The sequence below is a fragment of the Physcomitrium patens genome, chromosome 21 (assembly GCF_059467195.1).
Source record: "Physcomitrium patens ecotype Gransden chromosome 21, ASM5946719v1, whole genome shotgun sequence".
Taxonomy (NCBI): domain Eukaryota; kingdom Viridiplantae; phylum Streptophyta; class Bryopsida; order Funariales; family Funariaceae; genus Physcomitrium; species Physcomitrium patens.
This window is the reverse complement of record NC_143430.1, coordinates 7,764,667-7,891,109: the sequence shown is the minus strand read 5'-3', so window position 1 is coordinate 7,891,109 and position 126,443 is coordinate 7,764,667. Positions and strand designations below refer to the sequence as shown.

At 32.8% G+C, this 126,443-nt stretch overlaps 7 protein-coding genes across 22 annotated transcripts in view; 2 read left to right on the top strand and 5 right to left on the bottom strand.

The window, feature by feature from the left end:
* Positions 1-27,184: 27,184 nt before the first annotated feature.
* LOC112274258 (pectinesterase) lies at positions 27,185-30,617 on the bottom strand. The gene is made up of 4 exons (XM_024503579.3): positions 29,413-30,617; positions 28,859-29,022; positions 28,289-28,587; positions 27,185-28,133 (listed from the first exon to the last, which is right to left on the bottom strand). Exons 1-4 carry the CDS (start codon positions 30,288-30,290, stop codon positions 27,738-27,740), a joined length of 1,737 nt encoding a protein of 578 aa, XP_024359347.1. The 5' UTR covers positions 30,291-30,617; the 3' UTR covers positions 27,185-27,737.
* Positions 30,618-31,936: 1,319 nt separating this feature from the next.
* LOC112274257 (large ribosomal subunit protein mL101 (rPPR4)) lies at positions 31,937-36,048 on the bottom strand. Its single transcript, XM_024503578.2, has 4 exons — positions 35,862-36,048; positions 34,761-34,823; positions 33,839-34,346; positions 31,937-33,671 (listed from the first exon to the last, which is right to left on the bottom strand). Exons 2-4 carry the CDS (start codon positions 34,802-34,804, stop codon positions 32,388-32,390), a joined length of 1,836 nt encoding a protein of 611 aa, XP_024359346.1. The 5' UTR covers positions 34,805-34,823; positions 35,862-36,048; the 3' UTR covers positions 31,937-32,387.
* A 9,782-nt stretch (positions 36,049-45,830) lies between these two features.
* Positions 45,831-49,658, bottom strand: LOC112274358 (protein ROOT HAIR DEFECTIVE 3). The gene is made up of 2 exons (XM_024503791.2): positions 48,152-49,658; positions 45,831-47,457 (listed from the first exon to the last, which is right to left on the bottom strand). The coding sequence occupies exons 1-2, from the start codon at positions 49,416-49,418 to the stop codon at positions 46,205-46,207; spliced, it is 2,520 nt and encodes an 839-aa protein (XP_024359559.1). The 5' UTR covers positions 49,419-49,658; the 3' UTR covers positions 45,831-46,204.
* Positions 49,659-51,256: 1,598 nt separating this feature from the next.
* LOC112274220 (uncharacterized) lies at positions 51,257-54,124 on the top strand. Its single transcript, XM_024503497.3, has 8 exons — positions 51,257-51,411; positions 51,767-51,874; positions 52,287-52,367; positions 52,617-52,689; positions 52,847-52,989; positions 53,208-53,238; positions 53,429-53,652; positions 53,930-54,124. The coding sequence occupies exons 1-8, from the start codon at positions 51,376-51,378 to the stop codon at positions 53,975-53,977; spliced, it is 744 nt and encodes a 247-aa protein (XP_024359265.1). The 5' UTR covers positions 51,257-51,375; the 3' UTR covers positions 53,978-54,124.
* Positions 54,125-55,279: 1,155 nt separating this feature from the next.
* On the bottom strand, positions 55,280-56,838 carry LOC112274219 (ATP synthase subunit gamma, mitochondrial). The gene has a single exon (XM_024503495.3). It carries the CDS (start codon positions 56,766-56,768, stop codon positions 55,752-55,754), a length of 1,017 nt encoding a protein of 338 aa, XP_024359263.1. The 5' UTR covers positions 56,769-56,838; the 3' UTR covers positions 55,280-55,751.
* Positions 56,839-58,996: 2,158 nt separating this feature from the next.
* LOC112274289 (uncharacterized) lies at positions 58,997-62,867 on the bottom strand. Of its 16 annotated transcripts, none has more exons than XR_016499718.1 (4): positions 61,901-62,817; positions 61,360-61,723; positions 60,855-61,114; positions 58,997-60,487 (listed from the first exon to the last, which is right to left on the bottom strand). XR_016499718.1 is itself a non-coding variant. In XM_024503632.3 (2 exons), exons 1-2 carry the CDS (start codon positions 62,699-62,701, stop codon positions 61,415-61,417), a joined length of 1,110 nt encoding a protein of 369 aa, XP_024359400.1. In that variant the 5' UTR covers positions 62,702-62,817; the 3' UTR covers positions 60,496-61,414. The 16 variants fall into 16 exon arrangements, 1 of the variants encoding a protein (XP_024359400.1); XR_016499723.1 differs by having other exon boundaries at positions 60,855-61,234; positions 61,360-61,630; positions 61,901-62,812; XR_016499725.1 differs by having other exon boundaries at positions 61,360-61,630; positions 61,901-62,812.
* A 63,354-nt stretch (positions 62,868-126,221) lies between these two features.
* Positions 126,222-126,443, top strand: part of LOC141044669 (uncharacterized) — a 2,237-nt gene continuing 2,015 nt past the window's right edge. The window contains exons 1-2 of the mRNA XM_073529789.2: positions 126,222-126,277; positions 126,439-126,443. The exon at positions 126,439-126,443 is cut by the window's right edge and continues 23 nt beyond it. Coding sequence (XP_073385890.1) covers positions 126,222-126,277; positions 126,439-126,443 — 61 coding nt within the window. The remainder of the gene's footprint in view (positions 126,278-126,438) is intronic.

The following is a 126,443-nucleotide window of genomic DNA, read 5'->3' as shown; positions in this document are numbered from 1 at the left end:
TTAAACTTCTTTTGATTTATCATTGAAATTCAAGTTTTAAGTGCCTTCTTAACCGTCAAGGAAATTTCTAATAGTTGAAAAAAGGTTATATTGACCTTTAACTTACTTAGGTTAACTCATAAATTATGCTTTTGTGAGTTTGAATCATCTACATCTTTGTGTTGTTAAAGAAATTTAAATGTAGGAATTTTGAAACTTTTTTTAATTATGATTATTTGAGTTGATACAAGTTTTGAAATGGTGATTCTTCTACAAAAGGATCAAATCTTAGAGATTTGGTAACATTATTGTGAGTTGCTTTAATCATATCTTGAATGACTTCTTCTAAATCTAAAAAATAAGATAGATTATGTAAAGTACTATTTATTTATTTATTTATTTATTTATTGATAGGTATAAAAGGTTGCAACTCTAGATTTAATTATTATTACAATAATTGATACTACATGTAGATTTCAAACCTTTAATTGATTTTTTTTAAAGGTTATTAAATTTAATTTTTTGAAAAAAAGGCTTGATTTATAATGGTTTGTAAGGGATTTTGAATCTTTGTCAACTCTTCTATAAGTTGAGACATAAATCTCACATTTTGTAACCTTTGGCCATGTCATGGTTTATTAGAAGGATTTTCAACTCAAAAAGGTATTAGATGAATGGTTGGAATACCACTTGTATGCTCCATCTTTTAATGTGGTTGAAAGTTGCATTAATTAATAATGGCCATCTATTATCAAATAAATTGTAAGTATTTGTAAGAAATTTTCTATTTGAGCCAAAGAATTTTTATTTCTTATACTTTTAAAAATAAGAAGGTTAGGAGGCATGGAACCATTATTAAGTCCTTTGAAAATTCAAATAAATAGACCTCTTGGTTGAACCAAGGGATTAATGGATATGTGTGGTGGTTCTTCCATCTCTATTTTATATGGATCTATTATATTTGGTTATTGAGTTAAATAGATATTCTTTTTATTCAAATTAATTGTAATACCTATCAATGAGATTGAAGACAAGTCTCTTAAATCTTCTTCAAAGTCTTCTTAAGAAAGATCCTCAAATTCTTCTCATAAAATTTTGGATATATTTAAATTATATTCATCAATTAAATTTTTATAAATAAGTTAAAAAAAAATCTAGTAGCTCTTATTACTTTTAGATTATTTAAAAATTATATTAATACAAATCTATTGAATTTAGTAGAAAAATATATTAAAGGTTTTAATATTTAAAATTTTATTTTTAACAAAAAAATAAAATAAATAAAATAAGCCAATAATAATCAATTAACTATGTATTTTTTTAAGATATTATACTTATCAAATTTTGTATCCTACTTGAAAAACATTCCTTCTAATAAAGAAGAAAAATACAAAAAATATAGCTTAGATGAAGAATGCTTCCTTGAATATCATTCCAAGCAAGACTTTCCTTTTCTTAGACTACTATATGGAATGACCTTGTGTAGAAATGACCCTAATCAATATTAGAGTAAAAGAATATTCATGATGGTAAGGAGATTTTTATTTTTTTAATTTTTATTTTTTATTTATCTTTTATACAAATGTAATTAATAAATTATCTAAAATATAATTATTGATAAGATTTTACTAGAAAAAAATAATTCTTTGCATGCATTAAGCCATTTTATAGAAGAACTCATCTAACTGCATTGCCAACTATTTTATGACGACCTCTCTAATTAATTACAAGCTAAAGTTTAAAGAGTAAGATTAAAGGGTGAAGATTCTATTTATTCTATTATACTTATGTCTTAAAAGAAAGATTTGATGAATACCTCTTTTGCTTCTTCTTCCTAGATTCTACCTTCCAATTCTTTGCTCTTTGTTCCATATGTATATGCTAAAATTAAATAAATTCCAATAAATTCAAAAAAGACTAAAAAACTTACTTGATTTTTTCTTCTTAATTTTTAATTTTCTTCTTCTTGCTTCTTGCTCTTTATTTCATAAATTTTATTAATTTAATAAATAAAATAAATAAAAAAATATGAAAAGAAGATTTATTTTAGACTATAGCCTTTTGAATATTTTTTTTTTTTTTTTTTTTTTTCCATATTCTTCTTCTTTCTTATTTTTTTTAAATTTTTATTTTATTTTTTTGGTGAAATAAAATTTTTAAATTATTATTGGAAGACCTTTTTGTTATATTACAATTGTAAATAGGAAAATTATAGTAAGTAGAGAAGGTGATCAAATTTTTCTACTACTAGAGAATTGTCGCCAATAATAAATTTACAAGAAAAAAGAATGATTGCTTACTTAGTCAATCCTTCTTTATCTATGAAAAGAATAGATATGAAGGGTTGAAGGGGTGATTAAATCACTCAACTCCTAAGATAGGTCTTTAACAAGGAAATGAATAGGAGAGAGAGTTAACCATCTTAAAGTAGAATTCTATCTTTGATGACAAATCCTTGCATAAGTCTAGTTGATTCTAATCTCTAAATGATTCTAAATCCTTGCTTAAGTCTTCTTCTATTTCACTCTTAAATATTTTCAAGCTCCCTTTTCAACTCTAAGTTCTACAAAATAATAAACGACAATAAAAACATAAGGTGGTATTAGCAAAAGATAAAAATAATAAAAATATAATATAATAAAAATAATAAAAAATATAATGTAATAAAAATAATTACCTTCTAAGTAATTTTAAATCTTATAGGATAAACCTTTTAAAAAATTCACCAAAATATGAGCTAAAATAAGCTTTTGTTAATTAGAAGATTATTTTAATTCATAACAAGTGAATTATTATTTAATTTTTAGAAGTTGTAGCTATTATTCAAATCCTAATAATTTTTTTTTATTCTTCTTAAATCATTAATCATCTTTTATTTTTTTAAAACCTTTCAATCTACAATAGTTTTAACTTCTTTAGGATCCATCATAAGGCCATTATTTAAAATGATATACTCTAAAAAGTCAATTTGAGTTATATTAATACAAACTTTTATATTTTGGTGTAGAGTCTTGAATCTCTAAATTTTTGTAACACATGACAAATATAAAACTCATGTTCTACTATATTCTTAGAGTAGATTAAAATGTTGTCTAAAAAATGTCACGGACATATATTTATCATAATTGTTACCAAGTTGATATGAATAGATAAAAGTAAAAAAAAATAGATTAATTTCACAGTACCTTCTAGAATAGCTTCCTAGAAGCTTCATAGACATTGCTTTGACTTTACATATGTTTATACTTGATTGATTGGTTAGAAACTTGGTCAACAAGTTAACCACGTATCACACATGTTGGTAGCTTGCGGAACAAGCTAACTATATGGCGCCCACATAGAAAACTTGCAAGTTAAGATACGTGTTGTGCAAAGTTAACACGTTTTTAGAGGTCCTATAGAATGTCGCAACATAGCTCTTAGATAGATAGTATGTATAGAGGCAAGAATAAAGCCTTCTTCACTCATGTCAACTCCTTTCTTGCTTATAGTCTAGTTTCAAGGGTCTCTAGTTTTCTTGTATTTTCACAATAGCCATTCTAATTTCTTTTTTAATATACATATTTAGTTATTTCTATTTTGTCATCTTTTTTTGAAAAAATTCTCACTTATTTATTTGTTTTTATTAAGTTCTTGTCCTTGATAGATTGAGAAGAGTACACTTATAATATTAGAGCTTTGTCTAATCTTGATTAAGAGTAGATTATCCCTTTCTCTTGATAAGACATAAGCAAATTAGAAGTTATAAATTACCTTCTTCTAAACTGATATTATTCTTAATATTTTGTTTGTTCTCAAGTTCTCTCTTCTATTTATCTTGAGTGATATTAAACATCTTCTCTTTTCTAAGTATTATCATGACAGAACTTACTAAAATGAATAGTGCAATGGCACAAATGTAAGAGCAATTGAGGGAGTTAATGCTTGCAATGCAACAACTCAATTTACCACCACAAAGAGCAACAAGATTGGCAAGAAGTAAAGATATAGAAATGATTGGAGCTGCTTCAACATCTATACCCAATTATGTCCCTTTTCCTATAGTGGAACACCCTTCCAATGTTAAAGAACCAAGAATTATCATATCCGAGAAGTTTGATGGCACCAGATCAAAGTTTAGAAGATTTATCAATCAATTACAACTTGTAATTGAACTTCAATCCCAAAGCTATCCAACTCCATGATTACAAGTTAGATTCATTGGTACGCTTTTTTCAGCCTAAGCATTATCATGGTTTTCATCTTTTTTTGAACGATGAGATCTAATATTGGATAATCTAGAGGCTTTTTTGGTGGAGTTTTAATCCATGTATGGAGAACATGATGCAATTTATGTTGCAATCAATAAGATCCATATTTTGCGACAAGGCAATCGATTAGTAACATTGTATGCTTCATAGTTTTGATAACTTGCAAGCGATATCAAGTGGAATGATACTACACTTGTTAGCCAATTTTTCTATGGATTACAATATGAGGTAAAAAAATTAATGCTCAACTTATCTGATCCTCAAACATTGAGTCAAGCAATTGACTTTGCTATGAAGTGTCACAATCGTCTCTTTGAATTTCAATTTGAGATCCGTACAAGTGGACCTCAACATTACTATAATTCAATGGCAACACCAACATCTCTTCAAGACATACATTCGGAAGTAGAAGATATACAAATTGATGTGATACATTTCAAACCTCTTATTGAGGAAGAAAAGACTCATCGTTGTCAAGAAAGATTGTGCTTATATTGTGGAGAATCTAAACACACTACTCAACATTGCTTAAAGAAGTGACGCAACCATAAAATGAGGAATACGGCTATCAAAGAAGATAGCATGTCGAAAGACAAGTTTGTCTAGCTACAATAGGGATTGTGCAGGTGGAACCTTATACAATACCTAGTGAAGGTCTTATTCTCTCTCTAGAACCCTCTCCTTGTTTTATGATAAATATTATTTTATGACCTAAATATCACAAAGTCTTTGCCTTGTTAGATTCAAGAGCCTCAGTATGTTTCTTAGATGAAGAATTTGCTAAAAGACATAACATACTATTAATAAAGAAAACTAAACATATTTATATAGAAGTCATAAATGGTCGTCCGTTGTCTTCAAAAGATGTTACTTATAAAATCCTTCCTATAAAAGTAGCAACTAATGGTCATAGTAGCTTTGTAATATTTAGATCTCTTTCTAATCCAATCATTTTAAATTAATCATGGCTAGAAAAGTATAATCCTAAAATAGATTAGACTTCTTGTAGTCTTAACTTTTCCACAAGTATAACTAAGAGTGTAGTAGAAAATCATAAGCCTAGTACAATTAAACCTATATTTATAGATGCAAGAGCTTTCTTGCATGTTGCAAAAGAAGGATCATCTTGTGTCATTTATACTGGTCGAAAGACTTCAAATGGCATTCCAAGCCAATATTAAGATTTTTAAGATGTATTTGAAAAGAAAAATGTAAATACTCTTCCAAAACATCATTCCTATGACTGTTCAATTGACCTTCAGGAAGGAGCACAACTGCCATTTGGACCAATCTACAATTTATCACAAAATAGGTTCGCTGAAATCAAGAAGTATATTGAAGAGAATCTAGCCAAAAACTTCATACGCCATTCCAAATCTCTAGTAGGAGTTCCAATTTTATTTGTGAAGAAAAAAGATGGATCATTATAGATGTATGTTGATTATTGAGGACTCAACAAAATCACCATCAAGAATAGGTACCCGCTACCTTTGATATTTGGACTCTTTGATTAGTTGAATCAAGCTAAGATCTATATAAAAATAGATCTACGAGAAGCATACAATCTAGTACTCATCAAAGAAAGAGATGAATAGAATACTACATTTCAAATAAGGTATGGACATTTCAAATACAACATCATCCTTTTTGAACTTATAAATGCACCAACAACATTCTAATATCTAATGAATGATGTCTTTCAAGAGTTTTTAGATGATTTTGTTGTCTATTATGTAAACGACATCTTAATCTATTCTAAGAACACAGAAGAACATGAACTTCATGTTCATTGTGTGTTACAAAAAATTAAGAGATGCAAGACTTTATGCCAAGATAGGAAAGTGTATATTTCATACTACTCAAGTCAACTTCTTAGAATACATCATTTCAAATGATGGACTTATGATGGATCCTAAGAAAGTTCAAGGTATTATGGATTAGAAGATCCCAAAAATGGTAAGAGTTGTTCAATATTATTTGGGATTTGCCAACTACTATCAGATGTTCATGAAAGACTTCTGTCAAATTGCAGCTCCACTTATACGTTTGACTTGTAAAGACAAACTTCAATAGAATCAAGAAGTGAAAGTAGTATTTGAAGCTTTGAAGACAGACTTTGTTTCTACACCAATCTTGTATTGCGTCAATTTTTCTAAGCCATTTTTTATGGAAATAGATGCATTAGACTTTGTTTTGGATGCCATATTGTCACAAATGGGACAAATGATAAACTTCATCTAGTAGCTTTTCATTCCAAAAAATTTTCACCAACCAAGATCAACTACGAGATCCACGATAAAGAACTTCTTGTAATCGTGGATTCGTTTCAAGAATGGCACCATTATCTAGATGGTGCTTCTAGTCTCGTCACCATGTATATAGATCACAAGAACCTTGAATATTTTATGTCAGCACATATTTTGAATCGTCACCAAGCTTGTTGGAGTATGTTTTTGTTAAGATTCAAATTTAAGATCACTTATTGACCAGGAAAACAACAAGGTTTGTTAGATGCACTCTCTAGACGATCTTACCTTGTACCAAAGGAAGGAGATGCTGCTTTTGATCAACAACGGATAATTCTCTTGAAGCCAAAGCATCTTCACCTTCAAGCAATAAAATCAATACTAACTGTTGATTCAACTTTCATTAAGCAAGTTCAGTCAAGTATGTCTTTTGATCCTCTTATTTGTGGTATTAAGGAAAATCCTTCAAAGTCTCATGATACTTCCAATTATGAATTCAAGAAGAATCTACTATGTTTTGAAGGACGCCTATATGTTCTAGAAGGTGAAGCTCGATTATGTGTTCTTCAAGCTCGTCATGACTTTTCAGCAGTAGGATATTTTGGATACAATAAAACTTTGGAACTAATATCCAGAGATTTTTGGTGGCACTAAATGTGTTCGGGAATCAAAGATTTTATACAATCTTGTGATGTTTGCTCAAGATCAAAAACTCCTCGTCATCGACCTTATGGACTTCTTCAGCCATTACCCATTCCAAAACAACTATGGTCTTCTATTTTTATGGATTTCATCACGGATCTTCCAATCTCAAGTTCTTATGACTCTATATTTGTGATAGTAGATCATTTTATCAAGATAGTACATTTTATATCATATATAAAATCTATCACAGGTGAAGAAACAACTAAGCTCTTTCTTGACAATATCTATCGCTATCATAGATTATCCAAGGATATTATATCAGATAGGAGAACTCAATTTGTATCAAGATTTTAGTGAACTCTTTTCAAGATTCTAAAAGTGGATATAAAACTATCTTAGGCATTCCATCCTCAAACTAATGGACAAACTCAGCATGTTAATCAAATTTTGGAGCAATATTTAAGATATACCATCAATTACCAACAAGATGATTGGACAACTCTTTTGCCATTGGCAGAGTTTGCTTATAATAATATAGTATATTCTTCTATAAAACAAACACCTTTCTTTGCCAATTATGGTTATCATCTACGACTTGATACTTTTGACTTTTCAAAAGATGATAATCCTACGGTGAAAGATTTGGCAAACCATTTGTCAGAGCTACATGCAACAATGAAGGTGTAGTTAAAAGAAGCTCAAGAACAACAAAAGATCAATGCAAATGTCTATCAAAAGGAACAACCACCATTCTACATGGATAACAAGGTATGATTACTTTGTCGCAATGTTAAGACCACTTGTTCTTGTGACAAGTTGAACTATCCAAGGCTTAGACCATTTTCTATTTTTACACAAATCAATCCAGTTGTATATCATCTACACCTATCGGAGTCAATAAAAATCTATCTAGTATTTCATGTATCTCTTCTTAAACCATACAAGACAATGGACATACCAAGAAGAAAACAAGCTCTACCTCCTCGTATAGAAGTGAACAATAATAAACAGTTCGAAATAGAAGAAGTCTCAGATTCAAGGTGGTACTGAAATAAATTAAAATATCTTGTCCATTAGCATGGATACGATATTAGTGAACGCACATGGAAGCCAATAAAAAATCTTGCAAATACAAAAAAGACAGTGGAGGTTTTTCATCGACAACATCCATAAAAATCAAGATGAAAACCTTCATTATAAAAGAAACATGATCTAAACAAGATAATATTCTACTTTCAATCCTTGTATGTAGCTTCTTTGTAGTTGTGATGCTGAGGAGATGGAGAACCAACAACTAGTGGATTTGATTCAAGAACCTTTGTTTGCTGACTTGCTGGATAAGTCATTATGATTGTCACAACCTTCAAGATGATGCAATGAAGATGAAGATCCTCAAGAATGACATGTTTTTTCTCGAATAGATGGCGAGATACAATGCGTTTGATATCACGACCTTAAAAAGAACTCTCGATGTTTGGTGATTTTATTAGAGGTAGGAATAACTCCTGATGATATTTCAAATATTTTATTTGAACAAAGTTATGAAGGCCTCAACAATGATCAAATAACTGGGTGGTCTTTCCGCCCTGGTATCGGACACTATTGATGGTTGAGAGGCCCTATCGATCATCTTTGAAGAGAAGAAAGATTAGAGTATGTGGCAAATACAATTTGCCGCATCTTAGACTTCCTCGACATATGATCATCTCTCCTCAAGGAACTTGTCCTTAGAAGGGGGATAATGTCATGTACATATATTTACCACAATTGTTACCTAGTTGATATGAATAGATAAAAATAAGAAAAAATTGATTAATTTTATAATATCTTTTAGAGAAGCTTCCTAAAAGCTTCATAGATGCTACTTTGACTTTACATGTATTTATACTTGATTGATAGGTTAGAAACTTGATCAACAAGTTAATCACATGCCACACATATTGGTAGCTTGCAGAACAAGCTAACTATGTGGTGCCCACATAGAAAACTTGCCTTGCAAGTCAAGATACATATTGTATAAAGTCAACATGTTTTTAAAGGTCCTATAGAATGTCGCCATGTAGCTCTTAGGTAGATAGTATATATAGAGGCAAGAGTGAAGCCTTCTTCACTCTTGTCAATTCCTTTCTTGTTTCTAGTCTAGTTTCAAGGGTCTCTAGTTTTCTTATCTTTTAGCAATAGCCATTCCAGTTTCTTTCTTAATATACATATTTAGTTATTTCTATTTTTTCATCTTTCTTTAAGAAAAATCTTACTTATTTATTTATTTTAATCAAGTTCTTGTACTTGACAAAAAATAGACAACAAAATCATATAAAAATTATTGAAAGATATCATTCATTAGATGTTGAAAATCAACTAACACATTTGTAAGTCTAAAAGATATGACATTATATTCAAAATATCCATATCTAATTTAAAATATAATCTTTTAGTTTTTTTTTATGCTTATTAGATTTTATATTTCTCATAGATGTATTTTAGTATAAATATTTACTTCATTCAAATGATTAAGAAGTCTCAATATCAAAGATAGAAGGTATCTATTTTTTATAATAATGTTATTAAGCTCTAGATAATCTACATACATCTACAATATTCTATTTTTTTCTTCACAAATAAGATAGAAGCTCCAATTAGAGATTTTGAATGACATATGAAATTTTTGATTAAATTTTCATCAATGTATTTCTTAAATTTATCCAACTCTTTTAGTGATAAATTATAGATTAATTTGAATGGCGATTAAGCTCCTTCTTGAAGGTCAATTGAGTAACTATAGAGATAATAATTTGAAAGTATATTTACATTTTTTTTCTTAAAAATATCTTATTGATCCAAATATTAATTTAAAATGCCACTTAAAGACTTTCTACTATTAAAAATAGATGTAGCATAAATAATTAAAGATGATCCTTCTTTTACAGCATAGAAAAAGCTCTTGTACTTACAAATAAGAATTTGATTGTACTAAACTTATGATTTTTTGCTTGATTAATAAAAATTTTAATTATAATTTAGAAAAAACCAAGATTACAAGAAATCCAATCTATTTGAAGATTATATCTTTTTAGTCATAATAAACCAAAAATAATTGGATTAAAAAGAGATCTAATGATATTAAATATTACAAAGCTATTATAACCATTAATTGCTACTTTTATAAAAAAAATCATGAATAACATCTCTAAAATATAATAAATAATATTCTATAATTTCTACATTTATTAGTTTAGTTTTTTTCATTAAAAATATATTATGTCTTTTAGCAAATTCTTCATCTAAAAAATAATTTGAGACTCTTGAATCTAATAAGATAAAGGCTATGTGATGTTTAGATGCTAAATTAATATCTATTATAAAATAAAGAGATGATTCTAAGAAAAGAATAGAACCTTCATTAGGTATTATATTAGATTATAACTGCACAATTTCTATTATTACTAGAAAAATTCATTTTTTGATATATTATCTTTTTTGATAGCCATACTCCTCATTTTGTTGTTGTATTGCTTCTTTGGATAATATTAAGAAGTATGCTTAGATTCTCCTCAATATAAGTATAATCCTTCTTGATAACAACAAATCTTTTTTTCTCAATAGGAAGTTTGAAATATATCACATGAATTTGTATATCTTCTACTTTTAAATGTATATATTGAAAAAGCATTGGTATTGCCATTGAATTATAAAAACATTGAAATCTACTTGTATGACTCTTAAATTGAAATTCAAAAAATCAACTATCATACTTTATAGAAAAATCAATTATTTATTTGAATATATGAAATTTAAATAAATTTAATATTAGTTTTTTTTATTTCATATTGTAATCCATAGAAAAATTGGCTAATGAGTGTAACATCATTCTACTTAATATTAGTTGGAAATCATTCAAATTATGAAGTATATAATATTTATAATTTATTATCTTAATGTAAAATACAAATCTTATTGCTATATAAATTGTATCATGTTTTCTATATATAAATTGAAATTCTACCAAAAAAATCTCAACATTATTCAATATTAGATCATATAACTTAAAAAAGATAAAATTAAGTTAAAGAAAAATTTAAAAGTAGTATTTTAATAAACCTAACTTGTCATGCTAGAATTGAATAGCTTTAGAATTGAAGTTCAATCACTAGTTGTACTTGAAAATTTTAATCTTATGCCATTAAACTTCTCACGTATGATAATTTTTGTTTCTCTTACACTTGAAGGATATTCTATTATAGGAGAAGTAATATGATTTGATATAGATATTGAAGTAGCTCCAACCATCACTATATCTTTATTTCTTGTTAATCTTGTTGCTCCTTCATCTTCACTCTTCATTACAAGAAGCTTCTCTATGGCAATATACTAGAAAAATAAAGATGTCTAATGTTCTTTAAGATAAATAGAAAGAAAGACTTGAGAACAAAGAAAATTCTAATAATAATATCAAGTTAAAAGAAGAAAATCTATAACTTTTAATATACTTATGTCTTATAAAAAAAAAAGGGATAATCCATTCTTAATTAAAAAAATATATAAAGCTTTAATATTGTAAGTTTATTCTTACCAATCTATCAAAGACAAGAACTCAAAGAAGATATGTAAATAAATGAGATATATATCAAAAAAATCATAAAATAGAAATAAGAAAGTATGTATATTCAAGAATAAATTGGAATGGCTATTGCCAAAGATTAAAAATCTAGAGACTCTTGAAACTAGACTACAAGTAAAAAAAGAGTTGACAAGAGTAAATAAGGCCTCACTCTTGCTTCTATATATATTAATCTAACTAAGAGCTACATGGCAACATTCTATAGGACGTCCAATACATGTCTAACTTGTATGACATGTGTGTTATTTGTAAAAGAAGTTTCATATATACATTCATGATTAATTTATACCAAAAGCTATCAATATGTGCAACATGTGGCTAACTTATTAAAAGTTACATGTGGCCAAGTTTTCAACCTACCAATCACCTATAGATATGTATTAAATTGCATCTAAAAAGCTTCTAAAAATCTTTTTTATAAGATATTATTTAATTTATTTCTTTTTATTTATTTTCATCTATTCATATTATTTAGATAATTATTAGAGCAAATATATATGTCTATGATAGCTTTGGACTTCTTAAAATTATATAAGTATAATGTAATAAAGTTAAAAATGATTTTTCTTGATATAACAACTATTGTTAATGAGGCCATAGCAGTTGCAGTGTAAGCATTGAAGAATTTTAGATAAAGCATTCTATTGTGTTGTTATTATTAAAAAAAATTATTTTTTATAAAAATAAAAAAATTATAGGTGATTTATATTTGATTGATACCATCAAAGCTTCTTTATTTGGTTTGGCTTTCCTTCTAAGGTCTTTTTTTTGCATAAATTCTTCAAAATCTAAGAACTATCTTCTTGAAGATAGTGTTGTATTTTGTGAAGTTTGTTTGAAAATGCATTGGAGATCTGGTTGTCGAAGATAAAATAAAACTTGCAACAAGAAGATCTTAATAATTCTAATAGAATCATAATCAATTTTTATTTAAATTATAATAATGCTAATCAATCTTTATTTAAATTCCAAAAAAATCTCAAAGAACTTACAAAAGAAACATAAAAAATTATAAATTAATCTTAAAAAATCTATATATAAAATAAAAAATCCTAAAGGAATATCAAAAAAATATTAAAGAAATATTAAAAATAAAAATCTTGATTGAATTCTAATCAAATCCTAATATAACCTTCAAAAAATTCTAATAAAATTCCAAAGCAATCTTAATCAAATTCTAATCAAATTCTAATCAGATTCTAAATCAATCCTAACCAAATCTTAACCAAATTATAATAAAATCCTAAACCAAATTCTAATCAAATTCTAATAAAATTTTGGATCAAATCCTAATCAAATCCTAATCAAATCCAAGATCAAATTCTAATCAAATTATAAATCTTAATCCTAGATTAAATTCAAATCAAATCATAAATCCTACTCTTCGATCAAATCTTAATAAAATCCAAAATCTTAATCCTATATTAAGTTCTAATGAAACCATAAATTCTAATCCTACATAAATCCTAAATCCTATAATAAATCTAATTAAATCTTAAATCCTAAATCAAATCCTAATCAAATTCTAAATCTTAAACAAACTCTTTACAAATCCTATAGGAAATTGAAATCTAAACAACTAATGATCAAACTACTGATATCAACTCAAAATTTTACACTTTTCAATAATTCAATTTGTAATAAGTACAACAAAAATAAGATCAATTGTACTTACTAATTGAGAGAAATGTAAGATAATCTATTTGTATGTTAGATGGCTTTCTTTTCCAACCTTGATGTTGAGTTTTCAACACCAATATTTCTTTTTTAAATCATTGAATTTCTCTCAAATTTTATGCAAATTTTGAAAATCAAATCTACTATCTATAGAAATAAATTTTACTTTGATCCATTTGACAGATTGTTGAAGATGTTAAAAACTCTCATTGACCCTCAAGGTCTAATTTTTGAGACCTCAAACCACTTGAACTTCAATAACCTCCAACCTAATCATTTAATTAAACTCAAATTTATAATATATATTTAATATAATTATATTCACAAAATTACAAATTTTTACTTATAGATCTAGTACAAAACTCTCAAGATTGTTCAAAATGTCAACTCTATTTTATTTCTCAAAATCTAGAATCATCCAAAACAACCTTGATTTTGCAAAGCTCTTACAAAGTCATGACAAACTCAAATCCTTCAAAATAAATGATAAAAAATTCTAATGCCATCTACTCTCAAATCCTATTCTTTGATATATATAAGAACCCTAAAAATGATATATTTACATGGTTTAGTATCTCACAATTTGACTTTGACCTTGATTGACAATTAGTCCTCTTTAAATATCAATTTTTATTTTTTTGAAGTAATTTTTTTTAAAATCAATTCCTAACTCTCTCTTACATATGCCTATATTCTTTATTTTTCTAATCTATCTTATTTTGTCTTATTTATGGCCATACAAAGTAAATAAGATTCATTTTCATAAAAATTAATTTTAATACTACAAGATTTTATTATATGTTTATTTTTTATTTATATTATCCTACTATATCTTTTTAATTAGGCTCTTCTATAATAAAATATATTTTTTTTCTTTTACCTAATGGCTATATTACTACACAACAATTTTGGCAGTTATAATTATAATTATTATGTCAATTTTCTTCTACATTGTTTGTGCATTAATGGCAATGATTGAAACAATTGTAGCAATAGTAACTACAATGATGGAATTGAGAGAGGCCCTACTAGAAATAGAATTGGACTTAATGTATCTAACAATATATAAACTAGTTAATAATATAATAGATACATAATCATTCTAATCATAGTTAGTCTACAAGATTTATTCAACTATAGAAGACCAAATGAGATAGTTTCTAGTATCATGGATACACTATACAAGAAATCAAACAAGAAGTTGAAAAAAAGACCTTCAATAAGAAAGCTAATAAAAATTTGATTAAATCAAATGAGTATAAGATCAACATCAAGAGAAATAAGCTAGAGTTTCAAAAAATGTATTATCGAGATTGAAGATCCGATCACCCTTAACTCCAATATATATTAGATATTAGGAATTTTTTGAAGAATTTTTCATATTCCTTGAAGATGAAGCAACTCTAACAAGCTTCTTAAAAAACTTCTTTAATTCTCCTAAAACTTTCTAAAATTTGCTAGAGTATTCTAAAAATTTTCTTAAATCTTTTTAAAATATTCTATAAATCTTTTAGAATTTTTTGAAACCTTCAAAAATTTAATAGAATAGTCTAAAAATATTCTTAGAATCTTCTTATTGGATATCTATAACATCACATCTTCTTCTAAGTCCAAATTCTATAATGAGTATTAATTTCAAATCTGCTTTCTTCATTATATATGACATCGTAGCAGTAGCTTCATAAAAAAGTCATCTTAAAATAGGTTTAGGTTTTTGAGGATAGTACCAATGAAACTCTTATATCTTTTATGACACATTAATTATATTTTTTGCTAATTCCTATGTATGTTCATTAATATCATAGTCATGCCAATGAATAAAATATTCTAATTTACTTTTTTTTTGTGGAGAATCAAAGATCTTTAATACCTTATATTTTACATGATTATTTGTTTCAATGTAAGTCAATGATAATTTTATTCTTTTTAAAATAATTAATTTTTAAAATACCTTTAAGAAAGAAGCATAAAAGATTCGATGTACTTTCATAGATGTGGATAATTCTAACAAATAAGCCACTCAATTGATTTGCTTCTGAATATAAAAGGGTCCCATTCTTTGGTAGTCCAACTTATTGTAAGGCCAATTAGTCTTTATATTTTTTCAAAGAAACCATATTTTATCTCCAACATAAAAAATATGGAATTTTTTTCTAAATTTTTTTGAAGATGTTCTATAAGAATCTTAAGTTACTTGTAAATAGAGCTTTAAAGTTGTCTAGAGTTATAACAATTGTTTTATAAGATCTTCAACTATTGAATTTTCATCTTTTGATGTATCTAACAATTCAAGTTTCAGATCGTAATTATAATTGTAATAAAATCGGATTTGCTAAGTTGAAGCATGAAAAATATTATTATAAGTAAAATTTACTAAAGATAAGTATAAGTTTTAATCATCTTATTGATAATTGATGGTACATTCTAAATATTGCTCTAAAACTTGATGGACTTATTTTGTTTAACCATTTGTTTGAAGGTGGAAGACAAAAGAAGGTTGATATCCACCTTTAATATTTCAAAAAAAGATTTTTAAAACTTTGATTTAAATTGAGGTCCTCACTGAAAATTGATGTTGATATTTATTATCAAGAAAGAGCCTTGCTATTTCTTCTTCAAAAATTATTTTTTTGCATGGGACAAAATGTGCCATCTTTGTAAGTTCATCTACAATAACATAGATAGCATCAAATGTAAATGATGGCAATAGATCAATGATAAAATCTATTGATATTGAAGACCATGGTTGCTTTGAAATTGGTAGTGGCTGTAGAAGTCTATAAGGTGTCACGGCCATAATCATGTAAGCTAATAATTACATATAGAAATAGGTAGAAGTAAGTAAAAGTAGATAAAAGTAAGTTAATTCTATAATATTTAATATAGAAGCTTCTTAGAAACTTCCTAGACGCTGCTTTGACTTCATAGGTGTCTTTAATTGACTTTTTGGATTAGAAACGTGGTCAACAAGTTGGCCATGTGCCACATATGTTGTTAGCTTGAAGATCAAGCTAACTATGTGGCCCACACGTAGAAAAACTTGCCTTGTAAGTCAAGGCATGTGTCCTACAAAGTCAACACATATTGGAGGTCCTATAGAACGTCGCCACGTAGCCCCTAGTTAGATAGTATATATAGAGACAAGAGTGAAGGCTTCTTCACTCTTGTCAACTCCTTTCTTGCTTCTAGTCTAGTTTCAAGGGTCTCTAGTTTTCTTGTCTTTTGGCAATAGCCATTCTAGTTTTTCTTTTCAATATACATACTTATTATTCATATTTTGTTACTTTTCTTTGAGTGAAGGCTTACTTGTCTGAACTGTTTTTTCATCGAGTTCTTGTCCTTGACAGATTGACAAGAGTACACTTACAATATCAGAGCTTTGTTTTTTCTTGAGTAAGAGTGGATTACCCCTTTCTCTTGACAAGGCATAAGCGTATTGGAAGTTTGCGGATTACCCACTTCTAAACTGATATTATTCTTAGTATCTTCTTTGTTATCAAGTCTTTTTTTTCTTTTGTCTTGAGCAGTATCAAACAAATTTTTCTTCTTAGTATTATTATGGCAGAGCTTGTTGAAATGAAGAGTGCAATGGCACAAATGCAAGAACAAATGAGGGAGTTAATGCTTGCGATGCATCAACTCAATTCACCAACACAGGAAAGAACAAGAATGGCAGAAAGTGGGGATATAGAGATGATCGGAGCTGCTTCAACATCTACAACAAATCACGTTCTTTCTCCAATTGTACAACATCCTATAAGCACTAGAGAACCAAGAATTGCCTTACCTGAGAAATTAGATGGTACGAGATCAAAGTTTCGAAGGTTCATCAATCAAGTACAATTGGCAATTGAACTTCAACCGCAAAGCTATCCAATTCCAGGATCACAAGTCAGGTTTATTGGCACTCTACTTTCTGGTTCTGCATCATCGTGGTTTTCGTCTTTTCTTGAACAACGAAATCCAATATTGGATAATTTGGAAGCTTTTTTGGCAGAGTTTCGATCTATGTATGGTGAACACGATGCAACTCGTGTTGCAACAAATAAGATCCGAATTCTGCGACAAGAAAATCGCTCAATAACAGTATATGCTTCACAATTTCGACAACTTGCAATTGACATCAAGTGGGATGATGCTGCATTCATTAGTCAATTTCTTTATGGATTGCAATATGAAGTAAAGAAATTGATGCTCAACTTACTTGATCCTCAAACTTTGAGTCAAGCAATCGATTTTGCGGTAAAATGTCATAATCGACTTTTCGAATTTCGATCTGAGAATCATTCACGGGAACCTCAACGTTATTACTCAATGGCAACATCAACATCTTTGCCAAACGTACATTCGGAAGTAGAAGACATGCAAATTGACGCAGTACGTTTTAAACCCCTAACTGAGCAAGAAAAGATTCGTCGTCGTCAAGAAGGATTATGTTTATATTGCGGAGAACCTAAGCACACTGCTCAACATTGTCCAAAGAAACGACGCAACTATAAAATGAGGGGTACGACGGTCAAAGAAGATAATATGTCGGAAAACGGATTTGTCCAGCTACAATAGGGACTGTGCAGCTGGAACCTTGTACAATTCCTAATGAAGGTCCTATCCTCTCCTCAGAACCCTCTCCTTGTTTTATAATAGACTTATATTTAGGACCTAAGAATTACAAAGCCTTTGCTCTATTAGATTCGGGAGCCTCAGCATGTTTTTTAGATGAACAATTTGTTAAAAGTCGTAAAATACCCTTTGTACAGAAACCTAAACCAGTACATGTAGAAGTCATAGATGGTCGTCTCTTGTCTTCTGGAGATGTCACTCATGAAACTCATCCTATAAAAGTAACAATAGACGGTCATGATAGCTACATAGCTTTTAACATAATTAAATCCCCGTCCAATCCAGTTATTTTAGGTTTATCCTGGCTAGAAAAATATAACCCTCGAATAGATTGGAATTCGCGTAAACTTGACTTTTCCCAGAGCGTTATTAATAGTTCTACTAACCAAGTAAAAAATTATAAGTCTAGTATAGTAAAACTCGTACTTATAGGTGCAAAAATATTTATACACGCAGCAAAAGAAGGATCAACTTTTGCTATTTATGCTGCACCTATTTCTGAAAACGTAAAGACTTCAAGTGGCATTCCAAGTCAATATCAGGAGTATCAAGACGTTTTTGAGAAAAAGAATGCAGATATTCTTCCTGAGCATCGTCCATATGATTGTTCAATCGACCTCAAGGAAGGAACTCAGCCACCATTTGGACCAATTTATAGTTCATCACAAGATGAGATGGCTGAACTCAAGACATATATTGACGAGAATTTAGCGAAGAATTTCATACGCCATTCAAAATCTCCAACAGGAGCTCCAATTCTATTCGTAAAGAAAAAAGATGGATCTTTACGAATGTGTGTTGATTATCGAGGACTCAACAAGATCACAATCAAGAACAGGTATCCATTACCTTTGATATCAGGACTCCTTGACCAGTTGAATCAAGCTAAGATCAATACAAAAATAGATCTAAGAGGAGCATATAATCTAGTACGGATCAAAGAAGGAGATGAATGGAAGACTGCATTTCGAACAAGGTATGGCCATTTCGAATATAATGTCATGCCCTTTGGACTCACGAATGCACCAGCTGCTTTTCAACATCTCATGAATGATGTATTTCGTGAATTCTTAGACAATTTTGTCATCTACTATTTGGACGATATCCTGATCTATTCTAAGAACGTTGAAGAACATGAAATATATGTTCGTCAAGTATTACAAAAACTTAGAGATGCAGGATTGTATGCCAAGATAGAAAAGTGTGTATTTCACACTACTCAAATTGACTTTTTAGGATACATCATTTCAAATGATGGTCTCATGATGGATTCTAAGAAAGTCCAAACAATCAGGGATTGGAAGATTCCAAGGACAGTAAGAGATGTCCAATGTTTCTTGGGATTTGCCAATTACTATCGGATCTTCATCAAAGATTTCTCACGAGTTGCAGCTCCACTTACACGCTTGACTAGTAAAGATAAATTTCAATGGAATCAAGAAGCGGAAGCAGCATTTGAAGCCTTGAAGACATCGTTTGTCTCTGCACCAGTCTTATATCGTGTTGACTTTTCCAAGGCATTTTTTATGGAAACAGATGCATCAGATTTTGCCTTGGGTGCAGTTTTATCAGAAATGGGAACAGATGACAAACTTCATCCAATAGCTTTTCATTCAAGAAAATTCTCAGCAGCCGAGATCAATTATGAGATCTACGATAAAGAAGTTCTTGCAATCGTGGATTCCTTTCAAGAATGGCGTCATTATCTAGAAGGCGCTTCTAGTCCAGTCACTGTGTATACAGATCACAAGAACCTCGAGTATTTCATGTCAACACGCGTGTTGAATCGTCGTCAAGCTCATTGGAGTATGTCTTTGTCAAGATTCGAGTTCATTATCACTTATCGGCCAGGAAAACAACAAGGTTTGTCCGATGCCCTATCTAGACGTTCTTATTTTGCACCAAAAGAAGGAGATGCAGCTTTTGAGCAATAAAGAACGGTCCTCTTGAAACCGGAGTAATTTCATCTCCGAGCAATGAAATCAACATTGACTGTTGATTCAACTTTTCTCAAGCAAATCCAGTCTAGTATGTCCTCAGACCCTCTTGTTCATGATATCGAGAATAATTCTTCCAAGTCTCATGATCTTTCTAAGTTCGAGTTCAAGAATAATCTATTATATTTTGAAGGACGCCTATATGTTCCAGAAGAAGAAGCACGTTTACGTGTTCTTCAAGCACGTCATGACTTTCCAGCAGCAGGGCACTTTGGATATAATAAGACTTTGGAACTCATATCAAGAGATTTTTGGTGGCCACAAATGTGGAAGTCAATCAAAGACTTTGTACAATCATGTGATATTTGTTCAAGATCAAAAATTCCTCGTCATCGACCTTACGCACTTCTTCAGCCATTTCCTATACCAGAACAACCATGGTCTTCTGTTTCTATGGATTTCATCATAGATCTTCCAAGCTCAAGATTTTATGATTCTATATTTGTGATAGTAGATCGTTTCACCAAGATGGCACATTTTGTGCCATGTACAAAATCTATCACAGGTGAAGAAACAACTAAGCTTTTCATTGATAATATCTATCGCTATCATGGATTACCTAAAGATATCATATCAGATAGGGGAACTCAATTTGTGTCAAGATTTTGGAGGACCCTTTTCAAGATTTTAAAAGTGGACATAAAGCTATCTTCGGCTTTCCATCCTCAAACTGATGGACAAACAGAGCGCGTAAACTAAGTCTTGGAGCAATATTTAAGGTGTACTATCAACTATCAACAAGATGATTGGACAACCCTTCTGCCATTGGCAGAGTTTGCTTATAATAATACGGTACATTCTTCCACGCAACAAACACCTTTCTTTGCCAATTATGGCTATCATCCACGACTTGATACTTTTGATTTTTTAAAAGTTGATAATCCTGCAGCAGAAGATATGGCAAATCGGTTGTCAGAGTTACATGCAATAATGAAGACGCAATTGAAGGAAGCTCAAGAATGACAAAAGATAAACGCAGATCTATATCGTAAGGAGCAACCACAAATCAACGTGGGTGATAAGGTATGGCTACTTTGTCGCAATATCAAGACTACTCGACCTTGTGACAAGTTGGACTATCGTAGGCTTGGCCCCTTTTCTGTTTCTGAACAGATCAACCCAGTTGCATATCGGTTACATCTACCGGAGTCAATGAAGATCCATCCTGTATTCCACGTGTCTCTTCTTGAACCATATAAGACAGTGGATATACAAGGAAGAAGACAAATGCCACCGCCTCCTATAGAAGTAGATAATAATGAAGAATTTGAAGTAGAAGAGATATTAGACTCAAGGCGGTGCCAAAATAAGCTGGAATATCTTGTTCATTGGTACGGATATGATATTAGTGAACGCACATGAGAGCCATCCAAGAATCTAGCAAATGCATCAGCTAAAGTCAAAGTTTTTCATCAACGACATCCATCAAAACCAAGATGAAAATCTCTCTTATAAAAGAGACAAGATTGAGGCAAGATAACATTCAATTTCCTATCCTTGTTTCTAACTTCTTTGCATTTGTGACGCTAATTAGATGGAGAGCCAACAACCAGCGGATTCAACTCAAGAACCTTCGTTTGCTGACCTGCTGGACGAGACATTACGATTGTCACAACCTTCAAGAAGACGCAATCGAGATGAAGATCTTCAAGAACGACATGTTCTTCCTCGAATAGATGGTGAAATACAACGCGTTTGGTATCACGATTTGAGAAGGGACTCTCGATGTTTGGTGATTTTGCTAGAGGTAGAAACAACTCCTGATGGTGTTCCGAATACTCTATTCAAAGAAAGTTATGAAGGCCTCAACAATGATCAAATAACTGGGTGGTCTTCCCGCCCTGGTATGGGACACTACCGATAGTTGAGAGGCCCTATCAATCATCTTCGAAGAGAACAGAGATCAGAGTATGTGGCGAATACAATTCGTCGCATCATAGATTTCCTCAACATATGATGACCGCTCCTCGTGGAACTCGTCTCTAGAAGGGGGGGTAATGTCACGGCCATAATCATGTAAGCTAATAATTACATATAGAAATAGGTAGAAGTAAGTAAAAGTAGATAAAAGTAAGTTAATTCTATAATATTTAATATAGAAGCTTCTTAGAAACTTCCTAGACGCTGCTTTGACTTCATAGGTGTCTTTAATTGACTTTTTGGATTAGAAACGTGGTCAACAAGTTGGCCATGTGCCACACATGTTGTTAGCTTGAAGATCAAGCTAACTATGTGGCCCACACGTAGAAAAACTTGCCTTGTAAGTCAAGGCATGTGTCCTACAAAGTCAATACATATTGGAGGTCCTATAGAACGTCGCCACGTAGCCCCTAGTTAGATAGTATATATAGAGACAAGAGTGAAGGCTTCTTCACTCTTGTCAACTCCTTTCTTGCTTCTAGTCTAGTTTCAAGGGTCTCTAGTTTTCTTGTCTTTTGGCAATAGCCATTCTAGTTTTTCTTTTCAATATACATACTTATTATTCATATTTTGTTACTTTTCTTTGAGTGAAGGCTTACTTGTCTGAACTGTTTTTTCATCGAGTTCTTGTCCTTGACATAAGGACAATGTTAGAAATTTTTGAATCTTGAATAGATGTCAAATAAGAGGATAAAATCCTTTATGGTCTTTTGTATTTGATGCCACTAAAAATCTTAAGAGATAATCTCTAATGATTTGTTAAATCCAAAATGTCCTATAGCAAAAACAATCATGACGAGATTGAAGAATACAAAGTTACATTGGTCTTTTTGGAATATATAAATAATCTTCAAAATATAAAAGATCTTCTACAAACTTGAATTTTTCATTGTTAGGGCATTGCTTGATATTACAAACTAATAAATTTTTAATTGATGCTATACAAATTTATTCAAAAAAAACTTGAATTAATAAATATAACTATAGAAATAGCACAAAGACAAAATTGTTCTAGCTTCAAAAGAATGGTATATTATTGATCAAATGCTGCTTCTTTGACCTTTGGAGCAAGATATAATCTTCTTGATAAAGCATTTAATAGACCTTGTTGCTTTTATAGTCAATATATAATTATAAAATTAACAAAAAATAATGACATATTCCAATGAACTTGGAAGGGATTCAAAATCCAAGCTAATATGAAATACTCCAAATTTTTGTGATCTATATATATAGTCACAAGATGTATAATATTTTCTAATAAATAATATTATTCTTAGAAAGAATCTATAATTATAAAAAATTCTTTATTATAAATTTTATAATTGATCTTTACGATTGAAAACTTTTTAGAATAGAACACAACTAGGTGGAGCTTTCCATCTTTTTCTATTTGTGATAATATAACTCCTAATGCAAAATTAGAAGCATGAATCTCCAAATAGAAGACCTTCGTGAAATTTGGATGCAATAAGATTGAAGTTGTCTTAGAATAAAAGTTGCCTTCAAATCTTAAAAAGCCCTTTGTCCTTGAAGTTTTTATTTCAATTTGTCTTTAGATGCTAACCAAATAAGAAGAATAGTAACTTAAGAATAATTCTTGATAAATATTCAATAAAAATTAGCAAATCTAAAAAAAATATTATACATCTCATATTATTTTTGAAGTTATTCATTCTATTATAACTTAAATTTTCTTTGGATCCATCCACTTTTGCTTGATAGAATACACATTTCTCTAATTTGGCATATAATTCTACATCTTGTAACTTTTCCAAGACTAATCTTACATATTCTTCATATTCTTTAAGAATCTTGGAGTAGAATAAGATATCATCAAGATAACAAATAACAAACTTATCTAAAAACTTTCAAAAAATATCATTCATTAAATCCTTGAATATAACTAGAACATTTGTCAATTCAAAAGACATGACATTATATTCAAAATATCCATACTTTATCCAAAATATTATCTTTCATTCATCTCTTTCTTTAATCTATACCAAATTGTATGCTCAATAGAGATCTATTTTGGTATAGATTTTGACTTGACCAAATTGCTCCAAAAGCCGTGATGTCAATTTAGTAGATAACAATTCTTCACTATTATTTTGTTGAGGCCGAAATAATCAATATACATTTGCAAATATCCTTCTTTTTTCTTCACAAAAAATATTGATGCACTTATTAGAGATTTAAAATATCAAATAAAGTTCTTTTCAAGATTTTTATTGATATAATCCTTCAATGCCAAAATTTTATTTTGTGATAGGTTGTAGATTGGACCAAATGGTAGTTGAGCTCCTTCTTGAAGATCAATGGCACAATTATATGGTCAATGTTTTGATAATATATCAACATTCTTCTTTTTGAAGACATCTTGAAATTCCTTGTACTGCTTTGAGATAGCTACTAATAAGCTTACGTCTTCATGAAGTAGAATTACATAAATAATAAATGGAATTTTGTTCTTAGTCATCTTTATAAAAGCTCTTATTCCAAGAAATAAAGACTTTGTTTTTGTTGATAACTTCTTGATAGGTTTTACTAAAAGAAATTCTATAGAGAATTCAATCTTATGAAACCACTAATTTATAGATGGATTATATCTTTTTAAATACAAAAGTCTTAGAATTATAGAATTGGATAGGATTCTAATAATATTGAATATTAATTTGTTACTATGGCCTTCAAATGATATTTTCAGCAATATGGTCTTATAAGTAACATTGCTTGAAGATAAAAGTTGATCATCTATTACTTCTACATATACAAGTTTTAACTTTTGTACTAAAAGAATTTTATGAAGTTTAGAAAATTCCTCATTTAAAAAGCAAGTAGATGCTCTTGAATCTGATAAGGTATTTTTTTGAAGTTTTTATAGGCTAAGAAATAAGATATAGTAAAACAATAAGTAGGCTAGGCAAAGAAAGAAGAACCTTGATGAATTTGAGGTATTGAGATGTCTAGCTATATGGTTCCTATTATACTTGGGTCTCTTTTCTTTTTCCTAAACAATTGTAATTCTAGTCCTGGTTGTATGTTGTTTCTTCACACAATTCTCAAATTTATAACCTACTTCACTACAATATAAGCATAGGCCTTGCTAAAATCAACATTTCTTCTTCTTTATTGTAAGAGATTTGAATCGTATTGCATCAATTTGCATATCTTCAACTCTAGAGTATAAAACTAATATATTTATTGAAGTATGAGAGTATAAATTCTAATATATTACTTTGTCAAAGTCCACAAGTATTAATCTTGATAGTCTTAAAATAATCAATTATTGTACTTTATAGCTTGATTGATAGCTTCATTGAGTGTTTGAAGATCAAGTAATGATAATAATAGATCTTTCATATCATCCCTTAGTTTCTAATAGAATTGGCTCATAAAAGCTTATTTATTTCAATCGATGTTACAAGTGAATTGCCTAAAATCAGATGCAAAAGTTGATACAAAGCATGACTCTTGACGTAATGAGAAAATCTTCATTGTTGCCCATTAAGTCTTGACATGTTTTTCAAATGCCTCTACAAATGCTTCTAAGAAAGCTTCAAAGTTGCTCAAGATAAGAGATTTCTTCTCAAATAAATAAACAAACTAAAAAAAAACTTGTCATGTAAACAAGATTTCAACTAAATCAACTTGCAATTCTTTTATTGGATAGCGCTCAGATTGTAGAAAAGTTACCAATCAAATTTGGTTAACATATCCTTGAAACTTTGAGCATGTACTATCAAACTTTTTTGGAAGACTAATCTGAGGCCTCTTATGTTGTTGAATAGGTGAATTTTCTTATTCAAGTACAAGTGCCACCACCTTCTTAGATGTAGAAGCTTGAAAAAGTGGTTGCATTGCTCCAAGTCTTACATCTCCATGAAATCTTCCAAAAAATCCCTCAATTTCAGTAGTTTTACAAGCTAAAGCATTTAGTGTGTTCATAATAACTTGAACTTGGGAAATTCAAGTGAGTGATACTTCATTATTTTGGACTAAACAAGTCATTGAATAAGTCATTGTACTATATTATGTACTATTGATTCTATTTGTAGTGTGAGATGAAGTTGCCTCAACTGTAAGATCTGGTTGTAATGACATAGCTGAGAATTAACTTCAATACCTCTTTGTCTACTCCACTGCTCTGGGGACCAATTTGGACTGTAGACATATGTTGAGAGAATTGTAGGTATTGTCTGGGAGGATTTGGGAATTTAACTTTGGCAACGTTTCCATTCATTGTATTGGTTGGGCAAAAATGCCCTGCGCTCTACTGTAGACCCATTTCATTTATTGGGTTGGTCACTAGTTGCATGATGGAGTCCTTTAGGTACAGGGAGAGAAATGGGTGTAAGAAGAACTGATGTATAGAACTATCTGGAATTTCATCTCAAATGGGAAATAAGTTTAGTTTTTGGATGTGCACTTGGTGGTGTTTAGTCTCTTGAATAATTGCAGCTGGTAAAGTGGAGCTCGCATGATGATTTGAAGCCCTTAGTCATCAAAAGAAAAGGCCGATACAGCTGGACTGCTCCTTCGTGAGCTCAACAATTACCAACTTCCGCTGAAGATGTTCAAGAATCTTCTGCAGGTACTACTGGTGATGCAATCTATGCATTAGTTGGTAGACGTCGCAGAGTTGAACGTCTGTTGCATGATTTCGGAGTGGAGACTACCGGCACAGTTAATAAAGCTAATTGAAGTTATTCCATTATTCATTTCTATCATTACACCCCTGGACAGGAATGCTGAAGACGCCAGTACAACTCGTACACTGGTAATTTCCTCGAGGCTTTGAGCGATTGAATCATACTGTATAACAGGGTAGAAGGTTGTGGATGTCACATTCGAAGTCAGCATTTCATAAAATGGGCTCACCTACACAAGCTTTAAGGTGAATTGTGATTTTTATTTCACCTATACCTACGTGAACATAGTCTATAATGGTACATTGTTCAGAGGGAAGTGAGTCAAAAATTAGCTTAAGGCGGCTGAGGACAGCTTTGGAACTGATTGATGTTACTACAATCATGAGGATCCTTGTTGATTGCAAGTGGCTCCTCTTTGTATGAAAGTAGATATTACGAAAGAAAAGAATGTTACTTTCGTAAACAGAAGATCTTGAAATTCCCCTACAGTTAGTGAATTGTCCATCAGTTCAGTAGTTAACACGCAGACAGATTCTAAGTCAGGATTTTTATCTGTCGCTGGTTCACATTACAAATCTGTTTTAATCTCAACTTCAGTGTCAACTGCCACAGAAGTTTATATTTATAAGAAAACTGATATATTAATGGAAGTCTATTTACCGATGATACTGTTCAACTTGTAGACAGTGAAGATCTTCGATTCTACTTGTCTTCCTGTAATGTCTGAACTCCACTTCGTAACGGTCAAACCTGCTACTGACACAAGCTGCTGAAAGAATATTGAGAACTGCATTTTCTGCATTTCTGGGATGCTAATTTAGTCACAAGGACTAATGATAAAGTCCTAGTTGAGTGAAGTCTGGTTTGGGAAGAGCTCATAATCGAGCACATGATGCGCAGGCGTTCCTCATTGTTGTAGCAGCGTCCTGATGAGCCACAAGTGATTTGATCACCTCTGAATTAATCCACCTGATAATGTTCATGGCTAGTCTTCGGGTAACTAGAGCTCCTCCAACTTCAGGTGCTAGATACCGATCTGATTCTGAACCCTTGAAATCGAACCTCTGCCTTCATGGAAATGTTCCCTCAAAGACTACTGAAATTAAATAGAATGAGATATACAGCAGTGGTTACGGAGAGAAGGGAATTTCGGTAGCAGGCAACCAGGATGGGCCCTGAATGAACGAGCTCACAGAAAAAGCCTGAGCTTGAGATGTCGAAAGCTGACTTGACCATGTAACACGGTTGTTGATGGTGGCGGCACCAGGACCATAGGTTCCATACTCGGCAGCAAATAGGGTAGAGAGAGCAAAGTTTCCGTTCCATGGCAACCAGCCCGAGGGATCGATGATCTGATCGATATATGTTCTGATAAACACGGTGCGGGAGAAAGTTTTCCATGGTCTGCCGAGGAAGGCCTGGTGTGCTTGCCGATTAGATTGAAACAAGGCCACGTATTCAGGCGTTCCAAGGATAGAACAGTCTTGGAAGACGAGCCCAGTGGTTTGACCAGAATCTGTTCTACCCTGCAATTAAATCAGATGGAGGTACAATAAGTTTGGGTAATTTTCAGGAAGACCTTTCACTAATTCAGGACGAAGTGTGATACTTCAAATTGGATTTTCTAATAAAGTTCACGAAACAAGACTTTGAAAACAAAGCAAGAGTACTCGTGCGTTACCTGAGCTGTCACTGTGCTGGTGGTGGCTTCAGGCGCTCCAACACGAACCACCAACTGTGAGTTTTGGAAGAGGGCAGCAGAGTTTCCAAAAATAAAATCAACAGTACCTGAAACATACACATCCTTGTAAAACTGCCGTAACGAATGCGTGTAAAGAGAGTCCTGGAATCCCACAACGGCGCAGTTCTGGAAGGCGGACTGATCGCTATTTACTCTCAAGGCCACTGCTTGACGTCCAGCAGGGCCTGCGGTGTTCTGGAATGTTATGCCACGAGCTATGAAGCCAGAACCACTGACAGCTGCAACAACAAACGTCACGAACCAAGTCTCAAGTTTCTGGATTGGCAAGCTCAAGACTTCGAATACGACAAGGGAATGTTTATTTTAGACAAAGAACCCGCTCAAATGAGCACATTTAAACCTCTCATACACTACACAGTTAGACAATTCCAGCAAACAATTCACAACGCACCATTGCAAACAAAGTAACATTTATAACCTTTCTATACGATCATGTTGCACCGATTGATTGTTTATCTGATGTTAGAGAATCGGTTAGAAATTACGAACCAACTGTCGCTGTCGCCCAGGTGATCATGCCTGGTTGTGAATCACTCAAGCTGCCTGTTATAATTGTCTTATCAGTTCCATCTCCTAAGAACATGAGATTCGTCTTCTGCTTAGGAATTCTCACCACCTCGTTGTAGACTCCTGTCTTGATGTAAATCACGTATCTAAAGGCGCACAACGAGTTGAAGACAGTTGGTTTTCAGTTCCTTGGAGCTAAATGTCCAGGACAGACTTCAAAATAATTAATGTTTCTAATGTAAAATTTTTTATCCTTACATTATCACATCCAAAACCTTTACATTACATCAACTGAGACAATCTCTCTGCTGCACACCTCATCCTAAGTTCTTCGAATGCCCTGTGCTAGAAGTTGATGAAGAAAAAAGGAAACATGAAAGTACAGCTTCAAGCCTACGTCTGAAACCCTGAGCGCATTCCTAATGCCTTCCTCAGTTACAGAAACCATGCTTTCTTAGCAACACAGTAAATCCATTTTTAACACAGCAACCATCTTGCTGTTGACAGAAACTAAGTATCGGTTGAATGAGACCTACCTCTGTGTGCTCCAGTCTGGAGCAAGATCTACCGCACGCTGGATACTTGAGAACGCAGAATATATATCAACGGTGACAGAAGGAGATGCAAGAAGTGTCCCATTAAGGAGGTTATGGTCTTTGACATTGAGCCACTTGGGCGTCGAAACCGCAGCGCTCAGCTCGTGCTGTGCGACGAAGCTCGTGGTCTCATAGAGCATGTGATCCTTGCTAAGAGGAGGTGGCTTCCACAGAACGGTGTTGGGGCCGTAGTTCACAAGCGCGTCGGTCATGGCAAGAGCGTTGCTTATCATCTCTTGAGATGCGTCCAGTCGTCCTTTCATCTCGCTCACGAAGGGCAGCGCAGTGGAAGTTTGCCCAAGGCCGGCACTGCAGTCAGTCGTAAACGTGAGAGCCCCACTGAGCCATGCCTGCACGTCGTTTAGAAGCGGCCCATTGACAGCATTTTCAGAGTTTTGGGTATGGAACGCGGCCAAATCTGTCCCTTCACTGCACATTTTGGAGATGGAGATGAGGTTGATATTGCCTGAAGTGGCTGATTGTGCAGCTAATGTCTGGCTGTCAGCTTGCGAAATTGTTGCATAACGATGGGCTACTCCGATTGCGATGGCTACTAATTCTCGTGGTACGGCAGTAGCCGATCGAGGATCACTGTTCAATGCTCTCAAACAAGAAGCCGGATACCTTGTGGCAGCACAAGCCTCGGTGACAGCAACACTGGTACCACTGCCAGGCGCTACATCCTTCTGATGATGCTGCTTGTGGTCATGACGCCAATGTGGGTAGGACTTGAAGTGACTCTCGGGCATCACACTCGCTGCATTGAGAAGAGTAGAGATTAGCAAAATGAAGACTACACTAGCGGCCATCGATGCCATCCTTTCTCACCGCTCGCCTTGTCCCTGACTAGCTCTCCCACTAAAATTTCTCACATCGTCCGCATCACACTTAGCGCTGCAGCGCTACAGACCCTTGAGCTTCTATATTCGCAAGTGAGAATAGGCAGCACTCAAACTGACATGTGACTCATTTCTCCATCGACCTGTCAAACCTATGACCTCAAAGCCTCGCCATGACTTCGACCCCACCTCACGAGCGCGCGCGTGCAAACCAACACTGCTAGCTCTAGATAATTCCTTTCCTCTCTGTCTGGATTTCTTCGTCACGGGATCATTTGGACGTATATGAGGTTTCACCTAAATCCAGCGCGGCTGCAGCACATCGTACTGCAGGTCACGTAAGACAGGTCGACCATATCTACAAACACAGAAATAAACTCCCTAATAACTGAGCAACTAGGATGTCCTGTCGCCAATCTGGTGCCTCTGCAGCACATGATGAAGACGGCCAGGTTGTCACTAATGTCAGGCGTCGGAGTATTCATGAGGAGTGTCAGTGAGACTCATCGTCGTGCTATGCCGTTGAGGGATTATCCTACCATAGCCCTGTCACCATCCCTCTGCGACGGAGCCCTCACAGTTGGAGGTCATTCTCTGACCAGCTCGCCATCGCCGTGCAGCAGCTGTATGACGTTGTAAAATCGTAACTGCTGCTGGAAGGAGAGCTCATCCTGTCCACACTTGATCTCTCCTTTTGTAGGCCGCATATATTAGATCGCTTGCATACTTGATAATGCAACTGCAAGCTGTGTGAAATCATTCAACCAATGGATTTCAGATTCAATTCCAAGTTAGCATTTTTACAAGCTCTTGAAGGATGATGCATATTGGAGTATAATACTAATATGCTGCTGTGTGGATAGCGATTAACGGCACTCGCTAGGTATTGAACGGAACAAATCACGTATAGTTAATATTGATGTGCCGTGGCAGGTGACTGGCTCCTGCACGTATCGACATTAGTCAATACTAAATTCTCCCCTCGTTTAATTATCGCAACTCAGAACACGACTGCCTTCATACCCTAGCATCAATCAACAGCAATACTGTGGAGTGTACCTACTATCCCTTTCATACCGGCAACTTGCTACCTTGTAAATATTTAAGAAAAATTGTTCCTCACCACAAAACTTAAACCTCCAGTAGATTTCCGCAGAACTATTTCCGGATCGAATCAATACCGTTTTCTCATCATTTCGATACATTCACAATAGAAACACCTCACCATGATTTTCTGAGTCCTAACATTCCTTTTCATTATCACGAACTGCTGGTTGCAGTGGATTAAAACCATTCTCACCCACACAGGAGAGCCCACATCATTGCTACTGTCTACATTTTATTTCCGGTTGATGAGGACTCAACTTCGATTTCCAAAAACTATTTCCAGAGTGTGCATTAAGGAAAGCATGTCCAAAAATTTCTCTCATTCGCTTTCATGCGTTACCATTCGTGAGTGTGCATGGGGTTGGACTTACACACCACAAAACGGTGTTGCTTTGATACTTTTGCAAGTTAAAGACTTTCTCATTCACACTTGATTAACACTGGTTAACACTGTTCTACATTCATACTAAGTGGCCATGAGGTAGTCTTCGTAAGAATTTCTGATGTCCACATCAGTGTGATAGCAATCTCTAAGTCATTGAAATTTGCTTATTACAATGACTTCAATACAGAAACTAAACATGCATTAACCATTGTGTGTATTCTGCGTATATTACTTCTGGAAGAAATGAAGCGGAAACCCACAAGTTCCTAAGGCAGGGGGCAGTGTCAATGTGATATGCTTGCGTGATTCTATGATTATGCAAACCTAAATTACTGTAGCCTAATGCACATTCCTAAATAATCCTCTCTGCATGTCTGGGTTGTGAGGTATCTCACAATCAGGTGTTTCTCTCATTCAAGGACTGCATAGAACATTAGGGCAAGAGATATCTTCCATGCAACCAGAAAAAGCTTCGTGTCTCCAGGAACTAGGCTTGGTCATTTAGTCCTGATGAAATTGGCACACGCCCTGCCTCTTAAGTCGAACAAGGGGACTAAGCAGGATGGAGGATGTCTGAAGTAGAGTTAAGAAGCGATTTCAGGTTGAGCCAGAGTCTCAGGTATTTCCTCTCGTTGTCCTGTTTGTTGCCGTAATAAATTAAGCGTTTCTTCATTGGGAACGAGTTTGTCAGCTAACATGCGCTGCAAGAAGCCAAGAGCTGGCACACGGCTTTTGATGTATGCCTTTAACAATATATTGTAAACCTGAATGTTAGGTCTTGGGTAGGCTTTCTTGATATCTTGGAACTGTTTCTCAGCACTGATTACGTCCCCTCTCTCAGCATATGCATCCAAAACAGAAATCAAAGTTTCAACCCACAATCTGCTTCGACCCTGTTTAGAGTCACCTTGTGCCTCTTTCATTACTGCCAACGCCTTGTCAAGCTGATCCGTCTTCAAATACCCAGTCACTAGGTGATGATACGTGACGGCATTCTTCTTTCGGCCCAATTTCACCATGTCCTCCACAAGCTTTTCAGCCTTTTCCATCAAACCCTGTCTCGCATACGCACTCAATAAAGAATTGAACTGACGACTAAGGATCAAACCCTTTGACTTGCTCATAATTCCATATAATTCCTCTGCCTTCTCCACCATACCCAGCTTTCCAAATGCTTCAATAACTGTTATGTAACTCCTGTTCGAAACAACAGGGCCGCTCTTTACTTTCTCCCAAACCCGTTCAACACCCTCCTGGTCACCAACAGCACCATACTGTGAAATAAGAATATCATATGCAGAGCGATTCCTGAAGACATCACCTTCTTCCATCTCCTTTAGATAACTCCTGGCTTTATCTAGTAAGCCAGCATGAACACAGAAAGTCGCCAGGGTGCCAAATGTTGCTGCATCTGCCTTCACATTCTCATCAGCACTCAACTCCTCGAATATTTTCTCCATTCCTTCAATATCACCACTCCTAGCTTTCACATCCATCAAAATATTGTAGGTGTATACATCCTTTGGAACACCATGTGTCTTCATATCCGCCAATATCTCTGTTACTTTGTTCATCATCCCCTTCCGCTTGTATAAAAGCATCATCTGGTTAAAAGCAAATGGCAGAGTGAGAATGCCTGTACCCTTCAGCTTCTCCAACAAAGCATCAGCTTTCTGTGCCATTTGATAATCCGCATAATTCCTTAAAAGAGTGTGGTAAGCAAGCTCTGTCTTGAATTCGGGAGGAGAATCTTCCAGCAGCTGCTCCGCAACAGCGAACTGTTTCATTTTAGCCTTGAGATCGATTCGGACAATGTTGTCTGCCATCTCCCACTTGATGTTCTTCTCTTCTGACATCCAATCGGATATCTGCAGAACATAATGCAACTATGAGACGAGCTGGACATTCACAGCAACAATATAATGAGAAGAACATTACAAGCCTTGGTCAGAAATTGAGTTTAAATAATAAGCATAATGAAGATAACCTGCTTATTTTAAATAATCAACTACAATATGTCAGGCAGGATATTCACCTCCATAGCTTGTTTGTATCGCTGTCTGCGTCTAAGACGTATCAATATAGAAACCAGAACTCGCTTATCAAGTGCATATCCCTCGTTAAGCCACTCCTTAATAAGGGGTACAACCGACTTTTGTGGGCCTTGTTTCGTACTCTCAATTTTTTTCCACAAAGCTTGTTGGCTTTTGTATTTTTCTTCATCCAAAACTTTTATATCAGATGCAAAACCTTCAAGCGCACCTTCTACATTTTTTTCAAGATCAAGCCCATCTGCATTGTCATCCGCCTCATTCTCAGCGTTGGGAACGTCCTCAGATTTTCCTTCCTCAACTCCCGAATATGACTCAACTTGCGTAGAGAACGATCGGGAGCTACTTTGCTCTGGGACACACCAACTGTAGCCAACTCTATCCTGGCTGGGTGTAACACATCCGAGCCTGCGCGTCGTTGACGATGAGGACTTTGGCACTCCAGGTGAATATTCTCCACTGTTAACTATTTGAGCAGAACTTCGCTGGGCTCTGCAAAAAAAATCACCAATAATATATTAAGCCATCTGACAGCGTGCTGTTAACTAAGAACGCAATGATCTGAGGGAAATTTTACTATTATTATTATCATCATTCTAAAAACGATACAAATTATATAAAATATAACAAAATAACCGCTTTGTGACTTGCTGATCAATGAAAAAAAATTAAAAATTGAGTAGGCCAGAAAAGTTCATCAATTTCAGCAGAGCATTTTCCACACGATAAAGAAATCACCTAACCGAGTTTACCACAGTCTAGCAACTACATAAGGTTCTAACAGTTCAAACACCGCATTAAATAACATTTGAACAGACCATCACCTACATTAGGTGATAAAAGTGCCGTAGAAAGTAGGCCTGTTTTACAACTACATCAAAAGCAAGAGATAAAATAAAAACATACCGCTGCAAATAAGCAGCACGTGCTGCTCTCCACACTTTCGACATTGGGTTACGTCAACTTGTTCTGAAGTACCAATGAACGCACAATGTTAGTACAGAGATAAACGCGAAGAATCGTCTGAATTAGTAGTCGAGACGATGTAGAGCTTCACCCATGGACAACCTTGCGAAGAAATAAAATAAAATATTTGAGCAACAGGTGATGGCCAAGGTTCCATACAAGCGCCCCAGAAATCTTCATGAGGTAAGAGATATCTTAAATACCGCGCAGAACTATAAACCCCAATCACGACGTCAAACGTAAACCCTGATCACCTCATCACATTGTCTCCTGCTCTCAAATTAGCCTCTTATCGGCCACTACATGAATTCAATTCAGATTCTGACGCTGATATGTAACCCCGTTGAGCGAACCTGACGTACCGAATTGCGAGACTAAATGTACGTAACCTCACCATAAATTAATGGAAGCCCAGATTGGAGCTGTTATAACAGTACTGCGTAAGAAGCACTTCATTTACCAAGAGAATGAAAATTCAATCGGCAAAGACACTTGGAGTGTCATTTGTGGAACATATGGTCTTAAAACGATAAATAAAAACATGGCCATCACTTTCTGCAACGTCTAAACGCAATTAAGGACGAATTTTAAATTCTTCAAGATTCTTAAGCCACTAGATTTCGAAACGGCCTCGTTTCAGGATTTCTACGAAGGAAACAACTCTAAACCTAGATTATGGTAAAATCTTACGTCAAACTCCTTCAACCCTCCTTTCAAACTGTACAGAATGCTGTGAACTGAATGCCATAGATTCAAGGAATGAAGAAAAATAAGCGAAACTCCCCAAAAAAATATTGCTTTGATCCTTCTCTAAACCGAAGCAGCCTTAAACCCTAAACCCTAAAGCCATGATCTCGCGGGGAGCCATCTCTCTCTCTCTCTCGCTTGTCAGATTTAAGTAAGAAAAATTCTGGAGAGACAGACCAACTCAGATCGAATGCTCAAACACTTCCAATCGCAAGCGGAAAAAGAAAACACTAAACCCAGAAGAAACTTAAACCTTGGTACTCCTTCGGATTAAGTATTGGAATGAAATAAGACCTGAAGAAGAGGATTGCAGGGCACTGGATGAAGCGATCGCGCACATCAACAACCTGAAGAAAGAAGGGGAAGATGGGAAACTTGGCAGTGGCAATCCGGCGATGCAATTCCTGGGCGATCTGGTGCACCCGAAGCCCAAGGAATCAACCAAGCCCACGGACCAGTTGATGTATACGAAACCCTAAATGACCTGAGGAAAACCGGCAGCGGGGTGGAAGGGCGGGCGGGCGGCACCATCGCCAGCCCGGTCAGACTCTAATGCCATCTCAGCAGTTGCAGAATCTACCACGTGGAAGCGCCACATCAACCCTGCAGGGTATCGGAAGGCCTCCACCAATTTCCCGCCTTCCACGGTGGATCGTGCAACCCATGCTGGAATTGCCACGTCATCCCGACCCCCATCTCCTGAGCTTTCCTCAGGGGTTTTCTGAGGGGGATCTTTAATGCAGAAGAGGATGCTGATGAAAGAGCACACTGCTTAACAATGTATAATTGAATGTGTATAAAATAAATATTTAAACAAAATGAAGGACCGCTGTGGAAATTTTATTACAAATAAAATAAAATAAAATAAAATCTAATTACTGCTATAAAAACACAGTCTAACCAGTTGACATGATCATTTTCTTTTCAAATAAACGATGTAGTTAAATCTGGATGGCATATAGCAATTGGTAATTGTTTGTAATATGAAACAAAGTATTTTCTCTCAAATATATTCAATCACCTTGAAGCAAATAGTATGAATTTTATACTACATATATTTATTATTATAAATATTTAGAGTGCATTATGTTTCCTTTTCAGAATCAATCAATGAAATGATCAAGCATGGACAATAGCGTAAAAATTGTACTTGAAGTTATATTAATCTATTGTACTTGTATATGTTAACTGATTTAAAATAACCATATTTTTTTTTTCCTCAATGTGGGTTTATTTATTTTTTAAATTCTGAAATCCTTTGTTTAAAAAGAATAATTACTCTTTTCAAAATAGCATACTCAAAATTTTGCAAAATATTATACTTTCATTGTATTTGAACTATAATCAAAACAAGTATACTATGTTATTTTTTTATTCTATTTTGAATGATTTCATATTTTAAAGAAAATAATACATGATTATAGATTTAACTAACAACATAGAATGTATTTGTTTATAGACATTACTTTTATTTATAGAAAAATACAAAATATTTTCTATTTGAAATATTTATATACACAACAAAAGAAATTCTTAGACGTACCTTCCAATAAATAAGAAATATAAAAAACTCTACTAAAGAATCAAACTTTTTAAACAACTTTATTCTATTTAGCTAATCAATCACTTATTAATTTTAGGGTGTTACTAATTCTATCACAATTTTCTCTAATGCCACTACAACTTGCCATCAATCATAAACCATCACAATTTTTGCTAATGCCACCATCAGTTGTCCTAAACTTACATTATACACTACAATGCATTTTATAGAACATTGCTACTACACACTATAATGGATAAAGTACACATTTTTTATAGATATATATTTTGGTGTTCCATAAAATGCATTGTGTTGTGCAACACAAGTTTAGGTTTGCTTGTGGTGGCATTAGCAACATCCTTAATTTAAGTTATCTTATAAATATCTCTTAGAGTTTATTTTTTACTATATAATAAGTTATATATATATATATATATATATATAAATAAATATTTTTAGACACAATTAATACATAAGATTATTTTTTATTTTAAAGATTATAAACAACATGATTATTTAATATATAGACTTTTTTATACATCAACAAACTATATATGTATAACTTTTTTAAATGTCACCTTTTTATTGTAAATAAGTGGTTAATTTTTTTATATCAAGTTATGATTATATATATATATATATATATATATATATATATAATAAAATTTTAGGATATCCTCAAAAATATTTGTGTTAGCTTATTTTATTATTTCTTTTTATGTTACAAAAACATACATATTTGTTGAAGATTGTTAATATTTTTATTATAAAATCAGAATTATATTCTTGAAAAATAATTATTAAGATTACCCAAAAAATACATATTTTACCAAAGTAAAAAATAAATTAAAATTCCAATATAAAAAAAATAGATAAGATATCTGTTATTATATTAGATTTATAGTCAATGCTAAAGAATTGCAATTTGTAAAGTAAGTACCTTTATCTTTCTTCTCCTATTGTATTTTATAAAATTTGATTGCATTTATTATTGTATATATTCTTTGAAACTTTTTTATAAGTACTTCATTTACAATAATATAAGAAGAAAAAATTTCAATGTATTAATAAAATATTTACATAATATTTTATATCTTCTAAACATCTTTAAAAATTTATAAAAATATTTTTTATTTAATTTTTAATATTTTAATTATATATATAATATTATATTATAATTAATAAAAATTTAAAAATATTTAAAATAATACCATATGTCATTAATCATTGGATTATGGCCACTTAGAAATAATCTTAGTCTTAGTCTTAGCCTACAATCAATTTGCACGTTCATTCAAAGTGCATTGAATCTTTCAAATTACTTACTCAAGAAGTAATTAGAATCTTCTTTCTACTTGAAAATTAAGATTTTTACAATGCACACTTTAATCAAGAAGTAATTAAAATCTTCTTTTTACTTGAAATTTGAGCTTTTCACAATGCACACTTTATTCAAGAAGTAATTAAGACTTAATATGATTCATAATCCAGGTGGGCAATCTTATTTTATATGGTATAAAATTCATATATAGATACACATACATACTTATATACATACTTATTTAAGTTTATTTTTTTATTAATTAATTTTAAATAGATTTTGTTTTCAAGAACAAAAACTTGAAGAATTAAAATAAAGATATGAATAAGAAAGTATGTATATTCAAGAAAAAATTGAAATGGTTATTGCAAAAGATAAGAAAAATATAGACTCATGAGATAAAACTAAAAGCAAGAAAAGAATTGATATGAGAGAGAAATGCCTCATTCTTGCTTCCAAATTTACTATCCAACTAAAAGTTACATAAAAATGTTCTATTGAATCTCTAATAAGTGTACAACTTGTGGAACATGTGTTTAACTTACAAGACAATTTTTCTATATGTATGCCAAATGGCCAACTTGAACCACAAGTGACCAATATATGCAATACATGGCTAAAATATTGGCCAAGTTTTTAACCTATCAATCTCTTATAAATACATATAAAGTCAAATCAATGTCTATAAAGCTTCTAAGAGGCTTATTTATATAAAATATTTAAATTTTTTTACTTTTATCAAACTTATTATATCTTGCCATCTATTCAAGAAAAAACATATTATTTTTGAAGGTCTTCATTTATATTACATTATCTTGAATGTTGTGACAATCTCAATGTCTTGTCCAATAACTCAATAAATAATAGTTTCTAAGTCAAAGCTCCTTGTTGTTAATTCTCCATCTCTTTAATGCTACAAATACAAAAGAAATAAGAAATAAAGATAGAAGAAAGAATACAATATTCATTGAACTTATTTTGCTTTATAACAAAGATTTTTCTAATTCTTCATTTTAATTTAAAAAATAGTATTGATAAAAAGAATCAATAATAAAAATAATTATTATTGATAAAAATAACTTTTGATAAATCTTGTTATTTTATTGGTTGATAAATAATCTTGGATTCAAGTCTTGACAAAGATACGCTTTAATGGGCTTAGTGATGATTTAAAATATATTTCTACTTAAAATACTTGAAATTCTTATAGTCTATATAAAAATTTACTTCACTAGAAGCACCTTCCAAATATTAGGACTATTTTTATAATAAATCCATAATTACAAGAAGTTTTTTCTTATAGATCTTGTAATTAATCCTGGTTATTAAAGTATTTCTTGAATGAAAAATTATTAGGTGAAGTTTTTTATTTACTCCTATTTGTAACAACACTATACTCAAAGCAAAGTTTGATGCATATGTTTTCTAAAAAAGATCTTAAAAAAATCAATCCAATACAAAATAGATTTTATTATAAAATATATCTTTAAAGCTTCAAATATTGTTTCTAAAATAAGACTAGATTAATTCAATAACCGAAGATCCTTCAAATCCAAAATAACATAAGGCCTCTTCACAAAATAGGACAAAAAAAACTAGAAAAAAATTGAATGGAACTAAATAGAATAAGTCAAAATGGAACTAAATATGAAAGACAAAATTGAGCAAATAGAAACAAAACAAAAAAAAACTAAATAGAAAGATGTAGAACCAAATTTTACTTACAGAAAGAGTCCGAAGCCATATCTGACCAGATGCCCCAAAAGGTCCTAGCAAGTCATGTTTATACCTTGTCCTACCACCCTGAACCTTCTAGAATGTTCCTAGATGCTAGATCCTATCTAGACAACCACCTTAAATTCTTTTCTTAGAAGGTTCTATGATCGGTCCTTTTTAGATAATTGCCTTAAGCCTTTTCTAGAAGATTCTATGATAGGCTCCACCTAAATAACTGCCTAAAATCTTTTCTAGAATGTTCCACGATGGGTCCTATTTAGTCCACCATACCTAACCTCAATTCTAGAAACTTCTATGGTTCAAACATGTAAATAAAACTACAACTTGAAAAAAAAAATCTTATTAAAGATTTGATAGTAATTAATAAATTTTAATATATATATATATATATATATATATATATATATATATCTTCTAATCTATGATAGTCTAAAATTTCTTAGAATCCATTATAAGGACATCATTTGAAATGATGCATCCTAAGAAGTCAACTTGAATTGTGTAAAATATATAGTTCTCCATCTTGACAAATAGTCTTGTATTTATAAGTTTTTGTAACATATAATAAATATGAAGTTCATAATTTTTTATATTCTTAAATTAAATTAAAATATTATTTAAATAAATAAATAAAATAGAAATCATCCAAAAAATCTCAAATAAAATTATTAATTAGATCTTAAAAAATAGCTAATATATTTGTAAATCCAAAAAGTATGACAATAAATTTGAAATTTCCATACATCTTCCAATTATCTTTAATATGTACCAAGTTATATGCTCTTTATAGATCTATTTTAATATATATATTTTTCTTAATTTAATTGATCAAGGAATTCAAATATTAAAGATAGATAATACATATTCTTCATAATCATCTTGTTGAATCCTTAATAATTCACAAATATTTGCATTTATCTCTTTTTATTTCTTTAGAAATAAGATAGGAACTCTTGCTAGAAATTTTAAATGATATATAAAGTTTTTAGCCAAATTTTTATCAATATATTCTTTGAATATAGCAAATTTATTTTTTATGATAAGATAAATATTATATCAAATAGCTATTGAATTCTTTCTTAAAGATTAATTGAGCAATCATAATCACAATATTTTGGTAAAATATTTATATATATTTTTTTCAAAAATATCTTCTTAATCTTTCTACTAGATTGGAATGTCGCTTAAAGTCTTTCTATCATAAGAAATGGATGTAGCATAAATAACAAAAAATAATTCTTCTTTTGAAGTATGTATGAAAGTTTTTTTAATTACTTATAAAAATTTCCTTATATTAAATTTATAACATCTATTTAGATAATAAAAGTCTAGATTATATTATCAAAAAATTAGGATTATAAAAAATCGATTTTATTCAAAGATTATAGTTCTTTAGTTATTATAAACCTAAAATGAGTGGAATGGAGGGAGATTTAATAACATTAAATATTATTAAGCTATTATTTTGATTTATCATTACGTTTATAGGAATTGTTTTATAGGTAATAATTATTAAAGACAAAAATGACTATTTATGACTTCCACATGCATAGGCTTAAATTTTTTTATTAAATAATTTTTTAATTTTTTAATAAAGTCTTTAGCTATAAAACAAGCTAAAACTTCTAAATCTAATAATTTAGAGGCTTTTTAATTTTTTGGTCCTAAACAAAAATCTATTGTAAAATAAAGTAAGAGATCAAAAGAAAAAATATGACTTTTATTTGATATTGTACAAGATTTCAACTACATTATCACTATTATAGTCAAACAAATTTTTTTTTTTTAAAACATTGTTTTCTTTTGCAACCATACTCTTCATTTTGTGATTGCATTCTTTCTTTGGATAAAGTTAAGTAATGTACTTAGATTCTCCACAATATTAGTATAATCTTTTTTCACAATTTCAAATCTTTTTTTGCTCATTGAAAAGTTTAAAACGTATTATATCAATTTGCATGAATTTTTGCCTTATTGAATTAGTTTCTAAAAACTTTTGAATTATTTTTACGAATTGAATTATGCTTCTCTAACCAAATCTTTGTTCTTGGTATCTTTTAAAAAGTTAATTGTTGCATACAATGGCTTAAATAATAAATAATTTTAATAAATCTATTTTTAGAATTTTTAATAATAAAATTTTGATATAATTTTTAATATGTATCAAAATTGATTGATAAAGATTTTATTATTCTAATCCACATTATAAATAAAGTTTTAAAATTCAACACCATAAATGGTAGCTAATTGTAATCTTTGTTGTAAAGATTGGAATTTTGTCTCTACTAGCATTTCTTAATCTCTTTCTGCAAATATAGCTATAAACACTTCAAGAATGAATTTAGATTGTGCAAAAGTTGTGAATTCTTTTTCATCAAAGATACTAACTAAAAGAAAGCACTTTCAGATAAAAATATAATTATAAATCCAACTTCAATAAATCCATTAAGATATTAAAATAAAGATTTTTTTGTTATAAAATCCAAACTGCATTATTTTTTAGTGTAGATATAAGACCTTATTGTTGATTTCTTTTTATTAGGGTAGGAGTAATACTTTTATGGTTTACATTAATAATATGTAAAATTTTTATTCTAAGAGTGTTGATAAGCTTATAAATTTCTAAAATAGTTGCAAATTTGTAGTCACTTCCATCAAGTGTAGCATTTATAACTTTTTTTCTATCTTCTATATAAGAAATAATTTTAATAAAATCACAAATCAAATTTAAAAAGAAAAAAAATAATCTACAACTAATATCAAATGATTTTTTTTTTTAAATTGAATAGTTTGCTCTTTTTATAAAAAGAATCAATGTTAGAAAACAAAAAAAATTAGTATAAAAGATAATAGTATACAACCTTTAAAAATCAATTAAAAAAATGGATTGATTTACTTATTTTTTTAAAAAAAGCAACAACAACAACACCAATAATAAATTAAAAATCTTGTCAAAGTATTAAAAATAAATATTTAAAGAATTAAAATATAAATATAAATAAAAAATCATGTATATTCAATAAAAAAATTAAAATAGCTATTATCAAGAATAAGAAGGATATTAACTCTTGAGATTAAATTAAAAGCAAGAAAAGAATTGACAAGAATGAGAAAGTCCTCATTCTTGCCTCTATGTATATTATGTAACTAGGAGCTATGTGGTGATGTTCTATAGGACTTTTAACACATATCCAACTTATGAAATACATATTTAACTTATAAGGGAAGTTTTCTATATGTGTACTATATGATCAACTTGTACTATAAGTTACCAATATGTGTGATATTTGATCAACTTATAAGCTAAGTTTTTAATCTATCAATTATTTACAAATACATATAAAGTCAAATTCACATCTATGAAGCTTCTAAGAAATAATTCCACATAATATTATCAAATTTACATATTTTTACTCATTTCTATATAATTCTTCTTATTTAAGTAATTATAAGTGTCAATTATGTTTGTGACATTTTTAACCATAAAAATTCTAAACAAAATTTTATACATTATTTTAATTGAACATGTTATTGATTTAAATTATTTGATTTGATTTTTATAGAAGAAATTATCATTAAACATTAAAAAATCATTCAATTCTTTTTTATTAGAAAAATAATAATAAGAAATTACATAGTATACAAATTGGACATAGTATTATAAATTGATAATATTAAATCAGTTCAAATTTATTTATTTAATAAGTTTGATAATTTTAATTAATTTTTAATGTAACATCAAAGAATTTTAATATATTAATAAGAAATTTTAAATATATATATATATATATATACATATATATATATATATTAGAATTTTTAAACATGAATTTATTACTAAGTTTCAGAAACTCTTTGAAGTTAACCAACAACTAAAAAATATAATGACTCTTAATAATTTATATACAACTTATTTTTACTTGTTATTTTTTTCAAATAAAATTCTAATTAATCTTATAAATCAAATTAAAAAGCATATTATACACATCATTTTAAGATTATATATATATATATATATATATATATATATATTAAAATATTTTATAATCACTTAAAAATCCAAAATGTAATAAAAGACTTGAAGAAAAAAATTAATGTAATGATTTTTCTTTTATAATATATATTTTTAATTATTAAAAAAGAACCTTTCATTTTGTCTCTTTTTATTTTTAAAAACTTTCAATATGTTAAAATTTCAATTGCTCATGCCTATTAGTACAAATAAGCTTGTAATGGTTATGATATTTAAAGAATTCAAATAATTTTCACATAATGTGGCATCCAATGCCAAATCACATCGGATGTATATGATTTAGTTTGGATTTAGTGGTTTTTCAATCCATTTAGTTTTTTCCATTAGTTGGCTTGTTAATGTCAACTAAGATTTGAATACTTAGGTAGAAAAACCCCCTTGATTTGACATTCTTGTTAAGTCAAGACTTATAAGTGGTTTTTAAGAGAGAAGAAGCTTCTTATAAGGGATTTATTGGTGGTAATTTAGCCATTTAGTAAAGCTTTAGAATTTTCTTCTACTCACACTTACACTATTGGATTCTCCTCTAATGGTTTGAGAGATAGCTTGACTTATTGGTATTTAAATTTATCATCTTTCTTTAAAAGTATGTTGGTTGTGCATTTATATTTAGTTTACATACTTTGTGATTGGCTTGTAGCACTTGATATGTTGTGTGTGACAATTGTTGTTTACATGAAATGATAAACATTACAATGAATTGATTCTTATTAAATAATAATATTATTAATAATATCTTTGGCTTTTAAATTTAAGCATTTAATTTTTTTTCTTTTTGAAACTAAGATAAATATTTCTATATAACTAAGAAAATAAAATAAGAAAATGAAATATAAATCATCAATTTTCTGAAACCACATCATTGAAATAAAAAGTTGTAGAGTTTCCAAACTATTTGTCTCACTATATCAAAATTAATTACACAAGAAATTTTTATTTTTTATATTAAATTAATATATGATTCAATTCAAAATAATTTCTAAAATATTGTAAATCTGTCTACAAAAGCTTTACCAAGGAGTTTTTTCCCACTTTTTAAATGGCAATCTTATGAAGATGGACATACTTATAACCACTCTTTGGCAAACAATAGTTACAAACACTTGCTATCAATGATGACACTTTATAATTGATGTGGGGGACCTCAACGTCCATTAATACTTGATCCCTTCGCCTCAAAAAAAGTTGCAATTCCATTGTCAAGCCCAAGGTCTACTTGTTTACTTGTTTAGTGCTTATAATAGTAGCATTAGGACCTCTTGCAATAATAGCTCACAATAGTTCCTGGTTAGCACTGTGCACTGGAGCGTGGTAGTGCCGTGCTGTAGATGAGCTGAAATGTTGTGTGGTCGTATTCAAAGTCTCTTTCAATAGACTCTTTAGTGGTACCCCATTCGGCACGTAATTGTCAACCAGCTCCCGGTTAGTGGACATGCTGATCACATTTCTCCGGTGCTTGATATTTTGATGACGCAGACTCACACAATGGACGATGTGACGTAATGCAAAACATCAAGGGGCAGAGTTGGATCCGAAGTTTCCAGCTTCATAGACAATCAACCATAAAATCCGCATGTTCTTAACCTAACAAGTGCAAGTGATCAAATTGATGAACACCTAAGACAAAAATGGACCTGAATGACGTATTCATAATCAGTTTAATGGTTCCACAAAATACAATGTAGCAAACAACGCGAGTCTAACGGAATAAACTCACACTGTGACCTGATAATACCGCAATCTCCGCCGTCGTATTTTTCATAATACAAAGAAACTGCGTTACTCTTCTAGATAGACTAACTAGACTACAGAAAATTGTCCAGCTGCTAAGAATCTGCGGCTCTATGGAAAAGAATGTTCAGAGCCTTTGAATAAGCACGCTCTCAGAATTTGCACAATTGTGCACAAGAGCAAAGAAAAAACTCAGATGTCTTACATCCACGCCTCCATACTACGCCAATGTTGAGAAGAAAAGAATCCAATAGTTGTTAAGACAACTCCCATTACCCCAGGGCATGCCTCTGCCTAAGGTTGCCATTCGCCTGAGGTTCATCGTCCCTGAGGCCGCTAGATACAGACCCCTGCCCTGCAGACATGTCATCTAATTCCCTGTGCCTAATTCTATCAGTCCCATTGGTGCGAACGGCATTGTTGTTCATTGCTGAAGCTGCTCCTTGTGTGCCTTCATCAGCAAGCTTCTTAAGTAGAGTCATTACAGTGGGCAGCAACTTTGTTGATACGGAAATCAAACCGGGAACAAATCCATGCTCAAACTCTCGGGTGATGTCTAACTGAACCCAAACAGCCTTACCCACCAAGTAGGCGATAAAGATTAGCACGAGGTAGAAAGGATTTCGAAGAAGAGCCATAAATTCGTTGAATCCAAGTACACCCATCGCCATGAGGGCCCATGGTGGAGGTAACCATGACTTGTTTCGCTTCGCAGCCTCTTGGGCAGCCATCGCCTGACTAATTGTGTACTCTGTTTCAGCTTGAAATTGCCTCCAAATACTCTTGCACTGCACGGGGGTGATCAAGGTATCGTTGGAAGATACTCCCGGCCACATAGCTACAGATAGTGCATGCAATGCTGAGGACTGGCCTCTGACAATGGCGGTGTTGTTTCCCGACACAGTTCTGGATATTGTCCTTTGAAGAGCCGTCTCTGGTTGGTCTCCCAACAACGGTTTAAGAGAAGACTCAATTGAATCACTTTTTTGAGAGTCCTCATCCAATCTAATTGCAGCCAATACTGAAAGAAGCTTCAAGGAGGAAGACCTTGCATCTCGTGTGATAGCACGAACGTCATGCTCTTCTCCCCATATTCTAGGCATGTTATCTGCTTCGTGTCCGAACACATTAATAAACCTTTGCTTCATCCGAATTATAGCTTGAGAAGCTTCTTCTTTGCTCTTCTTCTCCACAACACCCCGTCCAAATTTCGATAAAAAATCGCGCATCTTCGTCTCCTCCTCTTTAGATGGCTCAAAGCCAACAATTGCGTCTGATAATCTGGATGTAGCATCTTTAACTTCAGCCTCCATTAGCCTGCTTATGGCTGACCATGTATCAGGAGCTGCAGCGTCCAAGAGCGATGCTGTAGGTTCATCAAGAGCAGCTTCCAACTTATTTTCGAACATAGAAACCACTTCAGCGAGCTTCTCCTTTCGTTTAGTCTGAGCGTGTGTATCGATGTCACGTAACAGCTTCTCCTTCGCCTTAGAAGAGTCCCATCCTGAGCGAGCAACTTCCGCATCTGAGAATACCAAGCCCATCGTTAACATCAACGCCAGATTAGAATTCACATAAAGATTGCTTTTGATTCTCGACAAAGTCTACTGAGCAACAGCATCGCCGTATTCTCAAAGAATAACGAATTAACATCAGTTCTCAGATTCAATTACCCTACGGTCATACTTTGTATAAAATGCAACTTGGTACCTCACGTGGTTCTCTAATGAAACTATTTTTTCGATAAAAGTACATAAATGCAGGATGATGACTACCGATTCAAGGAGTACCAAAAACTAGCAGAACAATGCCCCAAAATTGAGTCTGAACAAATCTGCAACTACATGACCCTCGTTAACTATAACCTGTACATTATCCATGTAAGACACAGATCACGAAAACTATTAGAGACAGTAAACTAGGAAATAAAACCGCAGCATTGGACTTTTTCCTTCATCCATATTCTATAGATTTCCAATTGCTTGACTTCTCAAGAAACGAGAACTTAAAAGCTAAGGTCTTTTCAAAATACCTTAAACCCCTAACGTTCATCAATAACGAAAAAAATCCCAAAATACACAAGATCTGACTCGAAAATATTTTTCCGTTGTCAGTATTGATTACAAACTTCACCATGATCACTGCAAGTAAGCAAACAAGTCATTTCCCAAAAGAAAAACGAAAAGAATGGGGAATGCCATTATGCAAACCGTACGCACCGGCACATCCACGTTCAAACTCGAGCAAAGCTGCTTTTGAGCACCACCGCACAATGTTAGCGAATCCCTCGTCGGAATGAGATTCAAGATTAGTATCCAAACTCATCTTAAAGGAGTTCAGAACTTTCGCCCGGTGATGGCCTATCACTAGCTGATACGAAGGTTGCACAACATCCAAGATCCTCGACGTCAAGAAGTTCTGCTTGGACGTCCTCACGCCTTCATCAAAGAAGGCAGCTTCCATGTTATATGCTTGCAAAAACTTCTCCACCACATCGTTCACAAACTTCCCAAACCCTACCACCACATCGTTCTTTGCTTTCTCTTCCAGACTGCGCCATTCCTCATCATCAAGCAAACCTTTCAATTTCTCATGCGCAATTTCTTCACACCTCACGGTGGCCACCATCACCTTATGCGCCGGTAAATCCAGATCCTTGTTTTCTTTGATTACGCGCCATATCTCTTGCGTGCTAAACGGAAAGCCCGTCGCAGGCACCACGCCCCTCCGATCGCCCGCCAACCCTCCAGGAGCTATCGAGTTTTGAAACCGTTCACGCAGCTCTGCCACCTGCAGCTTGAACTGCTCCTCCTTCTCCTCATAATTCGCTAAGGAGGTGACCTGTAAGTTGAAAAACTCACTCAACGGCGTATGCTGGTGATTCGCTGGCTTGGGGACCGTATCCCAGATTTTCTGAATGTCCTCTCGCAAGATCGGCTCCAAGGTCTCGATCGGCGTCCTTGTCTTATCACGGATCACAAATAGCAACGTTGTCTTCCGCGGCGTGAACAAACGCAACATAACCTGAAACACAGTTTTCAACAACGGCTTGTTCGCAGCTTGCTCGCGACCGATGTCGTGACACCACATGTTGATCAGCACAACGTCAGACACAGCCAACGCAAATAACGAGCTCTGCTTCTCAAATGCGGTATCATCTTCGCCCCTCTCCCGCCCATCCGTCCCCTCCAAATCCATCACCAAAGTGCACGGATCTATCCCATCCGCCCTTGCTAACCACACTCCCTGTGTCGTCTGGCTTCGCCCTTTGAACGCATCCATCTCAACGAAGCTCGTATTAAACAAATGATTCAGCAGCGTACTCTTCCCGGAGCTCTGCGGCCCCATGATCGCCACCACCGCATAGGACAGTCCGCATTCTGCCAGCTTCACGCTCTTAACGAATGCATCCAGCCCTGCAGTATTAAAACCGCCCTTGCCATCCACCAGCTGCAGTGTGGGCGTCTTCCCTACGGAGTCTGCCATGGTCGCACCTCCAAACTTCAAAGCTTCAAATTTTCAAAAACTCACCACAGGCCTTCTCTTCTACGCCTCCACACGCAAAACCCTCCTACCTTCAACAAATATCTATTCCACGATTCCCTAAAATTCTCTCAATGGCCGTCATGAAGCTCCTGCACACCACTCAGAACGGGATCAAGAGCAGGACAGCATTCAAGCTTATGCTCACACTTCTGAGAATAGTTTGTAGCTCCAACGCAACAAGCTACCGTCATCCATCACGAACTAACCCTATTCGAACAGAAACCCATCAGCAATACCAAAAAGGAAAAGATCGTGACGAAAAAGTCTCACGACTCATGAAAGCCAACAGAAAAGTTGGTGATTGCGGACGGTGATTAGAATTTCGACATCTCGGAGAGCCCACTTAAGTCGCTTGCTTGCCTACACCTGATCTCGCTGCCCTCCATTCCTGGCGATGGAAATCGGATCGTGTTCGCTGTTCCTTTCCTTCACTTGGGTTGCCATTGACGGGCTTTGTTGGAGCTAAGTAGGTTTAGGTTATGGCGGAGACAGTGCATTTGGTTGTTTCATGACATTGTTTAGCGGCCATGCATTGGAGGCAATCCGTTGCTTCAAGAAACGAGAAAGGGTTTTTCGTCGGTTCTTGGGTTTTGACGACCTTGAGATGTGTAGCAACACCCTGGATTCATTCCATGGCTTGACAAATTCTTGACATAGAATAGAGTTTATGTATCTCCTCCTCTGTTTCTACGTTCTGATCTTGTGATTAGTGCGAATTGGTTCACACGCCAGTATGCACATGCTACAGCCAGCATCCATGTTCCGGTAGCTGCACGCTCAGTATGTCGGTCGTCAGGTGAAGAACTCATCCAGTGCTGCAAATTTGCAAGGCAGGTAACCGCAATTCGAAACCACGAGAACGAATCCAAACTTTCGTAAAAAATCCTGGCAGGGTATCCTCATGCACAACCTACAAATCTTGACCTCGTCGTCCAGCTCTGACAATTCATGCCTCAACTTTAAATCTGTCTGGAAAGCAAGGTTCCTTCATTGCGGAATATATCCATGGGTTTCTGTTTCCGCAAACAATCCCTGCATTGGCAATCCAATGCAAAAGAACCTCTCGCACCAATCAAGCAAAAAAAATATGCTTTGTCTCAGTCGCTGATGAGAAAACAGCACGAAAATCTTTGTAATTGTTCTGTAGAATAGAACAGACAAGCCCTAAATTGCATGGAACAGTACAAATTCTGCTTGGGGGGATATTCACTCTTGCGTAAAGCTTGGAAACATGCCTTGTACTCGAAATACGGATATTCAAGTTTTTCTGCTCAAACGAAAATGATCTTATTATGTTAAATTCGTTCTAGAAGTTGAAGACTTGTTCAAAAGCTGAGTAATTCAAAAGAAAGCATAACTACAGTTTACCAAATGTCAGGGTGATTTAAGTATCGTATTTCTATACTTTTTGAGAAATGCTTTGAATAATTAATATTTATTATAACTTTGGGACCATCATCCATAAATAAGCGCTAATGTAGCCATTTAGATTGGTCATTCATTTATTGGTTTAAAAAAGGAAATTACAAGTAATCGTTCATTTTTTTGGAATTTCCCAATATAGTTAATTCTTGGAACTTCACAATCTACAACCAAAAGCGTAAGATGATGTTTTTAAATGGATTTTTCTAACCCTAAAAGTTGAGTCTTTGCCTTGGGACTTGGAACTTGGGCCGTTGTGTGAACTGCCCTGAAACACAGCAAAAAAAAGTAAAAGAAAAAGAAAAACAATCCCCCTTCGAGAATGGGATCCCACTTGAACGGAACAAAGCGAACATGGGAACTTCGTTGCACTTCTGTTGGGGGTTTTCTCTCGCATTCTTTCCAAGCCCGAAACCCTAACTCGGCATGATACAAACTTACATGGCTTATTCGGGTGAGTTATGGCGCTTGAGAGATGGCTGATCCAGTTCCCTGCCTCGACTTCTTTTCGGTACATTTGAAATTGTCCTTCGTTCTCTCATTTCTGTGTCACGTCCTGCTACGTCGAAGGGTGCCTTTCTTAGGGGACAGGGGAATTTATCAGTATAGCTTGGTCTTAATTTGGATGCTTGCTCCCGTTTATTTTGTTACTATGGTCATGAGGATTTGGTGCTCAAGGTCGCGAATTAGGATTTCAGTACATTGATGAGTGCATTTCTGGCTTGTCATTTTGTACACATCCAGATTGCGGTTCTTCACTCCGTACACCAGGTTGTTTTGTTCGGTTGAGTCAGTCAGCACATAGTCGTAGGGAATGAATGTAAGTGATGGTTTTTTCATGGGTGGGAATGATGCTTGAGTTGTAGCTGGATTTCGACGCCTTGGCAGCTTTAAGGACTGAGGGCCTCCAACCTCCCAATCCTCGCGTACGACCATTGGATAATCTGAACAAGTGTCGTCGTATTCTGCCCTCAGTAAGTTCCTCCAACCTCTCATGCCTACTCAATCAGGCGTAAGACTTTGGTTGAAATATAGTTGATTTTAGGGGTTATGTAATTAATGCTTCGTAAGTCAGGGCATGATTTTTTGGGAGTTTGAATCTGGAGAATTGCTGGAGTGTTTTCGTTGCTCAATTGACTCTAGTTGACCTTCCGCGACATCCAAATCTGTATCGTTGGATCGTAAGTCTTTGGCTTGTGTAAGAAGCGGAGTCAATCTCTGATGACCCACGGAGGTAGACATGCAGACAGGATAGGTTTTTTAATCTGGAACTGTAGTTTTGACGTGAATATGCTGTAATGCTCATCAACAATCTACAGAGATTGGTTAGGGTGCATTGTAGAAAGAGTCGTCTACTGCTTTTTTCTCAAATTTCAACTGTTACAGGATGTGCCTGAATCTCTTGCCAACGCGCCTGTGAGAGGCCCGCGCTCCCAAGAATCCATTGCTGCGCAGCAACGTGCTAAGGTCTCACCAACTTCTTTTTGTTGATGTGGTGACACGTATATTACCTCAGAAGGAAGCCACATTTGATCATGTTTCTGTCTTATCTACTTCGCTTCGATTTGTATTTTGCCCTTTGATTTTAAATTCGAGGGAGTCAGCCTGGGCTGAGATGACACTACATAAATTGCTTGCCATGCGAAAACAATCTTTCTTTTAGGTGTTAGGTTGGTTCTTGTTTATTCACAGGTATGAGTATCGATGTGATTACAGGCTCGCACATCGTTATTATTGGAGAAAGCAGCAGAGCGAGCTCGGCAAGCGAAGGTTCTTGACACTATAGCAGGTACAAAAAGTATACCTAAACCGTATAAGTGAAGTGACACGCTCCTTTCCGTACTTTGCGAAGTCTACTTAAAGACCATCGCAAGTCCTTTGTTCTGTCAGCTTGAATCTTTAAGATCGTGCAAAATTCATCAATGAGTGTGATTCGTCATTTGCAGATAAAATAAGACAAGGACCTTTAGGTTTGCTCGTAAGATGCTACGAAGAGAGAGCACGTATTCAGGTTTGGACACGTCATACGCATGGCATCCGGGGTACAATGGTGGGCTTTGTGCGAGCCTTGGACAAACATTTTAACATGGTACACCCATCTTCTCTGTAAAGGTAAACTCTGTGGTTGTTTAGGTTCACGTGGAGGAGCTCGGAAGGGATGAGAATCTAAGACTCCGTTTATTGAACTTTGAGGGATTTGTTAGAGAATAATGTTCTTCGGCTTAGGAATACAATGCTGACATACATAGCATTCTTTTTGATCTAGCAGGTGTGAATCACTGAATAAAACGATTGGTTTTTGGGCAGGTGCTGCATGATGTTGACGAACAATATTCAGGTAACATTTCGTCTTTGCAATCAATGCGGTGTGATGCATAGCTTTCTCCACTATTTGATTAACTTCAATGGACTAAGGCTGTTTTTAATCATCGGTTGAGCAATTCGTGGAAGCAATTTGAAAATATGTAAATGGAGAGTATATAACATGCCTTGATCCTAGTCTGATGATTGTGGCCTTCTGATTGCAGTTCGTCGTCGTGTACCTCGGCTTGTGAACAAGCGAGGTCGAGCGAAGGTACCAAAAAACGAAGAGGAAATGTCTGCGAACTCTTTGTTAGACAAAGTAAGGGAGGATGGGACTGAGCGTCAAAGGAAAGAACAAATTGCAGTTGGAGTTGAAAACCTCACGGAGGCAATGAAGGAACTGAGGTTGTTTCCCAAACTCGAATATCGGCGGCGGCATCTCAAGCAGGTCTTTAAAGCACGCTGTTTTTTGTCGTAGCAACAACCCCGCAATATAACATTATAACCAGTATTTGAAACTCATGTTGTCATGAGTTGCATCAATGAATTATTTCTGTTCATCTTGCACTCTATATTCATAGTTAGTTTTCACAACGAAAACATAGAGGTTTTGTGTTAATATGAAGTTAATGATGTGAATGATAATACCTTCCAGTGTGTTGGAGCGAATGCCTCCTGACTGTTCTCTCTGCTGCTGTTTTGCTTGTCACCTGCCAAATGTGCAGGTTTTCGTACGTGGGGACAGCGTAGTCATGGTCCGAAAGCTGGTGTAACGTGGAAGTGCAGCAGTAGAATGGTCAGAGCAGCTTTTCAGATTCTTGCATCTATGCGAACAAAGATTTCACCCTCATTTTATTTTTGAACATTTTTTGTAAATAAATTATTCATCGATCGGCTTCTGTAACCAGCTTCAAACATAATTTAGTTGCCATTTTCTGGGACTGTTCTGTAAGAAATTAGGGGATGTTTGTACTAGGCGATACTAAATGTAGTTTCGCTGGTGGATTTATCTGGGATTATTTGGAATTAACCGAATTTATTCATCAAAAGATACTGTCTTCACCTTGTGTATGTTATGGATGTTTTGGATTTTGGACGGGACGTTGTGTTTTTACTTTGTGCACATCCGTGAAGTGGTCTTTTAGTTCCCCCCTGAACAGTTCTGCCGAAACATAGTAAAAGTGGACCCAAATATTATACCTGGAGACAAAATATTTTATAAAAATAATTCATGTTGACATTGATAATTTTATTGGTTGTCATAAAATATTCAATATCATCAGGTACTTATATTGTAAAATCCAAGGATAATTTTACAGTCGAAATGTTCGTGTACATATCTGCACACATGGGGCTATCTATCATTTTTTTTCATTACAGACATTTACTGTTCATTTTAAAGATTTGTGGATTTTTTTTTTTTGTGAAGCAATAGAAAACGAAGTCGAACTGATTGTATTAAAAACTAGTATTATGAAATCAATTATATTAATAGCAACACAGTTAATTGTGTTCTCTGCTCCATTTCTTTACATCTTTTTTACATGATTTTCTGCTATAATTGTTTCTACCAATTTAGTTTCTTCTAGTCCTACCTCTCTTAGCTGTAAAATAAGCAAGATCGATTTTCTGAGTCAAACAATTAGTGGCATCAGATTGTTCTCATTTTGGAGCATAGCTATCATGAGATTTAAGCAATTTTGGTTTCACTCCACTACTTAACTGGTGTAGGTTTAGATGTCATAAATCAATTGTGGGAGAGAATAGTTCATTGTTAAAAAATTCATATGTAAGATACTGGGCATCTAGTCTGGAATAACAAGGTTAACGCCCAATGGATACAGGTTGAACTGCAGGAAAACAATTGTTAATTATTTTTAAGGTCACTTTACGAAACGTAACACATGGATTACTAAGACAACCATTTGCTGTGGTACTTCAGATAACACAGCACTCAGATGAGAACTGCATGAATCGATTAGCCCCGAAAACATGGATGATAAAAGATATGCCCACATCCTCAACACAACTATCATATTACATCGATTGACTATTAATGCTCGCCATGCCCCGTCTTGTTCAGTAACATGAAATTCAAATGATCTTATTTCTTCAATGTCCAGACATGCTTAAACGCATGGATACAACTACTGCATGAAGTACCCATTCACACCATTCAAATAGTGATGTGAAGCTACAAAAGGCCTAAGGGCCATAAGCTCACAGCAAATGTCTGGCCCTCCACATTAACCCTGGGTTGCCTCTCCCTTATGAAGTCCACTTTGGCTCATTTCCTTCAACAACCAAGACAAAAAGCTACACCCAGATCCTAATGCCAGGAGAACATCTGAACCCTACTCAGGAATTGGAGTTCCAACAGCAGATATTCATAATCCCAAGAACGAGCGTCTAGGAAACCTCCCGAACTGCTGCCGCGACTTGAAGACCTAAAAACTAAATAATCAGGAGGAAAACCTGATACTCTAGCCGGCCACAATCGAACTTGGAAAAGAACTTGAACGCTTTGAATGAAAATCCGGAACAACACTAACCCTCCAATGCAGCGGCACCAGAAATGATCTCAATAAGCTCTGTAGTGATGGACGCTTGACGGGACCTGTTGTAACTCAGAGTTAAACGATCAAGCACCTCACCAGCATTACGGGTAGAGCTGTCCATAGCAGACATACGTGCTCCCATCTCACTAGTAGCATTCTCAAGCATGGCATTGTAAAGCACTGATGCCAACTGGAATTCGGCAAGGTTCTGGAGAACTTCTCCTTGAGTTTCGGCTCCCTCCGTCTCGTAAGACTCTAGGTCACCGATCTTCTGGGCTTCTTCCCCAGCCAACATCTCCGGGGAGAGCAACGTCGCCACGGTGGGTAGAAAAGAGACAGCAGAATTGAACTTATTGTATACCACTTTGATGACATCATATTCGCTGGACTTGATGATTTCGTCAGCGATCATGGCGCACTGCGTGAAATTGATCGATACCTTTTGAGTTTCGGTGATGTAAGTGCTGATATGCTTCTTGTACTCCCGCTGCAACTGTGCTTTCCCCTTGTCTCCCACAATCACAAACTTCGTGTCTTGACCCTCCCCATTCAATTGATTCAACTTCAACAGCGACCGCGAGTACTTCACCACAGTAGAGTTGATACCCCCGCACAAACCCTTGTCAGTGGACAAGGTCACCACAAGCGTCTTGTTGCCCATAATCGCAGGTGCGTCTCCCAGCAGCGCAGTGAATGGTTGGAACAATCCTCGTGAATTCTCCGCCTTCACCTGCACGGTCCTCAGCTTGGACGCGGCAACCATCTTCATAGCCATGGTGATCTTCTGAATGTTCTTCACAGAGCGCATCCGATTACGAACCGCCTGGTTGGACGCAGCCCTCGCTCCGAAAGGCGCCACTTCGTTGGTGGCTCCCAAACCTTGCATCCCCCATGGTGATCCCATTGCGCCCCCATTCTGCACGCCTACCGACGAAGAGAGCGTCAATTTGTCCGCAAACTGTTTGGCCAGGCGGGAACCGCCACGGCGTGCAGCCCCTGTGGCCATGTCTACAATTCAACACGAACCTGGAGATGCAATATCAACAGGGAAGATCTAGGGTTACGCGAGCATTGAAATCCTGAAAAACGCGACACTATTGCCTAGACTCTCTCTCTATCGCATGGGTGCGAGAGGAAGAGGGAGACGGTCACCCGATCAGTCAGTCGTCGTAAATTCTGACCGGCGACAGTCCGTTAGTATCCTTTGGTGATGATCACGAGACAATGACCGGGTGCACTGGTCGCCCTTGCTCCGGTGGGGATGGATGAATTATTCGCCGCGTGTGATTATCATCCACATCTAACCTCGTCAAAATCGAATTAGACTGTACAAGTTGAGCTTCACTAAGAGAATCAAAATAAAATGTTGCTAGAAAAAATAAATAGAAGGTGATACTTCTTCAAATAATGAAAATAAAATCACACATATTTTGATTGAAAGATATTTTTTTCCACATTGATTTATGAGTTTTAAATAAGCACAAAAACTAATCATTTTTAAAATTAAAATTAGTCAGTTTTTTTCTTTTTTCTTTTTTCTTTTTTTTTTCTGAAATTTCTGTTTAATTTATACTTCTCCCCGTTTTTGATACTAAGATAATAAGGTTTCAAACTAATTAAAATATCCGCATTTTATTTTTTTCTTGCAATTAGTAACAATATTATACACTAAATTACATGCATACATACATACAGTTTAAAACCCAAATCACAAAATAATTTTTTGTATTCTTTTTGTATTAGGATTATTGAAAAATACATATTACAAAATAGAATTTATTGTATAAATAAAATATAATTGTTTTATTATAGACCTATATGTACAATATTTTCTAGGGTACTATGAGAAAAAGTTGATTGTTAAGTATTTTCAAATTAAGTGTATATATATATATATATATATATATATATGTCAATTTGAAATTAACCATACATAAAAATCCACCACTATGGTTTAAGGAATGATCTAATTCCTTTCATACCGTTTAAATAGATTAATAAAGAAAATAATTTAAAAACTAAAATTTGATAATCTAAAAATCAATATATCTTGTACGAACAATAATTTTAAAAAACGGAATTAAAGTGCACCATCTTATGGTATAAATCTAGCACTTTGATTTCTATATTTCTTCTTTTCTCAATATTTTAAAAATCACAACATCAAATTTTGAAGTTCTTCTTTTAAATGTTTTCTATAACTACATAGTTATTTACTTTTTTATTCACTATTATGTACAACTAATGTACAGATGTTACTAATATTGTTTAGAGATTATGTGGTGTTACACATCGATCTATTGACAAAGCATAATATTGCCTTAGCAATATAATGTACATATTCATAAACTAATTGAGAATCACATTCATGTACGAAAACAATATGCACGACAATGGGTTCAGCAGTTGTCTTCAGAAGACAAGGATTCAAAGTAATGTCCGTAGCACCCAGTGACTGACGCTTTTCAAAATCTTGGGGAAAGAAATTAATTAATCTCTCCAATAATTCTACTGCTCAACCAAGTGACTTTGCTCATCCACCCACTACCTTGGTGCTCACGTATTAATCACTACGCTAATAAGCCTAATTCAAATCATAGTTTTGGTTATAACCTCAAACAAAGCTTTTTAAAACTATAACCTAAACCGCACAAATTTCAATATTCTAACACATCACTCAAACAAGCAAAAAAGAAGCACTGTAAAATTTGAAAAATATTTCAAAAATTTCCAATTATCGGTCAATTAACGAATCATGTTACAAGCCAATGTACCCCTCCATCAAATGATACACTGCAATCGATACATGTACAAAGAAATATTCAAGTAATACCCTAAAACTAAGTGTCACACTACTAAAAACTGCGGTTCAAGCAATCTGCAATTTCAACTTGATAAATAATCCACAAACAGCAATACATGAGCAAGAAATGTGAATAATGCAAATCTCTAAACCTAGTAAGCAACAGTTGCACCAAAGAAACAAACGAGATTGATGGCATTCAACCAAAATAATTAGATGCAATTGAAAACAATTCTATAAAAAAAATAAAAAAGAAGAAGAAGAGAAAGACCCACATGAAAACAACAACCTCACCACTTGATACCAAAGATTTGTAGTAATATACGTCACTGAAATATAAGCAGATGTAAGTTAGGAACAACGAGTCCACAAACAATAGATGAAAACAGATTCACATATCCAAAGATCTCAGCCACAACAGGTACAACATGTGAGTGCAAAACTCGTATCGATAAGGACCTCAAACAAGGAGCTTACATAAGGGAGGTCAACTGATTTCCTCTGAATTCACATGTTTCACTCTCTATTACACCACGTCCTTCAATTTAGCAAGGCATGCTTAGACGCATCCAAACATCAGCCTTGATGGAATGCTTTCTTCTCAAGCTTCATGCTCCTCCTCGCCACTCACCTCTCATACTATCACAACTGTGTAATGCAGAACATGATCCCACGCCACACGCGACAGCACAAGGGAGCCTTCAATGTCCCTAATCGAGCTCATGCACCCAGAACCTAAGCTTCTAACAATGAAGCATTATAGGGTGCCAAAAACAAGGTACAACCGCACAAATTGGCAGCAAAAGCGAATCTTAGAATTCAAACACAACAACAAAATATGTAAATACACTAAAAAGCTACATTCGCATTAAAGACAAGATTTCAGCTTTACACAGTGAGCAACCGCAAAACACTTGCTAAGAGGACATTGCGTCCACCAGTCATATTCAAAACTGCACGGCACAGCTGTCTGCTTGGCATCAACCGAAAACAAACCGATTACAAGCTCCCGTGATTCATCCTCATCATGATTAGGCAAACAATCAACCAAAGAAGGTAAGAACAAATACTACATTCATCACACGACACTGTCAAAATGCCGACCAAGACCTCCACACCTCCCGCCGACGAACGCTGCCCACCCCTGCGGTACACACAGTGCCGCATAAAAACCTTCAGTCCAAAACTGAGAACTGCGAAGAAAGTCGGGAAGGAGGCGAGGGCTTGGGGCGAAGCCTGAAAGCATACTGGAGAAGGAGAAATGACATAGACGTGACATACACTTAACAACAGTAAACAAAATCAAGAGTAGGGTGCTCAGTAATGCTGAAGCCCGCCATCTGACCAGCGTCGAGGCCTGCAAGTTCAGTCAATTATCTCCGAACTTCACCGTCACTGGTGTGGAAGTCCACACTTCCAAGCTCAAAATCCCTTTCTGTGTTTCAGTTCCACCAGGCTGCTCGCTACGAAACCACAATTACGTCATCTCAAACTATGAGTTCTCTGCTTTATTTTGGCTGCTCTGCAATCTTTGTACTTTGCTGCTATGTCCGCGTGAGAAATCACTCTGAGCTCCTTGCCCTGCAGCCCAAGACTGACCGCAGAAAGTGAACCGCTCACATTTCCATGTCTTGTCTGCTGTTGTGCAGGTGGAGCAAACAGGCCGAACGACTGCTTGCGAACACAGTCACCTCTACCAGCCACAGTTACACACTCCGACGTCTATCTGAACGGAATTTCCTTCCATGTTGCAAACAATCCTGCTGTTATGGTGATTGAAATCCGGTGACGACGAGCTGGGGCACCAAAGAAAATCTTACTCGACGGCATGTCGCCATTTGCACACACTCTGTTGCACCATGTGTTGAACCTCTACATTAACCATCTCCTTTTGTTCAGACCCGATGAAAATGTTCAATACACTGCAATGTGCACACCAAAACTGTTATCATGTATTTCGTTCACCACTATTCACAGTGAATACAATTTCATATTCATTTAGACCTCGACGCACTCCTTCAGACTCAGCTGAGAGCGCATGCGCACTTCGCTTGACTCACAGTCGTCTGTGTCTACAAACGAACGCTGAAGAAACATACTCTGCTGTGATTACTCCACTCCAAAAAAACTATCATGTCCGGCTTAGATTCTAGGAACTTGGGGTCCAAATGTCGGAACGAAGAATACAAACTGACACTTGTACTTCCAAACGATGGCTTCCCATTCAATAACCCGTTGCCACACACTTTCTAGTTACTGCCGGAAAAAAATCATTTTCAACAGACGTACAAGTCTGGGATTCTTGCTGACCGGCCCACTGTCACTGGAGGAAACAACTGCTACCGCTGTTACACCAGCTGGATTAGTATGCGCTCCCTTGGGCTGCTTCTGAGCAGTGTAGCTGCTGCCCGCATCCTTGAAGAGCGTGACATGTTGTCCACGCAGTCATCGGAGCTTATCATTAGAAGCCTCCGGTTGCGATCCTTGCCCATACAATATTATTGGTATGTGGCATTTGGATCAACGTGAACTTTGTATGACTCGCCTGGCTTCAACACGGTCAAATCAGTGAGCACGAGGTTGTTGGCAACCTTGAGCTTCAGTGTCTCGGAGGTACTATTGCTGATTCGGTGGAGCTCTTGATCACAACTTACTGGGTAGGATTAACCCTGACAAGATCGCAACAAGTGCTAATCTGCTCTTCAGTCAAGACCTAAACCTAACCTATGTACTTACAAACACACTTCGGCATGTCTCGAACTATTGCACAAGTGTGAATTGAGAAGGAGCTTACTAAGATTTGTTGGAGGATACTCTCCGTAGCTGATCTTGTCTCCGATTCAACATGGTTATGCTGCAGACCCTGGAATGCACAAAATCCTCCAGCTGGAAATGAGGAAAAGTGCGGAGAAAACAAACAACACACCGAAGACGGATCCATACAACCGAACAGAGAGTTCCAATTTGTCAAGCCGCCTGGTAGGTCCGTCTCTGGCGTGTAAGGCGAAATTAAATCCACTGGGTCCAATCCTTAATTTCACATCCGTGATCCTTTTTTTCAAAATCTGCACACACAATTGGAGCCCGATCAAACTCAGCAATTCTGACATCTCAGCAAAGTCGTCAGCGCCATTCTTGTGCGGGAGCAGTGCTGGTTGCTGCACGGCAACTTCCACACATCAATCTTTGGGGCCATTGAAAGCTTCTTCTTTCAATAGCCGCTTCAGTGTTTTCGCAAAGCTGCCACAGTCCCGCTCATCCAGAGCCTCACACATCAATTCTACAGATGTAGTCTACCTACTCTATCATTAAACTTAGGTTTGAGAACGAAGTACCTTGCTGGTGTTCTTTTCTCCGTCAATTGTATTCTCCAGCGCCCAGAAACCTCTCAACTTCTGAAAAACAACTGCTGCGGTCACGAGCGACGTCAACAAGGACAACAGAAACGAAGTCCACCAATTCTGGCACCTCAGCATGGACGCCTGCGCCACAGCCGTAAAAATCACGCCCTGAAAGACTACATAGAATCCAATTACTTGGTAAATCTCGTTCCAAATCGCATCTCTTTGCGCCTCTTTATACTTGCGCCGCTTCTCGCACAAATTGAATGTCTCCTCCCAGTCGTCAAACGCCAACTTCAACTTAGGATGCCTGCCACTATTCAACTCTGCTAAGTTGTTTGCAATTTTGAGTGCAATTACAGGCTCATCGTCAGAATCTCCTGCCGCCCCCGCAGGATCGCGGATATCCACGCCCATGTGCTGTTGGTTCCTCGCCGGTTGGGTCAGCTGGATCTCACCTGACAAACCCCGGCTTCCAGATGTCGAACCTCGGAACCGCGGCTCTAGAGTATCACTCCCTCGGGTCGAAACCGACGCTCCTGCAACTCCCACTCCTTCAGTCGTCAACAAAATCGTCAGGGTGCCCACACGAGCTACGTGATCAGAGCTCCCGTTTTCTTGCGGGACCTCCTCTACCACCACACTCTTGCAAACTGGGCGTAACTGCACCTGCGCACTGCTACCTGAATCTCCATGCGCAGGAGTACCATTCTTCATTGTGCTGAACGATGAACCCACACGAGTTGCAGATAGTTGCTTGGAAACCCACCCTACCGATGGATTTACTTCAAACATCCAGAATGGTCACCTATGCGAAAAAGTTTGAGCTACATTCGCCGCCCACGTCGGGGCATCTCGAGGAGAAGACTACCATATGTACGTATCCATTAAGTATTGTCTGTGGCGTCGGGGCATCTCGAGGATAGTCTATGGGGTAGGGGCACTGTCGTCGGAGGTTTGGCAACTTGAGAAATGGTTATGTTTGTCATGGTGTAATGATGACATAGAAAGTCCGACAATCTGGAAGCACCCACGATGGTGTGGGCGATTTTACAGATGTTTTCGTCGGCTTGTGCTGATGGAGGGGATACCCACTCCGACTGGTTTCCTTCATCGGATTGAATCTCATTCATCCGGTCCTCGGGGCCCCTGCCACGACGCTCTCAACCTTCTGCCCGTTGGTTTGATGCCGGTCTCTGCTTATCGACTTTTTACTGCCCTAAATTGCTTCCATTGTGTTTATTTTGAAGTGTGCGTTGGATTCTTGCAACTGTTGGCAGCTCACTATTCTTTGTTCTCCGACACCTTCAATGGCATATACTTTTTTTGAAGATGTGGGCATTTTCTTCTGATCTTGGCGTGGTTTGTGGTGTTGGTATTGTTGTTTGTATTCTAGAATTGGTGTTAGTTTCACATATTGGTGTCTTTGCTCGTGGTGGTCTTGGCATTTGTGGTTGATTGTTCTGGACCTTTGCAGCTATGCTTGGTGAGCATGGCAAGGCATGTTGTTAAACCACTTATGGTTACCATATATTTCATCTTGAGCATGGCTGACTGGTCATCTTGCCACTTCCATTTATTGTTGATTTGGCTAAGGCTCGGTTTACAGGATGGACAGAATCAGTTGTCCCACCACTTCCACTTAACACTGTTTTTAACAATTGCAGTTGCTAGTTGTGCCCACTTTGTTTTGATGCAATTGATGATTGTTGTTGCTTTTGAAGATTGCTGTATTTTTCGCACAGTTTTTTACACAAGATAGTTGCAATTGCTCTTTTAACATGTATCCAATTTTTTAATTCATTGTGTTTTCTATTACACAAATCATATGTATATAAAGAGAATACATCCATAAAATTGACTTGTCAATGAAATTTCATCTCCAAGTGTTCTATCTTCATTCTATCTTGAATAGACACCTTAAATAAATCATGTGATCTTGGACCTACTTTCATACATTTTTGAAGAATCACAATACTTTTCAATGGATCTATAATTGTTGATTCATTTCCAATCTACAAATGAAATTCATTATCAAATATAATACACAAAAATATTGTATCATTCAAAAATTCTAAAAATGAATAGTCTTCTAAAATGCATACATTTAAGAGTTTTTTTTTAGCAAATAATTGATTTTCATGACATATATCTTCTAAATGTATAATTTTGATCAACTTGCATATTTTAATGTTAGACCAAATCTTTAATTCTTGGAAAGAATCATCAACAATTTCATGTGATAAGTATCTATATGTACATAGGTAAGAAATATTAGATAGAAGATAAATATAGGTGGATTTGATATTATCTAGTAGCAAAGCTTTTTAGAGGCTTTATAGACACAACTTTGACTTTAGAATTTTTTATAATTGATTAATAGGTTAAAAACTTGGCCAATAAGTTAGCCATATGTTACACATATTAGTAGTTTGTGGAATAAGCTAACTATGTGGTATTGTCAAGTATATGAATCTCAAAGAAAGAAATCCTCAATACACTCTTGTGACATTGAAATGAACTAGAAAGTCACTCAAAGATGATATATGTCACGGCCATAATCATGTAAGCTAATAATTACATATAGAAATAGGTAGAAGTAAGTAAAAGTAGATAAAAGTAAGTTAATTCTATAATATTTAATATAGAAGCTTCCTAGAAACTTCCTAGACGCTGCTTTGACTTCATAGGTGTCTTTAATTGACTTTTTGGATTAGAAACGTGGTCAACAAGTTGGCCATGTGCCACACATGTTGTTAGCTTGAAGATCAAGCTAACTATGTGGCCCACACGTAAAAAAACTTGCCTTATAAGTCAAGGCATGTGTCCTACAAAGTCAACACATATTGGAGGTCCTATTGAACGTCGCCACGTAGCCCCTAGTTAGATAGTATATATAGAGACAAGAGTGAAGGCTTCTTCACTCTTGTCAACTCCTTTCTTGCTTCTAGTCCAAGTTCAAGAGTCTTTAGTTTCTTGTCTTGTGGCAATAGCCATTCCAGTTTCCTTTTAATATACCTACTTGTTTATATTTTGACTTATTATATCGAGATAGCCTTTTGGTGTATATTTTCCCTCATCGACTCTTTGTCCTTGACAGATTGACAAGAGTACACTTACAATATCAGAGCTTTGTTTTTTCTTGAGTAAGAGTGGATTACCCCTTTCTCTTGACAAGACATAAGCGTATTAGAAGTTTGCGGATTACCCACTTCTAAACTGATATTGTTTTTAGTATCTTCTTTATTATCAAGTCTTTCTTTTCTTTTGTCTTGAGCAATATCAAACAAATTTTTCTTCTTAGTGTCATTATGGCAGAGCTTGTTGAAATGAAGAGTGCAATGGCACAAATGCAAGAGCAAATGAGGGAGTTAATGCTTGCGATGCATCAACTCAATTCACCAACACAGGAAAGAACAAGAATAGCAGAAAGTGGAGATATTGAGATGATCGGAGCTGCTTCAACATCTACAACAAATCACGTTCCTTCTCCAATTGTACAACATCCTATAAGCACTAGAGAACCAAGAATTGCCTTACCTGAGAAATTAGATGGTACGAGATCAAAGTTTCGAAGGTTCATCAATCAAGTACAATTGGCAATTGAACTTCAACCGCAAAGCTATCCAATTCCAGGATCACAAGTCAGGTTTATTGGCACTCTACTTTCTGGTTCTGCATTATCGTGGTTTTCGTCTTTTCTTGAACAACGAAATCCAATATTGGATAATTTGGAAGCTTTTTTGGCGGAGTTTCGATCTATGTATGGTGAACACGATGCAACTCGTGTTGCAACAAATAAGATCCGAATTCTGCGACAAAGAAATCGCTCAATAACAGTATATGCTTCACAATTTCGACAACTTGCAATTGACATCAAGTGGGATGATGCTGCACTCATTAGTCAATTTCTTTATGGATTGCAATACGAAGTAAAGAAATTGATGCTCAACTTACCTGATCCTCAAACTTTGAGTCAAGCAATCGATTTTGCGGTAAAATGTGATAATCGACTTTTTGAATTTCGATCCGAGAATCATTCACGGGAACCTCAACGTTATTACTCAATGGCAACATCAACATCTTTGTCAAACGTACATTCAGAAGTAGAAGACATGCAAATTGACGCGGTACGTTTTAAACCCCTAACTGAGCAAGAAAAGATTCGTCGTCGTCAAGAAGGATTATGTTTATATTACGGAGAACCTAAGCACACTGCTCAAAATTGTCCAAAGAAACGACGCAACTATAAAATGAGGGGTACGACGGTCAAAGAAGACAACATGTCGGAAAACGGATTCGTCCAGCTACAATAGGGACCGTGCAGCTGGAACCTTGTACAATTCCTAATGAAGGTCCTATCCTCTCCTCAGAACCCTCTCCTTGTTTTATAATAGACTTATATTTAGGACCTAAGAATTACAAAGCCTCTGCTTTATTAGATTCGGGAGCCTCAGCATGTTTTTTAGATGAACAATTTGTTAAAAGTCGTAAAATACCCTTTGTATAGAAACCTAAACCAGTACATGTAGAAGTCATAGATGGTCGTCTCTTGTCTTCTGGAGATGTCACTCATGAAACTCATCCTATAAAAGTAACAATAGACGGTCATGATAGCTACATAGCTTTTAACATAATTAAATCCCCGTCCAATCCAGTTATTTTAGGTTTATCCTGGCTAGAAAAATATAACCCTCGAATAGATTGGAATTCGCGTAAACTTGACTTTTCCCAGAGTGTTATTAATAGTTCTACCAACCAAGTAAAAAATTATAAGTCTAGTATAGTAAAACCCGTACTGATAGGTGTAAAAGCATTTATACACGCCGCAAAAGAAGGATCAACTTTTGCTATTTATGCTGCACATATTTCTGAAAACGTAAAGACTTCAATTGGCATTCCAAGTCAATATCAGGAGTATCAAGACGTTTTTGAGAAAAAGAATGCAGATATTCTTCCTGAGCATCGCCCATATGATTGTTCAATCGACCTCAAGGAAGGAACTCAGCCACCATTTGGACCAATTTACAGTTTATCGCAAGATGAGATGGCTGAACTCAAGACATATATTGACGAGAATTTAGCAAAGAATTTCATACGCCATTCAAAATCTCCAACAGGAGCTCCAATTCTATTCGTAAAGAAAAAAGATGGATCTTTACGAATGTGTGTTGATTATCGAGGACTCAACAAGATCACAATCAAGAACAGGTATCCATTACCTTTGATATCAGGACTCCTTGACCAGTTGAATTAAGCTAAGATCTATACAAAAATAGATCTAAGAGGAGCATATAATCTAGTACGGATCAAAGAAGGAGATGAATGGAAGACTGCGTTTCGAACAAGGTATGGACATTTCGAATATAATGTCATGCACTTTAGACTCACGAATGCACCAGCTGCTTTTCAACATCTCATGAATGATGTATTTCGTGAATTCTTAGACAATTTTGTCGTCTGCTATCTAGACGATATCCTGATCTATTCTAAGAACGTCGAAGAACATGAAATACATGTTCGTCAAGTATTACAAAAACTTAGAGATGCAGGATTATATGCCAAGATAGAAAAGTGTGTATTTCACACTACTCAAGTTGAATTTTTAGGATACATCATTTCAAATGATGGTCTCATGATGGATTCTAAGAAAGTCCAAACAATCATGGATTAGAAGATTCCAAGGACAGTAAGAGATGTCCAATGTTTCTTGGGATTTGCCAATTACTATCGGATCTTCATCAAAGATTTCTCACGAGTTGCAGCTCTACTTACACGCTTGACTAGTAAAGATAAATTCCAATGGAATCAAGAAGCGGAAGCAACATTTGAAGCCTTGAAGACATCGTTTGTCTCTGCACCAGTCTTATATCGTGTTGATTTTTTCAAGGCATTTTTTATGGAAACAGATGCATCAGATTTTGCCTTGGGTGCAGTTTTATCACAAATGGGAACAGATGACAAACTTCATCCGATAGCTTTTCATTCAAGAAAATTCTCAGCAGCCGAGATCAATTATGAGATCCACGATAAAGAAGTTCTTGCGATCGTGGATTCCTTTCAAGAATGGCGTCATTATCTAGAAGGCGCTTCTAGTCCAGTCACTGTGTATACAGATCACAAGAACCTCGAGTATTTCATGTCAACACGCGTGTTGAATCGTCGTCAAGCTCATTGGAGTATGTCTTTGTCAAGATTCGAGTTCATTATCACTTATCGGCCAAGAAAACAACAAGGTTTGTCTGATGCCCTATCTAGACGTTCTTATTTTGCACCAAAAGAAGGAGATGCAGCTTTTGAGCAACAAAGAACGGTCCTCTTGAAACCGGAGCAATTTCATCTCCGAGCAATGAAATCAACATTGACTGTTGATTCAACTTTTCTCAAGCAAATCCAGTCCAGTATGTCCTTAGACCCTCTTGTTTATGATATCGAGAATAATTCTTCCAAGTCTCATGATCCTTCTAAGTTCGAGTTCAAGAATAATCTATTATATTTTGAAGGACGCCTATATGTTCCAGAAGGAGAAGCACATTTACGTGTTCTTCAAGCACGTCATGACTTTCCAGCAGCAGGGCACTTTGGATATAATAAGACTTTGGAACTCATATCAAGAGATTTTTGGTGGCCACAAATGTGGAAGTCAGTCAAAGACTTTGTACAATCATGTGATATTTGTTCAAGATCAAAAATTCCTCGTCATCGACCTTACGGACTTCTTCAGCCATTACATATACCAGAACAACCATGGTCTTCTGTTTCTATGGATTTCATCACAGATCTTCCAAGCTCAAGATCTTATGATTCTATATTTGTGATAGTAGATCATTTCACCAAGATGGCACATTTTGTGCCATGTACAAAATCTATCACAGGTGAAGAAACAACTAAGCTTTTCATTGATAATATCTATCGCTATCATGGATTACCTAAAGATATCATATCAGATAGGGGAACTCAATTTGTGTCAAGATTTTGGAGGACCCTTTTCAAGATTTTAAAAGTGGACATAAAGCTATCTTCGGCTTTCCATCCTCAAACTGATGGACAAACAGAGCGCGTAAACTAAGTCTTGGAGCAATATTTAAGGTGTACTATCAACTATCAACAAGATGATTGGACAACCCTTCTGCCATTGGCAGAGTTTGCTTATAATAATACGGTACATTCTTCCACGCAACAAACACCTTTCTTTGCCAATTATGGCTATCATCCACGACTTGATACTTTTGATTTTTTAAAAGTTGATAATCCTGCAGCAGAAGATATGGCAAATCGGTTGTCAGAGTTACATGCAATAATGAAGACGCAATTGAAGGAAGCTCAAGAATGACAAAAGATAAACGCAGATCTATATCGTAAGGAGCAACCACAAATCAACGTGGGTGATAAGGTATGGCTACTTTGTCGCAATATCAAGACTACTCGACCTTGTGACAAGTTGGACTATCGTAGGCTTGGCCCCTTTTCTGTTTCTGAACAGATCAACCCAGTTGCATATCGGTTACATCTACCGGAGTCAATGAAGATCCATCCTGTATTCCACGTGTCTCTTCTTGAACCATATAAGACAGTGGATATACAAGGAAGAAGACAAATGCCACCGCCTCCTATAGAAGTAGATAATAATGAAGAATTTGAGGTGGAAGAGATATTAGACTCAAGGCGGCGCCGAAATAAGCTGAAATATCTTGTTCATTGGCGCGGATATGATATTAGTGAACGCACATGGGAGCCATCCAGGAATCTAGCAAATGCATCAGCTAAAGTCAAAGTTTTTCATCAACGACATCCATCAAAACCAAGATGAAAATCTCTCTTATAAAAGAGACAAGATTGAGGCAAGATAACATTCAATTTCCTATCCTTGTTTGTAACTTCTTTGCATTTGTGACGCTAATTAGATGGAGAGCCAACAACCAGCGGATTCAACTCAAGAACCTTCGTTTGCTGACCTGTCGGACGAGACATTACGATTGTCACAACTTTCAAGACGATGCAATCGAGATGAAGATCTCCAAGAACGACATGTTCTTCCTCGAACAGATGGTGAGATACAACGCGTTTGGTATCACGATTTGGGAAGGGACTCTCGATGTTTGGTGATTTTGCTAGAGGTAGGAACAACTCCTGATGGTGTTCCGAATATTCTATTTGAAGGAAGTTACGAAGGCCTCAACAATGATCAAATAACTGGGTGGTCTTCCCGCCCTGGTATGGGACACTACCGATGGTTGAGAGGCCCTATCAATCATCTTCGAAGAGAACAGAGATCAGAGTATGTGGCAAATACAATTCGTCGCATCATAGATTTCCTCAACATATGATGACCGCTCCTCGTGGAACTCGTCTCTAGAAGGGGGGATAATGTCACGGCCATAATCATGTAAGCTAATAATTACATATAGAAATAGGTAGAAGTAAGTAAAAGTAGATAAAAGTAAGTTAATTCTATAATATTTAATATAGAAGCTTCCTAGAAACTTCCTAGACGCTGCTTTGACTTCATAGGTGTCTTTAATTGACTTTTTGGATTAGAAACGTGGTCAACAAGTTGGCCATGTGCCACACATGTTGTTAGCTTGAAGATCAAGCTAACTATGTGGCCCACACGTAAAAAAACTTGCCTTATAAGTCAAGGCATGTGTCCTACAAAGTCAACACATATTGGAGGTCCTATTGAACGTCGCCACGTAGCCCCTAGTTAGATAGTATATATAGAGACAAGAGTGAAGGCTTCTTCACTCTTGTCAACTCCTTTCTTGCTTCTAGTCCAAGTTCAAGAGTCTTTAGTTTCTTGTCTTGTGGCAATAGCCATTCCAGTTTCCTTTTAATATACCTACTTGTTTATATTTTGACTTATTATATCGAGATAGCCTTTTGGTGTATATTTTCCCTCATCGAGTCTTTGTCCTTGACAATATATTATTGAACTAGAATGGCTATTGCTAAAGATAAGAAGATTAAAAAGTCTTGAAATAAGACTATAGATTAGAAAGATGTTGACAAGAGTGAAGAAGGTTTCACTCTTGCCTCTATATATATTCTTAACTAGGAGCTATGTGGTAATGTCCTATAAGACCTCTAAAATATGTTGTCTTTGGAAGACATATATCATAACTTGCAAGGTAAGTTTTTTTATATGTGCGCCACATAGTTAGCTTGTTCAATAAGCTACCAACATGTGATTAACTTGTTGACCAAGTTTCTAACCTATCAATCAACTACAAACACATGTAAAGTCAAAATAGCATCTATAAAGCTTATAAGAAGCTTCTCTAAAAGATATTATGAAATTAATCTACTTTTATTTATTTTTATCTACTTCTACCTAATCATATAGGTATTTATTAGAATACCTTTGTATATCTGTGATATTATCACCCCTTCTAAGAATGAGTTTCATGAGGAACAATCTTCATATATTGAAGAAATCTAAGATGCAACAAATTGTATTTGCCATATATTCTGATCTTTGTTTTCTTTGAAGATGGTTGATATGTCTTCTTAGCTATTGATAGTGCCCCATATCAAGATAAAAAGACCACCATATTATTTGATTGTTGTTGAGGCCTTTGTAACTTCATTCAAATAAAACATTTAGAACACCGTCAAGAGTTGTTCCTATCTCTAATAAAATCACCAAACATTGGAAGTCTCTTCTAAGGTTGTGATATCAAACACATTATATCATGCTCTCTATTCAAGGAAGGACATGTATTTCTTGAAGATCTTCATGTTGAATTTGTCATCTTGAAGGTTGTAACAATTGCAATGTCTCATCTGATAAGTCCCCAAATGAAAGCTCTTGAGTTGAATCTGCTAGTTGTTGATTCTCCATCTCTTTAGAATCACAAATATATAAAATATAATATAGTATAGATAAGATATTTATATTATTGACATATAAGAATAGATATTTAGACCATGTTTGAGAAGTTATGGAAGTTTTTAGAATTAGAGTTAGAGTAGTGAACCAAGTAGGATACATCGTAGAACATTCTAAAAAGAATTTAAGGTAATTATCTAAATAAGATCTATTATAGAATATTCTAGAAAGAATTTAGAATGATTATCTAAGTAGGGCCTATCATGAAATCTTCTAGAAGGAATTTAAGGCGATTATTTAAGTGGAATCTATCATCTAGGAACATTTTAGAAAGTCTAAGGTGATAGAATAAATTATAAATAGAATTGGCTAGGGCTTTTTGAGGCATCTAGTCAAATATGGCTTTGGATCTTTTCTCTAAATATAATTGGATTTTGTATCTTCCTATTTTATTTTATTCTATTTTAATTTTGGTTGCTCATTTTTGTCTTTCGTGTTTCATTTTGTTTAGTTTTGTTTAATTTTATTTTGGTCTAGTTTGTCCTACCTTGTGATGAAATTTTATGTTGCTGAGGATTAAAAAGATCTTTGATACTTAAGATAGTCTGATCCTGTTTCATTGGTATCAGAGTGAGAGTTAGACTATTCTTTAGTATTGTCTTGATAGTCGTCATCTAATCCAAGGTTAGGTCTTGTAGTCACACTGAATACTATGTTGATGCTATCATGAGATATTCTTAAAAAGTCAACCGAGAAGTGAGAAGACATTACAATAGTGGAATCTAATAGAGAAATTATAGTATAGAAGATATAGCTGAGAAATTCCATATGGAGGTTCAAATATATTATTTTTTAGGCCAGATAGCTACTTTGGAAGAGCAAATAGAAGTCTCGAGGAGAAAGGAATTGACATTTGCTACTCTAAAATTGACTAATCCTATTACATACTCTAGGGCTTTAAGATAAGAAGATGTATGTCGATGGCTCTTCAACATGCGGCAATACCTCCAACTATCTGGGGTATATATCCCTGAAAGAATTATGTATAAAGCCAGTTATTTGAGAGATGAGATAAGCATTTGGTGGCAACATTGTGTTAAGGACATGAACCTCAAAGAAAAAAAATCCTCAATATATTCTTATGTCATTGAAGAGAACTAGAGAGTCACTCAAAAGGTAATGTAATATTAAACTAAAATAGCTATTGCCAAAAATAAGAATACTAGAAAGCCTTGAAACAAGACTAAGGAATAAAAAGGCATTGACAAGAATGAAGAAGGCTCATTCTTGCCTCCATGTATACTCTTAACTAAGAGCTACATGGCAATGTCCTATGAAACCTCCAAAACATGTTGACTTTGCAAGACACATATCTTAACTTGCAAGGCAAGTTTTCTATATGTTAATATCATCTATCTCTTCCTCATTTCTTATACAATCTCTTTGATATTATTAACAAATTATTCTTTAATTAGAATTAATATTATCATCTAGAATAGTAACACCCTCTCTCTGAGCTCTCTTTTGATTTCTTCCATGTTGGATAAGTACTCTAAAATAGATTGTTTTATTTTTTCTTTGTGCTCTCTCACATTCATTATATTGTTGTTGAGTATTTGCTCTCCAATTAATTCTAATCATTGTTAAAGCCAAATTACTAATAATGGCATAAATTCAACCAAAAAAAGAAATAAGCTTGTTAAAAAAATAAAAAAATAAACTTACAAGCATCAAAATTGCATTCCAATAAAATTTCAATAAAACCACATTGCTTCAGTATTTGATCAAGATTACATAGTATTTGTACAATATCCATAAAATATCCACCTCAAAAACATGAGAAAAAAATATGTAGCCTTATAGATGTACTTATGTCTCTTAGATGAAATTATATAGATGCACTTTTTGTCCTTAGATAAAAATAGAGTGATGAATAGAAATAAAAATAAAAAATTCAAAAATCTAATTTTTGACTAGCATTGGCTTTAGGTTTTTTAAAAATAAATTCAAATATAAATAGATTTTTTTTAAAAAAAAGTAAATTTTATTCAATTATGAAAATTTATTTAAGATAAAATAATTCTAAATTTTATAATAAAATTTAAGAAATAATATTCTTATTATTCAAAAAATCTTAAAATAATAACAAAATTCAAAATCCTTGAATTTTGTGATATTACAAAATATCTACCTCAAAAATATGAGAAAAGAAATATGTACCATGATAAATATATTTATGCCTCTTAGATGAAATTGGATAATTTTTTTTTATGAATTTTTTAATAAAAATTGAACCTATTAAAAATATTTTTAATGTCTAGAAGAAATAAAATGAAAAATTATAAAGAGGTTGATGAATAGAGGCAATTGAAGAATAATTGAGTGATATAATAATTCTCAAAAAGACCAATGTACAAATGTTTCTTACATAAAAAGATTGCAGTCTTTCTATTTCAATAGAAATTGAACACCAAATCTACACATTTTAAACCAATAAGTTCTATGTCAACTAAGAAAGTTTTGTACCATCCAGCACAATAAGGTTGATAATTTGATTCATACAGTAAATAATGTGGTGCTTCCATATCCAAGTGTGTGCAATTTCAACTCACACAGTTTTTTTAATCAGAACTTTAGAACAAACACATTCAATATGCTATTGTTTTGTTGTTGATTATGAACACAATTTGAACTCACATTTCACATACAAACAATCAAAACCACCAACACGGGCACAACTTTAGCCCAACCCACATTTCACGAGTCCAACGACAAATCCAAACATCAAACCAAAATAAAGGAAAAAGAAAAAACGAACTAACAAACAAATACACAAACTCAAAAAGCAAAACAGTAACGCAAAAACAAAGCACTATATCATAAAAACAACTGATTCAATGCAACATCAGCGTCAAAAGCGTTGCAAAACAAAATTTACTTTCAACATTCATGCAACATCTAAAACAAAATTCTACAGACACCCCACATATATATACACACTCACAACCCAACAGTGCACAGATAGATTATGTTAAAATAGAATGTGTCATAGAAGCATGGATGTTTTTTTACAAATGTGGCTTGGGCACCACGCTTTCTCAATTGGGTTCAATTATTTGCTTCAGTGAAGCTCAGGAAATGGAGTAGAATCACTAAACTACATATCAATTTTACTTGTTATACAATGCGCTTTCAAAAACCGGGTCTAGGTTTTTTGCTACTCATCGCAGCATTTCAGCAACTGATTCTTCCATGACGGAATTGTATAGTTGCAGATGCTGAACAAATTGATAGAAGAACGTCGTCGGCTGCAAAGATTGAGAGAGGAAATGGAAAGAAATGGAGCAAGGGTGGATGTGGAGGAAGAGTTAATTTCTAGAGGCCGCAGCAGCAAGGTCCATGGCACGGCCATGTGCACGCCCTGCACACAATGAACGCCGCCGCGCACCAATTTGCCGCTTGGTTTCTCATCTTGAGGTGTGTCCCAGATGGGCCTTGGATCATGTGAAATCAAGTATTACGGAAGCTTTACAATAGTCCTTAGTGTGCCCTTCCTGGTGTCTAAAACTGAGGTAGGATCACCAAGTATTAATCGGAAGCTTAATTCTAGAACCAGTAAGGCCAAGGCAAACTTGAATTCTAGGCTACCTCTACTACATGAAATTGTAAAATTGTGTTCATAAGTCTGAGTCAAAAAGACAGTGAAATTAGTGCTTGTTGAAAGAAGTGTCATGTTCAAAAACAAGACATTTGTTGAAAATTTCATGTTCAAAAACAAAAAGTAGTTGAGTTTGTGGAACCACATTCAGGCACAATAATGATTAATGCCAAAGAAGGAATGGCGGCTAGAATCTATAACTCATGGTTATGGATTATAACCGAGCACCTTCTGCTTCTACTTTTCCAGCAAAACTGGGACACCCCACTTAAGACCTTTTAGTCCATCACGAATATAAGCGTTGGTTTGTTGGATGGAATTGGAACTCTAGCCTCCTCGTTTCAAAGTATTATTGGTATACGACTGCAGCTGCTCATTAAGGGTAGGAAGATCTAAAAATAAAAGTTTAACAAAACTCAAACCAAATCAGTACTGTGATCAGCTGGAAAACAAGAACCGGTGCTGAATCCGCAACCATCCAACTGCGAAGATAAACACATATGCGCTGCAAAGAAAAATCATGTGTACAAATATGCTGTGGGAAGAAAACTCAAATATGCGCTGCCAAACCTGCAATCATCCAACTGCGAAGAAAACCAAATATTCGCTGGAACACCACATGCGCATTGGAAATATTCGCTGCAAATAAAAGTAAAAATAAAAAAAATGCGATGCGAAGAGAAACAAATATGCGCACAAGTTTCCGCACCACAACTTATGCTCTGGGCCATGCCTCATCACGTACTATGCAATCATCAACACAGTCAAAGATAGGGATCACGCGTAAGTTTTTTAAATATAAGGAACTAGATGAACCTGTGTTGTTGTCACGTAAAGTGTGACTAAAATGAAGAATTTTCTGAAAGATATATTTGTGAGCCAATAAAATATTTTTCACAATTTTTTTAGAAAAGAAAGAAATAAAATACACAATAGAAGTTTTAGCTACAAAGTAGAATAACTAAATCCATGCCATTGTTATAGATAATATACAAAAAACTAGTTAATTTTGTTCAAAGAACTACTTGTTAAAATATAAAAAAATCATAAAATTATATTAAGACATTTAAGGATGTACTAAAGTCAAATTTTGGAACTATAGATAAATAAAATTAAAAAAAAATTATTAGTAACTATTTAATTAAAACATTTGAAAAAATAATATTCAATGTGGAATTTAAATTCTTATTTCTAAGAAGAAAAATCTTGATAGAATGGGAGGAAGTGCATGAAGAAAGTATTACATAAAGTTGACCATGGGAAAAAAAAAAAAAAAAAAGGTTGTTGTAGATCCAAGCCAACATGCTTCATTGAATGTTCTTGAAATTTGTTTATTGTCATTATAAATGCAAGATGTATTAAAAATTGCTTTCTCTTTAGAATGAATGAAAGTTCATTTGTTGTAAAAGTTAATATAATTTGTAAAATAAATACCAAGTTTCTAGAAAATTGATCTCCAAGAATTCTTGCTTCAAAAATTCAATCCATTAGTCATATAATTACAAATTGGATTACATTTCTAAATCCATGGTAAGGAGCAATATTTCTTAATAGCATCACCAAAGTTCCACTGTGAAGAAAAAGCCTTGATTTGGCCATTTCAGATGAATTAAGTGACTTAATGAATTTGGCTAGATAAACATTATCATTATTGATACAATTTTTGACAACAATTTCATTGGCGCTTAGATATTCTTATTCTTTTCTAAAAAATATGACCAAAATCTTTTTATTAGTATCTTCCATATCATCATTTCAAGCCAATAAAATGGTTCTATCTCTTAAGAATACATCATTTGTTATACTATCTTTTGCCAATCTTAAATAAATAATATCAATTAAGAACATTAATTGTCTATTGACAATCATATGGTCAAGAAACATAACTATATTATTAGGTAATAAGCTTGTATTATTTTCAATGTAGCAAGTGATAAATAAAAATATTAATCAATATTAATATAACCATAAAGAATTTAAATGTACAACCATTATTATATATAACATGTATGTGCATTCCATACTTAAAGAAGCCAATTAATAAACTTATTATCTGCTTTAAGCAATCCTGAATTCAACCTCATGTTTTCTTTTAATGTATGGATTTTTATTTGAGGCCAAAGTATTGAACGTCAAAAAGATGTTGTTATAATTTTTTCAAGTTCTTTTCACAATTATTGGTAATATTTGGCAAAAATATCCACCAAAGACTATTGTAGCTCTTCCAAATAGGTGAATAATATTCCAAATATTTTTAAAGGAACAATCAACTTCCTCACAACAATAAGAAGTTCATTCCAAATAATAAATAAAGTTTGTTGAATAAACTCAAAATTTTTGGAATTCTTAGTAATTGAAAAAAAAAGTCTTTGTTATAATCTAATAGAATCTTGAACATAGAATGGGTAGTCTTTCTTCTATCAAATAGTAATGCAATAATTCTTGATGATGCAACATATATGAAAATCTTATATATCAATCAAACTTTAGTCTTCAAGTATTGTAGACAAATGTCTTACTAGTTCTTATAAGTTTATTAAAAAAAACATGTATCTATGTTTTTTTATTATAGAAGCTACAATATCAACATACACCTTTCTTTATTTAAGATTCAATTGTAGAATAAAATGCTCTTAATTTGCTTCTTATTGTTGAATGTTCTATATTCTTTCTTCAACAATAAATTGATTTCCATTAATTCTTAGTAATGGCATTGAAAATAAGTGAGCAAACATTTTGTCGAAGTCTTATAAAATCTTATCCAACAAAAAGAGTCCAAAATCTATAATTTGTTCTTCTATTGGATTGCTAATTCTATATTTTACTTACAAATGGGTATTTAGATCATCTAAGATACTTTTTCAAAATCTTTTCTATAAATTTAGTAGATTTAGTAGATTTTTTTGTAATAATAAAACAACAAATAATATCCTCAATTGAGATTTAATTTATATTCCTAATACTTCTTCCAAACATTGTTGCCATTTTCTATCATTTTTAAGCAGTCTTAAAACTATACATACACTTTTAAATATTGGATGAAGAATTCCATGTATGACCTTTAAATTTTTAAATAATTATTGACCTGTGATATGAATTATTAGAAGCTTCAAATAATATCTTTCTTCCATTGCTGGATTTACAAAATATAATCTTTTAATTACAAATCTATGTTTTTTTTTAATATTGTTATAATATAATACTGATAATAGATGAAAGAATGAAGAAAATTTTATAATTTAGAAGATCTTATTTCAAAATATTATGGAAAATTTCCTTACAAATATAATTAATAGTCGAAGGATAGTAAAACTAAAAGTGCAAATGCTGTCTTTTTACAAAGTAGGCTTCTACTTAGTTTGTAGGATCATAAATAAGGTAAAATAAGGTAGATTATATAAGGTGATAATACCTATATAAAAAAAATATATAAAGAATTTAGGAGTTGATTTTAATAATAATTACTTGAAGAAATCAAAAATTGATACTTAGAAAGGATCGGTTGTCAACTTACATTGAAATCAGATTCCAAAGAACAAAATTGCACACCTATAGTAATTCCAGGATTCTTTTACAAATTAAAGAGTGAAATTTGGAAGAAGACTTCTTAGAATTTTTTAAAGAATTAGTTTCAAGAATTTTTTTTAAAAAATTAGTTTCAAAACAATTTGTAAGAGCTTTGTAAAGTTAGGATTATTTTGAATAACTTTGGATTTTATAAAATAAAATAGAGTTTACAAATAAGAAAATTTTGTGAATTTTAAAGCAAATCTACGAGTAAAAATTTGTGGAGTTATGAATATAATTGTGCTAAATATATGTTATGAAGTTGAGTTTAATTGAATAGTTGGATTGGAAGTTATTGAAGTTCAAGTGGATTAGGATCTCAGAAATTAGATTTTTAGATCTAGTAAGATCATTTAAGATATGCAACAATGTACAAGTTGGATTGAAGTGATTTATATTTGAGCTAATAGTTGACTTGACTTTTAATACTTCTGAAAAATTTGGAAGTAATTCAATAGTTCAATTAGGAATTATTGCTATTGAAAGATCAATATTAAGATCAAAGTTGAAGGCTAGTCAATACTTGAGTGAATTATGATATTTTTTCTCCCATTTCATAAGTTCAATTCTCTTCAAATTTATTGTAATTATTGTTAATTAGAATATTGAGAGATATATAAATATTTAAACAAGATCAATGGTTTAGTCATTAGATATTGAAATTATAAAATTATCCTAAAATTGATTTGAATTAGTTAAGTTTTGGTTAGGATTTGTTTAAAATTTGATTAAGATTTAATTTAGGATTTAAGATTTGATTAGGATTTATTTTAGGATTTAAGATCTGATTAAGATTGATTTAGGATTTAAAATCTAATTAGGATTGGTTTAGATTTAGGATTTCTTTGGAATTCTTGAGGATTTTGTTAAGATTCTTTTGGATTTATTTAAGATTTTATAAGAATTTCTTTAATATTTTTTTATATTTTTGTAGAATTTCTTTAGGATTTCTTTATTATTTCTTTATGATTTCTTTATGAAGTTCTTTAGCATTTTTTGTGTTTTTTTTTTATTTTTTTTAATGATTTCTATAAAAATTTAATTGAATTTAATCGATATTTGATTATTTTTGTTAAGCTTTAATTATATTTTATATACAATTTTATTTGAATTATTAGAACTTATTGTTGCAATTTTCTTTTATCTTCCAAAGTTACGTGACTTGTACATTCTCAAGCAAGATTTCACATAATACGACATATTTGATGAACTTGATATGAAAGACATGAAGTGAAAGGTATTTAGAATTATTTTTGGTTGATTTGAATTATGGAGAAAGAAGGCAAGAAAATGAAAGGAAGAGCTTTTGATGGTTCTTTAAGTGGACTTAGAAATAAAAATATAAGTGGAAGATAAGATATGTATTTTGATTCCAACTTTGCAAGCATGTTTGAGGCTTTTGTCCTATTCATGCAACATGAATATATTAAAGATTGCAAAGAAGGTATGGCAAACAAAGTCTTATAGGTGGTTGTGGACAAAATTGATCAATTTGAAGGAAAAGATATTACAAATTATTTGAATTGACTACTACATGAGAGATAAGAAATCATGTAAAGGTCCATTATAGGACATTCTAGAGGTTCATGGAAAAAATTGTTTTAAGCATTAAAGAATGATTTTTTTTAAAGAAGAAAGTAATAGGATTATAAGGAAGTTTTTTTTTGAATAGATTGAAAGGTCTAAGAAGGATATTTTAGCAACAAAATTATTAAGAGATGTTGAAAAGTAATATTCTTGTTTATCAAAGAAGAAGAGGTAATTATTGGATCCAAGTAAAGTAAAACTTTTTCTTCAAGCAATTGATAAAGACTTGCAAGAGTAGTTAGAAATCTTGCTTCAAGATAAAGAAGATGATGAAAGCTTGACAATAAATTAGAAAAAAAGGGAAGAAGTAGTAGGATCGTTTACAAAGACAAAAAAGAGAAAGGATATAGTAGGTATTTAAAGACCATTGCAAGCATGTAAGGAAAAAATTCCTACTATCCATCTTATATTTATGATTCAAACTTTAATAATTATATCAAAGAGAGAAGAAATAGACATCAATGTAATCATATGAAGGATCGGAAATTTGTAAATAAAATTTTCAAAACTTAAAAAAAAGTATCAATCATGAAGAATATCAATAAAACAAAATTTAAGACTAATGGAAGGTGTAATACATGGGTTCATGTACTATGATAGGACAAATCATTCAAAAAAAGAATGTGAGGATTTTATAAAGGTGCTACATAATTTTTTTTTTTTTAAGATGGTACAATATATTCAAAAGAAAGTAGAAAAAAATTAAAGATAAATTTTGGTAAAAGAGAAATAAAGGTGTTTGTGGGAGATAATTTTAAAATACATATAATTTCAAGCAATGAAGCATCAACATATTAGATGGAAGGAAATCCGGGAAAATATTTAAGCATAAATCTATAATTTCTAAAAAAATCTAATTTATTGTCATCAAATGTAATGAATTATATAGATTTTTTTATTACTAGAAATAATTTAAAATAAGTTGGTAATAACATTTAGCAAATTATCAAGTGGGATGATCCAATAGATGGATTATTGGTGCATGCTCATATTACAAGTAATCAACTTAAAGTACTACTAGAAGAAAAACAAAAGAGAGATAAAAATAATGAAAGGCCATTAAAAAGAAATACAAGGGGAGAAAAGCTTGACAACAAAAGAATCCTATGTATGAAGAGAGAACAAAGAATATTTCTATAAAAGAAAGAAAAATTAAAATGAGACTAAATTCTCTCTAAGATTTAAAATCCTTCTAATCTATAACAACATAAATCATAATATAACATAGGATAGAGTAGACCAAAATAAAAATTAACAGAATTAAACAAAATAGAATATATAAGGTAAAAAAAACAAAAGAAAATAAAAAAAATAGAATAAAAAATTATAAATCAAACTTTATTCAAAGAAAGACACCAAAGCCATACCTAACTAAATATCCAAATGGCCTTGGCCAATTTTATTTATATTTTGTTCAACCATCTTGAAACTTTCTAGTATGTTCCTAATGATAGGCTGCACTAAGATAATTGCTTCTTTTAGAAGATTTTAGAGGTAAGTTCCACCTAGATGATCACCTTGAGTCTTTTTAGAATATTCTATGATAGATTTCATATAGACTACTAATTTAGATCCAATTCTAGAAACTTATCAAAAGGGCTCAAACTACCTATTTCTATGTGTCAACAATATGAATATCTTATCTATGCCCCATTATAATTAATTCTCTTCTACTAATGTAGAACATCCTTGTTTTGCTCTCAATGATATCTCGAAGTTGTTTCTTGACAATTGATGAGTTTCTGTATAGATTTCTACATTATATTGTAGATAGAATAACCTTTCTAAAGGACTTTGTATTAAAGTTGCAGATGTCCATTTCTATAGTGAAGGTAGCAATTTTATGCTTTTTTTTTTAACTTGGCTCTTCTATAATAAGATCCATATTATTATCTTTTACCATATAGTCATGTTACAACATGACATCGCTCCAATGCACTAGCTACTCCAATTTCCTCCACTTTGCCACGATAGTTGTTTCACAAATCTTTCAGCTGTCGGATTATTAATGGTTGATAGATTCAACAAATTAAGCTTCAAATAATACCCATAGTTGAAAAAAAATGGTGTTTGTCGAGTCAATGCATGAAGGGTGTTGTTATAAGCAAACTCGGGTTATGATAGATATGCAGTCCAATCATCTTATCGATAGTTGATGCTGCATCGTAAATATTACTCTAAAATTTGATTCACCTATTCTGTTTGGCCATCAGTTTGATGATGGAAAGCCGAAGAAAGCTTGATATCCACCTTCAATATCTCAAAGAAAGATCTCCAAAACTTTGATACGAATTGGATACCTCGATCCGACACAATATCATGTGGTAAACCATGATATCAATACACACTATCAAGGAAGAGCCTTGCTGTATCTTTGCTTGACAATGTTTTCTTGCAAGGGATAAAGTATGCCATCTTTATAAGCCGATCTACGACAACAAAGATGCTATTAAATGAATTCGATGGTGGCAGGTCCATAATGAAGTCCATGGACACTGAAGACTATGGCCGATGTAGAATAGGCAATGGCTGAAAAAGATCATAAAGACGATGCCGAGGGTTCTTCGATCTTGAACAAATGTTACAGGAGAGGACAAAATCCTTGACATCCTTCCATATTTGAGGCCATTAAAAATCTCAAGAAATAAGTTTCAAGGTCGTATTGAATCCAAAATGTCCTACAGCTGAAAAGTCATGTCAAGATTGGAGAACTTGGAGTCGTGCTAGTCCCTTTGGAATATACAACCACTCCTCAAAGTATAAAAGATCTCCTTCCACCTTGAATTTGTCATTATTGATATATTGCGTAATATCGAGGGCTACAGAATCTCCAACAGTCGCAGTACGTATATGGTTGAAGAAGTTAGCATCAATTGACATTATAGTAGAGCAAAGCTTGAATTTTTTTTGACTTCAACAATGTTGTACACTGTTGATCAAATGCTGCTTCTCCAACCTTTGGCAGTAGATAGAATCTCCTTGATAATACATCGGATAGTCCTTGTTGCTTCCTAGGTCGATAAATAATAACAAAGTCAAACATATTCCATCAAGCTTCACAATGATTCAGAATCCGAGCCGATATGAAGTACTCCAAATTCTTATGATCTATGTATATGGTCACCAGATGCATAGTTCTTTCGAGAAAGTGATGCCACTCTTGGAAAGAATCCACTATCGTAAGAAGTTCTTTATTGTAAATCTCATAGTTGTTCTTGGCAGCAAAAAACTTCGAAGAGTAGAACACAACCGGATGAAGCTTCTCATCTGCACCTATCTGCAAAAGTACAATTCCCATAGCAAAATCTCAAGTATCAATCTCGAAATAGAAGGCCTTTACAAAGTCCGGATGTACCAAGATTGGAGCCGTAGTAAATGCCATGTTAAGATCTTGAAATGTTTTTTTCACTAGAAGTTTCAATTTGAGCTTGTCTTTACATATCAATCAAGTGAGCGGAGCACCAACTTGAAAATAATTCTTGATGAAGATTTGATAAAAATTAGCAAAGCCAAGAAAGCATTGTACATCTCTAATTGTCTTTAGAACTTTCTATGATATGATTGCTTCTACCTTCTTAAGGTCCATCTTCAAGCCTTCCGTAATTACAATGAATCCCAAAAATTCCATCTCAGTTTCGTTAAACAAGCACTTTTCCAACTTGGCGTAAAGTCCTCGCTTGCAGAGTTGTTCAAGGACCAGACAAACGTGTTTCTTATGCTCTTCTACATTCTTGGAAAATATCAAAATATCATCCCAATAGATGACAACAAAATCATCAAGGTGCTCCCAAAAGATGTCATTCATCATGTGTTGAAAGATCGTCGAAGCATTCATAAGACCGAAAGGCATGACATTATATTCAAAATGGTCATACCTTCTATGAAAAGTTGTCTTCCATTCATCTCCTTCCTTGATTCGTATGAGGTTGTAAGCTCTCCTTAGATCAATCTTTGTAAAGATCTTTGCACACCCAAGTTGCTCTAGAAGACCTAATATCAAAGGTAATAGATAACGATTCTTCTTTGTCACCTTGTTGAGACCTCGATAATCGGCACACATCCATAGTGAGCCATCTTTCTTCTTCACAAATAAGATTGGTGCCCCAGCTGGCGACTTTGAATAATAAATGAAGTTCTTGGTTAGATTCTCGTCAATGTACTTCTGCAACTCTACTAACTCCATCTACAGCAAATTGTAGATTGAGCCAAAAGGTGGTTGTGCTCCTTCCTACAAGTCTATGGTACAATCGTATGGTCGATGCTCCGATAGCATGTCGGCATTCTTCTTATAAAATACATCTTCAAAATCTTTATATTGCTCTGGTATATTTGTTGTCAAAATCTTCTCTCCGCTAGTTGGAGTCGCGTAAATAATAAATGGTGTGCCTTCCTTGAACGATGTTACAAATGCCCTTGCTCCAATAAATAAGGATTTTTTGATTTGGGATCTTCTAACATGCTTACTTTCGAAATGTTCTATAGAAAATTTTATCCTTCGTAACCTCCAATCTCTAGATGGATTATGTATTTTTAACCAAGAAAGACCAAGAATAACAGGGTTTGATGGGATTCTAATAATATTTGAAAATAATATAACTACTATGGTCTTTAAATGTCACCTCTCTAGGTTCTGATTTATAGGTGACACTACCAAATAATGAAGGTCGTCTATCTATTACTTCTAGGTGAACGACTTTAGATTTTCATACAAGAAAAATCTTGTGACGCTTAGAAAATTCTTTATCTAAAAAATAAACAGATACTCTTGAATCTAATAACGTTAAGGTTTTTAGTTTGTGAGGGCCAAAAGATAGAAGAATGATAAAGCAATAGGTAGACTGAGTGGAAAGAGAGAAACATGATTGTTGTTGTGGTATTGAATTGTCTAGTCGTACAATCCCTATTGTGGCTGGACATCTTTGTTTTCATAAACAAATGTGTCTCTAGTCCTGATAATGCATCGATTTTACTTCTTGAGATAGTTTCTAGCTCTGTGGCCTTCTTCACCGTAATACAAGGACAATCTTTCCTTCATATGCCGTTTTTTTTTTTAAAGTTAGGAATTTGATACGTATTGCGTCAATTTGCATGTCTTCTACCTTTAAATGTGAATTCAGGCTACTTGCTGACATAGTTAGAGCGTGCCGAGTTGTATGTTATCTTGAGCGTAGGTCTTAGCGACATTCAAATAGGTAATTATCTCACTTCATAGCTTAGCTAATGGCTTTATTGAGTGCTTGCGGATTGAAAAGAGATAATAACAAATCCTTCATGTCATCTCTCAAGCCCAATAAAATTGATTCATCAATGCTTTGTCATTTCAATTGATATCGTACGCTAATTGTTTGAAATCTGTTGCATGGATTGATACAGAGCTTGCCTCTTTTTGCAGCAATCGGATCTTTATTGTAGCCTATCACGCCTTGTCATGTTCACCAAATGCTTTCGCAAACGCCTCCACAAATTTTTGAAGTTGTTCAAAATTGACGATCTTTTCTTAAATAAAGGAGCAAACTATGATAGAGCTTGCTTCGTGAGCAAAGTTCCAACCAGTCCAACACGTGATTCCTCCGTCGGATAGCGTTTAGGCTGTAAAGCTGTTACCAACCTAATTTGATTCACAAAACCTCAAAACTTAGAACGCATACCATCGAACTTCTCTGAAAGGCTAATTTGGGGCTCCTTTCATTATAAGACCAACGGTCCTTGTCGAACTAGAAGCAAAGCTGCTTCTTTTAGTGCTGAAGCTTGAGATTGGTGAATCCTCGATTGTGCCATTCCAGATGCTCCAACATTATGAAATCTTACAATGAGTCGTTCAATCTCTATAGTTCTCTATGATAACGTAGCAAGAGCATTCATAATGGCATCCAACTTGAACTCCAAACTTTCAGTCATACTAATATGTTGACCTCTAGCCATTCTAAGAGAAAAAAAAAGAAAGAAATGATTCTATAAGAAGGCAATATTGGTTTAGAGGAGGATATTTTGCAACCTCTGAAACATCTTAAAACCTTCAAGAAGAGGGATAATCCACTCTCTCCAAGAAAGATAAGACTCTAATATTATAACAGAAAAAATATCAATTTAGAAGAGGGTAATCTTCAACCTCTAAAATACCAGCACCTTCAAGCAGAGAGATAATCCACACTCTAACAAGAAAGAACTAGCTCTGATATGAAAGATGAGTGTAGTCTCGACAAACTGTCACGAATTTAGAATACTAACTAAAAACCTAAACAAGAAGCTCAAGAAGAATCGATAAGAATTAGATTAATCAGATGAGTATAAGAACAACACTAGAGAGGTGAGTTAGAGCTCCAAGAGATGTGTTGTGGAGATTGAGGATCTCCTCAGTCTTGGCTCCTATATATACTACAAGCTAGGAAGCTTCTCAAGTAGCTTCCACAAACTAAGAAGCTTTTCAAGCAGCTTCTACGACTTAGGAAGCTTTTCAAGCAACTTCCATAAGCTAGAAAGCTTCTCAAGTAGCTTCTACAAGCTTGAAAACTTCTCAAGTAGCTTCTACAAACTACAAAGCTTCTCTAGAATCTTCTAGAATCTTCTACAACTTCCTAGTGTATGTCTTTGACACTAGTGGCATGGAATATATAGCGGTAGCTACTAAATATTTAATTAAGTGAGCTAAGATGAAGGCAGCTAAAGCCAATGATGCCAAACAAGCTATCAAATTCTTCTATGAGCAGATTATTATTAAATTTGGATGTTCAAAAATCTTGATTAGTGATAAAAAAAAATTTCTTAAATGAGGTGATAGAAGATTTGCCTTCACAATTTGAAATTAATCTTAGAAAGACTACTCTTTATCACCCTCAAATCAATGGCCATACAAAACAGGTCAATTAAACTTTAGTTAATATACCTAGAAAAACAGTGACAATATCTAAACGAGATTGGTACACAAGACTTCTTGCAGCTTTATAGGCTTACAAGATGATATTCAAGGTGACAACCTTAGCAATTCCATTCTCCTTGGTTTATAGTATAAAAGCTATTTTATCAATTCAATTTGAGATTCCTTCTCTTTATATGACTTTGACAAAAAGATTTTCAACTAAACAATCTTTAATCAATAAGCCCAAAAAATTAAAAAATCTTAATGATGCCAAATGACAAAGAGCTCAATATACAAAAGTAATTCAAAGAAGAAAAAAATTAATTTTGACAAACAACACAAGATTAGAATCCTTAGGCTTGATATGTTGGTCTTTTTATAAGGTACTAGGAGAGTAGATTTTGTGAGCTCTCATTTATGCTCTAAAATTTTATTTTTAAAACTTTTCTTATTTTTTGATAATTGAGCATGTTAAATTAGGATTTATATAAGTAGAATCTAGTTTTATTAAATTTTTAGGATTGTAACCTTTGATGGTATGAATCCTAGCCTAATTCCTTGAGTTAAGTTAATTAAGACCAAAATGATAAGGATTAGAAATTAGAATAGTAATTTGGTTAGTTTTAATAATTTAGAGGTTGCTAATCATTTCTATAAGGGTTGATTGTGAACCTATGAGTTCACCTACAATCATCTCATATGATTTAGAGTGAATTAGAATTAGAACTTTCTAAAAGATTTAGTGAAGTTTAGCAATGATGATTTTGAAACTTTTTCTTCAACTTCAACAAATCCAAGTGGCAAAGTAATTTTTTTCAATTAATGGAGGCTTTAAAATGTGATGGCTGCATTGGATTCACTTCATGGAGTGAAGAAAACAAGAGCATCACCTTCTCTTCCAACATACAAGTGGAACACTCAAATTTTCATTTTTGAAGGATTTTTCAATAATTGCTAAAATCTTTAGAGGTAAAAACTTTTATAAAAATTGCAAATAGACATAAGAGTAGTCAATCTAGCATAAAAAGGTGTTTTGAACATAATGGTGAATTTAGATTTACCAAAAATTACTTTTTTGACCACTTACAATAGCCATCAGCCTTGATAACAAAATTAGCTTTTGGGTGAATGAAGGCCATAGATCTAGATTAGGGGTCTTAGAAATCAAGGGTGGAAATGTAGCCACCCTTCCACAAGCCTCCACTCAATTGTATAAGAGAGGCTTGGTATTCTAAGCCTTCTCTCTCTCATCTTTTGATGAAGGGCAAAGCCATATTAAAATTTGGTCAAAAATCCTAATCTTAATTTTATTTAGATTGTTAAATCTCATTGTAAACTTGTGCATAGGTGTGCATGGATTTTTAGTTGTGAATGACAATCATTGGGTTTTAAAACATACTTCATTGTAGTAGATAGCTCCCTTGGCCTCCTAAGTACTCTAAGGGTTTCAAGAGCCTCAGATTTCCCCCGATTAGTCAGTTGGTTTTTTTTGTTTCAATGTGAAACTCCTTATAGATGTAGCTTTTGTTGTTGGTTTTCCAACAAGATAAGACTTGTTTGATTAGGAGTTGAATTGAATTTTTGGTGAAATTTTGACTACAAGGGAGTCGACTACCGTTGCAGTTTGGATTAATAGAGTTTGGGAAGGAATTTCTCAGTGTCTTGTATTTGGATTCAATTGAAATTTTGAGAACATTGAGTTTTATAAGCTAATCTTTGAAAGGCATAAGTTTTGTTGGATTTAAAGACAATTTGAATTTTTAGCGAATTTCTAAGTGAAGGGGGGTGGTCGCTATGGCAGTTTGGATCATTCAACTTCAAAGGAATAATTCTCACGATTGAATCATTAGATTGCAACAAAATTTATTATAACAAGAGTGTCTTTAAGTTAACCTTGTAACAAACTAAGAATAATCTAATTTGGAACTAGTTAAAATTTTTGGCGAATTTTGGAGTAGAAGGGGGTCACTGTCTTACAATCTTTGGACGTTGTCAAGATATCCTCACTTTTACCTCTCTTATTTTATTTTTACTTTCATCTTCACAGTGACTTGTAATCTCTACATTTCGACTTTTGGATAACAAATTTTAACTTTTAACCTTGAATATTCTCACTTTAATTTTTAACTTTAATTTATAAATTTAACTTTTAATTTTTAATTTTTAACCTAAAATTTTAAAGTTTAAATTTTAAATTTAAATTTTAACTTTAACTTTTGAATTTAATTTTTAACTTTAAATTTTAAATTTAACTTTTAAATTTTAAATTTAAATTTTAAATTTTAACTTAAACTTAAGTTTTATTCCTATTGTGAGTTAATAGTAATAATTTAATTATTATTATTATTTTTTTATCATTTTTACATAGTGAATTTTATATAATATTTTAATTTAACATTGGTAACCATTGCTTGGAAGGTATTAATTTTAATTGAACTATAAACACCTACATTTAAATTAACTTAACAATCTCACAATTGGGAGTTCTTCCATTCTACTTCTTGAGCTTGTTGTGTAGTACTAATTCCATAGAGTAGTGGATTTTGGGCTCACAAATTTCTTAGGAAATATTGATGCTATACGGTTGAAACAATATCTAGTCAAAGAAGTCTTTCCAAATAATTCAATTTGATTTTAAATTCTCAACAAAGAAGATTTTTTTACTAAAACTTTAGAAAATATAAATAAAGAATATAGAACGTGATTTTTATTATACACGTGATCAAATGGCTTATTCTTAAATTCACTCTTATTCAACTCTTTAAGTGGCAAATTATCAAAATTGGATAGAATTTAGGGAACTAAAACTCTAAAATTTAAGACAAGAAATTGATATATTCATTCATTTTGTCTTCTATTTAATTTAGTTCTTCACAAAAATCTCACATATTCTAAGTATAAAAAAAAAAAAAATTAAATTAAAAAAAAAATAGTGGATGTAAAGAAGTAGTAGTTAAGTCTTATTTAATCATCTAAAGATTGTAGAATATTTGGTCAAGTGAGAATTTGTTAATGAAGTGTCTTGAATTTGAACCTAGTTGAAAAAAAATAAGCTATTTCAATGAACTAGTATTAATATAGGAAAGATCAAAAATAAAGAACCAGAAGATATGTAAGCCTTGTAAGATTGATTTCATACTCTTTTTAGGTTGAAAAAGATTTTAGAACATTTTTTTTTATTTTTAATATTTTCTTATTTTTAAAAGTCATAATTAGTATAGATTTCAAGTCCTATATTCTTTTGGGATAGTGAACTTCATTAATCCAACTTAGTTGAAATATTATATAGCAATAGTCTATTCATTTTGATCTTAGAAAAATTAATAACTTTTGTAGTGATGTCGCTTTTCAAATAGCAAATTTTACATAGTCAATTCTAGGTTTTTTTTTTTTGTAAGTTGTCCCAGATAGTCACCAAGTATGAATCATCAGATTGATTCAATAGTTGTTTTATAATAAAAAGATATGTTTAGAGTGCTTAAAACCATAATATATAATAAGTAGTGTAGAAATTCTTATACAAATGAAAAATTTAAATATTAGTTATAAAAATAGAATCTTAGTAAGTCTTAGAGGAATTATCTTAATTGATTTAATATTTTTACTTATTATTGAGTATGAAGGATTATTTATTGAGATCAACATTTATATTGGCCTTATATTTATATATATTACTTATAAAAAAATATAAATATTAGTTAATAATTAGAAGAAGCATGAAAAAGAACCTTATGTCTTTTTAGTTATTTATATAAAAAATAGAATTTAAAATAGATCTAAATTAATTTTATTATTGTAAAAATAACCAAGGTTTTTAAGAGCTTGTGTATTTTATCATATATAGATTTCTCATTATGCTCATATAACAGATTCATTGTGTGAATTATTACGTAAGGATTGTTGATGTAAATAGAAAAGAAAATATACTAAAATAATACAAACTAAATAAGTATCTTCTATCTTTGATATCTAAACTTCTTGATCAATTGAATTAAATAAATATCTATATAAAAATAGATATAAAAGAAGCATATAACTTAATATGATTTAAAAAATAAGATGAATAGAAACTGCATTTAAATCAAGTAATTTTTTTTAATATAATATCATGCCTTTTGCACTCACAAATGCACCAATTTCTTTTTAACATCTAATAAATGATGCCTTTGAGATTTTTTGGATGGTTTTTTTATTACTAAGTAAATAATATTTTTAATCTATTCTAAAAATATATAAAAGCATAAATTCTATGTTTGTCATGCATTACAAAAACTTAAAAATATAAGACTATATGTCAAGATAGAAAAGTATATATTTCATAAAATTCAAGTTAATTTCTTAAAATATATCATTTTAAATAATGGCCTTATGATAGATCCTAAAAAAATTTAAACTATCTTGAATTAAAAGATTCTAAAAATAGTAAAAAAAATGTAATATTTTTTAAAATTTCCTAATTACTATAAAATCTTCATTAATATTTTTTTCAAGTTGTAGATTTATTTACATGTTTGACTTGTAAAAGAAAACTTGAGTGAATGAAAGAAATTTAGGTATTATTTGGATCTTTGAAGATAAATTTTATTTCTACACTAACCTTGTATTGTGGTGATATTTTTAAGAATTTTTATATAAAAATAGATACATTGGACTTTGTTTTTAATTCAATATTATCAAAAATGGGAACAGATTACAAACTCCATCTTGTTATTCTTTCTTTAAGAAATTTTTAGAAATAAAGATTAACTATAAGATTCACAATAAAGAACTTCTTGCAATTGTAGATTTATTTCAAGAATGAAAACATTATCTACAAGGTGCTTCAACTCTAGTGATTGTATACACAAATAATAAGAATCTTAAGTATTTTATGTCAACACATGTTTTAAATTATAGCCAAGCCAATTCAAACATGTCTTTATTTAGATTTGAGTTTAAGATCATATATTGGCTATTAATTCAATAAAGTTTGTCTAATGCCTTTTTTAAATGTTTTTATCTTGTATCATAAGAAAAAAATATAACTTTTAATCAACAAAGATTGATTCTCTTGAAGCTAAAATATTTTCATCTTCAAATGATGAAATAAATACTAATTATAGATTCAACAAATTTTAAGTAAATTTAATCAAATATATCCTTTAATCCTATTATTTGTAATATCAAAAATAATTTATTTAAATCTCATAATATTTTTAAGTTTCAATTGAAGAATAATCTATTTTTTTCAAAGGATGCTTACATGTTCTAGAAGGTGAAGTACAACTATGTGCTCTTTAAGCTCATCACAATTTTCCATTTTAAAATTTTTTTAGATACAATAAGACTTTAGAATTAATTTCAAGAGATTTTTGGTGGCCTCAAATGTAGAAGGTAATCAAAGATTATATATAATCATTTGATATATGTTCAAGAACAAAAAATCCTCATAAATAATCTTATGAACTTTTATAACCACTATCCATACAAAAAAAATTCTCATCTTTTATTTCTATAGATTTTATTATAGATCTTCTAATTTTTAGTTCATATGACTCTATATTTGTGATAGTAGATTGTTTCACTAAGATGGCACATTTTGTATCATATACAAAATCTATTACATGTGAAAAAAAAACTAAACTTTTTTTTGATAATATCTATTCTTCTCTTAGATTATTAATGGATATTATATCTGATATATGAATTTAATTTCCATCAAGGTTTTGAAGATTTTTTTTTCAAGATATTGAAAGTAGATATAAAACTATCTTTGGCTTTTCATCTTTAAACTAATGGACAAATAAAACAAGTGAATTAAGTTTTGAGGTAGTGTTCATAATATACCATCAACCACCATCAAGATGATTAAAGAAGTCTTTTCTATTAGATAGATTTTTTTTTTAATAATAACATGATATATTTTTTATGCAACAAATAACTTTTATGCTAATTATGGTTATTATCTATAACTTAATATTTTGACTTTTTAAAATTTGATAATCTTGTAGCAAAAGATTTAGAAAATTTTCTATCAAAGTTACATAAAATAATAAAGGTACAATAAAAAAAGACTCAAAAAATATAAATATAAAAATAATAATAACAATATAAATACCTATTATAAGGAATAATCTTAATTCTATTTTAGAAACAAGATATTATTACTTTTTGTAATATGAAGACGAGCAAGACTTGTAACAAGTTGAATTAATATAGACTTGAATCATTTTTTATTTCTAAATAGTTAAATATAATTATAAAAAGATTATTGATTATACTTATAAAAGTCTATGAAGATCCATCTTATATATTATGTATCTTTCTTTAAATTACATAAGGTAATGAATGCTTCAAATAAAAGACAAATTCCACTTCTTCTTATAGAAATTCATTATAACTGAGAATTTGAGGTAGAACAAGTCTTAGACTTAAGGTGATGCTAACTTATATTGAAATATCTAGTTTATTAATAAATGTACATGGAGGCCAACCAAAAATCTTGCAAATGTAGCAAATAAGGTTATAGCTTTTCATCAATAACATCCATCAAGACTAAGGTCATGAATTAAATAATTATTTTTTATAAAAAATAAGATATTCAATTACATATTTTTTTTATCTTTGATTGTAGTTTCTTCATATTTGTAGTGCTAATGAAATAAAAAATCAACAACTAATACATTCAACTCAAGAAATATTTTTTGTTGAATTATCAAATGAGACATTGTGATTATCTCAATTTTCAAAATAATGTAATAGACACAAAGACCTTCACGATTTTTTTTTTTTTTAAATAAAATAATGGAGAGATACAACATATTTAGTATCACAACCTTAGAAGAGACTCTTAGTGTTTGGTGATATTATTAGAAATAAGAATGATTATTAATGGTATTTCAAATATTTTATTTGAAAGAAGTTATTAAGGCTTTAATAATGATTAAATATTAAAGTAGTCTTTATGTATTAATATAAGATACTATTATTGGCTTAAAAGACCTATCAACTACCTTGAATGAGAATAAAAATCACAATATGTAAAAAATACAATTTAATACATATTGGACTTCTTCAAGATATGATCATTACTTTGTGTAGAATTTGTCTTTAGAAAAAAGAAGAGATAATATGAAAAATATCCATATTTACTTCAATAATTAGATAAAAATAAATAAATTTGATAATATCTTATAGAAAATTTTCTTAAAGCTTTATAGACATAACTTTTTTTTTTATACATGTTTATATATAATTGATAGATTGAAAACTTGGCTAATAAGTTGGCTACATATTGCATATATTGGTAACTTATGATAAAAGATAGACATGTGGCACACATATAAAAAAAATGATCTTGCAAGTTAGATATGTATTTTCAGAGTTAGACACATATTAAAGATCATTTAAAATATCACCATATAATTCATAGATAGATAATATATATAGAAGCAAGAAAGAAACATCTTTCACTCTTATCAACTTCTTTCTTACTTCTATTCTAATTTAAGAGTTTTTTTTAGTTTTTTTTATCTTTTCACAATTAAAAAAAGATTAATCTATCTCAAATATCCAAGATCCTTCAAATCCAAAATAAAATAAAACTTTATCTCAAGGTAAGACAAATTAGATCAAAACAAAACTAAACAGAACTAAACAAAATGGAACACAAAAGTTAAAACTAAGTAACCAGAACTAGAATAGAATAGAATAAAATAAGAAAATTTAAAATCTAATTATATTAAAAAAAGGATCTAAAGCCATACTTGACTAGATGCTCCAAAAAGCCTTAGCTTGTCTTATTTATACTTTGTTCTACTACCTTAGACTTTCTAGAATGTTCCTAGATAATAGACCTCACTTAGATAAGTACCTTAAACTCTTACTAGAAATTTCTATAATGGGCCCTATCTAAATAATTACCCTAAGTCTTTTTTAGAAGTTTCTATAATAGACTCCACTTAGATAATTGCCTTAAATTCTTTCTAGAATGTTCTATGATGGATCCTATATAGTCTACTAATCTAATTCTAATTATAAAAACTTCTATGGTTCTAACTATCTATACCCTGTTATAATTAATCTTGCTTCTTTAATACAAAACGTTCTCATTTTGCTCCCAATGGTATGTCCAAATTATCTTTTGGCAATAGTTGACGTTTTATGTACGTTCTAATGTTGCATCATCGATAGAATAACCTTTTCAAAGAACTTTGTACTAAAATTATAGAAATCTATTGCCATGGCAAAGATAGCAATGTTCGAAAATATTATCCATTTCATATTCTTATTGGTCATTAACTACAATTGGTAGTGGTGGTAGTTGATGTCCATCCGAAAAACACTTTAGCTTAGTATGAAATTCCTTCACTTACAAAATATGAAAGATTTGATGGATCCAAATATGTAGCAGAAGCTTGAGGCAATATACAACATCAGAAATCATTGCAAAAATGCTGAAAGGTCCAAGCCATCGAGGTGCTAGTTTACAGATTTGGGTTGATGTAGCAAGTGATAAGTTGGTATTGGAGACTAATATCTGATCATCTTCTTAGAAGGTCTTGTATTGCTGATGGTTATTTGCATATTGCTTTTGTTCATTTTGTACAATAAAGAGGTGGTGTCATGCTTATTATAAGGCTATTATAAGTCATAATATAAATTCTTCTATTGTTGGATTGTTAGTATTGACTGGATGATAGAAAGTTGTAGGTATAATTGGATACTAACTAATATTAATAAAAAATGGTGAATGACCAATACTTGCTTGAATACTATCACTGTAAGCGAACTCCAAAGGCATCAAGTATTCATCCCAATCATTATAATGAACTATCACAAATGCTTGCAGCATATCTTCTAATGTCTGATTTGTATGCTCTATTTGTCTATTTATTTGGAGATGGAAGGCTATAGACATAGTAAGTCGTGTGCCTAATAGCTTAAACAAGATTTTTCAAAAACTTCTTATGAAGCATGGATCCTAATTTGAAATGATGACATAAGATAATCTATGGTGATAAAAGATGGTATCAAAGAAGACTCATATAAGCATTGAGGCATCAATATTTGAGTGCATTGTAGCCAAGTTAAGTTGCTTCAAGAGTCGATTCAGAAAGAAAGCAACTATAATATGATTATGAGGTGTCTCCGATAAATACATAATGAAATCTATAATAATTTTCTTCTAACGTATTGTATAGTGAAATTGGTTGCAATAGATCAAGACATGCTATATTGCATGTGTTATAATATTGACATGATTTACAGGAGCATACAAAAGCTCAAACAATATTATCCAAACGTGCCCAAAATCATGTCTTTAAGACCTATTTTAGATTCTTTTCTTACTGTAATTTTCATTTTACTTATTCTATAATTCCTTCCAGAATAAACTTGTATAGGGGAATTCAAACACAGGGAAAGACAAAGCGTATGAGTTTCACTTGATAGGATCACACAATTAATTATATTTCAAACCACTAAAATATTAAGAAATACTACAATGCTTTCTCCCAGTAACAATACACCTTCATCAACTGATAACTATAATGTGTAATCTTGCACTCTCAAAAGACCCACAAAACTCAATAAATTCCATCCAACACTAAGAATAACCAACTTCACTCCAACCAATCTGAATTCACAGAATTCCTATAATCACAGACTTCTTCTGTCAAAACACACACACACAACTCTCAATAAACAACAATCATAATCTTCCATCCATAATCAATCTTCTAATAACTTCTCATATAATTCAATCACTCAGTACTTCAATTACATAATCAATAACTCATAAATCAATCTCTGATTTATTCCACAGACTCACTTCTCAGTATTCAGAAACTATCCATTATTCTTCAACAACAAAGAAGAAGCACCAAGCTTAACCCCGACTCATGACTATCACAGTCTGGCTCCCCAACAAACTTCTATAATTTCTATATAATTGCTACTGATTTCCAAATTCTAATCGTAATCCTATAATAACCGCTTTTAATAACTGAATCAATCATCCATCCTCCTAAACTGACTATTCTATGGACTATTAATCTATTTTATCAATATCTTACAAAAATGAACTAATATCTATTCTACATAGCCCTACTTCTATCTCTGCAACATCCTTGCAAAGACACAATTGATTCCTATCTAAAAACTATTTAACAAAACTCTACAAAATTACTAATTCCTTTGGCCCACCCAATTAATTATTTGCTGCATTATCGAATGTAGATTCCACCGATTTTAGTTCTAAATTCAAATTTTTCTCCTCCTCCAAGCCGTCTATTGGCTCCTTCTTCAATTGGTTTGATAGATCTTTATTATACTCACCCAATTCACGAACTTGAGCCTCTAGTTTCAAGATCTGGGCATCACGGAATTTCAACTGATGCTGCTACTGACTCATCTATTCTGGAACATCTTCAATTGACACTTGAGACTCGCTTCTCATTATTAATTCTTCCGTCAATTTTGTCACCTCAGCTTGTAAAACTTCGATTTCAGACCCCAACTTCTCCGTTTTACATCTGGATTGGTCACTCAATGCTTCTTTCTTTTTTGTCAATAACTCTGCTTTGTCTCGTTCCACCTGCAACTGGAATTTGAGTTTCTCCCATTCCAAATCTCATGTCTTGTAATTCTGGATCAATTCGTCCCGTTGTCCTTCCACAATCCGTAAGATGTGTTCTTTTTCTTTTGTCTAAGACTCATATTGGTGAATCCATTTCTGCTCCAATACCAGTTTGGATTCCCCAATTTTATTTATCGTCCATTCTTGCTCTTCAATTCTTCGATTTTGCTCTGATATCATCTTCTTATTGTTCTTTAAATCCTGTTTGCTACTGCCATCTACATCCAATGCTCGCACCATTCAATGTATTTGTGAAATGTGCTTCAATAAAGCATTCTTAAGATGTATTCCTTTGGGCAATTGACCTTGTGGAAATGCCAACTGATTAATATCCATCAAAATTGGGGTTTCATTTTCCTCCTCCACCGCTAAATGAATTGAAACCCGTTCTGATTCAATAACTAGAACAACCCCTCGTGCCACTATATGACTTGACTCTCCAATTTCTTGTATTACATCTGCTGTATTGACATTTTGTGCCAACGAGTTTTGTTCTCTCTGCAGAGACACTGACATTGGTATAAGACTTTCCTCTACTAGCATTGTTTAACGCAATGTAAGCCCGATCACAACATACACATAATTAGAACAAAGTAAATAAGTAAATTTTTCTAATTTCCACTTGGCTCCTATCTCCGCATGAATACGAGTGGCTACATACGCTGCCCAGTTGAACACCATCTCTTCCACCACTCCTACCACTGCATACAATAACCGTTTGGACATATATGTGAGGTGTCGGTACAATCCTAACCGCCTCACCACAAAACAGAACCATTCTATGAATTCTAGTGAAATTACCTCAACAGTCCACCAAACTTGGCTCCTCTCAAAGGCCGACATACCTCCCTTGAAATATCTTCCTGGACTGAAGTCGCTTGAGTCATCAACTCTTACTGCAATTTTTGCAATAGGAAGACACAACACCTTTTCTAAGATTGTTCTATCAATCTCGATAATTTGCCCTTGTATCACACTCGATCCATCCTCTTGATCATAATTCATGATATATTTCTCTACTAATGATACATTAATTGATGGTAAGCGATCTGACAAGTGTAAAAACTAGAACAACTACGTATTCCAAAAGTCTTTTATTCTTTTTGGCATCTAACAGATATCCAACTTCATCGGCTCCATATTGATAACGATTATCATAGAAGGTGATTTTGATGCACGTCTAGCTCTCACATTTTGGCCACTGTCCTCTTTATCTATAGCTCGCTGTCGTAATGTGTGAAGACTTACTTGCGAATGCTCCGGGCACTTGGCTGTAGAAAGAAGAATAGAAATTGCGATAACAAAATCCTAATTCTAATAGAATACTAACAATGCTCTAATTAGACTATAATAATGATAAACAAACATAATCAAATTCAAAACAACTCAAAGAAATTTCAAACAAACAATAAAATTCTTAAAGAAATATTAGAATGAATACAAATATTACTCAAATATATGTCAATTCAACCTTAATTTATTTCTAGTTAAAACCCTATTAAATTTCACTCAAACTTTAGACCAAACCTAATTAAATCTTAAACCCTAATAAATCCTAAATCCTAAGTCAAATCCTAAACAAACCTTAAATTAAACCCTAAATCAAACCCTATTTCAAACCCTAAACCCTAAATCAAACCCTAAATAAAATCCTAAATAAAATCCTAAACTCTAATCCAAACTCTAATCCAATCCTAAATCCTAATTCAAACCTTAAATCCTAAATCTTAAATCAAATCTTAAATCAAACTCTAATCCAAATCCTAAATCAAACCCTAATCAAACCCTAAATCCTAACCCAAACCCTAATCCAAATCCTAAATCAAATCCTAATCAAATCCTAATCCAAATCCTAATTCAAATCCTAATCAAATCCTAATCCAAATCCTAATCCAAACCCTAAATCAAACCCTAACTAAATCTTAATCAAACCCTAAACTCAGAATCAAACCCTAAATCGAACCCTAGCCAAATCTTAATCCAAATCCTAGTAATTCCTATGATAGATTTAAACCTCAATATCTAATGAATAAACCGTTGATATCAATTCAAAATTTTCATACTTCTTAAAAAAAAAGTTTAAACCAAGTACAAAAAAATTTGAAAAGGATCGGAGTTACCAAATTGAGGAAAACCTCAAAAATGTGTTTAGGTATTAGCCGGCCTCCTTCTCCAATCTTGATGCCGACCTTCAAGAGCCAATTTCTCTTCTTTGCGCCATTCAATTGGTTTCAAATTTCTCATGGACATAGAAAAACAAGTCTAATACCCTCTCACATAAGTTTTACTCCAATCCAACTAGTAGACTGCATGAAATCTTAAAAACCCTCACTGGACCTAAAATTCTACTTTCTAAGACCTTGACCCGCTTAAACCTCAATATCTCTCATTTCAACCGTTAGATCGAGCTCAAATTTACAACATGTATTTAACACAACTATAACCATGAACCCAAAAAACTTTCATTTGTAGATCTACAACAAAACTCTCGAAATCACTCAAAATATAAATCCTATTTTATTTCATAAAATCCAAGTCATCTAAAACAAACCTTTACTTTACAAAGCTCTTACAAAGTCATATCAACTTTAAATCACCTAAAATCAATGCTTATAAAAACCTTATCCAATCTTCTATCAAACCTCACTCTTCGATCTGCCAATGAGTCCCGGAGCCGTCGTCGAGACTCAGTTTTGTGCCTCAGGATCTGATTTCGACCCTGGTTTATAACCGGCCCTCTCCGGGTATCAACTTTCTTCTTCTTGAGGTAATTTTTACTAATTTGCACTCCTAACTCCTCCCTACATATGTATATATCCTTTATTTTTCTAATCTATCTTGTTTTGCCTTATTTATGGCCTTACAAAGTAAATAGAAGCATAATTTGTAAAAAGGCAGCATTAGCACTTTTAGTTTTTCTATCCTTTTACTAATATCCATTTTTCCAAGATAATTTGCTACAATATTTTTGAAGTGAGATCCTCAAAACATGATATATTTCTTCATCCTTTCACCTACTAGTCATATTACATCACGACATTACTTTGTACTTTCAATTGCTATGATGCTCCCTCTCTCAAACTCTTAACTGGAACTACTATGCTTGAAAACATAAGAAACACAAGAAATAGCAATCTCAAAAAACAACCAAGAACAATAATACAGAATGACCTCTAACTGGAGCCCCACTCCTATTCTCTTACTACTGGTGATCATGACAACATGTTATCCATACTGTTTGTTTCTCACCTCCGTCCTATCTGACACATTAATAACTACTAACTATCATTTCAGCCACCTCTATGTTGAAGAACAACAAGTACTTACTTTATTACAACCACATAAAGTTTAAGCATAGTATGTTGCTAATAGTAAAAAAGTAGCAAAGACGTAAAGTAAGTTATTGTAGTACTATCGAGGCTTTAGTAAGATGAGGTTGAAACGGATGTAATATCAAATGGATGGAAGTTGCCTCGTTGGTGGGCAAACCACCACCTATAAGTAAAGAGTGTTGGAAGTAAGAATTATCTTCCTCTACACTTCTCTTAAAGTACAATCCTTACTCATGCTAAGTTTTTGTAGCCTTTAGACTTCTTTTCTTCAATAGGTTATGGACCCACTCACATTTGCTTGAGTATTTTTTTTGAAGTCTTTAAAGTATTTTTGTAAGTGTAGAGTAGATCAAGATGTTGTTACTGATGTTAGGCATTAAAAGTACCTAACTTTCAGATTCACATCTAGAATTAGATCTTAGTTTGCTCTTACTTGTGATTAAGAGTATTTTGGTGTTGATGGTTGATTTATCACATAAAGTTGCTTATTGTGCTTAATAGGCCTCTTTTGGTGTATAGAAGTGACTTGTGAATATAAGAGAGATATTAGAGTGACAATTTAGATTTGAAAAGCTCACCAAACTTGTGAGAAGTCTTAGAAGTAAAGTTGAGAATATTTTTGAGAGTTAAAATACTAGTTTGTTCACAAACAATGATTCTAAAGCAGTAATTTTTTTTTTTTTTTTTTTTTTTTAAGAGAATTATGACTTCTTCTTACTATCTTTTTTGATACAACTCTTCTTTAGACATGGCTTCAAGTGAGGGTGAAGGATTGAGAGTTATTGAAAAGTTAAGAGGTAAAAATTTCTACCATTGGAAGGTCAAAATGGAACTTTTGTTGACATCTTTGGATCTTTGAGATATTGTAGATGAAAGTGAAGAGGCTCCAAGCAAAGATGCTGATATGAAGGAGAAGAAGGAGTTCAAATGTCATGAAAAGAAGGCTTTTGGGTTGATTGCAATAAATGTAGATGAAACCAACTTCTCTCACATTATCTCTTGCAAAGGACCAATAAAACCATGGAAGACTCTTTGCAACATCTATGAGAGCAACTTATCCAACATCATCTATACAAGGAAGAAGTTTTTCACGTGCGAGATGGAAGAAGGTGAAGACCTCATGACTCATGTTAATAAGGTAAAGGCTCTTGCAAACCAACTAGCAACTATTGACAAGTCTTTAGAAGAAAGTGATATTGTCATCACCTTGCTAATGAGCCTTCTCGAATCCTACAACTACCTTATTGTGGCATTGGAGTCCATCAAGCTAAAAGAGCTTACAATGGATTATGAGACGACAAGACTTGTCCATGAAGTAACCAAGAAGAAAGAAAAGGAGCTTCAAAGTGAAGATTTAGCACTCTACTCATGTCAAAGCAAGGGCAATTATTCAAATCAAGGAGGTATTATCAAATCTTGCTTCATTTGTAGCAAAATAAGCCATTTTGCTCAAAATTGCTACAAAGACAAAAAGATCAAGAAGGAGAATGTAAATAGTATGCAAGATGAATTTAAAGGATAAGATTATATATTCATGGCAATAAATGGGATCTTAATGGCTGCCATGTCAAGATGGATTGTAGATTCAGATTGTTCTAAGCATATGACAACTTATAAGTGTTCATTTGATACTTATGAAGCTATTCCAGCATCAAATGTGGTGTTGGCAGATAGTGGTACATGTGAAGCCATTTGAATTGGCTCTATTATGGTCGAGGTGGTTGTGAATGGACAAACCAATAGGATCACACTCAAAAACGTCCTTCATGTGCCTAAGATGAAGCAAAACCTACTTTCGGTGAGTAAACTTGTAATGGAAGGTTTTAAAGTTCAATTTGAAATGAATGGATGTTTTGTAAGAACATTGAGTGGAGACAAGGTCTTCAAAGGCTTGAAAGAAGGAAATTTGTACTACCTCATTTGTAAGAAGGTGAATAGAGTGGAGGTAGCCGCATTTGTTGAGTTTACATCAAACCAAGACAAGTTGAATATATGGCATCGTTGCCTTAGCCATTTGAATGTGAAGAGCATGAGAGAGCTAAAGACCATGGTAAGTGGCTTAGATCTTGGCAATACAAGCCATAATGTAAAATAACTTGCACGTGAAGGATGCATACAAGGTAAACAATAAAGGGCCTCATTTGCAAAGAGTGTAGCAACACGTGCTATGAAGTTGCTAGAGATTGTCCATTCAGATGTATGTGGACCTATGAAGAATATAAGTATTGAAAGATCAAGGTATTTCCTCACTTTTATTGATGATTATTCAAGAAAGATTTGGATCTACATTCTTAAAGCCAAAAGTGAATGCTTTTGGAGGTTTAAGGAATTTAAAGCACTTGTTGAGAAACAAAGTGAATGCAAGATCAAGGTGCTATGTACGGATAATGGAGGTGAATATATGTCTAAGCAATTTGATGTTTATTTGAAGAATGAAGGAATTGCTAGACAAACCACAACTCCATACATTCCACAATAAAATGGTGTTGCTGAAAGGACAAATCGAACCATTCTAGAGATGGCAAGGAGCATGCTTCATGCTCAAAACCTTGGCTATGAGTTTTGGGTGGAAGCTATGGTGAATGCAGTATATACAAGAAATAGATGTCCAACAAGTGCTCTTGCATCAATGACACCACAAGAAGCTTGGAGTGGGAGACAATCTTACATTTTCCATATGACAACCTTTGGTTGCATTGAATATGCAAAAATACCAGATTGTATGAGGTCCAAACTTAATGCAAAAGGTACAAAGTATATGTTTCTTGGTTATTGTAAAGGTACTAAGGCATATAGGCTAATGTGCTTGGAAACGAAGAAGATCATCAAAAATTGTGATGTTACATTTTTGGAGAACAAGAGTGCTTGTGAGTATTTGGAGATGTATTCAAGTGAGAGTAATGGTGTGTTTGTGGACACATCTTTGAATTCAGCAAAGAAACAAGAAGATGACGTCAATGAAGATGATGAAGATGAAAAGCCAAAGGAGGTTGAAAAGATAAAGACTCATACAATTGAAAGGACGAGCAATGAAACAAATGAAGATGTTGAAGATTGGAATGATGATAATGATGAAGAGTACCAACCATTGAGTGAGAAACAACAAGGTTTAAAAGTTGGAAAAGAACAAAGAGTAGAAGAAGGTGAATGTTCTTCAATCAATGAAAGGAGATATCCATTGAGAGAAAGAAAGCAACGTGGCGAATGGTGGAAGGATCACATCTTCCCTCAAGTAAGAAAAGAACATGCAAATGTTGCTCTTTTTGTTGATCTATTATCTTTGTGTGATGCTATGAAGTGTGAAGATGCAATCAAGTGGGAGAAAGCTATGGAAGAAGAGTACGAATCTCTTATGAAAAATGGTACATGGGAATTGGCACCTTTCCAACAAATCGATCTATTATTGGTTGTAAGTGGATGTTTAGGACTAAAAGAGATGCAATGGGTGTGGTGGTGAGGTACAAGGCAAGATTGGTTGCCAAAAGATACTCACAAGTTGCTGGAATTGATTTCAATGAGACTTATGCACCCGTTGCCAAATTCACCACCATTAGGACCATTATAGCAATTGAGGCAACAATGGATTTGAAAATATACCAAATGGATGTAAAGACGGTCTTTTTGAATGGAGAATTGTAAGAAGACATTTATATGGACCAACCTCAAGGATTTGTACAATAAGGCAAAGAACATCTTATTTACAAATTGAAGAAATCTTTATTTGAATTGAAACAATCACCAAGGGCATGGTACCAATGAATTGACACCTTCTTTATCAATGAAGGATTTGTAAGGAGTGAAGTTGATCATTCATTGTATGTGATGCAATCTAGAGAGTTCTTGTTGATTGTAATCCTTTATGTTGATGATTTGATCATCTTGGCTAACAATATGGAAAAGATGGATTGGATGAAGGCCAAATTAGAGAAGGAATATGAGATGAGTGATTTGGAAGAGTTGTAATATTGCTTGGGAGTAGAATTTGTAAGAAATCATGGTAATAAGACCATTACAATGAGTCAAATCAAGTACATTGAAGAAATATTGAAAAAATTCAACATGGAAGAGTGCAAGCCTATTGGAACACCCTTGGAGGCAAATTTGAAGCTGATGAAGCTCACTAATGAGGAATTTGCACAAGTTGAAGGTAAGATGCAAAGTATTCCATACAAAGCAGTAATAGGCTCACTCATGTATATAATAGTGGCTACAAGAATGGATCTTGCATATGCGGTGAGTGTTGTAAGCCAACACATGTCTAAGGCTGGACCAATGCATTGAAAAACGGTAAAGATGATTTTGAGGTACTTAAAAGGTACAAAAGACTTCAAATTATGTCTTAGTGGTAAGAACATTGACTTGCAAGGTTATTGTGATGCGGATTGGGTTGGAGATGTAAATGATAGAAGATCTACAATGAGATATGTATTCTTTATTGGAGTGGGAGCCATTTCATGGAATTACAAGAGACAACCTACCATTGTAAGATCAATGATGGAGGCAGAATACATGGCAGCAAGTCACTGTGCAATAGAGGCATGTTGGATAAGGCAACTCTTAGAAGACATTCGTCAAGTGCAACTAGAAGCAACTCTCATTATGTGTGGTAATCAAGGATGTCTTGCATTTGTCAAGAATCTAAAATACCACTCAAGGATCAAGCACATTGATGTTCAACATCATTTCATACGAGAGAAGATTGAAGATGGAATAATAGGTATAAAATATTGTGCTACAAATGACATGCTTGCTCATGTGCTTACAAAGGTATTAGTCAAGGATAGACATCATGACTTGATTCAAAGATTAGGATTAAAAGCCTTTTGAATATTAGCAAAGTGAGAGTGTTGAAGAACAGCGAGTACTTGCTTAGTTACAACCACATAAAGTTTAAGCATAGTATGTTGCTAATAGTAAAAAGGTAGCAAAGAAGTAAAGTAAGTTATTGTGGTACTATCGAGGCTTTAGTAAGATGAGGTAGAAATAGATGTAATAGCAAATGGATGGAAGTTACGTCGTTGGTGGACAAACCATCACCTATAAGTAAAGAGTGTTGGAAGTAAGAATTATCTTCCTCCATACTTCTCTTAGAGTACAATCCTTGCTGATGCTAAGTGTTTGTAGCCTTTGGACTTCTTTTCTTCAATACTCTACATCCTAATACACTTATACCATAATTAGGTCAACCTTGTGTCTATAAAAGGTAATGGAAAGTAATCTTTCTTAGTGGCCGCATTAGGTTTCTAAAAATCTTGACAAATATGGATTTTTCCATTTTTTTTCGGTACCATGACAATTGGAGAAATCCACTCACTATTCAGTACTAAGTAAATGAAACCAACCGCAAGAAGCTTGTCCAATTCTTCTTTTACCATGACGGAATATTTATGATTAAGACGATGTTGCCTTTGTCATATCGATTTAGTGTTCTTCTCTAAAATGATACGATGCTTACAGACGTCAACAGAAATATTTTTTAAATCAGTATAAGTTCAAGCAAAAGTAGACTTATGATGTAAGAAAAATTTTGTCCAACAGGTCAACTCTTGGTCCTTAATACCTTTATAAACCTTAATTGTCCGTGGCTTTGTTGTGGTCACCAAGTTAATAGTTTGACATAAAGGTGCAACGACTATGTTCTATTTTAATCCCCACATTGGTTGAAAATCAGTCAATAAGTTTGACATGTGCAAAGTACTGAATCCTGTGTCCAGGGCACTAACATGGTGCACATCATACTTGGTCATTCAATCAATACTAACATACTCAGAGTTTTATAAATCTATCTGGTATATCAAGTACTCCTTCAGACCTCCACATTGGTACACCACTCTAGGGTGTTGCGCTGCCTCCACGACGCCTCCGTAATTGATGCAACTGCATCATCATTGGAGCTATGCTCATCGTCCAACGTCAATTCAAATGTTGGCAATTGAGACTCCCCGTGATAGCATACTGGGTACATTTGTAATACCATTTTATCACCGTCCTTGCCAATTGTCAAAATACTCCAACCCCAATCATTCTTGGTCTTTGTCTGATAAAGCTAGAATCGTCCCAATAAAATTGAATACGATAAAGTCGAACATTGTAGCCTAAAGACGATATAGTTAATTACATATGCAATACTAGCAATTATAGTTTAAACACTCCGTAAAATATCCATTGGTTTAACCCGACTATGATTTGTCATGTGTAATACTAATGTCATGGGTACTAAGTGTTCCAAATCTAAAGCATCCATTGTATCAACGTTCATTAAATTGACGCTGGAACCACCATCCACCTGAACATCCGAGATCATAACATCATCAATCAAAACATCGATGGTTGATGCATCTGGATCAAGGTTCAAATTGACTTCACAAACTTTTTTATTGCGTTGCTTATACCATATTAACGATGAATTTAATATAAAACGGCACTCTGGTACGACCGCTAGAAGTTGCTTCATAGAAATAGAAGGCCGAATAGCATCTAGATCCTTTAAAATATCATAAGATTCCATATTTAGAGTAATGCCTAATGTCTTTTTTCTTTTCATTGGTTTGAGTTTAACTCCGTGAGGTAAGATATTCTTCCATCCTGGACTTGAAAATGGAATAGCAGACGGAGCTTCCTTAGAATTCAAGCCTCCTAGAGGATCTTTCAATGGACAAGACATTTTCTGGAACATCATAGAGAACGAAACAACTTGAAACGGATCTGAAGCCTCTGTAATGGATACCTCATTTGGTAGCCCAACCAAGTTAGGTCGCATACTAGATAAGAGGCTTGTAACAAGACTTGGATTGGATGTTCCCATAATTAGGTCAAATTGGCCCTTTGCTTCAGGATCACCCAAATATTGAATTGGTCCTTTCTCTTTTTACTGATTCTTGGTAAGAACGGCTTGGACACATTTCACTCGATTTACCAAAGAATCTTGAGGCCCTTGATTTATCTCCTCTATTTTTCCTTGTTTTTGGATCTACTGATCCCGATTATTGAAATTAAACAGAGCATTATATTACTGATAAGTATGCCTCGACTGCTTGCAATTTCCACAAACTAGTGCATAATCGTCACTAGCTCTGGAATTGGAACATTCACTGGCATAATGGCCAATTTGTCTGCAACGGAAACAACGAAGTGGTCTTCTTGCACCCCCATCAGGCATATTGGATGTCTCCACCGGTATATACCTACTAAGCTTATTCCATGTAGGATTAGAAAATGATCCTCGTTGTCTCGTTGGAACGAAAAAAACTTGGTTTGATGACGTCGGTGGAGCATATTGTTGATACCTTTGCTGCTCCTTCCTGTAGTTCTGGGGGTTTGATGCAGACCTCTGATTAAAATTAGAACTTTGAAAGTTATTGAATGCCCGATTTTGTCAATTAGATTGATTTCCATTCCATCCAAATGTATTTCCCGATTAAACTTGATTGATGTCCCAATGAATTGATGAGATCATGATCTGATTACTGAATTATTGTTGCCTTTGCAAATTCCAACAATTAGTTGTTAAGTGCTTTCCTCTGTAAAATATACATTGATCCATCATTTGTGAGGGTGAAGGACATTCTGTTACCAAATTATCATGGCCCTTACAATTATTATACCAAACATTGGTTCTAGTATTAGTAGGCTTTTGCCTCTTCTCCTTATCTTTGGCCATATTGATGGCCATTTCTTCTATTTTCTTTGTCAGGTTCAACAACAAGGCTTCATTAGAATCTTTTGGAGCTAGTATTATTGATAATTCTACCGCACTTAATGCTTGTTGTTGATACAAAAAATAGGAAGCATACATTGTTGTCACGTTCGGTGGTATAGCTTGCAATAGGGTGATATTAACTAGCCCCTGAATATTAGCACCAATATTGGCCCTTGTATCTAACATCTGTGGATAAGCACCCACTCATCCGTTCTAAGTCGGATTTTGATAACTGCCTTGAATTGGAATCAATGTAGCTCTCATAGTTAAAAATTGATCATAATGGCATTCCTCTCAAACCTTGATTCTATTAAGGGATGCAGACACCGTAACGGGTTGTGCTTCTTTCACAAACATTTTTAACTCTGGTGGTTGCAAACCATTGATTAATATGGATAAGATAAATGCCTCCAATATTTTGTGATTCAGCCACTTATTAAGTATATCAGCTACCCAACCATAATATGATTCCACCGCCTCCCCTAAGATCATTTTGTTGTTCATTAACCTCTCTCAAAGACGATCTTCAAAACTTATTCACCAAAAATGGGTTAAAAATACATTCTTCAATGCTTCCCAATTCAAAAATTGACCCACTAGTTGGCAGTTGTATCATTCAAACGCTGTGTTCTTTAAGATTGCTAGCAACCATCATAACCAAATATCTTCGATTCTTCCATTATTGGCTACACATGCTGTCAGAAACTGAGACAAATGTTGATCGGGATCCACACCTAGAAAGCCCCTAAAAGTAGGTAATGGAGCCACGCTCGTTGTGTAATCGCTCACGTCACCCATTTGTACTGCTATTGGAACTGCTAAACTACCCGTCACCATTGAAAAGGACAATGTGTCGCTTAATCTGTTATTAAAATTATCACTACCTTTTCCAATTATCTTTTCGAGACTTTCCAACTTCCTCAATTTACTATTATTATCCCTAAATAAGTTTATTGGTTGAATTGGAGGTAAAAATGATAGATTTTGAAATACAATAAATTGGCCCTTATTGACAAGCAATTTATGCCATTCTACGAAACCAATTTTTACACAATCAGCAGTTTCCACTATTGAAAAGGTACCCAACGGAGTACCCAATTCTTTTGTGTTTCCTCCACTTGTAGTTAACAAGCTCAAGAAATACGTTGGGTTGTTGACAAAATTTCTTGTGAGTGCTCTTGATAATTTTTTAATGGTATATATATCTGAAATATTAGAGAACAGTCAGCTTCTGGGTATGCTTGGATATGCCGATAGGCATGCAACTATGGCTTAATCCAACTTTATTGACGCTTACTTTTTAACTTACATTCTTGTTTATTTTGCAACGATTCTCTTGCTTATGCTCTCTCTTGTCTTTCTTTCGACTGGCATGTTTTCTTTACTACAATGTTCTCATTCTTAATAACCATAATCTTTCATTATATACTACTGAATTTGTTTCTTATTTCTCATCTACTCATCCGGTAGTTAATTCTTAACACTCAATGCTATTGTCAATCCCTGGCAGCGGCACCAAAAATATGATTGTCATTTTACTTATTCTACAATTCCTTCCAGAATAAACCTATATAGGGAAATTCGAATACAGGGAAAGACTAAGCGCATGAGTTTTACTTGTTAGAGTCACACAATTAATTGTATTCCAAACCACTAAAATACTAAGAAACACTACAATGCTTGTTCCTAGTAACAATAGTCCTTCATCAACTGATAACCACAATGTGCAACCCTGCACTCTCAAAAGACCATTCAAATCTCAATAAATTCCATCCAATACCAAGAATAACAGACTTTACTTCAACCAATCTGAATTCACAGAATTCCTGTAATCACAGACTTTCTCTGTCAAAACACACACACACAACTCTCAATAAACAACAATCATAATCTTCCATCCATAATCAATCTTCGAATAACTTCTCATATTATTTAATCACTCGGTATTCCAATTACATAATCAATAACTCATAAATCAATCTCTGATTTATTCCACAGACTCACTTCTCAGTATTCAGAAATTATCCATTATTCTTCAACAATAAAGAAAACAAAAGAAACAAAGAGGAAGCATCAAGCTTAACCCCAACTCATGACTATCACGGTCTGGCCCTCCAACAATCTTTTATAATTTCTATATAATTGCTACTGATTTCCAGATTCTAACCGTAATCCTATAATAACCGCTTTTAATAACTGAATCAATCATCCATCCTCCTAAACTGACTATTCTATGGACTATTAATCTATTTTACCAATATCTTACAAAATTGAAGTAATATCTATTCTACACTTACCTTAGATATCTAAATATTGAAATGTCATGTCTTTCTTAAAATATGCACGTCCAAAATATAGCATTTTTAAGTATATAAATTTACTTTTTAAAATAAAATAAGCCATCACTAAGACTGTAATCTTGATACTATATATTGATCATCTTCAGCAAATTACTAACCATCTTAAAATAAGCATCCCAATGCATAGCTTCTTTCTATTTTGTTTCTTTACTTAGATTTGAAATGAGACTACTAATGGTAGTGAATTTTGTCTTATTTCCAATTTATCCTTTAAGTTTGGTCTCTATGATAGGCTATATGATACAATATAATGTCGCCCTTGCTTGTATTTAAGCTGCATATCAAAAAGCTGTAACTACTTTTTTCAACAATAATGTCATGATTTCATATTTTATATATACAAATCATGTGGTAAGGATCAATGGTCAATGCAAACAACCATTGGCTTTTCTAAAAAATAGTGTTGTTACATCTTTATAGCATGTACAATTGCTAATTACTTTCAATCACATGCAAAATAATTATGCTTTTTCTTCTAAACTAATTTGATTCATATGCCACAAGTTGAAGGCACTTATCAAAATCTTGTTGAAAGACCGCTCTAATAGCAAAGTCAGAAGCATTAATGTCAAGCATACAATGAAGATTAGGATCATATGATTGCAATATTAGTGTAGTAATGAGTGCTTCTTTCAACTTATCAAAGGTGCTTTGCTGTTCCAATTTCTATTGAAATGGAACATCCTTCTCTAATACGTTTATCAATGAGGTAGTAATATGTATAAATTATTGAACTAAACAACGATAATATCTAACAATGCCTAAAAATGAGTGAACTTCAGAAGTATCTTTAGGAGTTAACCAATCATCTACTACTTTCACCTTATCTTGTTCCATACGTATACCTTTGAATAAAACCACATGTCTCAAAAATATGAATTTTGACTTCCAAAGTTCTTATTTAGATTTCTTGTAATAGAAGCGACTATTTTGTACCCAGCATAATACTTCTTATAGGTATTGTTCATACTCTTCAGAGTTTTTTTTATATACAAGGATTTCATGAATGAAGGCGACTACATGCTTCTTCAAAAGGTCCTAAAACGATTGATTCATGAGATCCATAAAGAAGTTGGAGTAGTGGTAAGGCTAAAAGATAAAACCAGCCATTCAAAATATCCATAATATGTACAAAATGCTATCTTTTCTATATCCTTTCTTGAAATAGGTATTTTCTAATATCCACTCCAAAGATCTAATTTACTAAAGATGGTTGCATGTTAAAGTTAATCAAGAAGATCATCCACAAATGAAAGTGGATATACATTTTTAATAGTCTATTTATTGGAGCTTTGATAGTCGATGCAAAGGCAAAGTCTACCATCCTTCTTAAGTGCAAAGAATATAAGCGCTTTCTATGGTAATATGCTTTCTCAAATGAGACCTTTTTCTAAAAGTTTTTCTAATGTATTTTATATTTCTTCAAGTTCTTTTGGTATTAGGCAATAAATTGGTTGCTTTATTGGTTTGGCTTAGGGCAATAGTTCTATTTGAAAACAAGAACCTCCATCAAAAGAGACACCACTAGATAGGTCGGTTGAGAAGACATAGCGATATTCTCGTATGAATTGATTTGTCTATTCTACTCTTTTCGCTATCTTTTTTACTATTGATGGAAGATTTAGAACCACCATATATACTGGTTGCTTATGTTGTATTTGCTTCTTCACAAAGGTCATTTCTATGAATAAGCTTTGGATTGTAGATTGTCTTTTTTCTTCACTTGATGTGGAGGTACAAAGAATCATCTTGCATCCACCATCTTTAAAAGAGATTGTCCTTACTATCCAATCAACTTACTTATTTTCCATCTTTAGCCATGGCATACTAAGAATAACATCATATCTTAGTTTTGTCACCTTGAACTTCTCTCTTAAGATGTAGATGTCAATCAACGTCAAGGTTTTTTTTTCTTATATCTCAATCAATGCATTCTCTTGGTCATATGCAAGGTATATACTTTCTCTCTTAATTGCCTTGGTTTTAATTCTAAGTCGATTGGCAATTTCAATTAAAATATAATTTTTTGTAGAACCACAATCTACAAGCACTAGACATAGTTGTCCTCTTAGTAGCCTCATTAGATGCACCAATTGATTTTTATAATTACCTAAGGCCATATTATTTATCTCCATGATTTTTGAAATCTATAGCATCAATTTTCTCTGCAATCCAAATTGCTTTTTTAATTATTTGTGGATCTCTTAATTCCACCTATCACTAGACCATAGATTTCAAACGTTGTAAGAATTGATCAATCATCTTTGCCTCCAAAACATTCTGAATTTGGAGACATAGAGACTTGAATTGGGAGACATAATCTTATATTGATATAGATTGTGTAGGATTTTTTAATTAATTACATACTATCTTTTCCTCATTGATGGACTAAAATTGATTCCTAATGTAACAAGGTAGAGATAAAATAATTGTATAGATACTTAGAACCATGGAAGTTTTTAGAATTGAGATTAGATTAGTAGACCAAATAGGATCCACTATAGAATATTCTAAAAATAATTTAGGATGGTTATTTAAGTAGAATCCACTATGAAACCTTCTAGAAAAGGCTTACGGCAGTTATGAGTGTAAAATTCACTCCTTAATCCAATTGTAAAATGGCCTCAATTAAGAGTTGCTTATAATGGATGGTATGAAGTGAAAGTAGCAAGAACAAGAACAAAAGAAGCAAAACACAAAACAAGTGGAATAAGTGCAATCAAGCAATTGTATACTATAAAATTAGTCATAGTTTATTTACTGAGTTTTTATTTAATAAATAAGTAAAAATATAAAAGTAAAAAATATATTTTTAGAAATTTAGTATTTTTATCTTTTTAATGGTATAAGAAATATATAAATCTAAATTATTATGAATGTATTATAAAGATTTGAAAAATAACAAGTAAATAAATAAAAAATTAAGTTAATAATTTTTACCTCAAGGATAACTTGTTTAAGAGATCAGGAGTTCGAGCCTCACCAAAGCTCACAAGTAGTATATATGGTCTTCTAGAAAGGCCAAAAGGCCTTAGTCTTATCTTCCTAATTACCTTCAAGGTGTTACAACCCATATGGGACCTATACACCTCCCTTCTTGTCAAGACTATATTAGCTGCTGGTCTTCCTATTTTCTACTAGTAAAACCAATAATTTTATATTTTTGACTAAACCATAGTGTTAAAAAACACCCAATTAGCCTAGGAGCCTGCTGTGGCCTTCAAATCTTACTCCATTTCTTCATAGTAGCTTCCGAAGTGATAAAACCCATTTTTACCAAAGTCTTGAAAATTGCTCTAAACATTCCTAAATAATTCTAAATAAATTCTAAATAAATTCTAAATAAATTCTAAAAATTCCTATAATATTTTTATAATATTAAAATAAATTTGAAGCTATATTTTCTTACCTTGATGATTTTTTTATAGTAATAAAATTAATTTAAGTCTACTATAAATCCTACTTTTTATATAAATAATTAAAAAGACATGAGATTCTTTCTCATGCTTTTTTTAACTACTAACTAATATTTATAATTTTTTATAAGTAATACATATAGATAAAAATTCAATATAAATATTGATCTTAATAACTAATATTTACTACTCAATAATAAATAAAAATCCTAAATCAATCAAAATAATTGCCTCAAAGACTTACTAAGACTCCATTTCTTCTCCACTAATATTATTTTTCTTCATTTAACATCTTCTAAGTACATCTTTACCTAAAAATTGTAATTTTGGCACTCTTCATACATTCTTTTGTTCTAAAATAACTAATAAGTCAATTTGATGATTCACAATAATTATTTAAGTAGGGCTTATTATAGAACCTTCTAGAAAAGGAATTTAAGGTAGTTATTTAGGTAAGGCCTACCACTTAGGAATATTCTAGAAAGTCCAGAGTGATAGAATAAGATATAAATAGGATTGGCTAAGGCTTTTTGGAACATCTCATTATGTATGACTTTGGACCTTTTTTCTTAGTAAAATTTAGTTTTACATCTTTCTATTCAGTTCTATTTTGTTTTGTTTTCATTCGCTCAATTTTATCTTTCACATCCTATTTTGTTTAGTTTTGTTTAATTTTATTTTAGTTTGTTTGTCTTATTTTATAATGAGGCTTTATGTTGTTGTGGATTATAAAGATCTTGGGTAATTGAAATAATATGGCCCTATTTCATTGGTATCAAAGCAAGTATTAGACTGTTTACTTTTGATAGTGTGTCAATAATCATCATCTACTCCAAAGTCAATTATCATGGTCATATTAGGTATTATGTTGAGGCTACTATGAGTTATTTTTAAAAAATCAATTAAGAGGTGAAAAGGCATTATAATAGTGGAGTCTAGCATAGAAATTATAGTATGAGAGATATGGTGGAGCAATCCTAAACGAAAGCTCAAGACAACACCATTTAGGTCAAATAGCTACTTTGTAAGAAGAAATAGAAGTCTTGAGGACAAAATAGTAGACATCTACTATGTTGAAATTGAGTAAGCCTAGTACATACTCTAGGACTTCAAGACAAGAAGATGTATATCAATGGCTCTTTAATATGCGACAATATCTTTAATTATCTAGAGTAAATACCATTGAAAGAATTATATATACAACCAACTATTTGAGAGATGCAATAGTCATTTGATAGCAATATCGAGTTCAAAGCTATAGAGCTTAAGGTAGATTTTGTAATTAGAAGGAGTTTGAAACAGAGTTTAGGAATCAATTTTGGCCCATCAATGCAGAGAAGATAGTATGCAATCAGTTGATAAAACTTACACAAGCTAGGTCCATGCAATATTATGTCTTTTAATTCAAGTACCTATGTCTCTAAATTGACAATGTTTTGGAGGTGGAGATGATGGATCAATTTCTACAAGGTTTAAAATCTTGGATCCACCAAGAGGAGGAACTAAGAGATCCACAAATATTCAAAGATGCAATTTAGATTGCAGAGAAGATCAATGCTATAGATTTCAAAAATTATAAAGTATGTCCTATAGTATGAAGTCCTATGCTACTATCTAATATCATGGCACATCAACCAACGCTAATAGAAATTGATGTCCTATAAGGATCATTGATATTATAAAGATGACAAATATTGGTACAAAATAAACTATGTTTCTATTATCAAGAGCCAAGCCATCAGATTAGAGGTTGTCCAATTGTCAAAATTCAAAACTAGGAAGATAAGGTAGGTTCATAGTCTCGAAATTCACTAAGTCAATAATGAGTTAAAGGAGGAAAACAAGGCTCACTACTAAAAGCATTGAGGGCCAGTACTAGGGATAGCTATTATTTCTTAGAGATAAATGACATAGCCTCGAATAACTATAAAAAGAATCAACTTGTGCATCTAATAGAACTACTAAGAAGACAACAATGTTGAGTACTTATAGATTGTGGCTCTATAAAAAATTACATCTCAATTGAAATTACTAATAAATTTGGAATTAAAACTAAAGTAATAAAGGAAAAAAGTATATACCTTGCAGATGACTGAAAAAACATATTGAATGAGAAGTGTGAATAAGAAATTTTGATATTGATAAATGCCTACTTCTTAAAAGAGAGATTCAAGCTGATAAAGCTAAGATATGATGTTATTCTTAGTATGCCATAGTTAGAGATGAAAAAGAAGTAAGTTGATTGGATAGCAAGGATAATCTCTTTTAAAGATGGTAGACACAAGGTGATTCTTTGTACCTCTATATCAAGTGAAGAGGAAAGACAATCTGCAACCAAAGACTTATTTTTATGAATGACCTTTATGAAGAATCAAATACAACATGAACAAGTGATATATATGGTGGTTCCAAATCTTACGTCAATGGTAGAAAAGATAATTGAAGGAATAGAATAGATAAAATAATTCATACGGAAATATTAAAGTGTCTTTCCAATTGACCTACCTAATAGTGTACTTCTTGATCAAGGTGCCCTCTTTCAAATAGAATTATTACTTAGAGCCAAACTAATAAATCGACTAATTTATCATTTAGTACCAAAATAATTTAAAGAAATGCAAAAGATATTAGACAAACTCTTGGAGAAAGGCCTCATTCAAGAAAGCATATCACCATGGAGAGCATATGTACTCTTTGTACCTAAGAAAGATCGTAGACTTTGCCTTTGCATTGACTATCAAGGCTTCAATCAACAAACTATTAAAAATACATATCTACTTCCACACCTAGATGATCTTCTTGACCAACTTTGAGTTGCGACCATCTTTAGTAAATTAGATCTTTAAAGTAGCTATTAAAAGACTCTTATTGTAAGAATAGATGTAAAAAAGATAAAATTTTGTATACACTATGGACATTTTGAATGGTCCATTTTACCTTTTGGTCTCACCAATGCTCTAGCCTCTTTCATGGATCAGATGAACAGATTGTTTCAAGAAATTTTGAACAAGTATGTAGTTGTTTTCATTGATGTTATCTTTGTATATAGTAAAATCCTTAAACAACATGAGGGACACCTACTAGAAGTATTGCACCTGCTACAAGATAGTTGCTTCTATTATAAGTAATCAAAATATAAACTTTGGAAGTTGAAAGTCACATTTTTGAGGCATGTTGTGTCTTTTGAAGGCGTGCGTATGGAGCAAGATATGATAAAAGTAATAAAAGATTTGCCAACTCCCAAGGATGCTTTTCAAGTTTATTCATTTTTAGGCCTTGCTAGATATTATTGCCATTTTATTTGGTGATTTTTTCACATTATTACCTTATTGAAAAACTAGTTGGAAAAAGATGCTTCATGTAAATGGAAACTGTAGCAACAAAATGACTTTAATAAGTTGAAGGAGGCACTAATTACTGCTCTAATATTATATTCATATGATCTTAATCTTTCTTGTATACTTGACATTGATACTTTTGACTTTGCTATTGGAGCGGTCTTTCAATAAGAATTTGGTAGGAATCTTCAATTTGTGGCATATGAATTACGCAAACTCAGAAGGACAGAGCACAATTACTCTACAGATGATTGAGAACAATTATCAATTATACACACCACAAAGATATGACAACACTATCTATTGAAGAAGCTAGTGGTTGTTTGGGCTGACCATCAATCTTTGCTATATAATTTGCAACTGAAAAATATGAAATTATAGCATCATCATTGAGAAGAACAATTGCAGCTTTTTGATATGTAGCTTGAGTACAAGTAAAAGCAACATTATATTGTACTACATAACTTATCACATAGATCAGACTTGAAGGACAATTTGAAAGATAAGGTAAAAGTTTCTACTATTAATAGTATTATTTGATATCTAATCAAAGAGGTAAAATAGAAAGAAGCTATGCATTGAGATACTTATTTTAAGATTGTTAGCAATCAGGTGAAATTAAATAATATATAATATCAAAATTACAATCTTAATGATGGCTTACTCTATTTTAAGAAGTAGGTTTATGTATCCAACAATGTTGAATTCTAGATGCGCATACTTTAAGAAACATACATACTTTTGGCTACCATATGAAAATAATATATTTATATATTTAATATATAATTTATTTAGTAATATGATGAGAATCATATTAATAAATTTTACTTGGTTGTAGAATGTGATTAGATTACTATCTAAAAAGAATCTATTTAAAAAATTACTATTAGAATTTGTATAACTTTATTTTCTTTTGATAATGACTTAGATATTGGTTTTGTTGGTAGTAATTTTATACATTTAGAATCACCTTTGTTAGACATTGGTGATCCTTGAAGTCTTATTTTAGTTCTTTTATTTGATGTTTAGAGCATATATTATGCAAATCTTATAAGAAAAAGGGTTGGAGAGGGATTTTGGTAGCAAAAAAGATAGTTAGAACACCCATGTAGATGAATGGAGATGGATGATGAAAATTTCTATTCCTATTGGCCAAAAGTCATGACCAATGGGCTTTAAGGAGGCTGTCCGAGGCCATATTAGGAATTAGGGTTAGTCTTTTGAAGAAATTTAAATATTGGAGGCTATGGTCAATAAATTCAAGTTTTTAGCTATGGATTTGGTACAAATTTTGAATCATTTGGAGTTTTTATGAAAGAGATATAAGCACTCAAAGTCAAGTTGTTGGTTTTATACCTACTATCACTCTTTTGGATATAACGCATCCATACAAAAAGCAATTTAGGATCAACAACTGGAGTTGGAGAGAGTACTTTTTTGGCTATATTTTATGTATATTTTGCAATGAATTATAAGCTAAGATAAAGAAGATATTAGAAGTTGAAGTTAGCACTTGGAATCTAAAAAATAGTAAGTGACTTGATCACAAGTGGTTGTCTTTTGAGCTATATCTTATGCAATTTGACAAGATTTTGGCTAAAAATTTCTAAGAATGTGTATTTTTATGTTACTAAACTTTATACATAAGTTTTGTGGCATTTGGATTTTTGGATTTGTGAGATATAAAAAAATAGTACTCAGGTACTAATGAATTACGGTTTTAGAGTACCTACTAGGAATTCTAAGATGCTAGATGATTGGTAGCAAATTTATAATTGAATTTTCTTGAAATAAAGCTTAAAAATAAATTATATAATATTATGAATTTGAAAAAAAATTGAATAGTTGGATCAAGAGATATGAATTTCTAAACTTTGAGAAAAAGAAATATTTTGTAGAAATATTATATTTTGAAGGGATTTTATTATAATTTGAATATTTTATACAAAATAAAGGGGTTTTTGGAATTCAAGTCTTTATATATATGATGAAGATGGATATATGGAACTATGGTTAAATTTTGATATAAAGGTGAGCTTTTGAGAAGAGATTATGGATTTTCTTTGGAATTATTAAAAATCTAACTTATCAGCAAATGATTAATTATGATTTGATATAGCCAAGAATATTAAGAAATTTCTAGATATTTTAGAAAGCCTTATATACAAACCTTCTTAAATATAAAAGATTTTATTAGTAAAATATTTTTTTGATATTATAGTATTTATTTGTCTTTGACTTTAAAGGTTAAATAACTTATTAGAGCTTGGTGAATAAATTAAAACTAAACTCTCTATAGTTAAGTATCCAGTGTATTTCTAGATAGAAAATCATCTAATATAACAATGGGTTTGCTACAGATGCCTCATAATCATATCACAGTTGCCATCTTTATGAATCAACTCTTAAAACAACTTTACTTGATCACAATACTCTTGGATATTGATGCTCCAATGCTTGCATGAGTCTTCTTTGATACCCTCTTTTGTCAATGTAGATTACCTCATGTCATCGTTTTAGATTAAGATCCATGTTTCATGGGAAGTTTTTTACAAGTCTTATTCTAGCTACTAGGCACATGACTTGCATCTCTAAATAGATGGATAAATAAAGTGTAAAAATTGGACATTGAAGGATATATTTTGGACATTTTTGGTGATTCATTATAATGATTGGAATGAATACCTGACATCCTTAGAATTTACTTACAATGATAGTATTCAAATAAGTACCAGTCATTCACTATTTGTCCTTAATATTACTCAACATCCAATTATATTTGCAACTCTTCATTAACACCAATAACCAAACAATGGAAGAATTTTTATAATAGTTTACAATGGATTCACAAGAATCATGGCATCACCTCTTTACTTCATAGAATCAACAAAAGCAATGTGTAAATAATCATTGACAATATAAGTCCTTCAAAGAGGATGATTAGGTATTACTTTTGAATGCAAACTTGCCACTTGCTACATCAACCTAAATCCATAAACTACCACCTTGGTGGCTTGGATCTTTCTATATTTCTGCAATCATTTCTGATATTGCATACTACCTCGAGCTTTTGTCATATATTTGAATCAATCTAGCCTTCCATATTTTACAACTGAAGGAATTTTATACCAAGTCAAAGCACTTTTTGGATCGATACCAACCACCACCACTACTAGTTATTATTGATGACTAACAAGAATATGAAGTAGATAATATTTTAGAGTATCGCTACCTTTGTCATGGCAGTGAATGTCTACAATTTCAATACAAAGTTCTTTAGAAAGATTATCCCATTCAAGATGCAATAGAGAAATTTGCACAAAATCTCATCTATTGTCAAGAGATGATTTGGAGATACTATCAAGAGTAAAACGAAGATGTTTCATATTAGTGGAGGGAGATTGACTATAACAAGGTATAGATAAGATAATTGTATAGATAGTTAGAACTATGGAAGTTTCTAGGATTGAAGTTAGGTTAGTGTATTAGATAAGATCTACCGTTGAACATTCTAGAAAGAATTTAAGACGGTTATTTAGGTGGAATCTACCATAGAACCTTCTAAAAAAGATTTAATGTAGTTATATAGGTAGGGTTCAACATAAAACTTTTTAGAAAAGGATTTAAGGCAATAATCTAAATAAAGCCCATCACTTAGAAATATTTTAAAAAATCCAAGGTACTAGGATAACATATAAATAGGATTAGCTAAGGCCTTTTAAGGCATCTAATCAAGTATGGCTTCAGATCCTTTCTCTTAGTAAAATTTGATTTTGCATCTTTCTATTCAATTTTATTCTGTTTTATTTTTGTTTACTTAATTTTATCTTTTATGTCTTATTTTGTTTAATTCCATTCAATTTTGTTTTGTTTTATTTTTGTCTGTTCAATTTTATCTTTTACATCCTATTTTATTTATTCCATTCAATTTTATTCTAGTCTATTTTGTCTTATTTTATAATAAAGCTTTATATTATTGTAGACTATAAGGATCTTAGATTTCTGAGATAGATTGGTCCTATTTCACCTAAACTCGGTTTAAAACTCCTTCCAATTATAAAACCTACCTTAAGCTTCATATTTTTGAATTTAATGTTGCCACCAAATGACTGCCGCATGTCTCAAATAATTGGTTGCATATATAATTATTTCAATGATATATGCCTCAGATAGTTGGAGGTATTATCACATATTGAAGAACCATTGATATATATCTTCTTGTCTTAAAGGCTTATAATATATACTAGGCTTATTCAATTTTAGCCTAATACATGTTGACTCCTTTCTCCTCGAGGCTTTTATTTATCTATGCAAAGTAACTATCTAGTCTAAGAAGTGATGTATTTGAGTCTCTATTCTATATTGCTCAGCCATATCTTCCATGCTATAATTTCTCCACTAGACTCCATTATTATAATGCCTTTTTACTTCTCATATTGATAATTTATTATACAAGGTAGACATGTGGCACATAAATAAAAAAATTGTCTTGTGAGTTAGATATGTGTCTACAAAGTTAGACACATATTGAAGGTCATTTAAAACATTGCTACATAGATCATAGTTAAATAATATATATAGAAGGAAGAGCGAAGCAATCTTCACTTTTATTAAATTCTTTCATACTTCTACTCTAGTTTCAAGAGTTTTTAGTTTTTTTTATCTTTTTACAATAGTCATTCCAATTATATATATATATATATATTATCATCTTTTTTAAAAAAAGTGTCTCACTTATTTATTTAAATTTATTAATATTTATCCTTGATAAATTCTCAATAATTAGTAATATTATTAAAAATAGATATTATATTTAATAGAATAAAAAATAATATATTTGAATGTAATATATAGGCATCAATAATGATCAAATGATTGAATGAGCTTTTATCTGAAAATAGAATATTATTGATGGTTAAAAGGACTTATAAATCACTCTTCTGTGGAATAAAGTTCAAAACTTGTTCTTAATACCATTCAATAGATCTTGGACTTTATGAATTTATGAAACAATGAAATAATTCTATGTTAAATTTATTATTTATAAAAAGAAATAATATAATAAATATCTATATTTACTAATATATTTACTCAAATAAGTATCAATAGATAGAAGTAAGTATAAATAGATTAAATTATTGTACACATAAAAACTTGTCCTACAAATTAAAAATATGTTCCATAAGTTGGACATCTGTTATATAGCATGTAGAATAGTGTCATATAATTCTTTAGTAAATAGTCTTCTTCATTCTTATCCATACATTTCTTATATTATATCTTGCTTCAAGACTTCTTAGTCTTTTTGCATTGGATAGTAGTCATTTCAATTTTAATTCTATAACTATCTTTTAATTGTTTATTTTTTCATTTTTAGTAATATAAGAGTTTATTCTTATTTTTTAGAATTTTGTTGTAATTCATGTCTTTAGCATGTAGTCCTTAAAAAGCTTATATAAGATCTTTTTGATAGCTAGTAATATGGAAGTAAAATTGAATCTATCTTTAATATTATTAATGTCTTTTTTATACTTGAATCTTATTTCAAGGCTCTTTAGTTCTTTTATAGTTAGCAATAGCCATTATATATCCTATTCTATTTTATTTATATTCTTTCTTTGTTTATTTTCTTCATTTAAATGATTTAAGAATATATTTTCTTTTCAAATTTAAATTATAGATTTTTTTATTTTTGACATATAAATTACAAAACTACAATTGTATAAATTTTATTTCTTATAAATATCATAATCAAAATATATATTGTATTTTAAATTATAAAGATATTTTAAAAAATATATATATATTTAGAAGCATCTACTTACTTTATATTATCTCTAAATCTTAAAGATTAAAATTCTTTTACAATCACTACTAGTTGTTTAAAATTACATTAGATTTTTTACATAGTATCTTTAAATACTTTAATAGGAATTTAAAAAATATTCTATAGATTATTTTATTTTTGTAAATATATTTTTTAATGAATCTATAAAAATAATTGATAAAAATATAAATATAAATAAATAAATAAAATATAATAAAGTACCTTTATACATTCAAAATTATCCTAAAGAAATTTATAATATGGATTATTTTGAATAGTAGTAATATCATTTTTAGATTTTATTAAAAAATATGCCAAAAAATTATAAATTATTCTTAATATAGATATAAGATTAAGTATTAATCTTTTAAAAAAATCATTGCATATTTGCTATAATATAAAACTAGAAAAAAATTAAATTGACCTAGATAATTCTTAAAACAATCTACCTTTCTTCTAGCTATTATGTATCAATTCATATATACTTCATCTATTGCACAAAGATCATCTTTGAATTATAATAAATTAGTTTTCAATATCTATCAAATACTTCTAAAGTTAATCCTAAATTAAAAAATTGGAGTCATTATATTCTAACTTTAGGATCATTTAAAATATCCACAAAGTCCTTGGCTGCTTGTCAACATTTATAAAAGAAGAAAAGATGTAAAGTGAGAAAATGTAATCTACTTTGGATTAATGAAGAATATATGACATGGTACAAAATACTAAAAGCAAAAGTGGATTGTTTTAATATTCTTCAAAATTTGGAATTGAAAATTTACATGACATATTTGAATCCTCATCATCTTTTAAAGTACTTATTACAACAAACTATAGAACAATTGAAAAACATATTCAAATTTTTATTATCAATACAATTATAAACCAAATTATATATGTTAATCAAATTATGCATTGAAAAATGGAGGTTGTTCTTTTAAATATAAGGTTTATCTCAACTATTATACAACATTGTTTATAAAAAAAATCTTCTTGAAAATAATTCATAAATTTGTCTTAATTATAGCAAAGCCAACCACTACCTACAAAATTGCAAATTTTTTTTTTGTGAATATGTAAATGGACTTATTTACAATAAATTATAAGCTTATATATATATATATATATATATATATATAGATACATACATCAACTTATATAACTAAATGATATTTTCTATTAAAAGAATAGTTATTGCATTAAATTTTAATTGTAGTTTTTTCTTAAAATTTTAATTTTTTTTTTCAATAATAAGATTAGTTGTTTTTCTTATTGCCCTCCAACCATCACTAGAATCCATTTTAAAACAAAATGAAAGATATGAAGAGTCGACCTTGATAACTTCAAAATCAAGGTTATATATTGTCTTAGCATTGGAATAAGAATCCTAAGATTGAAATATACACATTCTTATTGTTGTGCAAAATGGAGGAAAAAAATTAAATAAATAAATTACATTGTCTCTTCAAAATTTAGGTTTAATAACAAATTAAACAAACCATTGATTACTTTTCCAACAAAAGGTCTTTCTTCCACATAATACACATATAACTTGCAAGGTAATGTATCTGTGTAGTACCAAAAATAGTTGTTTCTTGTGTTCATGCTAATCAAAAAGCCAGCCTAACTGCTTGCGAAACCTGTAAGCATATTGTCTCTCAGTTATGCATTGTTGAAATGTGCCAAATATAGCCTCCAATAAGTACTAAACACTATTGCCCTAAAATATTCCTCATGAAGTTCTAACTTGTCTCCAAACAAACTATTGTCTAGTTCTCCTTCGGATTGGGTCTGAAGTGTGCTTCACCAATCCTACCCTTATTCAATCTGCGTATTAGTTCGACATTGCTACCCTCACCCTACACACGAACTCATCGTGTGCTGCAATGTCCTGCGCTCTTGCATCACGTTGCCATCTCTAAACCGCATCCTCTGCCACGGTTGCATTACAAAACAGTCACGACCTGGCACCGTCTCTTTGCCGAAGCGCCCTCACCCCAAACACGCGGTACCCACCTCACGACCCTGTCATCTGGCGGTTTCGGCGCCGACCCTATAATCGATGGTCCGACGAATCCCTCCTGGATAGTCTTGAATTGTCGGATTCCTCCAAGCCACGATGCCACCATTTCAACAGGTCTAGTTGACCTTCCTTCCAAGCTGAGGGAGGATGACAAGTAAATGGGTAATATTAATAGAGTGTGAACAGTTGCCCTGCAGGTGCGATGCCGATTCTGTGGAAATGCTCAACACGGGCGGCTAGCATGGCGCCGGCTGCCTGGTGAACGTGGCTGTCCTTGATCTCTTGAGTCCATCCATCGGTGATTAGGGTCTCAAGGCATCCTTCAACTCTGGTTGTGGAATCATTGTCTCATTGGATGGACGGTGTTGCTCCTTCGCATTGAGGTCTTGGCAGAATCGTGCAAGCGTAGTGATGTGCAGGTTGC

What these genes read in the sequence shown, in the direction of transcription:
- LOC112274219 (XM_024503495.3), bottom strand. Translation starts at nt 56,768, where the DNA reads ATGGCCACAGGGGCTGCACGCCGTGGCGGTTCCCGCCTGGCCAAACAG.
- LOC112274257 (XM_024503578.2), bottom strand. Translation starts at nt 34,804, where the DNA reads ATGTCGAAAGTGTGGAGAGCAGCACGTGCTGCTTATTTGCAGCG. An exon ending in CGTGCTGCTTATTTGCAGCG is followed by an intron (nt 34,347 to 34,760) that starts GTATGTTTTTAT and finishes TTTTTTTTGCAG; the next exon opens with AGCCCAGCGAAGTTCTGCTC. An exon ending in GATACAAACAAGCTATGGAG is followed by an intron (nt 33,672 to 33,838) that starts GTGAATATCCTG and finishes TATGTTCTGCAG; the next exon opens with ATATCCGATTGGATGTCAGA.
- LOC112274289 (XM_024503632.3), bottom strand. Translation starts at nt 62,701, where the DNA reads ATGTTTGAAGTAAATCCATCGGTAGGGTGGGTTTCCAAGCAACTATCT. An exon ending in GAGAAAAGAACACCAGCAAG is followed by an intron (nt 61,724 to 61,900) that starts GTACTTCGTTCT and finishes GTTGCCGTGCAG; the next exon opens with CAACCAGCACTGCTCCCGCA.
- LOC112274358 (XM_024503791.2), bottom strand. Translation starts at nt 49,418, where the DNA reads ATGGCAGACTCCGTAGGGAAGACGCCCACACTGCAGCTGGTGGATGGC. An exon ending in GTTTGAACGTGGATGTGCCG is followed by an intron (nt 47,458 to 48,151) that starts GTGCGTACGGTT and finishes TGGTATTCTCAG; the next exon opens with ATGCGGAAGTTGCTCGCTCA.
- LOC112274220 (XM_024503497.3), top strand. Translation starts at nt 51,376, where the DNA reads ATGGCTGATCCAGTTCCCTGCCTCGACTTCTTTTCG. An exon ending in GGTTCTTGACACTATAGCAG is followed by an intron (nt 52,690 to 52,846) that starts GTACAAAAAGTA and finishes CGTCATTTGCAG; the next exon opens with ATAAAATAAGACAAGGACCT. An exon ending in GGCGGCGGCATCTCAAGCAG is followed by an intron (nt 53,653 to 53,929) that starts GTCTTTAAAGCA and finishes CCAAATGTGCAG; the next exon opens with GTTTTCGTACGTGGGGACAG.
- LOC112274258 (XM_024503579.3), bottom strand. Translation starts at nt 30,290, where the DNA reads ATGGCATCGATGGCCGCTAGTGTAGTCTTCATTTTGCTAATCTCTACT. An exon ending in CTGGGCGACAGCGACAGTTG is followed by an intron (nt 28,588 to 28,858) that starts GTTCGTAATTTC and finishes TTGTTGTTGCAG; the next exon opens with CTGTCAGTGGTTCTGGCTTC. An exon ending in CCAGCACAGTGACAGCTCAG is followed by an intron (nt 28,134 to 28,288) that starts GTAACGCACGAG and finishes ATTTAATTGCAG; the next exon opens with GGTAGAACAGATTCTGGTCA.